We start from the raw sequence: 137,112 nt of genomic DNA, 5'->3' as shown, positions 1-137,112 counted from the left end.
ACGCTTGTATGCTTTGGTTGTAATCATATCAATGTGAGTAAGAGGGGCTGATTCAGGGTTGTCAATAATAAGATATAGGCTAGTATCATCAGCAAATAATTTAATGGTAGAGTTGATTTCGGTAACTATATCATTTATGAAGATAAGGAACAATAAAGGACCAGTTATTGATCCCCGAGGAACACCGGCTCTTATTAACAACCATTCAGAAAAAACAATTGTTAATACCAACACGCTGTTTCTTTCCTGTAAATAGTTAGTAAACCATTCTGACAAATCATTGCCAATAGTCTTTATTTTATAAATCAGTTCTCGATGCCAAACCTTATCAAATGCTTTACTGATATTACAGAAGATAACTTTTACTTCCTTTCCATGATCAAGTGGTTTTCCAAATTCATCAGTTGTACTTATTATTAATTGGTTGACGGCTGAATCTCCTGATGTAAATCCAGACTAGCTACAAGTTATTATTTCATTTTACCGAAAATAGTTATATAGACACATCTTTCCAAGACTTTCCCAACGACACTTACTTAAGATATGGGTCTGTAATTATTTATTTCCTTGGTAGTTGTAGACCTAGTTGGAATATATTTTTTCAAGATCGGTCTGTGACCCAACTTTCTGTCCGACAGTAAATGGACTGGCACCAGATTATCTTGCTAGCAAATTTACAATATGTATGGAAATGTTATAGTCATTTGCTCTGGCCGTTTTCACATACCTACCAAAGTATATGAGTAACTGTTCAATACTCTGGATAATAATTTGGAATAGCTTACAACATACCATTTTCATGCATGTAGATACATTTTGTATAAGAATGTATTAGTGTACATGTATATCTATTGTTGATTGTTTCCATTTATTATTCGTAGTATACTTCTTCTTCTTCTTCTTCTTCTTGTTATTATCATTATTATCATTAAGTAGCTTATATTGTTAACGACTTCTTGCATTCGTAATTTCAGTACTTAATAATCGCATATGATTTGCATATTAAATATGTAGTTATACGCCACGTTATGCTGCAGATCCTCGCAGTGTTTAGCGCCACAGCGTCATAGTTCCAGCTTCATACGAGATAAAAATGTACTGCTTTATAATTATCATATACGTGTGTTCTACGTGTGTTTTTGCTTGTACGAGAATGGGAAGTTTACATGAAATGATCGGTTAGCTTTGAACCATTACACAGTTTCCAAATCAGGCACAGACGCTCGTTACAAGACTATATAGGTCATATACTTTAGCACGCCCGATATCTATTAATATTCATTGCCAGCTGCTAAAGTTGGTTTTTAAACTGGTCCTCTGGTCAATATCATAAGCGACCCAAAAATCGATCGCTAAAGGTGTAAAACCACTATAAAAAGTCCCATTACTTTCTATGTTGAATTAAGCAATTTCAAAGACCCAATCTTTTTTAAAGTTTGTTAAAATGAACTTTAACAGATTTATCATATCATCTTTAAGACTCTCTCACAAAATTTGCAGCATACCTTTAATGGCTTCTAAGAAAGGACGGTGAAGTGAAAGTAGACAGGTACTAAAAATACTACTTTCCTTTTGGAAATTTGACAAATCAATGGGCATAAGATCTAGACTCTGACAAATTACTCTCTACATCAGAGTTCAAAACTGTTGTATTCAGTGTGTAACTGACATGATAAGCTTTCAGATGATACCCAGTTTGTATATACTGGCTAAATCACAAAAAAAAAAAAAAAAAAAAAAAATAGAATGCATCCTAAGAACTACTTGGTTTTTTACGGACTACTCTCTGGTATGTGCAGGCGACTGGTTCCCCTTAATAGTGGTATTATACCTAAAGCGTACCTTTTTTAAAACATATCATACACATGTCTATGCGTGTTTTTCTTGCTTGTATTAGAAGCTAGACTAGGGAAAGCACAGACAGCATTTTCCATCCTGCTTCCTATCCGGGGATCCAACTTATACTCGTTGAAAACTCTTCAACTGTAATGTGAAATCAGTTTTACTATATGGATCGATCTGAGTGCTGGAGAATCATCCAAAGCGACCTAAAGAAAATTGAGAGTTTTTTCTATGGATGCCTACGGAAGATATGCAAAATCTTATGGCCGAACAAAATCTCAAATATCAAACTGCTCAAAAAAAAAAAACAAAAAAAACAAAAAAAACAAAAAAAAAAAAAAAAAAACAAAAACAAAAACAAATGGCAAGAACATCGGCATTGAGATCAAAGAAAGGAGGTTGAGATGGCTAGACATGTTTTTCGTATGGACCAGCAACGGTTACCTAAAGTTGCCCTTAGAAGGACCCCACCTGGAAGACGGAAGCCTGGTAGGCCAAAAACAACTTGGCGAAGAACGATGGAGGCTGAGCTGAAACAGGGTGGATATACGTGGGGAGAAGCCTAGATGATAGCCAAAGACAGTCCCAGGTGGCAGGAAGCAATTGCAGCCTTATGTCTCACCGGAGACGAAGAGGATAAGTAATTAGAACGGGAAGTTTACATTAATGATAAATTTATGTAATATTACCCAGTTTCCGACTTCAACACAGGCGCTGTTAAAATTGATTACATAAAAGTCATATATATTATAAAGGACAACGATGATAGACATTGCCACTAGTTTAAATTTGTTCCGGATGATTGAAAACATAATACATGTATCAATGGAACCAGGATATTATACCATTTCGGATGTTGAAAGTAGCTGGTCAGTGACAGTGAATATTTGACGATTACCGACTTTTAGGACTTCAGTCTTTGATTATTATTATTATTATTATTATTATTATTATTATTATTATTATTATTATTATAGTCCGAAAGTTATCTGATAAAATATATACATTTTGTATGATGGTCACATTAAATTTGATACTAACTGTACAATGAACAACGAGCAATAATTAAAACCTTACATTGGCAAAAATGATAATTTTTTAGTAACTGTACTTCCATGAAAGTTAGAGCAAGGATCAAACCGCTCCCCTAATCGGAAAGCTTGAAAAAGGGGGGGGGGTGTCATGATATACAAGTATAGATCTGCAGCTGGAATGGAGCATGCAGATTTTTTTCTCGAGTTGAAGTATATACATATGATTAGGGCATACATTTACTACATAAATCCCCCAGTTAATGGGTTGTCATTTCTGAGAAGTACTGTATACATGTATCATTGTGTCATATTTCTGCAATTTGATTTAAGTTTTTGATTTATCGCTAAGACAAACTTTCCTATTATCACCCAATTAATCTTCAGTTAGTGTCTACTTCAGACGGATAGCAACGGGGAAAATGTTTGTTTTATCATATTTGATATGGTGCATGAACTTAATGAATAAGGGATTTCATTAAAAAAATCAAGCAGTTATGTGGTATTCTGCAACCTGCTTTATTTATCTTCTACAAATTCCAATCTAATTAAGCATGCGCCTTTTTCATGCATTCGATTGGTTGTTCACCTTTTATGCACTTGCTTACATACGACCTCGGCTATGACAGTTAATTCCATGTACAAATCGTAAACAACATGCATGACTACCATAGCTTCGACAAAAGACCATTCACTCACAAAACAAATTTGTCATATTTGTGAGTGAATGGTCCGATTTTACATTAATTCAATATGATGTTATAGATACAATGGTAGAATATATATGATTTGCGCTGAAAAAAAATATGAATCGGGACTGTTTTGTCAGCTCCGGCGGCACCCTGGCTAGCCATACAGGCCATTTATGCGACAACCGCTTTGCGAGGGGAGTCATATAAAAAATTAATGATAATAATAAAAAACCAAATCTAGTCACGAACAATTCACGTATGAAAATATGGTGATAAGGATTTTTTTAAAGGCATTGACTTCTCTTTTGGATCTTCCAGGGTCGGTGTAAGTGGTTAGTAAATCGCTGTAGGTTAATTCTCGATCAGATATATACATGCCATACAAGAGTCTGCGTTATACTGCGTTCAGTGCGTAGATATTTGTAAAAGTTTGAACTTGTTAGCTGATGTGAATATCAGATATTTACTTTCAGATAGTCCTTTTTGTCTGATAAATCTCATGAATATTGAATGAAGTAACAAGACATACACATACTCTGCTGATAACCAGTTTGTTGTGAATTCGGATTTTTTTTTCACTTTATAAATAATAATTATTGTAATTTAATCTTCAGAACACTTTACTTTAATGCCAATATTACCAAAGACATGCACGCAGTGTCGTCTTAAGAAGCAAGCTGTTTTTTGTTAAACACATGTCAACATTATTTACTTGGTCGGGTATATACTTGCCATAATGATCACACAGTTCTTGCGACATTCAGTGATTACGTACACGTACTAGCATTGTCCTGAATAAGCGACAAAAACAGTGGGTGGCTCAAATGTCACATGTTGATAATGGTCAAGAGAAAGGCCATTAAACTGCAAATGCTTAAGTAAGTTATTTTAATTTTGTAAATAGCACTGTATATGCCTAGCACGTCAAAATACTTTATACAAACGTAGGTAGTAGTATAAACTAGAGGTTCTAAACTAACGTGGTTTGGTAAGCAACATAAATTCTATTTTTGAAAAAGCGATCATTTTGTCTTGGATAAAAATTTCAAATGTTTATACTAATGAAACTATCATATAAATTCTCTGTAAAATCTGTCCAGTATTTTCTTAGGAGAATTATAAAAAAGTAATAACACTAAAAATGGCAAAAAGATTTCTAAGAAGGGCAATAATACCACCATGTCTCAACAGATTTACCTGAAAATGTGACCACTGCATGATAATTATATGTCTTCATGCTAACACTTTAACCCCATGTCAGAGTTTGGCGAACTCTAACGGTTTTGCCGATATATGCGAAAAACTTCATTCTGACCTTTATGTTCTGTTTTTAGTAACGGCGGCCATGTTTTTCGATGGATCAAAAATTCCCACATCAGTTCTATGAAGAACACTCAAAAGAACACTCGTATTAAGTTTGGTTAAAATTTACCTAGTTTTGTCAGAGAATTAGGAGTTTCGAAAAATCGTTACAGACGACGGACGCCAAGTGATGGCAATAGTTCGCATGGCCCTGTTGGGCTGATGAGCTGATAAGCTTATCTTCAAATTTTATATACGATATTTAATATATCATTGCCCTAACAGAGATATTCCCAGAATTTGGTGATGTTGAACAATAGAAAGGCGGCATAGAACGGAAATTAGACGGGTATATGACCTTTGTATCTCCAAGGGATGTAGCTTCAACGAGAGGATGTCTACTATAAAATTTGTACACGAATCTTAACAACAACTATGATTAAAACATTAAATATGATTAACGACTTTTTATGGATGATTTCAACTTTCCAGAAATTGACTAAAAAAAAACTCAACTAAAGTAGGTTTTAAACATATAGCCACTAGATTTTTTGAAATGATGAGAGATACATTCATTATCAAACATGTAAGAAAGGAAACCAGATATAGAGAAGGGAAATCAACCCAAATTTAATAGATTTCATTTTTACTAATTTTGTGAGTAAAAGAGAAAAAAGTTCAGAACAAAGATTGTGTTTCTTTAAAGGAAACTACAATACCACAAAGCTCAGCAGTGAAGAATGGGATTCACAATTAGCCCAAGATGATATTACTTCCGAAAAAAAAAACATGCCAGTGAGCAGGGCTGTACAGAGAAAATTCGTTACATCTTGGATGAATGATGAACGCAAGCCTGCACTTATAAAGAAAAGACCGTTATGGAAAAAAATACAAATACAGTAGAAACCCACAAATCGAAATACAATATGAAGAAGCTAAGAGGGAAGCAAATTACTTATCTACATGTGTAGATTAGCCAAGTATGAAAATGAACACTCAGTTGCCATCTACATGAAAGAAGAAAATACCATCATCTGGAAATTAATTAAATCAGACAAAAACTAAACAAAGTATATACCTAGTATCGTAGATGGAGATTAAAAACCTAACTTTGAAGACAAGAAAAAAGGCAGAAAGTGTCTTTAAGGAAAACGAAAATGCACCAACACTAAATTCATGAACAGATACATCTGTATCAACAATAGTCATCCACCAATTCAGAGGTATCTAGAAAAACTGATCTTTTTTATCTCATACCTAATCTCGTTATATCCAATATTTTTTCCATGGTCTTATACATGATGGAAGTTAAATTTATTGGGCAACAGTTTTCTACCGAGTTTGTAATAGTAGTGTATAATATTTGCCTCCTTCCAAATTTCAGGTACTTTTCTCTTAATTTTTCATATGTTTTTTTGGAAAATCTGTGTTAGTGATAATGCTATTTCTTCACCTGTTTTTTTGTATGTATTTAGGATGCATATGGCCAGGTCCTGGTGATTTTATGATTTTGAGTTTTTCTAGATACCTCTGAATTTTATCTTGATGGATGACTATTGTTGATACAGATGTATCTGTTCATGAATTTAGTGTTGGTGCATTTTCGTTTTCCTTGAAGACACTTTCTGCCTTTTTTCTGGTCATCAAAGTTAGGTTTTTAATCTCCATCTACGATACTAGGTATATACTTTGTTTAGTTTTTGTCTGATTTAATTAATTTCCAGATGATGGTATTTTCTTCTTTCATGTTGATGGCAACTGAACGTTCATTTTCATACTTGGCTAATCTACACATGTAGATAAGTAATTTGCTCCCCTCTTAGCTTCTTCATATTGTATTTCGATTTGTGGGTTTCTACTGTATTTGTTTTTTTTTCCATAACGATCTTTTCTTTATAAGAGCAGGCTTGCGTTCATCATTTATCCAAGATGTAACGAATTTTCTCTGTACAGCCCTGCTCACTGGCATGTTTTTTTTTCGGAAGTAATATCATCTTGGGCTAATTGTGAATTCCATTCTTCACTGCTGAGCTTTGTGGTATTGTAGAATTCTTTAAAGAAACACAATCTTTGTTCTGAACTTTTTTCTCTTTTACTCACAAAATTAGTAAAAATGAAATCTATTAAATTTGGGTTGATTTCCCTTCTCTATATCTGGTTTCCTTTCTTACATGTTTGATTAGGAATGTATCTCTCATCATTTCAAAAAATCTAGTGGCTATATGTTTAAAACCTACTTTAGTTGAGTTTTTTTTTCAGTCAATTTCTGGAAAGTTGAAATCATCCATAAAAAGTCGGTAATCATATTTAATGTTTTAATCATAGTTGTTGTTAAGATTCGTGTACAAATTTTATAGTAGACATCCTCTCGTTGAAGCTACATTCCTTGGAGATACAAAGGCCATATACCCGTCTAATTTCCGTTCTATGCCGCCTTTCTATTGTTCAACATCACCAAATTCTGGGAATATCACTGTTAGGGCAATGATATATTAAATATCGTATATAAAATTTGAAGATAAGCTTATCAGCTCATCAGCCCAAAAGGGCCATGCGAACTATTGCCATCACTTGGCGTCCGTCGTCTGTGACGATTTTTCGAAACTCCCAATTCTCTGACAAAACTAGGTAAATTTTAACCAAACTTAATACGAGTGTTCTTTTGAGTGTTCTTCATAGAACTGATGTGGGAATTTTTGATCCATCGAAAAACATGGCCGCCGTTACTAAAAACAGAACATAAAGGTCAGAATGAAGTTTTTCGCATATATCGGCAAAACCGTTAGAGTTCGCCAAACTCTGACATGGGGTTAAAGTGTTAGCATGAAGACATATAATTATCATGCAGTGGTCACATTTTCAGGTAAATCTGTTGAGACATGGTGGTATTATTGCCCTTCTTAGAAATCTTTTTGCCATTTTTAGTGTTATTACTTTTTTATAATTCTCCTAAGAAAATACTGGACAGATTTTACAGAGAATTTATATGATAGTTTCATTAGTATAAACATTTGAAATTTTTATCCAAGACAAAATGATCGCTTTTTCAAAAATAGAATTTATGTTGCTTACAAAACCACATTAGTTTAGAACCTCTAGTTTATACTACTACCTACGTTTGTATAAAATATTTTGACGTGCTAGGCATATACAGTGCTATTTACAAAATTAAAATAACTTACTTAAGCATTTGCAGTTTAATGGCCTTTCTCTTGACCATTATCAAAATGTGACATTTGAGCCACCAACTGTTTTTGTCGCTTATTCAGGACAATGCTAGTGCGTGTACGTAATCACTGAATGTCGCAAGAACTGTGTGATCATTATGGCAAGTATATACCCGACCAAGTAAATAATGTTGACATGTGTTTAACAAAAACAGCTTGCTTCTTAAGACGACACTGCGTGCATGTCTTTGGTAATACTGGCATTAAAGTAAAGTGTTCTGAAGATTAAATTACAATAATTATTATTTATAAAGTGAAAAAAAAAATCCGAATTCACAACAAACTGGTTATCAGCAGAGTATGTGTATGTCTTGATACTTCATTCAATATTCATGAGATTTGTCAGACAAAAAGGACTATCTAAAAGTAAATATCTGATATTCACATCACCTAACAAGTTCAAACTTTTACAAATATCTACGCACTGAACGCAGTATAACGCAGACTCTTGTATGACATGTATATATCTGATCGAGAATTAACCTACAGCGATTTACTCACCACTTACACCGACCCTGGGAGATCCAAAAGAGAAGTCAATGCCTTTAAAAAAAACCTTATCACCATATTTTCATACGTGAATCGTTCGTGACTAGATTTGGTTTTTTATTATTATCATTAATTTTTTATATGACTCTCCTCGCAAAGTTTGCACAGTGGTTGTCGCATAACTGGCCTGTATGGCTAGCCAGGGTGCCGCCGGAGCTGGCACAACAGTCCCGATTCATATTTTTTTCAGCGCAAATCATATATATTCTACCATTGTATCTATAACATCATTTTGAATTAATGTAATATCGGACCATTCACTCACAAATATGACAAATTTGTTTTGTGAGTGAATGGTCTTTTGTCGAAGCTAAAAAAGCATGCCAGTGAGCAGGGCTGTACAGAGAAAATTCGTTACATCTTGGATAAATGATGAACGAAGCCTGCACTTATAAAGAAAAGACCGTTATGGAAAAAATAGATCACTATGAGAAAGTTAAACATTGAAATGTGATAACAATGGCATCTTTTTATCTCTTTTTTTCTTGCAAACAGTGATGAAAGTACTATTTCTATCCAAAACTTTTATCTATATAGAATATAATATACTGTTAGCTGAACTGTATGTTTACTAAACTTCATTCAATGCAAGTGAATGAACAATTATGGTTAGTTGCTAATGTTTTCCATAGTGATCAAGCTCTAATTTATTCTTGTCATGGAGTGTAACACTATTTATCAATAGGCCATACAAAACAAATTATGATTTGCTTTTAGACCTTTATTCTTAGAAAACTAGACTTTGTGTAAACAGTAACTTGTATCACATACACTTTCACAGTAATTTTATTGAATATGTGACCTTTATCAGAGGCAAATATGAACAATTCCCAACAATATTTTTAAAAATATAATCAACTTGACAATTTACAGGTAATTTATTACTTAGTTCTGATAAGAGAGTAAGACAGTCATTACTAAAGTATTTCAATTTGTTCAACAAGCAATCCTCAAACACTTTTACCCCTCCCAAGATCCCCCCAAACACAAAACAAAACAAGACAAAAATCAAAACAAAAATTAAAAAAAACAAAAAAAGCAAAACAAAACAAAACAAAACAAAAAAAAAACAAAAAAAAAACAAAAACAAAAACACGATTCAACACACAATATACAATGTACAAATGCAACAGAACAAAAGTATAATGTTTTCTTTTTTATCCTCCCATTGTTAGTTTTTGAATTTTCTCAAAATCTGTGTTTTTTTAAAACAAAAATAGCACTTTTACACAAAAAAAAACTAAACTTATAGTAGACTATAATATTCTATATGTAAGTCATATAAAGACAAACCAAATGCAAAAAGTTTCGCATTCCAAAAATGTAACCTAATTTGATGGTGAACTGGTGGAATGCATTTTTTTTTCAAAAGGGACGAAATTGCCCAATTTTCAAAACCCGTTACTATTAAACGACAAAAACATCCGTGCCATTTTTTAAATATTTTTATCTATAGGACCAACGTTATATTTGACAGATATTTCTCAGTTGCATTGTTTATAGGTGAAACTTTTAAAAGTTGCAGTTTCAGCAAAAAAATCGTAAAATGACCAATAAAGAAATTCCAGTTTTTGGACTTTTTGCCTATTTCAATAACTTATATAATTATGAACACTGTGAATGTTGTTACATTTTATATTTAAACACATATGTTTTCATTAAAATTATCATTTATATGATTCATTTAGCTATTTGAACAGAATAAAGTAATGAAATATTTCAACAATATATAAATGGACAAAAACAAAATATTGCTATGGTAACATCAAATATTTTTTAAAAATCATTATACTGCTCAAAGTATTTACTATTCCAGAGGGAATATTTAGTAGGAAAATGAGAAAATTCTGAGATATGTCATTTCTCATTAATTTGTGGATTCTTTGGTAGTTACATAGAATTGCTCTTAACATTTGAAATTTAAAATTAATACTAAAGAACCTACTAAGACACCAAATAATGTTAAATCAATATAACACGGTTTTTCTAAACTTAACACAGTTACAACGAACTGAATGAAAAGCCTTTTAAACCTAACTGGTTTCCAAAAAAAAAAAGTACCATTCAGTGATATTTACACGAAACTGAATATTTAAGTCATGCACGTTTGAATTTAAATGATAATATTGGTGATAGATAATACATAGTACAGAAACCTATTTTAATCAATATGACAGTAATAGGTCTTGATCAGTTCAATATTAGTAGTGTCGAAAGGCCGATTTTACCCCACATGCAGAAATCCTGCATAAAAACCCCAACCCCGACGGCTAAATGCATATGGACAGCATCCCTATTGAGGATAGGGTAAATACAAGAATTATGTCTTGCGTATCGATCGGAGAAGACTTCATCAGTGAGGATTTCGTCCAGCAAAAGGTTGAAGTGCAGAGTCAGGAAGCTCAGAAATGGAAGGACTTACCCATCAGGGTAATCTACAAGATCACGGAGGTGATAGAGGTGGATGGAAAGTTCGGTAAGTCTAAGATCCTCACCTTGAAGGATAGACAAGGAGAGAGCACCGAAGTATGGGCTTGCCCTACCCTCAACAAAGAAAAAGATCCCTTGCAAGGAGCATACGTCCGGAGCACGGGATTCAAAGTGAGCAAAAAATCCAAACAGGAATACCTCTCCTACCATCTGGTGAGGAATTAAAAAAAAATAACCGAGGGCTAGGGGTTCGAAATTTCCCAATCCAAATTACTGGATTGGGAAATTTTTTTTTTTGGTCACTTAAGACTTTGATCTGGAGGATTCTGGAATAAGCGGGGGAGCGAGGCGTAGACGAGCGAGGCGCGCGTTGGAAGAATCCTCCCTATGGTGCATGCGTAGTAAGGTCTTCACTAAAAGTGGTGGTGGTGGAAGGTTTTCGCAGCTGCTGCTTTTCGTCGTAGTAGACGCCAAGACATTTCACAACCCCTGCAAATTCAGATTCATCGATATCTTCATCCTGCAGCGCTTTGCTCACTGCATCTTCGATCTTGGATTGGTAGGATTTGGCGATACGCACGGTATCTTCATGCTTTTTACGCTTTTTGCGGATGCGCTTGACTATCACCGTCAAAACCATCATCGCGATGGAATTCACGACGGCTAGTGAGCTTAACGGAATGCATGCTACTGCGCCTATCCCTGTGGCGGCGGTGCTGAGTGTGCCGGTGGTGCAAATGACGTTGAGTACGGCGCACGCACCCAGAGAAAAAGATACCGCTTTATCCACTCGCTTATAGGTTCTCGACAGTCGGGCATACTTATGCTTTTCGGATTCAAGCTCTCTCTCAATCGACTTGATCCTAGTTTTTTGGTAGGATTGCCTCTCAGAGTCTACGTTGTCCATTTATCTATATCTAGAGGAGCATGCCCAGCAGGGGAGGGAATACTCTAGAAGGGGCTATTAGGACCAAGGATTAATCCGCTACCGTCGTACACATGACGCCCGCTCTTCAAGTGCAACCCATCGCCGTAGGTATTGGACAAATTGCCCGGGCTGAGATACAAGCCACGACCCTGAGGTTTCACACAACACACTTTTCCACCCTTCTTCAGGTACAATCCAGATCCCACATCCTTTTGGATGGCTGCACTACCCAAACCGCCTTATGCACCCACCCCCAATGCAGGCAGCACGGTTTTGGCCAGCATTGGTAGCGCAGCAGAGGCAAGACCTGCGAGCATGGGAAGGAATCCACCTTGGGTCTGCACGTTATGCCTCACCTGCTTCGGACTCATCTCCAAGACTATACTACCCTTCCCACTCTGCAAAAGCTTGGTGATGCGCTGGATCTGGCGGTGAGTGAGAAGCATCGTATGCTCACCGGATAGGTTTGCGTGCAGCAATCGAACGCTCACGGGCAACCCTTCTTTGCTGCACGCTGGATCTTCTCTGCCTGACCCTTCGTCAAGTTGAGATCGTACTCTTGATAATCCATTTATTTATACCTCACGCAGATGGAAGCGGATGATGAGATGCTCTCCTCGCAGATCGATGGGGCGACTGTCTTGATCGGTTAGATACATCTGCATGCGGTCGATAGTTCTCAGGGTCGCTGGTAATTATATTAGATTTTTGGGGGTCTGGATGATCTTCATGCCAGGATCGCTGGGTGCCGCTGACGTAGCTTCCGTGGATGATATCACTATTCACCAGGATGCTATTGATGCTGATGATATTGACGATATTCTCACCCTCTGCATAACCATTAATGCTACGGTCGTAGGCATACGTCCGGCGCTCGAATCCAAGCCCCGTATTTAGGCTATTAGGCACGTCGAAATCCACTTGATAATTTCTGGCGAGGGTGAGGGTTGCTCTCAGAGTCGCGCGGTTGGCATCGAGAAGGACCTTAGCCTTGTGCTTATGGAGCCGCAGTTGCCGTTGGATCTCATCGTTGATGTCGATGCCGGAGGAACCGGTGCTCATTCGACTGGAAACCAGTTAGCCCCATCATCGGGAGAGTAGAGGAAGGAATTATTACCTGCATGAATATTGGGGATGGAGTAGTAGGTCTCCAGATTCACGAGGGCCATAAGATTTCTCCTTGTAGAGCCTGGCGACCCTGCATTGGGTGAAGCCGGCATTAAAATCTACGGCGTGATAGCGCTCCGCATTGAGGGTCACGTGGATATTTTGCAATCGGCAGTGGTCGAAGACAGCGACATTATGCAGCTGGTCATTATCCTTATCGGTCTGGAAGGCGACGATGATCCATCGCGGTTTTTCGCCCGCTTTTAGCGGCTAGATGCCAGTGAAATTGCGAAGTCTGGGACACGACGATTGAGTCGCACTGCTCATGCGAAATCCACAATCGATCTTGGTCGTGCTCTGGATAGTCTTATAGAGCAGCAGCTTCTTTTCGTCGGATGGGATGACTTGGGGGACAAACCAGGAAACCTTGCTCAAGTGCACTCTCGGCGACGGCTCGGAGGATGGCATTTGCATCCGAATCGCGCACCAGGGAGAGCTCGTGCTTGAATCCGTAGACGATCTTATCATAGTCCTCGGCAAAGCCAAAGACGTGCTTGAGCGGGATGGAGAAGGACAATGATCCCTTATTGGTTGGCTTGGTGATCATGTACCCGTGACGCGCTGCGAATCCAACGTTTTCTGTCTCGGCATTGGTCGTGGAGTCTTTGAACAATAGTTGGTTGAGGCCTTGCGATTTGGAGAAATCGTCGGGGTACGTAAGCATTCCTAGCATGGTGGTGGCGATGCCGGTGTCGTTGAGGTTCTCTATCTGCTGGCCGGAGAGTCGGTAGCTGATGCTATGAAAGAGATACATGACACCATTATTGATGAGCGGTACCAGATCCCCGTCGCCATACGCAGTGCCATCGTTCTTCTGAAGTTGGCCTTCAATCAAAAGATAGCTTTCGGCGGGATGGACGAAGAGATCCTGGGTTTCGATATTGATGCGTATCTCTGCGCCGGCATTATTTAGCTGCGCCCCGGCTTGAGGTTCGTATTCGTGAACCTGATACTCCTGGAGATTTTCATCGAAAGTCAGTCCTTCGGTGATAGTGAGCATATTGGCCATCATATATTTATCTATCGTGGATGGTGGCGATGCCCCCGCCCGAGATAAAATTATTGAGACGGGCCTGCTGCTGCGTAGTCCGCTTGATCTTGGGGGGTGGGGTGGTGTTGGGGGAGGATTTTTTCTTGCGAGTCACTCGATGGACGACGTGGTCCACGGCCTTGCTCTCAACTTTCTCCACACCTTTCAGGGCTGCATTGGAAGCGGCGCTCACGGCCTTACTACCCAACGTCTTGGCGGCAGAGGAGGTAAGCACGCGTCCGGCTAGATTGGTGATGGCATTGAATAGTCCTCGTCCGCCGACGGCATATCTCCGGCGATAACCGTGATTCACTACTAAAGGCATCATAAATTTATTTAGAGGAGCTTCCGATGCAGCTCGTATTCCTCCCTGCTGATATGGTCAGACTTTCTCATGGCGTCGAGGAATGCCACGATTTCGTTGCGCACCCCATTATTTCCAGCCTGGTAGGCGGCAGCGCAAAGATCGAAACGATCCAGCAGCTGGTCGAAGCATGTGGGGAGGAAGACGGTCGGCACCCCGCTGCCATATTTATCTTGCTTATAAAAGTAGGATTCGATCTCCTTCCATTTGCGGCTTCGATTGGACTTTGGAGTGCACGAGAGGACGGAATTTCCTTGATACATCGCATTGGATGCTCGTAGGATATCGCCATAGGTATTCAGATTTTCCACGTCGAAATCTTTGGGATGCTTCAGCACCATGAGCTCCCACAGGCCAGGAGTACCCTTATAGCGCTCGCCATCGACGAAGATATCGTCTCCATCGAAAGTGACGGGCAGACTTTCGATCATGATGGAGCCGTCTTCCACTCGCAATCCAAAGGTATGGTCGGCCTGAGGGTTCATACTGAGCTGGACCGAGGTTGGTTCGCAGTGCTTGCTCGATGGGTAGTGGGTCGTCGTCGTCCTAGTCGGCAGGGATAGGAGGGGGAAGGGCAGGCACCTGGGTGGGCAGAGCGAGTGGGAAACCTTCAATCTTTTTGGTGATCTGGGAGGATCTGTGATTTGGTCTCCTTATGCGTCTCGACCACGGGATTGAATATCTTGGAGAGGTCGCGGTTGAGTCTGATCTTATCTAGGCGACGCTGCATGTCGCTAGCCTGAATGCTGCGCGTGGTCTCCTGCAAGTCCCTTGCAAGCGCCTCACGCTGCTTGGGATAGGTGATCTTGATAAACGTAGTTTATTTATAGCTTCGCCGTCGCCCCTAAGCGTTGAATCGAACGCCCCCACGAAAGTTTGAAATGTGTGAAAATTCGTGGGGACGGTCGTGACGAACCCAGTAAAGTGTGAATACGGAGTGAGGGCATCCGCACTCGTCAGAGCCTATGGAAGGACGGAGACGTTATTTCCCAAGATTTTACCTAAGCGTTGGATTGAACGCCACATAGCGTTGGAACGAACGCCCCTAAGCGTTGCTTGATCACCCCTAGCGTTCGAGCCATAGCCTTCCAATGCTTTTTGCCTCCTGCCTTAGCGGGATGCAAAAACCGTGGATTTACCCCCATTTCCCGAAGGGATAGTGGATCCTACGCACTCTCCATGCATTTGGAAGAGCAGAAAGGCTCGCGGTCGGCCCTCTGCACGACTTTGAAGAGATCGTACTCCTCCACCATCCTCAGTTTTACGCCCGACCAGAGGGTGGCGAATTTGGATACGCGTATAGTCTCCTCGTGGATTCGATGCAAGACTTTGCCGCGGGCGATCTTAGCACCACACCGATAGCATGTCTCAGGGAAAAGCTTCGAGTGCCTCTTGCATTTATCACTGCCTGATATGGATGGGTACGTGCACTGATGGCCACGGACGGTCTTGATGCAACACGGTGGTCCGGGCGGCTGCTTAGGTTTGCGACGGGAGTGGGAATTATAGGTCCTTCCTTCGAAGCGGTTGGCGTACCTTTCGGCGCCGCATCCACTGCAGCTATAACCTCGGATTCCTCCATGAATAAGCACACGCTCCCACCGGTGCTTGCATTCACAAACATCATGTGGCATATGTAGTCTAACAACTGGAGTCATTATTGTTACACTTCAATACATCAACATGCCTGTGATTTTATATACAGTTCTTGCACCAGTTCGTGAGATGGCAGACAACTCGTGAAGGGGAAAGCGTTTTGTAGTCCCTTGGGGATGTTTGGTTCACCAGGAGTGCAAAAGCATCTTGTAGTCCCTTGGGACCTTTGTTCCACCTGGAGTGTAAAAGCGTATTGTAGTCCCTTGTGGACGTTTGGTCCACCAGAAGTGTAAAAACGCTTTATTAGTAATTGAGCTTTTATTGGTGTGTGGTGGTTTATCAGATTAGAGAAAAAAAGAAAAACAAGTAAAAATACACAATAATAATTTTAAGGAAATGAAACACAAGTATCGTCAATTTAAATGACATTTCAAGGATATCACGTGTAGTGTATTTAATAACACTACAGGTAGATCCCAGCAAATCATCGAATGTTACCTGTGTTAAAAATGTCAATATTCACACGGTTATTATGAAGACTAATATAAGTGATACTTTCATACAGATTCATTTCCATTTAACACAATACGACATTCATATGATGAAAAAAATACTAAAAGCACTTAGTCTTCATGCATTTGATTACCATTACACAGTTGACATTTGAGGGATATTTGTACCATTAAAAAGTTGGCATTCGAGATAGACACTGTCCAGACATGTATATCGGTCAGAATAAACGGTATGAATAATAAAATGGGCTCACACTTTTCCATGCCAAAATGACACATCACTGATATCAAAATTTAAAATTAATGTTGAAAATATCAATAAATTGTGTAGAAAGTCTATATAATAAATGGGATTATGAATTGGTTACAATGTATTATTGATAACCAAAATAAAATAATTGTGTCAAAAACGCATTAAGATTGAACTTGTTCCGCACACTCGATAAATCGTGGCGTTCCTCAGCACTTTTTTGGTTATTCTTTCTATCCAATTAATTATCCATCATATAATAATTCAACATTTCAATGCATCTGAAAGATGACAATTACAACCAATGATAAAGTACTTACGCTAAACACCAAACAGCGTGATGTATATCGAGTATAACACAGGCAATGCTTAAGATTGATAGTTACAAGCCATTATTAAGTACTTACCTTAGACATCACATGCGGCAACACTTAAAATTCTAATGAATGATTATCTGTTACCTAGAATATTCAAACCTTCCAGTTTCGAGAAATTTCTAACCTGTCTTATGAACAAAGGGTATTACATTTCGGAAGTGTAAGGACTACCATGAAATTATACGTTTAAAAGACATATCAAATTCAAATAGGATGGTATACAGTCAAACTTCGGTACCTCGAACTCCAAGGGACCATTGAAATGTGTTCGAGTTATCGGGAGTTCGAGAAACTTAAGTCCGTATATTTCCTAATTCTTTTCGTTGCCGGTCCGAGTTCGACTTTATCGTTAGAAATTGCTTACTCCCTTCGAAACTGACTTGGTCTAATTTTGTAAAAATTAAAAATAAAAGGTGAAACTTGGTGGAAATATTGATTGTGGGTAGTAGACCCATCGTTCATAAATAGATGCAATACTTGTGAAGGTAAAGAGGTGTAAAATGCATGCTTTAAGCTGTCTGGAAAGATTCAGGTCCTCACTGGATTTGATTCTCTTTCCTGCGCCAACAGGCTGTTTTTAAATATGCAAAATTTCGCAAAAATTCAAATCATTAACAAATGAGCAGAAAAAGGTACTTTTTATTATTTTTTTTTTTACAATTATACCATGCCAACTTTTTTTGGGCAGTTTTTGATTGCCTGATATTTTAGAAAACCTGTTTTTTGACAATTAATTTTGGGAAGGCACCCAGAATTTGTTATAAAAACTGATGTATATTTTTATTATTTTACCATGGCAACAGATTTTCATATCAAAATAGAAAAAGAATATCTATTTTTTTATGGATCTCCATAATGTAAGGTTTTGAAAAATATATACTTTTTACGGGAAAATAATGTTGGATTTGCTTGTTTAAGTGTCTCAATTTAGCGTTAATTCCACAAATTGTCATAAAGTTATATGCAGTGACCTATCTATATAGTGGAACCTAAACCAAATTTTATCGTATTAAAAACCTCCCTCTCCCATTACGGATCATGATTTCCGGTATATTTCAACACATTCGTCGGGCAGCAACACTATTTTTTAGTTCATTTGTTATTTTGATCTCGGCTAAGAAACATTCGGTTCTTTTCTATGAATATATGTACAATACAAATTTAAATAAGCTTATTGAAAATCGCATGGTCAATGGTTTGTTAAATTATGACAACTTTATCATAGAAAAACATGCTTAATTAGGTTACGATTGTTAGGTGTATTACACGTAAAAAAACGAATTTGATAACCGATTAATCTGAAGGAGAGATTACAGAAAACTCATAACAAAGGCTAATTGTATAATAATATTGGCTTCTCAAAATCTAATCACATTTTTGTTTTTGTTGTTTCTTTTTTATGGTTTCATTTTAACATCCAATCTACGAAAAAATTACTGTGCTGTTAACATAAAATAACATTTAAATTAACTGACCATCTTAGTAAAAATGTCAACGTAGCGGTGGATCTGCTTGTCTTATCAAGGATTAGCGAAACGCCTAATTGGTTTCAAAACTGTTAAAATGTGTTCATTGTTTCGGTTCATTCATTGGTTCCACACTGTTCACCAAACATGACCTCATCTAAATAATGAATAACTGCTACAACTTAAGATCAACATTAAAATTTAACCATCCTCTCTATAAAGGTTAAAAAAACTAACTAGTAAAGGCACCCAACTGCAGACATTTATCAAAATAATATTCACTTCTATACAAAAACCAAATAAATCAAAATCCTTAAAGGCAACAGGCAGGGGTCGGAGAGTGTGTTTAATTTCAAATATTCCATATTCAGGATTCCTCCTTTAACCCTGAATCATTTTAGTGTGGTGGGTATGACATATGGTTTTTTGAGCAACAATAGTATTTTGTTCTTCTGGCATGTAAGAACTTAACATAAAGGATAAACTCTCAAATTAGGTAGTTGGCGACATCGGAAAGACCCAGTGCCACTGCCTGCCACAATTTCTTCCCATTTTTTCTTTAAATTACAACATAACTGCCGTTGCACTTTCCAAATGTTTGATGTGATGAAATTCATAATAGATACATGTTTGGGACGGGGTAGTGACACAGAAATGTTAAAATGCAAACATTTGTCCTTACCATCTGCTGTTGAAGACGTTATGATCAGTGATTGTTATGTATTGGTGAGATAGGCCTAAACCTTTGTTTAGAGTATCAGTATTTTTGATGTTTTCATTTATCATTTGTTAGTCACAAGAAAGACATGCAAGTCAAACAATTACTTGAATTAAAAACCAGGACCATCACTTCATTCTTGATTAAAGTAATCAATTCATATGGAAATTAAACTAACACAATGTAAAAACATCTTTATTGTACGTAAGTGGTTTGATTTGCAAAAGAATATTTACATTCTATGGATTATCAATAATTCTAAGTGAAATGCTGCTTCTAATAGTAAACAAAACGTAAATCATAACTATATAATATTAAAGGGTGATATTTAAAAACAATATATTGTATGAACAATGTAAAGATAATAATCCTTGTAAAAAATTAATAAAGCATGGTTTTAAACGTTGTCGCCCTTTGTATCTTTAAATGGTACTACCATGTTTTAGATATGCAAACACGGGACTCTACTTTTACCACTAAGAAAGAGATAAACCCATTTGGAAGGATTTTTTAAGGTACTTAGATAATGCATAAGATGTATCATTTATAATGAGGCGCCTTTTCGATTGTCGTAAAAGTCAGAACTTACTTCAAAGACACCCTAAATCCAATACATAAATGTATTCAATATATATAATTGTAAATAAATAACATTTGTAGAAGTTTCAGAAAATATCAGTATTGTGTTTACATTTGCAATGCTGTGCATATTTAACTCAAAAGCTACATGGTTAAGTAACGCAAGTGAATGAAAATGTAAGGAAAATTAATGTATAGTTTTCTTTAATTTGTTTCCTTTTCTCACTCTTCCTTATCTTTAAACTTATCACCCAATTCGTAGAGAATATACGAGGCTTTACGAAGATTCGATCTGAAAATTAAAAAAAAAAAAGATTTTTTATAGACACAGTGTTGAAAAATTAGAATAACAACTAGCACTTTTTATGAATTGATCTTAAGAACTTTTGAACATTTATGTCGTATTGATTCAGCCCGTGGTAAAACAATGATAAAATGGAGTTTTCGTGATTTATTTCGATTCTAATAGGACTAGTTTGTTGATATTCTTGAAGAACAGACGCAGCCTATGTATCGCATGAAATGCTGGTCGTGTGTTTATCTTTTTTTTTTTTACCGCGGATGTGGTCTAAAGAGTTTTGAAGCACGTCATAAAAGAATAATCCTTGAAACTGAACTAATAACCCGCATTAGGCAAGTATTTTTTGCATTGTTCTAATACTAGCCATAAATTTGTTGAAATTTAAGCACCGAAAATAAAAACATGCTAAATAACATATACTAAATTACATTTTTTCATTATATCTAAACGACCTGGAAGATGTTTTCCCTTCAGATATGATACAAGTATTAAATTAGTCAGCAAGGAATTCGAGGACAAAGTTAGCGGCAACTTAAAAAACTCCTTCTCCTCTATGCAGATGGCATAGACAAAGAGTTAATTAAAAGAAAAGAAGCAGTTAAAGCAATATATTTGAAGACATTTACAAAAAAAAATATCACTGAGCCAATTGTCATTTTTTCTTGTGTATAAAATATGACGCATACAATGATCAATAGCCTCCATAAACAGGACCATGAGATTCGCGTCCTTTAAATGCAACAGAGGAAAAATAAGGGAAAAACAAAGATTTGTTTTGTAAATTGCTCAAATCGAAGTTAATTTTACATATCTAATAAAATCTTAAGTAGAAGTTCAAATGGACGTTACATACTTATAGTTATCAATTTATATTATATAACTTGAAATTCTGTTTTCTCTTTTGTATGTTCATTGTTATTCTTTTTAATTTTTTCGATAGGTTATGTCGATTTTCGTCTTGTATGAATAGTTTCATTTCATAGACTTTAAAAACTAGCTTCATGGTATGGGTTTGCCCAACATTGAAAACCGTGTAGTGACCTGCAGAGTTTTAGTTGTTAATTGCTTGGCTTTTGGTGGGTGACTGTCTCATTGGTAATCATACTGCAGCTCCTATTTTTTTTATTTCATTCGCAAAAATAAATGTTTTAGTGATTTCACTACCTGAAGTATACATTAAGTTGGAAATTTTGGTTTGGGGTCTTAACTGCATAGAAATGACAAGAAAGTCTGTGCAACCATGAATAACAGTTTGAATGATTCATATCTGGAGTGGCACCTAATAATTTTTTTGAAAGAAATCTAAATATTTTGACGATTTCTCTCTTCAATTATATCGATTTCGTCTTAAATAGTGTTCGTTTTACTTTTATCTGAATTTAGTTCGTCGTTATGATTTGCAATATAATGTGAATGAAGAATTGTTTAAGCTGTAAATGACTCCAAATACTGGATCATAACAATAATTTAGGAAAAACATAGCTAGTAATATCTAATACATGTAGTGTAGTTTATAATATGGTATTCTGTATCTGTTTGATCTGTTCATATACTTCATACAAAACTAGCCACCAAAGTTAACCTATTTCAAAAAAACAAATCAAACGGAGGTATGCATATAAAGATCATTTAGGGCACAATGAAGTTTTTTTAAATTTTATTTATAGGTTTTTGTTTTCCTTTCCCCTTCCTCTACCCTGGACTTGCATTTTAAGAGCAACTCAGCGGGTGTCACCAGTAAAACAGAAGACGCTTACCCTACCGGTGCACCTGGTTCATCTCCCAGTTTAAGTGCATTTGATTACCGCTATTACCTTGGTTCCTTTAATTACTTTAAAAAAATACGCTTTTGTGATTTAAACAATGCCTTGCAAACTAACTTTCACTATTATAAATAACAATTCAAATTTAACCTTCTTATACTTCAAAACACAATCAACGTCAAGTAAGGTGTCTTAAACCTTTTGTGATTGATTTTTACATTAAAAAACAGTAATCTGCGCGAATTATTGTTAAATACTGTGTTTATTAAAAGAATAAGTTAATTTTATGTATTACAAAATTAACATTGATTTGTTCTCTTGTATATATTGAGTATACTTCGTTTTACTACGCTTTGTTTCGTGACATAATTAAGTCGACTGGTGTAAACTTCGCGAATATATATATATATCATACAAAAAGAGTAATCAAGGGAACCAAGGTTATAGCGGTAATCAAAAGAATGTAATCCAGGGAAAAAGACCAGACATGGAAAACAAACATACACAACAAAGAACAGAAAATAACTAAAATCATACATACAAAGTAACAAAGGCAAATGAGCAACTCGGATTCCACTAAAAACTGGGAGCATAGACCAGGTGCACCGGTAGTGTAAGCGTCCTCTGCTTTTCTAGAAACATCCGCCGAGTTGCTCATAAAAAGTCAAGTCCGAGGTAGACAAACGAGGAAAGGAGAACTATGACCTGTTGAATAAATCAGTTCTCATGGTACGGATGGATACACCATAACGATCCACGAGTTCATGATGACGAAATTATTTTAAAGGATTTTTTCTAGTTTTTTTAGCAGGTTATACAAAATAACGTGGTTTGGGTCAATTTCTTCTTTGTCATTTGCAGTATACTGCTTTGTACAATTGATGTTGTATAATATTGGCATATGGAAAAATCCGTCTTAAGGACTGATCATACATCGATAAGCCAAACTGTAGCCGGTCGCCTGGATGTAGACGGATTGGCTGTGGTAGCACCTAAATTAAATAAAAGTGAACGTAGCGCACCTTTATTCACGTGCAGATACTTACATGACTTAAATACAAACTATTGAGTTCGCCGCTGAAAACAACCCATGCCCAATTAATTTCCAATCCTCTCCACGCATCCTTCTGTACATTCTGGTATGTATCGCTCAACTGAGCTATCAACATTTTTAACAAGATGACGCAACATGTGAACAGGAACATTAGCATTATGATACAGCTCATTGGCCTGTAAATAATTCACATCATTAACTTGAGTGTCCAAAGAGCCTGAATCCCTAAACATATTCGCGTAACTAGCTGCAGTGATTAGCGTTCGTGTTTTAGCAGACAATCAGAATACTTATGGGAACGAATTGTGTGCCAATCTTGGTCGATTTGTTCCTACAATTATATGAAGCCAGATTTTTAGAAGGGATACATGTACTACGGAAAAAAAAGAAGTTTATAGCCCATTTTTTCAATTTTAGTTCCCGTCATAAAGATGATGTGTTATCTTTAAATAATCCTAGTTTCAAAGGATTACCTACATCCTATCAACCAAAATGAACTATGAATTAAAGAGACCTTCGTCGGCTACATACTTATACCTTAACTTGTATATAGATGATACAAGACGTATGAAATCACAACTTTAAGAAAACAGTGATGATATCGACTTTCCAATAATAAACGTCCCCTTTTAGTAGCAATTTACCGACATCTCTAGCCTATGGTGTTAACAATTCACGGATTGGTACGTTAATGTCTGACCGGTGATGTGTACACGAAATTTCTCAGTCGAGTGCGTACATTGTCAAATAAGCTTCTTTATCAGGGGTCTTTGGGGCCTTTGCTAAGCTCTACACTACACAGTTTGATTGGCTATATTAAAGGTTCAATCTCACAGATGAGACTAGCTATCTTCCAATTAGATTCCACGTCTTGGCGGTTTGATGACCTACCGAATTTGCCCATACATACAACAGTAATAGCGAGCGCCGCGAAGCGGTGTGAGCTCTACGGTTATTATGTGTACTTTCTAAATTTCCCTTAAGGTTCCCCAATATACTAACTGAAAAAGTCATGTCCCGGGAGTAACAAAAAGTCACTGTCTTTACGGAGAAAATTCATCATTTCCTTCAATCGAACAAATAAAAAATATAGATTGAGATTAGGTTTCAGTAAAAGTAAATTCATCTTACCTGATAGTTTTCAAGTCTTTTTCATTTTTTTACCTATTTAAAGAAGTGAATGTGATGTTTTTAAAAACACGTGGATGTGCGTATGTGATTCTTCGCTGTTCCACTGTTGCTGTTGTCAAGAACCTAACCCGCCTTGGAAAGAAAATATAACTCCGATTGTATTATCCAAATCGAAGCATAGCTTTTCCAAGATACGAAATGCAATTATTGTCTTGTTTGCAGCTGTCAGTTGCGTCTGAATTTTGCGTACGTCACATGTTATGTGTAAATTATTCCCATAATCCGTGGAGAATTGTAATATTTCCGGTATATTTCCGGTATATGTATATGTACAGATTCATTTGACCGACCAAAACTAGATGGTCAAAACTGAAAATGATGTTGCTAGGGAGATGCTTTTAAGGGTAAAAAATGTGAAGTATTGCAAAGTACTATAAGTTTTTGGCCATTTTGAAAGCAAGGGAAAGGGAAGTATGGGGTTGGGATTTTGGAATAACATTTCGTTCATGTTACTCATTCATTGAAAAAAAAACTCCCCCATTATTTAATAACACGGATTTTCTAATAAAAATAATAAAATGCGACTTAATAGTGCTCAGAAACCTAGCCGGGGCTAGCCGTTCTGCCCACAGAGCAACAAAGATGTGTGCCCCAGGATGTGGAATGGGGTACCTCTGGCGTGTTACCTGCTGGGGTTGTCAGGCTACAATACGGAAAACTTGACCGCAAACCATAGTGATGCACCGTGTTGGGAAAGATGTCACGTTCCTCGTACTTGATATTCGATAGGAGTAAGAACCTTTGCGCTCCGCCACATGAGGCTTAATTGCCCGACCTAACCCTTCCCCTTTTTCTAGTGGCAATCAAAATGTGTCGACCCTATTAGTCTTGTGTTCCATCCCTTATTTTCATTTCATCATCCTCTTGATGTTCATCGTCTGAATATAGCTGAAATATTGCCGTTTGGACGTTAAACCCCAACAATCAATCACATGAATAATTAAGATTTAAGACCTGTTATTCCACTCCTGTGTAAAAACTCAAAGTCATTTTTCAGTTTTGTTTTACTTATCGAATCTTTCTTTTTCAGTACTTTTCATTACAACTGCAAATCAAGGCCACTGGAATTAAAGTGAATAAGTCTTTCTAATGCTATTAGTTCTGATAATAATTTCATTCTTCAATGTATTCTGAGTTTGTTTTCATTAAATGCGAGCGTACTGTAATAGGAAATCTCAATTTGTCAATAAGTTGTATGTTGAAGTATTCTATGAGTGAGAATTTAATATATTTCACTGACATAAATACAAAATGCTTATATCTAAGAAACAATCATATCAACTTTTCAAAGAAAAAGTTTTGAAAATTTTTTAACGACGACAACGACGGACCACGCAGACGCAAAGTGTAGGCAATGGACCAAGTGAAGAAAAATCTGAAATCACAATGCCTGATGAAAACTATTATTAACCATAAAAAGACAAGATGATATCGAATAATAATCGTTTGATATGTGTTTAATTCGTTTCAATCTAACATTCCAATTATTTCTGGTACCACGTGATTTCGTATCCATTTCTCGCCTTGGTTTTACAAGCAAGAATGCAAACGACAAAACGAATGAATATCGTAAACGCCTAAGACTAAGTACCTGAGCTCTGTATATTCGATTATTCTCTCCGCTTCTATCAAAACTCTAAGTCCAAGGAAAATGATATCCCAATATGATCTGAAAGAGTCATAGTCATTTATGAATCTACTTCTTTTCTCTGGCATAAAAATCATGTTAGATATATAATCTTCTGTCATTATAATTCAATCGAAAACAAAAATGCATCATTTAGAACATGCACCCCCATCAATTATATATTTCAGAACCACAACTAATATAAGATATGATGGTATCGTTTTACTGCAGTCGATTTGAAACATTAATTGTGTGAGTCTTGCTGCATAAAAAAGTGAATACGATCGACATGTACTGCCTACATGGTTAAACATAGAGGTTTCTTAAGTAGCCAAGCGAAATACCGGTAATGTTATCATTAAATAGGTAAGTAGTAATGAGTACAGTGTTTTGGATCCAATTTGTTATAAACACGTCACACTTCAAGGTTCAAAAAAATTGTTAAAGGATTCCTATTGTATATTTGTAAAATATTTTTTTCGTCAGAGATAGGGCTAGTAATACTATAACAGTCGCTCCCCGGCGAAATTTTGTTTTTCAAGGGCAATGAATTTGACAAGGAGTTGTCCAACAATCTTGACGCAAGAAGACTTAGGTAGGACTCATTTCATATATTGAAGTTTTCGTTGTATCTATTATAGTGTTCAAGATATTGGCTGAAAACTGTAAAAAAAAAACATCATTTGTTACCTTTTAAGGACAATAATTCTTCTGTAGGCCTTACAATAAGGATCAGTTCAGATAAAAAAAAATCCCAACGTCAGTTCTTTGCATGATACCCTAAGGAATATGCTTACTAAATTCAGTTCTAATTAGCCAATTAGTGTCAGAGGGGAAGAATTTAGAAAGAAATAACATCAAAACTAGCAAAAAACGTCGTCAAAAAGGGCAATAACTCCCAACATGACTTAACATATTAAAACGAAAATTAGGCCACAGATCTCATTATTCTGAACTCTTTTACCCATGTCATGATTTTGTTAAACCTAACGATTTTTGAGATATATGCGAAAAACTACTGTCTAAACCCTATGATCTATTTTTAGCAACAACGACCATGTCTTTTGACGCATCAAATTTCCTCAGGTCAGTTGTATGCAGGATACCCAAGGAGCATTCATACCAACTTTGGTCCCAATTGGTCAAGTAGTGTAGAGGAGAAGAATATAAAGAAAACATATTGACGACGGCCGCAAAGTGATGACAATAGCCCTCATGGCCTTTTGCCAGGTTAGTTAAAAAAGGCGGTTATCTGTTTGAATTTGTTTCCAGTTTTCATCAACAATTCAAACGTTTGCCCCATTTTGTCCTAGTGCCCTCTTCCAGTGATGTATCTGAAACTATATGCTGCGATTCATTGAATTTGTTTTAACATATCATATTAAATAGCAGTCAGTCAAAATCAGACAGTAGGTGATTCATGCTTGTGAGAAACCCAACAAACTCACTTTTGTCTTGTTCAAAGACAGTCACTGATCACATAATCAGTCCTAGTTTTGCATTTGTTGTTTCGCTTTTGAGAAAAATATATAGACTGTACATGAAAATGGCACTTTGAAAGAGTTATCGTTATTGATTTGGTTGATTTTAGTGGAAGTAGAATGTGTGTTTTTAAATGTGATAAAATAGCATATGTAAACTTTAAAATCATCGTTTGTTTGGTAAGTTTGATGGGTTTTATCTGGAATCACTTTACCATTGGCAGTGACTGGATTTAGTATGAACTAGTGCTTACTAATAATTTATTTACCAATTTGCAATGAAAATTTGGTTCATAATCTCCCTAGAAATTTTCCGAAAAAACTCCGGAATAAATATTTGACACAAGAAAACAATGATTATGTAGAGAAATGTAGCATTATATATATTTTTGTTAGCATAATATGTCAATGGTTCAACTTTCTCAAAAATGAAGTACGCTACCTTGTTTCGGTAAAACTGTCCAAGGCATCGTCTCCTTTTAAAGAGAGGAAAAAAAGCACCACCAAATGCAAGCAGTATTACAAGAAAAAAAGCCGTAAACTGAACAATGTCAATGGAAAGGGTTTTCCATAACATCTGCGCATATGCTCCGGTTTGCCTAAAATGGGAACACGTTTAAGTTAATATCGAACTCCTTTTGAGATAAACGTCCAACATAATATAGCTGACAATTTTATCCTTACTTGTCTCGAGGAACATTATCGTAGTTTAATCAATTTTCATGAGTGTCTACTGTCTACCTTCAATCATTTATAGTCCTGAGATTTAAAACATAAAGTTAAATAAACTGAACTCATATTACCAAATTTAGACTTGAAAAAATGAAAAAAAGGCGAAATATATATTGACTTGCCTTATCTTGATTTATTCTTTTATTACTGGATGAAAATATGTCGTGTTATCATGTGTTGAAATTCTGTAGTAAAAATACATCGGACGGAAAATTATTGATCCAAAGTTACTTATTATCGTACGATGTTTGTATTTTTTAAATATACCTGAATACTATGGCAAATTTAAAAATCCTCAACGTCCAAATTAAGTAAGCAACAGCAAGTAATGGCTATTGTTCTTTTAATCTCAGAATTCTACATGGTATTACGGCCACTAAAAGTAAGACTGATGTGAAGTCAATGAAGTTAAAGCCATTTTTCAAGAACTCAATCTTATGTCTGTTAAAACCATAGAATATAAGTTTGAAGTTAACAGTATACACAGTTTTTGATATCGATATTAATCCATAGGAAATTAAAATATATGTGGACTTGTATATATTCTCCGGCACTGGCGATTTATCCGTATTTATGTATTTATATTACCTTCTGGAAAATATTTGTTAATATATTTATAAATGATTTAATATTTTAGAAACATTTTGCAGAACTGATGAAATTGTTGAAACGATTACGCGTAAAACTGGAATCCTTTAATATCAACTGTCTTCATTTAAAAATAAGACAGCCTATACAATTAATGTTTATGTTCTTTGTTGTGTGTGTGTATTCCCTGTTTAGTCTTTGTCTTTTGATTTTTTTCTCATAGTAAACATTCGAACCTTGCTTTCTTTGATTACTATCGGACATTGTTGAGTTCATCATGACGACCCAAAGCCAAAAAAAAAACTTCTGTAGTGATAACTTCAATCGTGTAGCAACATATCTCTATTTGTTAGAATTCTAGCGCGATAAAAAAAGTCTGCGTAGTTTTAGCAAGCTCTAGCATAACGTACGAGTTGTGATATAAACACTCCATACGCATGTGCTGAAGGGATGTTACAACAAATGAAAGAAAATTTGATAATGCTGAATGAAAAGTCTTATGTTTGTCGTAAATTTTGGTCAATAGTTTTCCTTTATCATCGATTTCTAAGTGTAAGTCAAGATATGCGGCTGACTTCAAGGGTCTGTGGTATCCTTTATCTAAATCTTCGAAATTATGATTGTTCAAAGATAATCCGTCATTTATATAGCGGAAGCTGAGATTAAAGTATCTAGTCAAACGATGTTCTTTCTTTGGGATCAGATCAGCTATGAAGTCAGCCTCATAAGAGTGAAGGAATAGGTCAGCAAGCAGAGGAGCACAATTGTTCCCAATGGAATGCCGACCGATTTTTTTTTTAAAATACGTTCAGCACACTGGACAAATATGTTGTCGATTAAAAATTCCAGCATTTTATAAATCTTTATCAAGAACTATATATTTCTATTTAGGTGTACCATCTTTTTTTGGAAAAACAACGATAGATAATATTTTTAAGTCGGGATTTTAACCGAGTATGGAGATAGAAGTAAACAGTGTTAAAAAATCAAAGGTTTTAATGTTATTATATTCTGGTAATAGAACTGATTGTCTGCAAAATATCTTTCGAATTTTTCAGGATGCATATTGAATTAATACCACTACGGGAGTGACAAGTGTTATGGTAGGACCACACACCCTCCTTCACAGTTGCGAGTATTGAAGTTAAGTTTTTAAAAAGGTTTGGTGGCACATTTTGAAGATCCAGCCATAAAACGTTGTTTATATGGATTCTTGTTGAGTATATATACGGTAAATCACAATCATCGTACTTGGTAGAGGGACCAATAGACGATAGCACCGATTTAATGTTTTCCACATTTACTTTGGAGAATGTGGTAGCAATAAAAGTCTTATTACGTGTAGTTCTAATAATAAACATTGAACGTCAAACGTTTTGCAGACAAAAACAATGTTGTGTTTGGGCTTTGTCTGCTGGTACGACACCATATCTGTCATGAATAATAGACAACATTTTTGCTACAAAGAAAATTGCTATGAATTTATGATATGCTTACCTTTTGAACTGGTTCATTTCGATGAGAAGAGTATGAAAAGCTACTAAGCATGTAAATATTTCAGCAGAACCTCGAAAACAGTTAATCATTGTGTTGTAGGCCATTGGATGTTCTGCGGATACAGCAACAACGATGGAAACCGTCAAAGCCAATATCGAAAGGAGATATAAAAATGAACGTACACTGAAAGAGAACATGTGTTTCCTATTAACAATAATATGTTATTGTAATTGATATAATACATTTAATCTTAGATTGCAATTGGCAAACTTCCAAAATATTTTTCTCGTTCTAGTTTTTAGAATCAGTTGTATAAATGATAATTCCCCGCGCAAGTTAAATGTTTAGTTGCACCATGGGATATTGGACTTGTTGCCTGTGTTTGTTATTTCGGTTGGTATTTTGTTATTGCTCAGGCAAAAGTGCTATGTATTATTTCGTTTCTGTGAGCCACATTCCGGCAGATGTTTATAAAACTGATAAATGGTGATATCGTTAATGGCAATTATTTATTTTGAATTTAGAATAATGTATAGATATAAACTTATGATCTTACCGAAATCTCCAACCGGCCCAAGAAACCCACTTGCTTCTGACAATCAATCTTAAAACATCATGGAAAATCAGTGTCTGCAAAAACAAAAGAGAACAAATGCACGCGATAGACAACGATTCCTACTTCCTATTCACTGGGATAAAGTGGATGACCAAAACGGTCGTTACGATAATCCAAAGGTGAAGGACTGACATTCGAGTTAGAATATTTTTCTTCAATAAAATCGTCTATTCAACATGATGAATATGAAAAATAATTAGTCATTCATCAATGTTTGATATTTGAAGCGGGCAGCATATGGGTAAAATGTATAATCAATGAGAAATTTCAAAGTAATATTATCGGCAGAATTAACGTAACGAACAATCGTCTTTTTCTAAAGATGACTATAACATGTGACAATAGATGTCCATCACACGAGAAAAAAATATTTTGTCATTACCAGAATGATAAACGTGGAATTGCAAAAGATTTCACCGAATAATGAAAATATTGATATACTTAATAAATGGATTCCAAATAGTTTTACTACAAGCGGTTCTTTTAAAATACAGAAATTACAATTTAAAACATTTAGGACGTTGAATCAATAGTTCAGCAACCATCATAAATCATAAACGTAACAACCGAAAAGCAAAGTACCTCCGTGTTAAGTAATGCAGAGACATTGTGCTAATTTACATGTTTGGCTGTCATGTGCGGTGAGCAATATTGTAGGCTTTCATATGGCACGGAGTGTATTTTAGGCAAACCATTTCTTATTTCTTAATATAATGTTATTTGAGATCTGAACTGTTATGAATATGATCACTTAAGAAAAATGAGAAATAGCTATGATCAGAAAAAAGACACAGGAGGTAAATATGTGTTCATATATCAAATAATATGAGAATATTAAGTGGTAGATTTTTTGGTGATTAAACAGATAAATGTGGTAAATACTTGCTTCAAATGTACTGATTAATGCAGAATGCATGTTACAAAATATACTAACAAATTGAAATTGCAGAAATTATACCTTTTTTTCTGACTGGTATTTTATATTGTAACCTTTCTTTGACATTACTGGCATAATTTATGTCTATGAAAGGTTGCATGTTGTCTACCTTAGCACTGGTATTTTTCTTACAGTGCCGCTAAACTGTTATTTATTATAGTTGAGCAGCATTAAAGTAAAAAGCCCCTCCCATAAGTGTCAATATAAAATAATTAAAAAATAAAATAATTTTCCATACCTACCATATTTTTTTTATCCTATGAAACATTAAACTAGAAAAAAACATATGTACAGTGACCAAGAAGGGGCAATTTAGGCTTCAATGAGTCATTCATTTGAGGAAACTGCAAACTAAATTAGATACATGTGCTTCAGCTTAATTCAGTTTAAGCATGTTATTGTTATACACCTTCTCGATTACATAGCGTAAATTATGACAAAATTATAATATGCACCTCCACTTAATTTTATACTGAGATAAACATATAGGAAACCAATGAGAAAAGGGAAGACTCTTTTTAATAATAGATTTTAAAACACAAAAAGTCTCAAATATTAATTCAACAAGTATAAAGTATAAAAAAGGTGTAGTGTCTTTTGTTTTCCCAGTCTATTTTCGTTGTGGATAAACACTTAAACTAATATGTAAATTTAGTAATCATTTACTCATATCAATATCTTTTACAATATTTTGATATTTCGTATTTCGTTATCAAATAAACCTGTTAGTCTTCTCGTTTGTCAGTCTCTTGTTTTGTTACGGTCATCTCATATTCTTCGTTACGGTCATCTGACAGATATTTTTGTATTGCAATTTCTTATTAGTCATACACTTTACCCATTTGCTTTCCGCTTCAAATATCAAGATTGATGAATAATTTACTATCTGTATAACCAAATAATTTGATTAGACAACTTCATTAAAAAAATATTCTTACCCGGATTTTCATCCTTCATCTCGGGCCATCCGCTTAACCCCAGTGCTATTGATATGCCCAAGAAAAATGATTAGCTATATACATCTTTAAAAATATATAGATAAGAACCAATAGCAAAAATATATATTATCGGTGGAGTTGAACAAAAAAAAAACATTAAAAGTATCTAAGAAACAAAAATCATATCGAGTCATACCTTGTCACCAGTTTTTGCAATCCAATATAGTGGTGATTTTGAATTTTCGATAAATTGTGGGTCGTCTGGAGCTCGACTATTTTCATCTGATTCGAGTATTTGACAATAAACTAATGACTCATTATGGCTATGTCTATCTATACAACAATTTAATACAGCGAGGGTATAAAAAAAGTAATGAATATGACATACAAATAGATACTACCGAAAACATTTTTAGTAAGTGAAAACAAAAGGTTGGTCTATTTCAAAAAGTAAAACAAATAAATTTAACGAACCTTTATCCATTCTATTATCAAGTCCAAACAATTTCTGACAAAAAAATACAAATTACATTAAAAGAGTAGCTGGTAGCAAAATGGCGCTGACTTGGTACAGCGATTTCAAACAAAATAATGCGTTCAATCCTGTTTTACAGTGCGCTTACCCCCATGGCGGCGTGAATATATCGGTGGTCAGTGAATAGCATCTGAATGCTATAGTGTCATAATCGGTAAATCAGTGGTCATGCTATTTTTACCAATTACCTTCATGATGACAAAAGTTCATCGTCACAACTATTACGGTACAATAATTACACTCATGCATGAATGCTTTTTTATTTGATATGTTGACTGATTCAAGCATGACGACGGCTGTCTAACAAAACTCAGGAAGTGCTTACCCCGCACCTCTTCCGCGTTCACCTCAAAGCCTTAGTGGGATTACTTCTTTTTTATTTTAATTTTTTATTGCACTTGTGTTAAAAGTAAATGTGTGTTGTACATTTCATTCTTCTATGTTGTCGTTTCCAAATGTTAATTCTTACACGAACAATCTTGTTTCAATATAGACATACCCTGCAAGTATTCCATAAAGGTTTTCGTAATTGGTTTCTTAAAGTCGGGTCAGCAAAGCAAAAAAATAGGAGGTGCAAAAATCATATAAGTATTGAAGTTTTTGATATTTGAAGTCTGGCATTAGCAGCATCAGAAGTAAATACAAAAGAGAATCTAAAGCAGACATTAAATTGTACACAAAAGTACTCTTAATCGAAAATATCTAAATAGAACGCCAAAGGTTAACCAAGAATTTTTACCCAGTCTAAAAGTAAAGATGACAAATCATATATACTGTAAATTTTGATATGCTGTTTCCTGGATAACCCTCTCATCAGCAGCATTATAATCAACGAAGTAGGAAGGTCATAAACTAAGACATAGTTGTATACAATAAGTACTCAAAATTTTAATGGAGACGGAAACCAAATCTAACTCCGACTTGTTCTACCATGTGCAATACAAGAAATGAAGCTTGGGTGTTTTATGTATTTTGAAGTTTGTTATACTGCAAAGTTTTATAAATAAAATCTTATATCATTCAGGGTCAGAAAAGTCTGAGTTGGTGAATAACCTCGGGGAACTTTAGTGAACAAACACTTGCATCGACCAAGTGGTTATTAAATGCAAAACAAATCCAATATCATCCAAAGCCTGTTATGAAATCTCATATCTTTTTTTCTATGTTTAGTATTTTATTCATACTACAAATATCGATAAAAGATCTGTAATTTTTTAAAATCAAATTACGGATCTTGTGAACGCAAGAGAGGGAAACCGTTTGAAAAGACAAAAGCGGTCTTCATTCCTTCAAAATACAAAATTTGTTAAATCTTTGTCGGTTACAGTTATTTCAACGTATTTCAATATTTTATTCTATCATCAATCAAACAATAAAAATATAAGTAGTAAAGGGTATGCTTAAGAGTAAGAGTAGTCAAGGGAATCTGGCAGTAATCTTAAGAATGTAATCCATGGGAAACGACCAGACACACACACAAAAAAACAGACGCACACAACAAAGAACATGAAATAACCAAAATAATACTACAAGGCAACATAATCAAATGAGTACCTCGGACTATACTAAAAACTGGGAGCATGGACCAGGTGCACCAGTAGGGTAGGCGTCCTGTGCTTTTCTAGAAACCACTTGCTCGTACAAAGTCAAGCATAGGGTAGGCAAAAGAGAAAAGAAAAACTATGACACTTGGAACAAATCGGTTTTCATGGTGAAGATGGATACACCGTAACAATCAACAAGTTCATGATGACGGCCATAAAATTTCTGTAGTGATGACTTCAATCTTGTAGCAACATAACACTGTTCCAGAAGCCTAATTGTAAGACGCCAACGCGGTTAAAAAATTCTGCATAGTTACAAGAAGCTCTGGCATAACGTATGAGCTGTGATATGAAAACGCAATACGAAGGTGCTGAAGGGATGTTGCCATAGATAAAAGGAAGGTTGACAATACGGAGATCAAAGGATGTGACTGAATGATGGTCCTTCCTTTTGATCGTATCAGCTATAAAGTTAGCCTAATAAGAATGAAGGAATATGTCAACGCGTAGAGGAACACATTTTGTTTCCATTGGAAGGTCGACCGTTTGTTGAAAAAACATGTCCACATCACTGGACACGTATGTTGTCGATAAAAAATCCAACACTTAAATTTTTTTTCCGTGGAATACTTTACTCGGAAGGTGATTTGGAATTGTTTAAAGTATGAAGAATCTTTAACAAGAAGTACATGTCTATATCTAGGTGTACTGTCTTTATTGTAGTAACAACGATATGTATTCTGTTTTTCGGTCTGGATTTAATACAGAGTATGGGGAATAAAAGCATTACAAGTTGAAAAATTATAGGTTTAAATGCTTTTGTATTTAATAATTACTTTGGAACTAATAGTATTCAGAAGATCTTTCAGGATTCACACTGAATTAAGACCACTACGGGAATACCAAGTGTCGGAGTAGACCATTGTTGACAGCTGTGAGAATAAAGTTTAAAGGTTTTGAAAGCGTCTCGTGGTTTTCCATTATCGCTTCTTTGTAGAATGGGGTAACAATATATGTCTAAATAATGCTTTTATTTTTTTTTTACGTCAGCTTCTGATTATAAACATTGGATGTTATGTTTTTTTTTGCTTTGTCTGATGGTACGAATGCATATTTGTCATGTGTAGTAGACAATGTTTTGCTACATCAGGGTTTTTGAAAACTGATGCAGCATTGACACTCATTGACCTACTTAAAACTTTTATACGTTTCACTTGACCGGACTTGACTGTTTGTGAGCAACTCGGTGGGTGTTTCTGGAAAAGCAGAGGACGCTTACCCTACAGGTACACCTGGTCCATGCTCCCAGGTTTTAGTGTCCGAGTCCGAGTTGCTCATTTGATTTGTTACTTTGTATACCCGTGCGGGTGTTAAAAGAATAGGCCTGCAGCAGCGCTAAGCTTGTCGTAAAAGGCGACTAAATAGTGCTCAGAACCTTATAAGTGCCTGGTCTTTATTCGTTGTTTTAATCAATTCAGTCATTTGGTTTTCTTCTTCCGATTGGTACTCGGGTTGATAAAGCTAAAAATAAAAGGCATGTTATAAGTTAAAACTTTGTCGAATTACTTATTTATAAAAAAATAAATAAAATAAATTCATTTTGTATCTTGAGAAACTGTCAGAGAACCAATTAAAAATGTAAAATTATTGATTGTGGGCATTCTTTGACCAATCTACCAAATGCATCATTATTTCGCTATCCTTACTGGCATTGTAAATATGTACCTTTCTTGTTAAAAAATACCAGCACATAACAAATAACAAATTGACGGTTATGATAAGGTTTGGACTGTTCTTCTGTGTGTACATTTTTAGTTTCATTGTTTCATTTTTTTTCTTCGTATGTTATCCTCTTTGTCTTTTCGGTATTGTTGCCAAGGGTTTACCATCGTTTTGTCCAATCGGTATGGCTGCTCCTTCTTTATATGGGTAACAAAATAAAGATCTATCTTTGCAATAGTTTTGCAACAAAACGCTTGCCTTACCGTGTTTTTTTATTATAAAAATGTGTTTGAATGCGTACTGATTTTTCCACGATTGCCGGATTGTGGAGGGGAGAGTTGTGGTCTCGCCGGAGTACTTTATTTAGCCCCGCCGCTTTCTATTTTGCCTACCCTGGTCGGGAATTTCTGACCTCTGTGTATCTTTTACCGTTTTAATCCTTGGTTTATCTTTCATTTTGGTTGGGTGTATGGAGATGTTGTGGGGCCAGCAGCAGCCTGCCCTGTCGTATTGGTTTTCCTCATCATCGGAGATTGCTGGGTTGCCTTTGGCTGACATTTTCATCCCGGTGGGTTTTACCCTACCGGTGAACCTGGTTCAGGTTCCAAGTTTTTAGTGGAGTCCAAGTTGCTCATTTACTGTTGTTACTTTGTGTGTTTTATGTTAGTTGCTTTGTGTTCTTTGTTGTATGTGTCTATTTTCCATGTCTGGTCTTTGTCCCTGGATTGCATTCATTTGATTTCCGTTGGAATCTTGATGGCCTTGGTTACTCTTACGTCCACTTTTACACCATACCTATTCTTGTTATATTAATTATTAAAAGCTACTTCTGACCCAAACATAAACGATTGAGTGCAGCTGATCAATATTATATATATTCCATGCTACATGAATGTCATAAAATAATTTTCCCGTTGTAAAAAGTATGCCGATCTGCATCAACAACGATCATACAAGAATGTATTGAAGGATTTACTCTTTTACAAACTACGATAAGAATGTGTCTGGTTGTGTCATTAGAATGTAAAAGCCTAACTTTAAAACTGTTTTATTTATATCCAAAAGCGTACTTGTATGTATATATATTGTACCTACTTTTGTGTGTTGGGGGTTTGTTGGACATCCCAGATTGCCTAAAGAAGATATAAAGTTTGAAATAAAATATTGAATAATAGCCATGAATACTAGCTACCAACTTAAATAAGGTCTTTTCCCTTACTGCACCTTACTGTAATTCTTATGATTATTATTTTTTTTTCTTCCTTGAATTCTTATAATTGATTTGGTAAGAAAAGTATGCGACACATTTTATTACACCAAAGCCTATAGATCTTATTCACTAGGACTTAGTATTACGAACTGAATTGACATTTGAGTTATCTCCCCTAACACTGATTTGTCGTTCTGATGTCAATAGACAAAATCGTTACAGATAGAGATAATTCGAAAAGTACATAACACTTGTCTGGTACTTTGTCAACAAAATGTCCAAGTCGGTCAATGCAATCAAATTATTCCTTTATGAGTAATCTGACTTTAACCGAAACCAGTTTCAGCCAATTTCGAAAACATTAAGGCGTAGAAACATAAGGCTTCATAATTAATCCTAGGTTGACATTTGGTGTTTTCAAATGTGTTACACTTGATAACCTACGTTGACTTTAACCAGTGACCTTTAACCTGGTAACCGTTACTCACCCAAAAAATATAAATAGAAGCAAACATGAAATGGAAAATACTCGTCTTGTCAACTTCATTTTATTGATCGCAAAACAACTAAGTATAAGTGGGTTATTGCAAATCACTTAACGTTTTGCTTAAAATCTATGAACAGAGCAAAAACATTAAGATAGATTTGTAATGTAAATGACAAGGTTGTGCAGAATAAAGAACTGTTTAAGGTTCCATTCAATATTTTCAACGATGTAGGCGTACTACCCAATACTGTTTTTTTTTGGGGTGTTTTTTTAAATAGCAACGGTATTTTTTTAGAATGAAAAGTACCTACCAACCATATATTGTTTTCTTCAATATATGAATTGGTACTTTCAGATACCAAGGTCAAAAGTCAAGGTCAGTTGACAATTCAACCAAAAATCTTTGTGGAAGCAGATTTTAGAGATTTCCGTAAAAGTGGTTAAAGGAAGACCTTACTCCACCCAATCGATATTTCAGCCTTTCACACAATGTCTGATATGTCATTATGTATACTTATATTTAAAAGTAGTTAATTTAGGAAATTGGTGGAAAAAACCGATTTAAGACTAGTCCCAAAAAATAGAGATAATCTAAAAAGTGCAAAATCTTTGTGTGATACTTCGCCAAAAAAATGTCTTATCGGACAAAGCGGTCAAAATTTTCTTTGTATGAGTTATCTAACTTTAACCGAAATATTTTCATTTTGACAACTATAAGGCATAAAAACATAAGACTTACACCATTCATCGTATGGTTTTCGAAATATGTATTATTCGATGACTTACGGGGACCTTTACCGATGACCTTGGGCTATTGTATCCATAATCCTTGAAAATTGTAAAAGAAGTAAACATGAAATGAACAGAAATACTCGTCTTGTCAAGATCTACAATAATTTTTTATACACAAAACCCTTCGACCAACTATAAGTGAAGAAGGGTTTATAAATCGACTTTGACTATAAATTTCCATGTACAGAACCAAAACCAAAAGAGCTGGATGGGTACTGTAAATGGCAAAGTTGTTTAGGACAATGAACTCTACAAAAAAAAGTTTTATGGTTCCATTCAGTATTTTCCATACTAGGAGTTATCGCCCATAAATCGGTTTTGAAAATAACTTGTGTACAGAACCAAAATCATAAGGGATAGAGGTGTAATGTAAATGACAAAGTTTTTAAAAACAAGAAAATCAACAAAAAAGTACAGGGTTCCACTCAGTATTTTCAACGTTGTATGAGTTATTGGCCAAAACTGCCTTTTCAGTGTTTTTGTCTTAGAAACGGCCAATTCCTTGAAAAAAAAGTACCCTGCAACTACATATGTTCTTGATAAGTATACTAACTGCGTCTTAAAAATAACAAGGTCAGAAGTCAAAGACTTTACTGTAATTCGTTTTTATTATTATCATTAAGGACTTTCCCCACAGTGTACGGACCTACTGTAATTCTTTTTAGCATTATTTCTTTTGTCCGGTAACAATGATTTGGCAAGGAAAGTATGCGCCAATTTGTTCCGACCTTTAAATTATATGTTTAAATCACTAGGACAATCCGTCTCGGACTTGCGGGTTATTGACTAGTTAACGGGCTATGAGTTATCTCCCCTTCCACAAGTTCTGGCCTAATTATCAAAAACCGTTACAGGTAAAGACAATCTGAAAAGTGCATAATGTTTGTATGGTACTTGACCTACAAAAATGTCTAGTGGGTTAAAGTGGTCAAACTATTCTTTGTATGAGTTATCTAACTTTAACTGAAATTAGTTTCAGTTAATGTTTTTATTTTGAAAGTCGTAATGCGTAGAAAAATACAGCTTTCACCATTCATCCTATGTGACGTATGGTGTTTCCAAAATTGTACCATTCGATGACCTATGGTGACTTTTACCGGTGACCTTGAGCCATGTTATCCATACTCCTCGAAAACCGTAATAGACAGAAGCAAACATGAAATGGGAAAAATACCCTTCTTGTCAAGATGTGCAATACTTCTATTGATCACAAAACCCTTGAAGTATTGGAAGTAGTTTGTTACATTTTCAAGTTTATTGCACATCATATGTTATGACGTATGGAAGATATAAGTAGTAGTGTCAGAGCAGAATTATAGATTGGTAGTGATATTGTTTAACTATGCTCTCAGTTTGTTTCTGTTGACCATCGGATATTTTAGTTGCATTACCAGAGGGCAGTTGAATGGAAGGGTCAACTTCCGCAATCATCTTCAAAATCCTCTTGATCTTGAGAATGCATAATAAATATTTCGTACTTTGTTTTTTAATTTGTAGAAAAACGCAGATAATTGAGTACATTAATTGTGTGCAACTCAAATCAGTAGTATTATTTCTTTAATGTGCAATGACCAGCATAGGGATATAGTCACAAGACGTCTTTTACACATATATGACAAACAATTGAATTGGATCTTAATACTTTTTAAAATTTGTTGTTAAACATTTTAAATATTTCATACTACATCAATGCATTTCGCAAGACAGCAAGGTTTATTCGCTATGCGTGAACATATTTAAAGTGCTTAAGCCAATGATAAATGATTTATACATTTCATAAAACGGAATATGTTGTATTGGAAATCCTTCAGTAGGCATCATAAAACTATGTTAAAAATGTGCAACTTAAAGTTACCCACTGAAGATATTAACACTTCCAATGTGGCTACGTTCTACTACAGAAAAGAACGGGAAATGTTTCCGGAAGAATGTTTATATTAACGGGAAATGTTTCCGGAAGAATGTTTCTATTATACATGTAACCAGTCAAAATGTACTTCACGATTTACAGTAGATCCAAGGAAATGAACGTAGAAAGAGTTGTTTTAAGACGGAGAAACAAATGTATTTGAACAGTTTCATTAAACAGTAATCTTAATATATTATTAATTACCCAATTCAAGTATCATACTTACTTTTTATTATTTGTTATTTGCATTCTGAGAGACATGTGCACACTTCTTAACACAATTTTGCAATAAGGAAAGTATTAATGTCATCAACAATAGCGATTATGTTTGTGTAACATGAACATATTTGCAATGAGGAAATTAGTAACGTCATCAACAATATGTGATTATGTTTGTGTAACATAAAAATATTACAATAAGATTATAGCGACTGAACACAATACACTTTTGGTCTGTTTGACATAGTCTTTATCATATCATTCGAAAATTTTGTGTTTTGCATGCAAATAAAATTCGCGTAGTTTGGTACAAGTCCTTGTTAATTTACCCAGGATAGAATAATATATTAAAAGTACATCATGTAGTTCTGTATACTATTGAATAAGGGTGTTTTTAGAAGAAAAAATTTGGCATTAAAAACTTGTTATGTTCTTGCAATGTTGAAACGTGCAAACAAACATTTACCTTGCATCGATTGCCCTTCGCAACTTGAATTTTCCATAATGTAATATACTCTATTAACTTTAATCTATCTGCAATGGTAAAGATACTATAAATAAAAAAGTGCAACCTTAACCTATGTATTTGTAGTATGAACATATGATATAATATACGAAAAAAAAACATGTAAGACAAACTAATCATACTGAGAGTTTCAAGTTAGAAAATCCCAATGCGGAAATGTACTATGTTGTGGTTCGTTAGATATCTCAAGAGTTGGTTGAAAATATTTAGTACCTGTTGTAAACAAATAAGGAAAGGAAAAGAAGAACGAAAATCAAAAACCAAAAACCAAAAAAAAAAAAAAAAAAAAAAACGAACAAAAATAAATAAAGAAGGAAGCAAATGGCTGGCTGGCTCATTCATGTGTAAAGCTAAGCGCACATCTTTATAGTTTACTATCATTTGTATATAATCTAGTCGAAGCTACATCCCAACTCTAGAAACGATGCGAAGCTCCAAATTTACGATGTAAATTAGGTTGCTCCATCAGCGAACCTTGTCTTCTCTGACATCTATGACAACACCGTATTCCTCTAGACCACCCAGCCAACTAGGCTATAAAACAAAGCCTTCGTTAACCGAGTGATACTTCCTGGTAAGTTAATCTAAAACGCGAACATTAGCATATGATGAAACTAAAAATGACAACCTCTGGTAATATCGGCTAAGAAAGTATATGATCTGCAAAGGTATACAATTACAACCACACCAAGTATATAATACATATAAGAAGTATAATGGGATGATGCAACTCTACAATCTTACTTGCTACTACATTAATCTCACCTAGGTGTTGTTATGTAGGATAGAGGATCAAATTAATACAGGGAAGATAATGTAAACTTATAGAAGGGTTTAAAATTTATTTTATATAGCTTAGCTAGTCGAGCGGTCGAGCGCGCTGAATTGTGTGCATGCGGTGTTGCCATAGATGTCACAGCGGCACGAATTCGAGTCCCGCAGAGGGAACGACCAAACATTTGCATCGTTTGGAATTTTTTATGCCCGGTTCGATAATGCACAGTATGATGTTATAATAACTAGTCAAATGTATCCATAATGTAATCAACTGGTAAATAAAGACAAAAAAACATGCATCCAATGTGAGGGATTGAATATGGAGATCACATTTTGGGGAGTTTTGTTAGTATGTGTAACCACACAACAAAAAGATGATTTAATGTTTGTTGAAACTGGATCTGTATCGTTCGTCGCAAAATAACACGCATTACAGCAAATTAGAAACTCATCTATACATTTTATAGAGTAATTTTACACGGCGTATAATTCTGCCTGAATAAATGCCTGGTTTATTATCATTATGTTAATGAATAACTGGGCACACAAAAAATAATCGCATTTGTAAAAAAAGGTCACAGATAGCTATAAAGACAGAATATCATGCAAAAATATATTGCAGCATTTTGTCACAAATACATTGCATGTACAGTATGTTATATGAAACCTTGAACATGAAATTTTAAGTTAAATTTGAATCGTTACAAAAGTTATTGTACTTTACAAAGCATATTGTGTTATTATTGTAGGTTGTCTGGATGCATTATGATACAATGAACTGCAATCGAATAAAACATTTTAATGAAACAAAATAAAATTAAAAATCATTTAAAACAAAAGGCAATGACGATAGTTAAATATTACAAGTGTGCTTAAAGATTCAAAAACTCGTATTGTCTAAATATTTGTACACAAAGTCATTAGAAATGTTACTTTTCATAGTATCATAAAAGTACTCACATAAAACACAAAATACTTCGATAGGTTGGTGTGGTATAAGAAAGCTGACTGCGCTTTTTCGTAAACATGTTTAAACAGGATAATTATAACCAGTACCAAGAAATAAATGAAAATGTTTTTTACTTTTTATTATTTTCTTGGTGAGCTTTCCGCGAATTACCTTCGCTATACGTGCGTATTGTTTAAAGGTATGCTTTATTTAGCTTAATGGTTGGTCGAGTGGACAATGACAATATGGTCGATCTGTGTCAGAACTGTTTGGCAGTAAATACAATGTCATTCATATGATAAACTGCTCTTAAATAGTCAAATTTATTCTCCGTAGGTAGGATCTTTTCCAGTGAAACGCTAAATGTTGAAAAATTCTTTTAAATGTTTATTTACTAAACTACACAATTTTATCGTTAAGGTTTGAATCATAGGATATGTAATGTGCTATTTACTTCATATTTCTCTTGATGTTTGTACAATAATTCCAAAGAAGTCATTGGGAAATCATATTTAGTTAAGTAAGTCTTACAAAGCTTGATGCTTTACTGCTTTTATTCATTTGCTATTTGACGGATGCCCCTGGTGGCTTTTAAAGCGTTCACATGGAAATTATTTATTGGTAAAAGATATGCATAAATTTCTTTTTTATCGGCTTTTTTAAAATTCTTAAGTGCTTTACTTTATGTTAGGTTTACAATTGAACAAATGATATAATCATCAGTGTTTTAAACAGAGCAATTACATAGATTTCTGATAACACAAAGGTCACAATTACTTACTGTATATTATGTAATTGACATTTCTGTCTATAAGGTGTTTTATCTCTCCACTGGATGCTTTATAGTAGGACTGTGATATTTATTTACAAAAAAAAGGAATGGACATTACTCATTCATTAATCAATCTATTAATATATTACACAGCGGTAAATGGTGTCGATAAAAAGTTGAGAAGAAGATCCGGTATTGAATTGATGGAACTAAATCGGGTGTCTTGAAAAGGAACGTTATTCAATTACAATCAAGAATAAAATTTGTAGATGTAAATTAATCAAAGTTCTATGGATTCCATCATACCTTTTTAAGATTTCACTGTAACATTTTCAAAGCGTATTATTATATGTAACAGAACACCAGCGCTAGATCTTTTGGTGCACAGACAGGTCGAGATATTTCAAAAGGGTAACCAACAATCGTTTTTTTTTCAACTGTTTCAACTGCTTATCAGTAAAACTTACAGCCACAATTATTGCGTAAGAGGAGCTAAATACAGATATTCAGAAAAAAAGCAGACATAACATACAAATCGAGGATGATACTATAAAGATATATACAAGAGGTTATTTAAATATATATATCAGACTAATGAACATGTCGATGCAAATAAATATAGTGTAAATATAATGCTACCGAATTATTAAGTTTTCAATTTTCTAGATGAATAAAGACAATCGGGTGAATACTTTAATATTACAATATTTTAACATTTTATACAATTTACTAATCTGCGGATTAATATAGTAAAATTCGGGACGATTTTTTCCGTAAATTTACAACACCATTATGAGTGCAGACATGTAATGGAATTCGTACCGAAGATTAGTCATGCATAAATTACAAATTCGATGAGTTCTCGGAATATTCTGCGATCTGCCGGTTTCGTTCGGAAATTTCATATGTCATGTACGTAACTTACAGATAGAGGCTCACCGTGTGCGATTTAGTCTAAGTAAGTATGACAAAAGTTTAAACTCAGTCTTGAAATTTGAATAAAATCCCCCTCCCCCGCAATGAAATATTCATATTCCCAAACCATTTCTGTATGAACTGATCTTGAAGTCTTTGTTATATGGTTTTCTTTTCAAAATTAACATGCAGCTTTTGTAGGACATTCCACATCTTATTAAAACCACATTCATAAAAAAATTGACATGATAAAAGATAACTATTTTGATTTACAATTTTTTTCGTTATTATTTCATCATATATTTTGTGATATCATTTTCTATTTGTCACACGAATGCATCTATCAAGATGCATACATTTTCTCTTCTTAAGATATGCCATATCAATTCCGACCTTCTCTTGACTACCATGATTGCTACATCCGTTGACAGTTTTTCTAGATCTTTCTCGATGTAATAAAAACATTGTCTACTATACATGACAAATATGTTGTCGTACCACCAGACAAAGCCCAAAACAACATTGTGTTTGTCCGCAAACCTTTTTACATCAATGTTTATTATCAGAGGTAGACGTAGAAAATAATAGCAGTGATAAGACCTATACTGCTGCCACACTCTCCAAAGAAGAGATTGTGGAAAACCATAAATCTGTGCTATCCTCTTTTTGGTCTTTCTACCAAGGACGATGATTGTGATTTACCGTCTATGTACTGGATTCCTAAACTCCACAAGAACCCATACAAACAACGTTTCATAGCTGGATCTGCAAAATGTACCACCACACCTCTTTCAAAACTATTAACTTCAATACTCACAACTGTCAAAGAGGGTCTACAGTCTTGCCACAATACCTGTTACTCCCGTAATAGTATTAATTCAATGTGCATCCTGAAAAATTCGAATGATCTTTTCGAGACAATAAAAGACTATTATTTGCATATAATATAATAAAAACCTATGCTTTTTCAACACTGTATACTACTATTCTCCATACTCAGTTAAAATCCCTATTATACATCGTTGTTTTTCCAAAAAAAGATGGTACACCTAGACACAAATATATAGTTCTTGGTAGAGATTCCTCATACATTGTGAGAAATAATTCCAAATCATCTTCCAAATATACAGAGGAAGATGTTTACAAAATGCTGGAATTTTTAATCGACAACATATTTGTCCAGTGTGGTGGACGTGTGTTTGCAACAAACGGTCGGCATTTCAATGGAAACAAATTGTGCTCCTTTACTTTTCCTTCAATCTAATGAGGCTGACTACATAGCTGATCTGATCCGAAAGAAAGAATATCGTTTGGCTAGATCCTTTAATCTAAGTTTCCGCTATATATATGACGTATTATCTTTAAACAATCCTTATCTCGGGGATTTGATATATCGCATCTACCCCAAAGAACTTAAGATAAAGGCATACTACAGACACTGTGAAGTCAGCCTTATATCTTGACCTACGCTTAGAAATCGGTGGTAAAGTAAAACTATTGACCAAACTTTACGACAAACGTGATGACTTTTCATTCAAAATTGTGGCAACATCCCTTCAGCACCTGCGTATGGGGTGTTCATATCACAACTCATACGTTATGCCAGAGCTTGCCTTAACAACGCAGACTTTTTGTATCACGCTAGATCTCTAACAAATAGGCTTCTGGAATAGGATTATGTTGCTACAAGATTGAAGTCATCACTACTGAAGTTTTATGGTCGTCATCATGTGGATCGTTATGGTGTATCCATCTGCACCATGAAAACTGATTTATTCAACGGGTCATAGTTTCCTTTCCTAGTTTGTCAATCCTGGACTTAAATTTTTATGAGCAACTCGGTGGTAGTTTCTAGAAAAACAGAGGACGCTTACCCTACCGGTGCACCTGGTCCATGCTCCCAGTTTTTTATGGAGTCCGAGTTGCTTATTTGTTTTTGTTACTTTGTATGTATGATTTTAGTTACTTTATGTTCTTTGTTGTGTATGTCTGTTTTCCATGTCTTGTCTTTGTCCTGGATTACATTCTTTGGATTACCGCTATAATCGTGGTTTCCTTGATTACTCTTTTAAAGACAAAACATCATCTTTATAGCAAAAAACTGTGATCAGATTATCTTGTTAAACGATGTTCCTTCCTTTGAATTAGTTCTGCTATAAAGTCAGCCTACATGTAAAAGGAATGAATAGAATGGTGAGCAAGTAGAGGAGCAAACTCCCAGCTGAATGCCGGAAACCGTGGACAGATATCTTGTCGATGGGTTATTCTACCATTTTGACAACATTTTCTTCGGTTTATCTAGAAGATTATTTAGAATTGACAAAAGATAACGCTGCTTTGTTTGCATCATTACACAGACAAATTAGATTTGATAGAAAATCATTTATTAACTATTCAAATTCTTTCAAAAATATAATCAATAACATTGTTTAACCTTTAAATAGGTGACAAAACAAGATAGAAAGGTACGGTGCAAAATTGCTTGCCCCAACTTACTTATAAAAACATAAATACATACATACAATACAAAAAATATTTGTAGGGTGAAACAAGGGGCAATTTTGTACTACAAATTACGACGTTTTGCCAAAACTTATTCTTCACTTTATCTTTAGGATTTTAAACGCAAACTGACCGTGTGGAAAAACTCTTGCTGTCAATTTTAACCCCCCACGTTGCATTCATGCATTGGCTAAGCAGATGAATGCATGTTTATTAATGGATGTTTAGGCATGTTCATAAGATATAAATGAATCTTTTGCTCAAGGCCAAATATTTTATTCAGATATTCTCATATAAAAAGTGGGAACCTTTCATTTAAGAATTACCAAAACAAATATTTAACCTTTCTATAAATGTTCTTTTTTACAGGCAACATTTTCAATAACACGTTAACAATTTGATAAACACAACAGACAGACAATTTTTTTATTAACATTATTACACTAAACTAAACTTAACTAAACTGAACTACATTTTAGAGAAAAATCAGTTATTCAAAAGTGCCCAATATTGCTTTAAAGTGATTACATTACATCCCCCATTAAAATAGTAATCTTTAATTATAAAGCTAACCCATTAGTTACTATCATTTTTCCTTTTTTTTGATATTTTTCTGTTAACTGTTTAAGTTAAATTCTTTGACGTGAGACCTATTTTACGTCTCATCCCTTTTTTCTAGTTTTAGTTCTTGTTATAAGTTTTAAGACAGTTCATTTTAAACTGTTTGCATTGCTTCAGATTGCTACATCCGCTCGCTAGTATATTAGTTGACAGAGTGTCTTCGATCAGTGTTGTGTGGAATTGCTTTGATTTTAGTTTTCTGCTGAACTAATAATGTTTGCTGTTCTCTGTGAAAAAAAAAAAAGGAAATTATCAATGATCGGAGTTCGTGGACTCTATTTAAGAAGCAAACATATATATTAAAGGTTGACACCTAGGAAATGAACACCTGAAGTATTTTGACATATCATTGGAAATATCATATATTTGCGCGATATAAGGGAAAATAGTTTTATTTGTAAAGCACTTACTACTAAACTTGTGACTTATTTGAAGTCAGGGAAGAAATAAAACTATAAAACAGTGAACATGTCGTAGTAAACTCTCTATCACCAGTTTTCCTGACTATCATTCAAAACTCAAGAAAGATTACTTTAATACGCATTTAAATTAACGTAAGAGTAAGAGTAAAATGTATTACTTTTATACTACAATTATACTTGCAAAATTAATTTATCTGACAAAATATTAAAATTTGCGAATAATATGAAAAGAAACCGTCAATTGCGTACACAATTAACTTGTATCCCTAATACTCACATATACCATAAAGATGAATTTTAATTTTATTTAGAAACTACTTTCATGTCCATGTTCAATTTTTAAACATTTGTTCAAACTAAGAATCCATTCTTTTATTTTAAATTCCGAAGTCATTTACATCATATATATATGTACTCACTGTATTTGACTTAGAGTTGACTCCAATCGGGCAAGTCGGTTTCCGACAGTCATCATGTTGAGTTTTTGGCTTTCATTTATTTCCTGAATACATTTATTCATTTCACTTATGGGAGGTATTTCCCATCTGTCCAAGACTGCTTGAATATCAGATATAGACTCGCATTCCATGTAATGTTTTTGTCTAGTTTCCTACAAGGGTTTAATGTTGTCAATTATATCAAATAATACGAACAACTTGATACAGTCATTATTTCATAAACAAACTTATACTCTTAGACATTTCTATCTCATAGGTTTTATAAAGTTCATTTAGTATTTATAGTCTTATTCCATGGAACATGGAGAGGGGAAATCAGATGATTTACCATTAAAATTGGCCTTAAACTGACATACTTCATCCCGGTGGGTTTGTTTTTTGGTATATAAAATGTATTATATAATTTCAAATTTATATGTTATTTGATAAGGACAGTTTGAATAGCACACTATACAAAAATACTAATCGATATCGTACATTGTAATAGTATATTAACACCATAACTCGACAAACTAATCATTCCACAACGGTACTATCGCAGATTTCACGATACTTTATCACTTAACAGCCAACTGTTTTAATATAACATTGAAACATTATAATAAATGACTGATTCTTTCCGGGGTAACAGTGGAACGTTTGTGCTAGAGGGACATAATACGCAAATGTTGATGAAATACATGTTGCGATGAATTTTTTTCTACTACCCTACCGGTGCACCTGGTCCATGCTCCCCGTTTTTAGAAGAATCCGAGTTGCTCATTACTCTTGTTACTTTGTATGTATGGATTTACTTACTTTATGTTCTTTTTTGTTTATGTCTGTTTTCCATGTCTGGTTTTTGTCCTGGATTACATTCTTTTGATTACCGCTATAACATTGGTTCCTTTGATTACTCCTTGGTAACAAATGTTTTGAATAATTAGACGAATCGATACCAACTTTAAAAATAAATGTCATCAGAAATGAAATAGTTTTACTCAATTACTATTTATGAATACCTTTCCCAAATACATGCTGTTCAGTTCAACCCTTGCAATAACCCAAGCTCTTGTAACCTCTAGCCCTCTTTGTGCATCCTGTTGGATATTCTGGTAGGTGTCGCTCAGCTGAGCTATGAGGATGTTAAGTAGAATGACACAACATGTAAACAGGAACACTAGCATAATGATACAGCTCATAGGCCTAAAATACGAAAATGCGATATTTTCGAAAATAGAATAGTGTTACATGTAACCAGCAGAGAATGTAAAACCGGTTTTACTGATCAATTGAAATTGTAAATATGTAGGTGAACGGTATCTTTATATTTGGTTATTGTGCATTTATTCTGTATGTGTCAAGTATATTTTTAAAATTCTAGTACTTCAATCACATATGACTTGCCTTACTCGTTTACTGTTTTGCCTATTGTACCATTGAATGAGTATACATACGGTGTGTGCATTTATGGCATGGTAGAGACGAATGCGTCCCGCAATTTGTAACCAGGTTAATATGCATCTGATTTGTTTTCCTTTCTTTTTTTCAATTCATGCTATTTTATTTTTGTTCAGTCAGCGTCCTCAACACATCTTATCTCAAATATTGAATGCCAATTTATCTATTTCTCATACTAAACACAATTTCAAGGTACTATTTATGCAAAGCCTCAGTTATGTATAATTTGTGGTCATATTTATTTGATTTTTTTCGAGAAAAAAGCTTTACAAAATATTCTGCTTGTTCGAATTCAAATAAAAAAAAAATATATTCAACTGCATTCACACTAGTGTACTTTGTTTTACTATTCTTTGAGAAAATTAAAGAATCACAATATATGTGGCAACGCGTACACACGAACCTCTTCTGTTATTCGTCACCGCCATTGTAATTTATAAATGTACTTAATACGTTATAAAACTGAATAGACAATTCATAGGAAGGTGAATGAGTGTACTAGACTTATATTTAGTGAGAGGTTTTTAGTTGAAATTTATTACTATAACGTGTCATTAATTTATGACTAAATTCACGCCACCGAATTTTACAGTATGAACATAAATAAACATACAAGGAAGTGATCTTACAAAGAGTTTAGAATTTTAGGAACTAATCCAAGAAAACAATTAATTACTTCAATTCTGTGTACTCTATAATTTTTTCAGCTTCTGTTAGTGCTCGTACACCGACAAATAGAATCTTCCAAAACGAACTGAAAGAAATAAGTTAAAAAATGATGAGCTTATTCACATACCAAATGTAAATAATGTCTTTTGAAAATCATAGGAATAGTTGTATTTGAAACAAGACTGCCAGTGAAATTCAGTATAGTTCAGATAATATTCCCAAATATGCATGTGGTGAGTGCAATGTTATGATATTTTAGTCAAATGTCGTATAGCATATTTGGTAGCCATTGTTCGAATATAAAACGCGAGTTCACATGATCGATCTAGAGGTGATAGTGCTATTGAATAATAGTTGTTTCTTGACTCACTATGTGCAGAGTAATTTGGAAGTATTTTGCAAGGGTTCACAATATTTATTAGGTTTCCCAAAATGAAGTTTAAGAACCTTATTGCTTTTGCTCTTTTTCTTCAGCTTAGACATTTCGTCCAACCGTGATCTTAGAAACCGGAAGGCGGAGTCTCACGAAACGTTATACACATATTCATTTCCACATAAAGTTATGTCTACCCGTATCCATGATATGTTGCCCGTTGCCTCGGAAACTGACCCAAAAAAAATTAAATATTCAATTCGGATGGAATTAGGTTTTAAGAATAAAAATGACATGGCGAGGACATCATGCAAAGTTTATGTTTTGGAATGTTTCAAAAGTCGCTTTGCCCTGGAAAGGGATGTTCCCGTCAAAATTTTTAAATGCTCCAATTTTAGTGAAATTTGTTTTTGATGGGAAATGATTTGCGGAATCCAAATATTCAGTTTTCGGAACTGGTTGGGATTACAGACGAGGCCAGTTTTGAGAGCCCATAATGTTCCTTCCGATCATTATACTTTCTTGTTTAAATGTATATTATATGAGTACCTCGTTTCCTCATGTGTGTCCAACGAATCTTCTCCTTTCAGAGATAGCAAAAAGGCACCACTAAATGCTAGCAGTATAATTATGAACACTAAGAGGAACTGCAGAAAATCGTGGGTAACAATCCTCCATAAAATTCGTGCAAAAGCACCTGTTTGCCTGAAACATTTATTTTACTCGTTATATAAAAAGCATTTAATTAACATCAAGAATAATGAATACCTTTTAAAATCAGTTTTGTACAGCGACCGGTCATGGAAAGTGTACACAACTATGATAACTACGACCTTACATATTGATATACAATATGAACAATTAGCTAAAATTCGTTTCCTGTATTCTTTTAAGTCGCTCCAAGTTCATTTTTATATTATGGACTAGAAGTTGTATTCAGTTTAATTAACATTTTCTACATGAAGCTGCTTTCTAAAGGTATACATCGTAAATTCATTCGCAAATATTTTAGATCAATTATAAAAATATAGCGAAGAAGATATAAGTTGAAAAGTACATACCAAAAATGCTAATTTATCAAAAGGTTATCAAAATTTCCATAACTACGTCATTTATATCGCTTTGAACGAAAAAATAATCTTACCTCAAGACAGCAGCGTATTTGAATATTCTCAGGCTCCATAAAAGAAATCCTATAGAAAATACAGACCATTGCTCCTTTACTTCTAGAAACCTGAGTGGAATCACAGTTAGAATAAGAACTGCAGACGACAGATCCATATAATTGAAGGGGTCGTGCCAATACTCTAACCTATGTCTGCAGAGAATATTAAACAAAAATATAAACTCATACGCAATAATAAAACAAATAAAGAATTCGATGCACCTCTGCAGTGCAGGTATATAATAAGTCACAGTCTCATTACCGTCGTAAAGATATGTTTAAATAACTCAATTTCAGTTGAAACATGCTGTCTGGTTGAATAAAAATATATGTCCATTATCTCTTAGACTAAATTTTGTAAATGACTATGACGTCATCAACCTTTTTTGAGGATTTACTCGTTAAATTTTGATACTAAAACAAAATTGTAAGGAATGACTGTACTTCGATCTATTTGGAAATCTCAATCCCCTTGATTCACACCTGAACATTACCTGCTCGCAGGTCATTAAGTGTGCACCACTTAATTGAGCTTATTTCAAATAGACCGAAAATAGTAATTCCTTTAATATAGTTTTTATTTCATTATTACAATACGTTGAGAAATTAAGCTGGAAACACCAAAAAAAAAATAATAATAAATAAATAAAAAGCAAATGTAAAGACACGCAACAAGGGGGATGTGGTAAGTATTTCTCTCATTTTGTCAGACATCTTTCATATTGTTCGTCGACAGTAATATTCTAAGAAATATATGTAGGACCAATATCTTCACAATATTTGGTTATTTGTCATAGCAACATTGGAACTCCATATCAATATGGTCATAATGACGGTCGTAGACCATTTCATGCAGAAACGTTTACTTTTTTTACTTTTAAAATATTTTTGCCAGTGAAGCATTTGTGTGTGCCGCTAAGCATCGAAATATGTTTCCTTCCTATGTATTTCATGCATTAAAAGTAACTATATTGTGTATAATTAAGCAGCCACATTTTAGATCTGACTTTTTGTTGTAATAATAAATTATAATGTAAAATCTTATGTGTACTGTTTTCGCTCGATGCCTACTGATCTGTTGAATTTGGTTCAGTTTGCTTTGTTCGTTGTTATAATTCTTCTAGGTGCAATACGTTTTTTTTTATGAAATGCACAGAAATAACAAAAAAGGATAGGATGAATGTTATCATCTAGAAATATTGATTGGTATATAGAAAGATTTTCACCATTTTGAAGACAAAGTTAAAACAGAGTTGCAAATTACTTACTCAGTCTAGTAGTTACACAAGTTACACAACTTTACGAAATGTTTTTATTAGGTCTACCAAATTAAATATAGGTAACTACCACCGTTATTGGTAGGCCCCGGTTATAAATTTGCTTCATAAAATATAAATATAATATTCCATAGCTGTCCATTCTTATTGCAGGGCGTGCATATCGGTGAAGAAACATTGGTTTTAGGAGTATTCAAAGGAACTTAGATTCTAGCGGAAATCAAACAAATGTAGTTCAATGACAAAGACCAGGCTATGATAAAAGACAGACAAAACAGAGAACATTACATAACGAAAATAATACGTACAAAGCAACAAAAGTGAATGTGCAACTTAGATTCCAATAAAAACAGGGAACATGGACCATGCACCGTAGGGTAAGCGCCCTGTCCTTTTTCTTCAAACCCTCGCCGAACTGCTCTTAAAAGTCAGATCAAGGGTAGACGAAAGAGGAAAGAGAAGCCTATGACACATTGAACAAATCGGTTCTCATATTGCAGATGGATATATCGTAACGATCCATGTGGTGATGTTCATGATGACGACCATTAAATTTCTGTAGTGACGAATTCAATCTTGTAGCAGCATAACCCTGTTCCAGAAGCCTATATTTTAGAAGTCTAGAGCGGTACAAAAAGTCTTCGTACATGTAGTTACATAACGTATGAGTTGTGAAATGAAAACTCCAAGGTGCTGAAGGTATATTGCCACAGATGGAAGGAAAGTTGCAGATACGGAATGAAAAGTCATTGCGTTTGTCTTATATTTTGGACAATAATTTCTCCTTTACCATCGATTTTTTAATGTAGGTCAAGATATGAGGCTGATTTTACTATTAAGATAATGCCTTTTTGCATTTTACTTAATTAATCTTGTCCATTCTTGTATATAAGAACTGCTCATGCCAAAGTATCCATAACGTTAAGGTATATTTGTCTATCAAAGCCTTTACTTACTTCCGCAATTGGTTAAGTTCTGACAGGAGAGTAAGAAAGGCCACAACACATGTCAAAATCTCAAAAATAGCTCGGAAAACGTTAAGTGGTGACTTATAGTTAACTGGATCAGTTGTAGAAACAGCAACAACTGCAGAAAATGTAAGAGCGATCTGTGTAAGCAGATGCAAAAAAAAATTTATCCTGAAAAGGACAAAACATTATAGTTTAAAACAAGTATCCGTAGGTAAAAATGAGCGACCAAAATGTATCTTAAAATGGTGTATCTTGAGATAAGACGATACAGAATAATTCTAGAAATATCCGTTCTTTAAAGTTTTTTGCAGAAACATTTACTAACGGTCAACCTAAATAGTGTATTATTGTAACGACAATTATAAATTAAATTTGATTTGACTTGAGTCTAAATATAAAAAAAAAACACCACTGAGAAGCATTGCCAAAAATGCTCATCTTGGCAACTTCTTTATGTGTCCAACAAGGAAGGTAACACTCATAAGACTTCCATGTACTTACCAAACACAATTTATTTCCCACAAAAACAATAAGCTAAGCATAATTACGAAACAAGTGCATGTACTCCGATAGCATCAAACCTAATTAAAACATACTTACAGAAATCGTTTTCTTGCATATTCTTTCCATTTTCGTCTTATAAGTAATCTTATAACATCATGATAAACAAGTGTCTGTTTAAAAGAAATGCAAGAAAAATATGTGTCAATTTATGGTTATTTGAGGGGAGGGAAATGTTGTGTGATCACGCCGAAAAGCTTTAACCCCGCTGCATTTTTTTTTGGCAGAAGTCAGAAATTTCTGTTTGTCTTGTTTCGTTTTCACTTTAATTTTTTATGTCACTTGGGACAATTCGTTCGCTGTACCTGTGTATCATGATGTTTTGGGGGCGGCTGCAGCCTGCCCAGTGGTATGAAGGTTTCTTGGTCGTTTATTGAAGACCAAAGGTTGCCCCATGCACACAATTTAGTCCCGTTGGAGTTGTTGCATATACCATGCCTTTTTTTCGTTATTATTAAGAATAAGTAATACACCACGGTGTCATGTAAGTTAACATAATGATTGAATCTCTTGAAATGAGAATGAAAATGACGTTATTTTGAAACAGTTTATTAATGTTTGCGCTTAATTTTAGTTGCTAACAAAAAACAAAAACCTTTGGTGCAAAACTGACAAGTCCTTATATCATAGGAAAGACTGTAGCTGGCCCCAAAGCAAAATTATGAGCAGGCACAGCGAAATGGTTTTCCCATACACTACAGCTGACATTGATTTCAAATAAGCGCTTAGTATGAATTGCTTTTATTATAATTGAGAATGGGACAAAATTGTGCAAATAAAGTATCTACTTTTTAAACGAATTTACTAACAGGCTAGTTAATGCAAAATCAATACAATTGTAACAAGGTTAATGAAGGTATTGGTGGTAAATTTAACATCAAGTCATGTGATATCACACATACAAGTTTTTTTATCGTTATCTTAAACTTTTAAGATTTTCATCATTTCTTTTCGTCTTATTAATTAATGTAACATCTTGTCAAATTCCATCATTTACCGTTATTTAAGATAAATGCACAGTAGTTTAACTTTGAAATAGTGCATATATCAAGTTGTACAAGAAAGTATTGATTTGACTACCTTCCATAGACATGACTACATTTAGTTCTGAGACATCACATTGAAATTTATTGCTCATCGTGGATTCTTACCTTGTTACAAGTCTTTGCAATGAGTTGAAATGGTGATTTCGATTTTTTGTTGAATTCTCCTTGATATGGTGAACGACCATTTTCATCACAGTCCATAATATGATAATACACATTAATGTGCCCACTAGGATTTATGGGATCAATCAAACAGTCCAATAAAGCTAAAATTGTGCTCTGGTAAAAAACAACAAATTCATTTATTGAAAATGATATAAAGTTAGTAGTTTTACAAAATAAATTAATGTGTTATTCTCCTAAACGGTTTTGTTGTTCAGCTACTCCCATTTCTTTCTTTTTGTGTCTTCAACCAAAAGGCTGCTCAAATCAAAAGACCCCAATCTACTATTTAGAAAGAAAACAAGCTACATGTTGCCATTTGTCAAGTTTAAGCTATTTCTTTGAGTTTGCAAAGACACGCAAATACATTTATGGTTTCAGTCAAATAATTTTATTTTACCTTGATGATATTTTAACATCATTTACACATTTGTAAGCTTGAAAGACAAGAGGGTAACATATCACTGTTACGATCAATGGATAAAAGGAAACGGTCATACATATATATTGGATTATCAGCTTAACTCCTTGTTTGTTAAAATAGCACAATATTAATCAAATAATAAAAAGACGTATTTCATCTAAATATTTGAAAAAAAAAGATGGACTCTTTCAATAGTTTGTCCTTTACAAAATCGGAAGAAGGGTCTCTTTTGATCGGAACTGTTGTTAATTTTGTGCAAAAACGAGCAAATAGAAGCCATATGAGTTTCTTAAGCGGAATCCCAATTTTGTTATTTTCTTAACCTTCCCTTGACATATATCACAAAAATAAATGATAAAGAACATAAGTCAAGGTACCTGCATTTTCTTCTCAATGAGTTTGTGGAAGCTAAATTCCGCAGGCGTACGACCATCGCTTGTGTAGAGTTGCCGAGCACTAATAAGATATTTCAATTTTAGAAGAAGAAAAATGCTTTGTCTTTTTGTTTTGTTTTCACCTTTAGTATGTTATGTATTGTTTCGTTTTCATTTTTAGTTTATTTTTATGTTACTTAAGTATACAGGGGCAACTCTTTCCCTGTACTTGTGCATTATGATGTTTTGGCCAGCCACAGCCTGCCTTGTGATGTGAGGGTTTCCTCATCGTTAATAGAAGACCAATTGATGGCTTTGGGTTGATATTCTCAACCAGGAGGGGTTGTTGTTTCTTTGACATATTCCCCATACCTATTCTCGTTATACTGATATAAGTATGACGGAGCAAACTTCCATTATCAGTTTTGATTTGTTAACTTTATTAGTACTTAATAGTCATTCTTATATTTGCAGGGCTGCTCAAGTTCATGTCTATAATAATCAGTTACACTGAAGCAGAGTTTTACACTTCAATAAAACCTTCAGATTAAAATATCTTGCTTTGTGTATATTTCTGAATCTTATCTCTATATCAATATATTTACTTAGAACCTAATAAGACATAACATCGGACTGAAACGTTTAAAATAAAAAACAGAAGTGAAATTCAGTACTGATATAATAATTTTACAACAAAGTACAAACGTTGAAAGTTTGACCTATAAGAAACAGGATAAATGGAATCAAAACTACAGCATAGAATTGAGAAAACAATGGTCGCAAGATAATTCAAATACTTCGTATGAAATAACATATATTGTCGAAAAAAAAAGAATCAATTGTATAAACTAGATAACTAACTCTCTATGTGACATATATGTAATCAGCATCGAAGCAATTTGGTCGTTTTCTTTGTCATAGGCAATTGTGTAAGGCATAATATTCGTTTTGTCTCTTGAATTTGGGTTTGCGCCGTTCTCTAAAAGCTTGCTACAGACTCCTCTAAAGTTCTTTTTTACAGCAAAATGTAAGGCTGTTTTGAGAGCGGTGTTACTGGCAGATGGATCTGCTCCTCTGTGGATCAGTGTACTAACTAATAGTTGGACCTGTTAATGGATTTTTGAAAATACAGAATGCAACTTTAAACATTTCTTGATCATTAAATGGAGAATTTAATGATTGATTAATTACGGATGCTATTTCATTTATTTTTAATGCAGTGGTTCGATCTTATATAAACAGAGATTGCTAATATTTTTAATTAATTATTCCTTTAAATGAGTAAAAATGTGAGACCAAAAACAAAGATTTTTTTTATAACTCCCATACCTTATTTTCGTCATCTATTTGCGAAACAACATATAATAACGCCTTATCTTTGTTGCCTTCTTTTGCAACAATTCTATCGATGAGAACCTCAACTTCGGCTTCTTGTCTCCCAACAAAACAGTTTTGTGTCTTTTTGGCTACCTATAGATAAAGGAAATTAAAACTGCCTTTGTATTGAAAGGAATAGAAAAAATCAAATCGAGGATGCAAACTTAAAGAGCTGAGAAAATATCGTATAAAATGTATATTCAGATATGCATTGCATATTCATGTGTTCATCTGTAACAAATCGGCCTTGATGTAACAGTTACCACCATAAAAAAAGGTTAACTACCATCGCTAACGCTTCATGTCCATAATGAGCGACCAGTCAATGCTTTTACAACCCCATAAAGCATATTAAATGAACATTGAATTCTTATTATTACATTTTATATTTTTTCTTATTTTATTTCTATAATACTTCAGATATATACATAAATATAGGTACTTCAAAGTGATCAAGAAATTAGTTTATTATGGCATTTTTAAATAGTTAGTAGATGTGTTTAATTGACTCATGAAACATCACGTGTAAACTGATTTTTCAATGAGATTAGCATATTTGTATGATATGCACAGTAAAAAAAAAAAATTAATTTAAAAATGTGTTATAAACTGTAATTATGTATAACAAATTTTAAAATGTGTTAAAATATATGTTGTTAAAAGCGTCAGCTTTTTTATTTTTGTTTAGTACATGTTTACGGGTAAGCACATGTAATTGTGTATGAATACTAAAATCTGACGCTTTTTATAAGTAATACTGTACTTCTGAAACATGTACATCTTTTTGTGTTAAGACACAAACCAGTTTTGGCGGTATAATATGCGGAGATAATGTTGGGCAAAATACACAGAGTACAATGGTTATCAGGAATGATTTTCCTGCATTGATGAAAATAGTGTATGCTTTAAACTCATATTTTTTTCGGTTTGATGTTTTCCTTAAAAAAAACACCATAAGCTTCAACTTTTGGAGAATACCTAAAATAATAATCTTTCTTTCCAATGTTTCGTTTATATAAGATTTTACAGTAAGTGATATATTTAGTTTGATACCTCTTTCTGGAACGAATCATTGTGCTCCGAATCACTTATACCCATAGCTAAACACTCCATAGTACAAGTGCGTCTCAAAGCCTGTAGTTTTTGTTCTTTTTGTCCTGTATTGGCTGTTATATAAAATATAATATAAGTATATATTATAATATATAAAATATAAGTTTTTTTTAAAATTAGTACTTCTCCGTCTAAGAATTGGACAAATGTGTATAAGGTGTGAAACTAGAAACAAAACAGAGATTTTATTGCATCAACCAATTATTTATACCTGATAACCTCCAAAAGTTACCATCAAAGTGTTTGTACAATTTGCTTTTGTAGGCTTTTGATATACTCAAATTTAGGCAAAATGCAATATGAAAAATGGTGGGAAAACGTTCACGCACTTTTTTCCTTATATAAGCAGTCACAGATCGATAGATACTTCTGGATAAATCTAAATAGCCTTTCAGTTGTTTTCTGGATGTATTGAATACATTTAAGGCAAAAAAGACCAAATTGTGAATTACGATGTGCCACTCATTGCCTGTTTTTTTTTTTTATACAGGGTGGTACTCAAATATCTTTTCTTGTTATTTGATAAAGGCAAGAGATGCCGTAAAATTAATTTCAAACAGTTTCGCCAATCTTCCTCCGACAGAACAAGAGACTATATTATTCGTTAATTTTATCTGAGGAAGTAGAGTGAATTTTCTTGTCTGAAAAGATCAACTCATATTTAGTGTTAGTCTCTGTAAGAATCAGTCAGTAGATGAAATATAATATAAAACGACCGAATATTTTGAAAGTTGAGTTTGACTATTTTTACCATCAGAATTAAAGTACAAATACAAACTTTCCATGCCACGTTGGTACATTGGGTTATAAATTCATTGACATACACTGCAGCTCGTTTGTTGTGATATTGAAAAATAAAAAAAAAAAAACTTAAATTAATATTTTGCTACATTAACTTTCACTCATTATGAAACCTGTAACAACCCCTCTACTCTTTAAACATCATATAAAGCTTATATATCATTTTAGGTAATCCCATCATTTTAGGTAATCCCATCATTTTAGGTAATCCCATCATTTTAAGTAATCCCATCCCTAAAGGTTTATATTTAATATGTACGTTTAATAGTCCTTAAGGACTTTTTGATGTAATGCATTGAGGAACTATATTTGTATAAATATTTACACGCTGTTGACTTTGAACGTCCAAAATATTCCATGGGAATTTTTTTTAATTGTCCACGGCGAGTACTTCGGGACGATGTTTTCGTGTATTTATCTTCCTCATTGACCCCCTTCAATCCTTTAATTGCAGATGTTCGTCGTTTATGGAACATTGTAATATTTCGATCTTCGTTGATTCAACAACAGCATATATCGTCGTTCTAGGCAACTGTAAAATGGAAATATCTAAGTTACATGCTTTGTAAAATAAAAACCATTTTCATAGACTTGGCTATTGTAAGGCTACAAATTGGTTTGAGTTGGCTTAGGGTATAGCTATATGTACTTTCACTTATTTAATCTTATTTAATGAACCGCAATGAACTAAAAGATTCAAAAGAAAGCTGAATTATATTTGATTTATCTCATATAATTATTGCGTTTTTTGTTTTGTTGTACAAGTGTTTCAATGTTTAACTTCTCATCAGTGCCATTATAACCAAATATTAAAAAAGTTTAATATTCCAAAGCTAATTGTATACAAGACACACTAAAACAGAAAATATCGAAATAAGAAGCAAATCCAGCATTTATTAGTTCTGCCAGAGTATTTCAAAGCTATATTATCGTAGCCCCGTGTTAATACAGGGAATGAACCATCATTGTATTAGGGATTTTGAAATTTATGCTACGGCAAATTTTGGTAAATATTATAAGATTAATTGTTCATAGTCTGACCAGTATGACTACTTGGTTCATGATAAAAGTGTGTAAAACACACATTACGGGGTTATAAATGATTATTATGTCACGAAGAAAGGCACACGACAAATGTTCAATATTTACAAAGCCAAATTCGAAAATAAGTATTGTTATCATTATTACACCTAAACCATATTTTGGTGCATTTAGAACCATTTCAGCCTCCTGTATATACAGTGACAGCTTTTTCTACTGAGTATAATTTCATACATAAAGTATAATACATAGTATGTTTTATTATCATCATATGCTAAATTGGGTGTTAAACTGATTCATTTTTTTATATATATTTCATTTACTAATCATTAAGTACTTATATTTATTATAGCAAACAATTATACCTCCTTATATGGTTTGAAACTCTAATAAAAACACTGCAAACTATGTTTTAAACATTTAAACGTAGATATTCGGAACATTAAAATATTGAAAATATATAGTAAAGCATCAGCGTTTTTTTGTTCTTCTTAAATTAAGATATTACTTTCAAAGAAATAAGTTTTGTATCGTATAGAGACTTAATCGTTATTCATACTTACATCTAAAAAACCTTCTCAAAAAGTGAATCTTCACAAGTTTCATGATGGTGATAATTTTCTTCCTTTTTTATTTTCTACGAAAATCGACATCAGCGCTTTTATCTTTCTATTGTTATATTAACAAACGGAAACACATATTTAATATTTCAATCAGTTTACATAAGGACTTTAATAAATATTACTATCCAATACTTTGTCTGTACTTACGTCCTTGAGATATATATATATATATATATATATATATATATATATATATATATATATATATATATATATATATATATATATATATATGGGTGCAGACAAATTGTCGTTCCTAGACGTTTTAGTACTGGAAAACAATGGAGATATTTCAAGAGTACAGACACGCATTAATACATAAGAAACACTAGAAATGAACGCTTAAAGGAATTAGAAATATTCTTACTATCCGTAATACCCTTTGTAATAACCCACAACCCATGTAATGCGAATATTTTTGAAATAGAAAGAGCAAACTTACCAATAATAGCACAAAGCGAATCGCTTAAAGTTCATATCAACAAAGAAAAAATAATACAAAGCAAACGTCAACCGAAAAACCTTAAACGAATACTTACAAGTGCCCGTTTCGACCCTGCCGAAAAACGCTTCACTGTATCGAAATGCAAAGACAAATGTTGCAACACTTGCGACTACATACACGAAGGACACTCGATCACGACAAGGAATGGAACTACTATTTACGCAAACGAGGACATGAACTGTAAAACTGCAAATTTAATTTACTGCATAAAATGTAGCAAATGTGAAGAAATATATATTTGTCAAACAGGCGACAGGGTCATTGATCGAACAAGAGTCCATCGACAACAGGTCCGAGATCCAAATTACAGATTTTGTCCCGTCATTGAGCATTGAGATAAATGCAGCGATGGACGATTTAAAATTTTCCCATTTTACAAACTGAGAGACAATGATAAAGATTTACGTGAAGCCATAGAAATGATGTTTATTCGTAAATTTAAATCGAAATTGAATGGACGTTAACATTTAACATTTAATGGACATCATTCCTCCTCGTATGATTAATCTAGGGCTGTAACTTAGTACACGATGAATTGTAGTTCGTGACAGTTCATCTAATGACCCGGCCAGCGAAAGCTATATTTTATACCCTAGCTGGCCAAGTGGTCTAGGGCGCTGGACTTTGTGCAAGCGGTGTTGCCATAGATGTCACAGCGGTTAGAGTTCGAGTCCCGCGGAGGGAAAGGCCAAAAAATACATGGAAGATATGTAAACCTATATATATATATATATGTATATATATAGTCCAATACGTTCAGTGTTGAACATATATCTCTCCATTACGTCTATTAAATAAATCACAGTTTAAATGCCCAACTAACAGATATTTTTTTACCGGGCTCACCCTCTCGAAAAGAATAATCAAGGGAACCACGTTTAATGCGGTAATCAAAACAATGTAATCCAGGGACAAAGACCAGACATGAAAAACAGACATACACATCAAAAAACTAAATTAACTAATATCATACGTACCTCATACGTACACAGTAACAAAAGTAAATGAGCAACTCGGACTCCACTTAACATTCCTCACTTCTTTACTCGCAGCAGTGAACGGTTGAATCTAATATGACTCTGCAAATGGAATAAGATGGTGTATTCAGTTTCTTGTCGACAAATCTAGTTCTATATACGTATATAGCTACGTTTGTTTTACAAAGACTAAAAATATAAATTTTTTAGCCCGTCATTTAATTTCAAAATCCATTATGTAGATTTTGTAATATATTTATATAATCATAATTTCAAGGACATGATAAAATTAACATAAAATTAAAGACACAAAAGATACACTTTCATTCTCTCCATTCTTAGACTTTAGCATAAACATAGACGAAACACGACGTATGAAATCAAAACTTCACAACAAACGTGATGACTTGGACTTTCCATTTTTTAAAAGAAATATAGTATTAATCTAATTGAATATTTCACACTACTTCCTGTGTTGCATCTTAATTATACAATGAATTTGCATTGAGATTTAGTTTATTCTCTGTTGTAAATCTGGGTCTTTCCCTCATGCCATTATGCGCCATATTTACGTTATCGTCATTGACGTTGTTTCCCGTATTTCGGATGTACTGATGATGTGATGTCGTTAAAGGAGAAAAAGCACAGCAATGGAGATGATTCTAAGCTCAGGTGTTGTAATGTTTTGTAACGTTTTTTAACTGTTTGATGCATTGTGGATGTTTTTTTTATGGACGATCATAGTAAACGTGTTTATTTTTACATATGCTGGGTTGTTGTACCTTTTGACCGCTTGACCCAAGAACCTATTTTCATCACACTGTCAAATAAGCTTTTAATACAGAAACATATGTTATCTTCGTTGAAATCATACAAATAAATTATTGAACGATATGAAATGTCTATCACAGTGACGAGATTATATATTCACTATGATTTCACGGATTGAAAATCAAACAAACCTGCAGCTTTCCGGATTTCTTTCCTTCTAACGGATGCTTGACAAAACTCCCTTTATTAATTTTTTTTTCGGAGGGGGGGTGGGGGATCAATTGCGTTAGGTTTTTGTACTGTCTTGTTTTATTAATTTTCAGTTTTTGTTAGTAGTTGTATTTTGTTTTATTGTCTACATCGTCGTTGTAAATCGTTTTTGTATCCTGTTTTCAGGATGGCTGTGTACTTTGATTTTGACTTTTGGGTTAGTATTTAGTTAAGATTTGTCAGTATTGTATCTATTGCACTATATTCGAGCTCTATAACAACAAATGAACATTTTATTTATCTGCATAAGCATTTGAAAATAAATATATATCACGTACTATATTAACATGAAATAGGTTGAGACAGTAAATTGGTGCAAGTGTTTTATTTTATTTTTATTATTTATTGTCTAAAGGTATTAAATATCAAAGGTTAAAAAGTAAATTGAAGAATGCATGGTATGCATGAAAGCTAAAATTTTGACAAAAAATGCAGTACTCGTTGTAATTTTATTTTCGCACGAAGCCATGTTTTAACAAAACAAGGTTACATCTCTTTTTTATTAAAAATACAAAAGACTATCTACCATCTGAGGTGTCATGAGATTCGTGGTTTTGTTCACTGGTTATAATCATATAGACAATCCATGGAATTTCTGCATGGTTATTATATGGCTGTATGGTTCAGGTCAAGACCTTTTGCCGCTGTTACGATCATGCAGCTGGACTAACAATTCAAGTTGTGCTCTGTCATAAAACGAAAACCATTTTCCAAGGTGATTAACGTATGTATCAAAATAGTTAAATTATCGCTTTGAAGCATTGCATATGGTTTTACCAAAAACGAACGAAAGCAATTGGCCAATCAACAGCTATATTTTTCTAATGTTATACCTAATTAAGCCCATTTGATTGTGTGGTAAATAGCTATTGTTTCATTTTTAGTGGACAAATATACAATTAATTGATATTTTGAACTTTGCTAATTGACTGTTTTGTTTCACAAGTCCAAGTGGCAAAATAGACAAAATGAATGGTACCTAGAATTATAAAATACCGAATGTACAGCGACAACATATATGTAACTAAAGAGAAAAAAACAATATCCAAACGCTTATTATTTTTCTGCAAATAAAGTCGGCAAAAACAACCAAAATCAACCAGGTAAAAAGAATCATTAGACAATTCTCACTGTATTTGGCTGAGTGTTGATTCCTGTCGTGCTAGCCTATTTCTTACAGTCAATAAATTTACTTTGTGGAAATCCAAACTGTCATTAATCTCCTGTATGTACTTTTTCATTTCGTTCAAAGGTGGTGATTCCCATCTTTCCAGAACTTCTTTAAAATTAGGTATACATTCAAATCCCTTCCAGTGTGTTATTCTACTTTCCTATTAGAGAATTATCATGTATTGACGTTACGTACATATTTTCAAATATTAACATTATTAAATTTAGTGTTTGCTCAATAAAAATATTCCAGTATCGTCCCTCTTTGTCGACAAGGAATCACTATTTAGATAACGTTCGTATGTTATGTAGGGTTATACAATAAGCAGTATTTCTCTATTAAGACAGTTTAAATATTATGGGGGTGTAAAAAATACTAAATTGTTACTAAATGCAGTAGCCCAACCAAAGTGATCAAGTTAGCACACATCACTAGTTATATCGGATGCGTTGTCAAGGTGTTAAAATTATTGAAGATATTCACGTTGTGTAATTAATCATCATCTATAACCTTGGTTCCCTTGATTACTCCTTCATGATGTTTGTTTTTAGAATGATGTAGGTTGCATTGTATTTTTTTTAGAATTCGATTTCAAGTTTTTGCTGTCTGAGAAAGTTATCACGCGTTCTTGTGCTTAGTGGCATATCAATTATATTTCACTAAGGAGAGTCGGGAAGTTGCTGAATGGTATTCAAAGCTGCTAATTATTCATACACCGAATAACGTTAGAAAAATATCTAAGAGACAGTCATGACATTTTAGTGTGAACAGAGGAACAGAAAATTAAACGTCCATTCTGTCATATTCATCTTTAATTATATTTGAGTAGGATTGAGCTGTGTGACATTTAAGTGCAAAAATACTATAGAGGAAATTAACATGAAACTCCGTAAATGAACAACTCTTGTCAAATTGCAGTCTGGCGAAAAAATCTACATGTGTAAGTTCGCAATATATATGCTTGCTTCTGTTATGAAATACCTTTCCAAACCACATTGTATTAAGTTCAACTCGTGCTATTATCCAAGCCCTCGTGACCTCCAGTCCTCTTTGTGCATCCTGTTGGATATTCTGGTAGGTGTCGCTCAGCTGAGCTATGAGGATATTGAGCAGAATGACACAACATGAAAACAGGAACACTAACATAATGATACAGCTCATCGGCCTGTAAAAAGTTATGTAATAGAGGACAAAGTCCTCAGATCTGAAATCAATACGAATATTACCTTTGACCTTATAAGCAGTAAATGAGATCCCAATTTCAGTCTTGTACCGAATATGGACTTTTACAAGATTCGTATCTTTATCAGTTACAGCTTAAATGTTTGATAAATCATAACAAAAGGAATGTCAACTTGTTGTAAAATCGTAAAAACCATAATTGTCTTTAAAAATATCAATATATATTACATCGTCCTCTTACAGGTTACGCTTGCTTCATATTACAGTTTATGTTTGTATCAAATCAAGTAGGACTAAACTTCACTACAGCTAGTTTTGGTTTAATCATTTCGTTTTAAATTAACTATGTAGTTATTGACATTTCTGGTCTTTGACAGTTTTATTCCTGTACCTGTTCGTTCGTTCATTCATTTAACATAATGTACTATTTTGATTTATTTGTAGCATATTCCCTCCTATCGTATTGTAAATAAAATTCAGTATTGTATATATTTTAATATAAAACGACTACTGCAAATAAAATTGTGCTTTGTTAATTGTACGCAAAAGTAAATCGCTTTTCATTAAAAATTAAGAAAATATCCAATCAAATCGACAATTAAAATGTAAAGTAGTTATATGAATAACTATTTATCTACTTGAGTTCTGCATATTCTATAATACTTTCAGCTTCTGTTAGTATTCTGATACCAAGGAAAAGAATTTCCCAAAATGAACTGAAAAAGATGATTGTTGTAACATGTTACGAATTATTAAAAGTAAAATGAATGGAATTGTACAACAAATTTTAACAGTAAAATAAAATTTTATATTACCAGAAAAATATATTAAGGGTATTTAAAATTTGCAAAAATGAAATCTAGGAGCAAACCTTACAATACGCTAAAATAACATCGGTATGATCAGTGAACTGCAAAGTCAACCAATCACAGTTCAATATGCATAGATAGACAAACAACAAACGAATGGAAATCAGTGAAGTTTCAATTACGTTACCCCTGTTACAAATGATCCATTTTATCTTGCCCGAGATACAACACTATTTTTAGCTTAGGAATTCATTGACCTAGAATTATAAATTTGCAATTCAGGTTCATGTAATATTAGATATCGGAAAAAATATCGACGCTTCATTAAAATTATTTCTAGGCATACGGTTGTTTTTTGTAAATACCTTATTTCGTCATTTGCATCCAAAATATCTTCTCCTTTTAAAGATAGGACAAAAGCTCCACTGAATGCTAACAATATGACTAGGAAAACAACAATAAACTGCAGAAAATCGTGTCTAACGATCTTCCACAAAATTCTTGAGAAAGCACCAGTTTGTCTAAAAAGAAAGAAAAATAACTGATATGGTGAAAGTAACAAATGCACTAGATATAACCTGCATACAAAATTGCATATATAGCGTGTATATTTTGTCATGTGAACCTGTGATTTCATGGAACTTGTACCAACTCCTTTTTTAAAAGCATATGATGGAGTGTTCAAAAAAGGAAGACTGCAAAAGTTATCAACGAGAATCGCTTATGGGTAATTATGGTGAAAAATATTATGCTTTACTATTTCTACACTTAAAGGAATGGTAATAACACAAAATGAAAAAAATTGATAACTATATATATGCAGCATATTAATCTTACTTAAAACAAATTGGTTTCCGGTACGGTAGTAGTTTCGGATCGAAAACTAATCGAGAACGCGACTTATAAGCCCAAAACGGAAAAGGGATAAAAATAACTTCTTAAGCTTTATAACATCATTTTAATTATTAAACATATAAACATTTTTATGAGGTTTAGCGTAGATGTACTTCTTTCTTTGTGGCTCCTTTCCTTGACCTGCATATGGTAGAACCTCTTTGTGATGAATTTGGCTCCCTATTTTGATAGGTTTGCTTTTTGAGTGATTCTTTTATACAATTAAGTGATTAATTTTATCTTCCTATTTATTTTGATTATAGTACAGCTAAGTTACTCCTTGAAACACGTGTACAGTTTATCAAAACTTGCAACATATTTCATTTATATTTTTGCATTGATAAATGTTTAATTACCTGAAAACCGCTGCAAACTTGAATATCCTTAGCGTCCACAAGGGAAATCCTACGGATAATACTAACCACTGTTCCTTCAACTCTAGAAACCGCAGAGGAATTACGGATAAAATAAGAATGGCAGATGATAGATCTACATAGTTAAAAGGATCTTGCCAATACTCCAACTTATGTCTGCAGAGATAAGTAAAATCAATATGAATATAATTAACAGGAGATTGATAAATCTTTTAAAGTACCAAATAAAAAAACCAAATAAAACAGACAGATATCAAATGCCCTAACTGTTTCATCGAGGACACTACCATATCAACCAGATAAGTGTTACATCAACCAAACTCCATAACGAAGGCCAATACTTTTATTTCAAGAATGTTAATTTTGTTTTTTTTCTGTTAAGTGTGTGGCACAGGAAGTAGGAAGAAGCTGCTCACGTTTATGTAGCACTAGAATTCACCTCTGGTTAAAGTTGGATCCGTGTTGTCCGTTTCTGTGTTTACTTTTAGTTTTTTTTCTATGGTGTTTCTTGCTCTCCATCTGTTGTCCATTTGGTGTTAGCGGTTTGTGTTATCCCCGGCTTGAAAAAGGAAACTGTATGTCGTCCATATTTTTTTCTGAGTATTGCAATATCATGTTACAATATATCACTCAATATGTTTTAATGCTTACATCAATTTAAAAGCTAAAACAAACAATGGAAAAAAGGTACTAATAAAACAACTTAAGAAAAACGCATTGAATGTCAATTGTTTAAATGTGTATTCCACATAACTTTGTAATTGAATTAAAGGTTTTTCACATGACCACACACCATAAAGGGATAAAGTGATAACTTATACTTACTTCCTCAGTTGGTTCAGCTCAGCCAGAAGCGTAACGAAGACCATCAGACAAGTCAGTATTTCAGTTACAGCTCTGAATTTGTCAATAGGCGTCTGATAGATAATTGGATCAGACGTAGTAACTGCTACAACTACCGAAACTGTTAGAGATAATAGGGTCAGCAGGTACAAAAACGAATTTAAACTGCAAAAGAAAAATAATTAACAATCGATAATATGGAAGTATGGAATGTCCATATGTAAAAAAACGAAATTGTGTTTTTGACCGTGATAGCCGTATATGCAGAATACTAGTTGCTTTTCGTGCACAATGGATGCAACCAAATAAGACTTTGTGATGTAATTAATATCATTTACATTGTCACTACAGGGTTGTAAATAAATTTCATTTCTACTTTGTTTTACTATTCGTGGAAGCACAATTTGTTATGACAAAAGAAGTAAAAGTTTCATCTGGGCAAATTATGGTAACAATACATTTGTTGTAACTTAATGTTAAACAGGATGTGATATTGTTATAATGAGACCAGTAATGGAGTAGAAGGCAATAGATAATAAATCCAAATTTTGCAAACTCGTCAGTACTTTACACTATATTGCCACATAATAAATTGGAATCTCGTTTGAAAGAAAAATTATGTTGTTCTTGGTTAAAAATTAACATTTTTATTCTAAAACATCGCAGAAGGGTAAAGTGTTCTACACAGAAAAGCGGGTTTGCGATATGCAAGATTTCCTCATTGATAACATATTTATCATATATGAAGAAGCTTTTTTTTCAACAAGAACTTGGCATTCAAATGGGCACTAACTGTGATCCTCACTTATCCTATTTGTTTACATATTTTTCTTCAGAATGTCGTCAAGAATAAAAAAATAGAAGATGCTAAATCCTTCAGCTTTACAAACAGATATATCGATGATATATTGTCCATCTACACACCTTCTTTTGCTAAATGGTTACCTTTAATATATCCAACTGAGCTCGAGATAAAGAAGACTACAGAAACAACTTGTTCTGCATCTTTTTTGGACCTACATCTTTGACAATTTGACAACAGTGGTCAACTCAACACTAAGATTCATGATAAATGAGACAGCTTTAATTTTAATATCATATATTTTCTTTACCTATGCAGTAATATCCCATCATCTCCTGCATATTGTGTTTATATTTCAAACTTGATTCGCTACGCTAAAGCAAGTACTAACTACTTTGATTTGTCCTTGAACGCCATATTGTATTTTTATAAATTGTTCTTTTTGCTGGTGTGACCGCTGATTTTCCGATTATGGTGCAAAGAGCTTGCGAATGCTATTTGATCACCACTGGTATATTTACGCCGAAAATGAAGAAGGATGTTAAGCGTGCTGTAAATCTTAGATTTAACCCACGAGTTCGTTAGAAATGACTGTACCAAGTCAGGACCCTTCATTGCGGTACCAGTTGCTCCGGTGATGTTATACCTATTTTGCCAGATTTATTTTGGACTTGACTTGATGATGGATGTTATCCTTACTTACTCACTGACCTTTACCTTAGATTCTTAATCTCATTCGTTCAAAACCATGTGCATATCTGTATAACTTTAAGAGAACGATATGACTATTATAATCACGATCTGACTAGATTTAACTTTTATTTTGATTAAGATAAGACATTATTTATTAAATATGAAAATGAAAGACTTCCGCTCAAACACTTTTGTGACATTGAAAAACGATGTGTAATGTTTTACAATCATACTTACATAAACCTTTTTCTAGCATATTCCTTCCATTTTCGTCTTGTTAGTAATCTAACAGCATCATGATTAACTAATTTCTGATTCCAAGAAATAAAAAAAAAATAACAATTTTCGCATAATCAAAACATGAAGATAAATTGATTGCTATGATGCTAACCTTTTATCTATAGGTTACTGTATGTTTTCTATGAGTGAGCGGTGGGTATCTGCATATGAACGGTTGCTCAACAGTATTAACCTGTCCGGTAACCCATATATATATATATAGGTTTGGATTTATTTCATGTGCCATATATATTTGTCCTACGGAAAGACCATGGTGACATGATAAAGAATACAACTACAACAGGTGAAATGTACAACACTTTATTTCGCCTATTCAGACAATATTAAGACGATGATTGAACAATGACGAGAACCACTTTATAATTATCTACAATAAAAAAAATAAAAGCATTTGGGTCTATGAAGAAAAGAACTCGTATTGCAATTTTATCGAAAAAAAAGGTGGCACACTATATTGTTTTTCAATCATCATAAAAAAGTATTGTGATATTCGCCAAAAAGTGGAATTTTTTCCTTTGTATTGCAGCATTGTTAAACCGTTGCTATAATGAATTGATGTTTTTTATGATCATTTTTAAAAGTACTTTAAACAATAAAAGGATAATCATCAAAAGTCATTTCTCATTTTTCTGTTTAGCCGGCTTTGTCGTTATAAATTAAACAAAAAAAACATAAGTAACACTTTCTACCTTGTCTCCACTCTTTGCAATGATTTGAAATGGTGTTTTTGAATTTTTGTTGAAGCCATTTTGAATGGGTGATCTACCATTTTCATCTGAGTCCAGTAGATGATAATAAACCGTAATGTGACCAGATGGATTTATATGATCGATCAAACAATCCAATACAGCTAACATAGTATCCTAGTGAAATAAAATAGCTCATGAAGAAAAACAATACAAACAAAACACGAACAATGTTTGCATAATTCATTTACTGAGGCTTCATTTCTTGTTTTGCACTCGGTAGAACTTCTATGTTGAATTGGCTTCCTGTTTTTGATTGTTTTGGGTTTGAGTACTTCTTGTATACAATTAATTTTTGTATTTAAATCTTCCTATATAATTGATTCAAGGAGTAATCAAAACAGACAAGGTTATAGCGGTAATTCAGGGACAAAGACCAGATATGGAAAACAGACATACACAACAAAGAACATAAAGTAACTAAAATCATACATACGAAGTAACAAAAGCAAATGAGCAACTCGGACTCCACTAAAAACTGGGACCATAGACCAGGTGCACCGGTAGGGTAAGCGTCCTCTGCTTTTCTAGAAACACCTGCCGAATTGCTCATAAAAAGTCAAGTCCGGGTAGACAAACGAGGAAAGGAAAACCATGACCCGTTGAATAAGTCAGTTTTCATTGTGCAGATGGATACACCATAACGATCCACGAGTTCATGATCACGACCATAAAACTTCTGTAATGATGACTTTAATCTTGTAGCAACATAACCTTGTTACAGAAACCTATTTGTTAGAGTTCTAGCGCGATACAAAAAGTCATTCAAATGATGCTAATGAGAGGTTTCACCTTGAAACACGTGTATAGCATATTGACATTTGCAATATGTATGATTGGTTTTTTTCTGTAATTTATGACCACTGGGTGGACGCCAGTGTTGGTGGATTTAAGGCCCCGAGGGTATTCACCAACCCAGTAGTCAGATCTTTTTCATCGTATTTATCAAAACTTGCAGTATCATGATTTACGGAACGTACGCGATTTTTTATGTATGTAGGTGCTCTGAACGTGAATGGCAGAAATAACGTATTTTGGAAATGACGTACTCAGTTAGGAACTGAGTGTATGATCCAATGCAGACACACAGCGTATATTGAATGAAGTCCCTCATATTTTCGTTGGTCGAGAGAAAGGTCATATGAGCCTAGCGATGCCATATCAAAACGTTAATCGCTTTTCACAGGCAAAGCTTACAATTATCGGTTCGTTCACTGTAAGTATTTAAGAATTGAATGTTTACATTTGATATGTTTCTCATATTATATTTCTAATTTAATTTTGAAAATACATTGAAAATAGGCAAAACGCAGTGATCAATAAAAGTAGTCCACTTAATCGTGAATGGGGATTATATAAACTGGAAGATGTTTATCAACGACTCATGAAACATCGTCAAATTATCCAATGAGTGTATGTATCGTATTTCCGTTCCAGTCGTTCCAGCAGACAAAGCCCAAAACAACATTGTTTTTGTCAGCAAAACGTTTTACATCCAATGTTTATTATCAGGTGTAGACGTAGAAAATAATAGCAATGATAAGACCTATACTGCTACCACACTCTCGAAAGAAGGATACCTCTTCCAAACTTTTAACTTCTATACTCACAACTGTCAAAGAGGGTCTACAGTCCTACCACAATAGTATCGTAGTGGTATTAATTCAATGTGGATCCTGAAAAATTCGAAAGATCTTTTGGAGACAATCAGTTCAAGACTATTATCTGAATATAATAGCATTAAAGCCTATAATTTTTCAACACTGTATACTTCTATTCCCCATACTCAGTTAAAATCCCGACTTAAAAACATTATACATCGTTGTTTTTCCAAAAAAGATGGTACACCTAGATAGAAATATATAGTTCTTGGTAGAGATTCCTCATACTTTATAAGAAATAATTCCAAATCATCTTCGAAATATACAGAGGAAGATGTTTACAAAATGCTGGAATTTTTAATCGACAACATATATGTCCAGTGTGGTGGACGTGTTTTTCAACAAACGGTCGGCATTCCAATGGGAACAAATTGTGCCCCTTTACTTGCTGACCTATTCCTTCACTCTTATGAGGCTGACTTTATAGCTGATCTGATCAGAAAGAAAGAATATTGTTTGGCTAGAACCTTCAATCTCAGTTTCCGCTATATAGATGACGTATTATCTTTAAACAATCTTAATTTTGGGGATTTGATACATCGCATTTACCCAAATGAACTTGAGATAAAGGATACTACAGACACTCTGAAGTCAGCCTCATATCTTGGCCTACACTTAGAAATCGATGGTAAAGGAAAACTATTGACCAAACTTTACGACAAACGTGATGACTTTTCATTCAGAATTGTCAACTTTCCTTTCATCTGTGGCAACATCCCTTCGGCTCCTGCATATGGAGTGTTCATATCACAACTCATACGTTATGCCAGAGCTTGCCGAAACTACGCAGACTTTTTGTATCGCGCTAGAACTCTAACAAATAGGCTTCTGGAACAGGGTTATGTTGCTACAAGATTGAAGTCATCATTACAGAAGTTTTATGGTCGTCATCATGAACTCGTGGATCGTTATGGTGTATCCATCAGCACCATGAAAACTGATTTATTCAACGGGTCATAGGTTTCCTTTCCTCGTTTGTCTACCCCGACTTGACTTTTTATGAGGAACTCGGCGGGTGTTTCTAGAAATGCAAAGGACGCTTACCCTACGCCTGCACCTGGTCCTTGCTCCCAGTTTTTAGTGGAGTCCGAGTTGCTCATTTACTTTTGTTTTTATAGTATGTATGATTTTAGTTACTTTATGTTCTTTGTTGTGTATGTCTGTTTTCCATGTCCGGTCTTTGTCAATGGATTACATTCTTTTGATTACCGCTATGACCTTGGTTCCCTTGATTACTCCTAGATACAAATATATAGTTCTTGGTGGAGATTCCTCATACTTTGTAAGAAATAAAACCAAATCATCTTCCAAATATACAGAGGAAGATGTATACAAAATGCTGGAATTTTTAATCGAAAACATATTTGTCCAGTGTGGTGGACGTGTTTTTCAACAAACGGTCGGCATTCCAATGGGAACAAATTGTGCCCCTTTACTTGCTGACCTATTCCTTCACTCTTATGAGGCTGACTTTATAACTGATCTGATCAGAAAGAAAGAATATCGTTTGGCTAGATCCTTCAATCTCAGTTTCCGCTATATAGATGACGTATTATCTTTAAACAATCCTAATTTTAAGGATTTGATACATCGCATCTACCCCAAAGAACTTGAAGTGAAGGATACTACAGGCACTATGAAGTAAGCCTCATATCTTGACCTACAATTAGAAATCAATGGTTAGGGAAAACTTTTGACAAAACTTAATAACAAACGTGATGACTTTTCATTCAAAAGTGTCAACTTTCCTTTCATCGGTGGCAACATCCCTTCAGCACCTGCGTATGAAGTGTTCATATTACAACTCATACGTTATGCCAGAGCTTGCCGAAACTACGCAGACTTTTTGTATCACGCTAGAACTCTAACAAATAGGTTTCTGGAACAGACGTTTTATGGTCGTCATCATGAAGTCGTGGATCGTTATGGTGTATCCATCTGTACAATGAAAACTGATTTATTCAACGGGTCATAGTTTTCCTTTCCTCGTTTATCTAACCCGGACTTGACTTTTTATGAGTAACTCGGCGGGTGTTTATAGAAAAGCAGAAGACGCTTACCCCATCGAAGCACTTGGTCCATGCTCCCAGTTTTTAGTGGAGTCCGAGTTGCTCATTTGCTTTTGTTACTTTGTATGTATGATTTTAGTTATTTTAAGTTCTTTGTTGTGTGTATATATGTTTTCCATGTCTGGTCTTTGTCCCTGGATTACATTCTTTTGATTACCGCTATAACCTTGGGGTTCCCTTGATTACTCCTTAATGATATGCACAGTAAATTCCATTGAAGTTTTAAATAGAATGTCATAAATATCTATCATTTCCTAATTAACCTACTTTCTGATACTTATCTTGAAAAGCATTTAAAACTGCAGTTTTCATGCATTTCTTCACAATCATCGAGATTAGACAGTAAATGGAAATGCAACATAAAAATGATAAAATCAGAACGATATACATGAATAAAAGAGACGTTTTGGATTTTTTACCCGCATATTTTTTTCTATGAGCTTGTGGAAGCTGAATTCAGCAGGGATATGACCATCGCTTGTATACAGGTGTCGTACACTGAAAATTAATCATACTTAATCTAAGTCAACATAATTTTCTATGCACAAACCTTACAAATTCAATTGGTCCATGTCTAAACTGCCATATGAGTATTAGCGCTGTATGAGTTCATGTAGTTAATAACAAGATTTGCATTAGCTTACGTCCAAATAAGATGACCACTTTAAACCGGATTCAAGAATTTCACATCAAGAGTCTATGCATTTATATGTATACAAATCATTTACTTTTGATTATATTCACATATATCTACGAGAAGGTGCATGCATCACTCAGCTCAGCTAATAAAAGCTATGTAGTATAGCATACTTGGTTGAGTGTTGTTTTTATAGACTTACTGCATTTATGTTTTGCAATGATTTAAGAGTATCAATTTAAAGGTTTGAAGCCCAGCTGTTTTTGTTTATCAATTTTCAATTAAATCTTTGGATACACATTATGATAACCATTATTATTGCGAAATCAGAGTTTAATTGCCGATAGTCAAGAAACAAGCAAAGAGAGGGATAAAACAATAATATCAGGGAAAACAACGAAAACAAATCGTAACAGCCAATAAGTTTACGGTGGTTACAATGACATGTGATGTGAATAGAAATCTTAAGTTATAAATTTTCTCTGAAAAATTGTATGTTTTGACATACTGCAAAATGACATCCTCATATTCCAAATACCGCAAGTGTAAATATGTTATGTCCATACGCAGGAGCAAATTGAATGTTACCATAAATTCATGAAAAATTAGCCGACTTCTTAAAGAAAATAATGATAGTTGTGTAAAGGGTGATACAAATAATGGTCTTGATAGTATCAAATTAAAACAAAAATCTTGATTCAAAAAGCCACATAATACTCATATCTCTTTTGGGAATACAACAAAACATTTTGAAGTGAGATTGTTACTGCAGTAAATATTGATGCTAATAATTTTGAGAGTGGTTTGATGAAGAGAAATACACAGATTCTCCATGCATCGTCGTTTTGTTGAGAGACCAAATTATGATCAAACAAAGTTACAAGAACGTATTTTTTTTTTTTGTAAACCTTGTTTTGCTCTTTATTAATGTCATATAAATGTGCAGATAAAAAATGTATTTTTTGGCAAGTGACGCATGTGCACAGTAGATTACTGAGACATCGTGAATTTTACCTACTGCGACTTCTGCATTCCGTTTCATCATTATTCAGTCTTTTCCATGACAAATAATTCAACTTGAATGGTTTAATTCCAGTATTGTAATCGGGTAGCCGGGTTCATCGATAATTGGTCTTTTCCATGCAGCCATTTAGCATTGACGTCCTCGATGATAAGATTATAATGTACTGGTTTTGGGTGCGATAGTTAACTTGTAGGGAACAATGTTTGCATGTTCTTTTCTCCACCTTTAGTAGGCAGAACTGTTGCTGATACAAAGTATGAATTGTATTTACTTACTCTTTGTTTGACATATACGAAATCAACATGGCAGCTACCGTGTCGTTTCCTTTGTCATATGCAATAGTGTAAGGCGTAATAGTGTAACGGTCTTTGGAATTTGGGTACGCGCCGTATTCTAGTAGCTTGCTGCAGACCCCCCTGAAGTTTCTTTCTACAGCAAAATGTAAGGCAGTTTTTAGCTCAGTATTACTTGCAGACGGGTTCGCTCCTCTATGAATCAGCGTATTTACTAATAGTTGTACCTGAAAGATAAATAATGGATGAAGAAGCATGAATAATGCACGAATATTTGATATATATTTGAACAACATATTTTCGTCTTTGAATATCATTATTTCTTCGATTTTAGATACTGTTTGCCTATAATCATTATTTAATTTTTTTTTAAATTTATGCTTTGAGCAGAAATAAAAAAGCTTTTTGATCCTAAGCCCATACCTTATTCTCATTGCCTATTTCTGACACAACATATAACAATGCTTTGTCTTTGTTGCCTTCTTTAGCCACAATTCTGTCAATATGAACCTCAACTTCTGCCTCTTGTCTTCCGATGAAATACTTTTGTGTCTTGTCGGCTACCTTTATATAACATTATATAATAGCAAGAAGTAAAAATAGTGTTAACAAAATAAAACTGAAAACAAATTGAAGTAATGTAAGCAGCAAAAAGTTATTTTGTAGTTCATTTAAAAAAAATAAAATGCATACTACAAATACACCAAAATAATATTACTTGTTATAATATTATGCCACGACAAGACACAATGAGTTTGATTTGTTTCCGACAAATTAGATTACGGGAAACCAGTTTGTCTAAGACTTTTGTAAGAACAAAAAAGTCTGCGTTGTAACGGCAATCTCTGGCATAACGAATGAGTTGTGATATAAAACACCATACGCAAGTATTGAAGGGATGTTGCCATAGGTGAAAGGAAAATTGACAATACTCTATCAAGTACAACACAGTTGTATCTAGGTGTTCCGTCGAAATACTGTGAAAGTATCATTGATCGTGGGGTACAAATTTTCGTGGGTCCGGTAAACCACGAAATTCAATTCCAAACGAAAAGGAGTTGTCTAATCCACTTTCAAATATCTACAAACTGATAGTATTTCCCTAAGCTACGAAAATTGGTACCTACAAATATAATTACTTTCACAGTTACAACAATGCATACTATTCGGGATTTCAGCTGAGTATAGGAAATGATAGTAAAAAGGGTTGAAAAATTATAGGTCTTGATGGTATCATATTCCCTTAAATATTTTTTGCATGATGTTTTTTTTTATATTTCCGTGTATATTTTCTACGATTTCCATAATCTTGGCTTACATTTCGTATTACCATTAATTCTGTGAACTATAAATATTGACGAAATTGCTCAAACGTCAGTTTTTTTGACTGTTTAATTGAACCTCTCATATCCTTTGCAGTTTTCTAGTTTTATAATTGTTATTCAAATGACAGAAACCGTTAGATACATTTTTGCCACAAGTAACATTCTGATAAAGAACTGGTTAACTGTTCGCATTTTTTTAATTCACTAATTTAAGTGACTTTCTCTTTTGTTTTTTTAAATATAAAATACCACATAGATATTCTGTCACAACTTTTTTAAAAAGATGGTGTAGTTCTGTACCTCCTTTTGGAATGAATCATCGTGTTCCGATTCGACTAAATCGTCCACAATCGATCCTATTGCACTACTGTAGCTCATCAACGACCTAACGTCTGAATCTTGTAGTTCTCTTTCGGCTGCAATATTATTTTTACTTAATGCAAGTAAATAAAATGGAAAGGCGAAATGAAAGCGAATGTGTACGTTAACAGAAAAGCCACAGTCATTTAAGCGTCTCTAAAATCGAATTTAAATTTAAACACCAAGCGCTTGAAAGACTACGCGAACAGTACGTACTCCATTAATTATAACAAATCAAATCTTAATACAAATGGAACGATACAATGCTATAATATAAATTTATTCGGCATGCTGATATATTAGAAACAGTGAATTGTTATTTCTTGTTAAAATACTAATTGGGGTCTTTACATAGAAACTAATGCACTTTATTTAAAAGCAGTTTTCTAAATGACATGGTATTTGCCCTTATTTTATGACTTATGATGTACAGTCGTGCTCAACCCCGAAATGGAAGAAGTGAGATTGATTTTAATTACGATGAGGACTACTAGCAGTCTTCTGTCTGGAGCTGGCGTGTCATTGAACTGCTAGTAGTCATAGACCTTTGTTTATGCATTTGTATAACGTTTAATCAGTTAATTTAGGTTTTATCAATGGACTTAGACCTTTTTTGAACTGATTTTTAGGTATGTTCAATAGCGAAATATTTTTTTCACAATGGCCAGTTTTAAAAAGGGCAGGGTTGTGATCGCGACAAAGTACTTAACATCGCCGCATATTTTTTGCGCCTGCATCAAGTCAGGAATTTCTGGCCTCTGTATAACTTGTGTCATTTGTTACGATATTATGGCACAACTTTTTGTTAAACGTTCAGTTTACTTCATTTTGCCGGAGTATACAGGGCCAGCTGCAGCCTGCACTGTGATGTTAGAGTTTACTCGTCATTCTTTTAAGACCCGTGGGTGGCCTTGAGTTTGCATCATTTTCATCCCGACCGGTGGGGTTGCTGTGTCTTTGACATAATTACAATATCCATCCGCCTTACACATGTTATAATTTATTTACATAGAAATCAAAACACTACATTTAAAAGCAGTTTCCTACATGACATGGGTTGTGTCCTTATTGTATGACTTATGATGTACGTGGATCTCAATCCTACATGGGAAAAAGTGGAATTGATTTTATATAAGATGGGGACATAACTTTTTGTAAATTTAAACTGTTTCTGAGCTGGCATATCAGTTTACTGCTAGTAGTCCTTAATTTGTACATTTGTGTAATAAATATCCAGTTTCTTTACTTCTGTTCTAACAAGGGACCTTTTAAACTGATTTTTAAGTGTGTTTAATTGTGTAATATTTTTCCACAGTGAACAGATTTTAAAGAAGAGGGTTGTGATCACGCCTAAGTACTTTAACCCCGCTGCATTTTCTGCGCCTGTCCCAAGTCAGGAATTTCTGGCCTCTGCATGTCTTGTATCGTTTTCACCTTTATTTTATTTTTACTTGAGTATATAGGGGCAATTCTTTCGCTGTGCCTATGTATAATTATGTTCTGTGGCCGGCTACAACTGCCCTGTGGTATAAGGGTTTCCTCGTTGTTCAATGGGTGGCCATAGGCCAGCATTTTCATTCAGTACGGGTTGTTGTTTCTTTGACATCTTTTATATACCTATTCTCGTTATACATACAAAATATTCTAACCTTAACCTTTATGTCTCTTACATAGTTTAAACTATATATTCCATATTAAAAGGGGGATAACAAAAGAACCTACAATACTTACACGAGGTTGACATTGGACGTCCAAAATCTTCCATTGGTATCAGCTCATAAAGTCGTCGGTGGGAAAGTCGAGAAGGCGTTGGTATACATTCCTCGTCATTTTCAGCTCCTCTCTTTCTTGTGTTTTCATGATTTGGTAGTTTGAAGGACATTTTTCCTGGAGTTTTATGTACAATTGACAAAACAGATAGCTAACCACTTCCGACATGCATCAATATGTTACCTTTGTTACCTGTCTCTTTTTGAATAAGGGTAACAACAAAATTACCGAACACTAATCCGATTCATAATCAAGTAAATTCCAAAATCTGGCAAAATCAATATTACAGCACCGGAGCAGCTGGTACCGCAATGGTTTTGACTTGGTACAGGCACTGCAGACGAAAATAGGGTTTAATCTAGGTTTTACTTCGCGTTAAACCCCCCTTTTACATTGCGGCGTGACTATACCATTGGTGATTTCATTCTACTGTCATAATCGTTAAATCAGCGATCACATCAGCACAAGGAACATTTTACAAAAAACAATCATTACTCATGACTATAAAAGAAATTGAGTTTTTTTTTTTCAACTATAGACTGATATCTAAAAAAGAATTTTGTAAAAGACGCATTTCCTCATACCCCTGATTCAGGAATCTGTTACACAGATTTTTCAATGAGTTATTTGTACTTGCTCTATCGTAGGTAAGGAAAATTTGTGATATTAAAATTAAAGTTGTCTCTTAGTGCTGAGATGGCCACTGTTGTCCAATTCGAGATGTAATATATATAACTAAAAGGTCGGTGTTTTTCGTACAGGCGTAGAATTTACGTTTTAGCTTATGAGAGAGATACGTTTACTTTTAGTTTAAACACATTCGTAGCTCATAAAGTAATGGATCTGACACAAGTTATATATACCAACTTAGCCTTCTCCAATAGAACATATTTAACAATAAAACGAGCATGACAAACATGTAAAAACATTGTATCAATTGACGAATGCATGAAAAGTAATACAAAATACATCAATATATAGATATTCCTTCCCCATGACGTTGATGATGATGTCTTTAAGCATACAAATTAAGCAACTATTAAGCTAAAAGAAAACATTTACTTTTCTTAATAAATCTATAGACGCGTATAAAAACGTGTTGTTCTGTTCTACTTTTAACAACCCACAATTTCCACCAGTATAAAATCGATGTTTATAATGCAATTTTTCGGAAGCCATCTCAGATTTTCAAGTAAGGCATGTCTCACGTTTATAAACCGGAGGCTTCAAGGAAGTTATGATAAGCATCTTGTCTCTCGTGCCCACATTGTCAACTACAATGGATAATGATGTCGACGCGAAAAAGATCGAAATTCAGGAATGAAGCCGAGCAACGCAGCTTAACAATATAACTCTTTTAGGTCCGCACGAGAAGTATAATGGGATTTATATACTCGAAATATCGAGTGCATTCCATTCACAAATAGAGGATGGAATGAAGGATTCACGTGTTTTTGATAGTTGCAGATTGCAACTATTATTTCACTACCGTTTCATAGAGGTTATATACTCACACTCTAAATACTCGGAGGTATAAGTTCGTTTAAATATTTAGGCGCAACACCATGCATGATATTATAAAATAAATGAAGTTTTTTTGCGTTTTCTACGTTCGGACAACAGCTCCCATTCGAGTTCGTTATAGATCTTTTCCGATTTAGTATAGGTTTTTCATAGACGATGTTCTTTGCTTTCTTAATTTTTCTAATATAGTGGATAGCTATTCCATTTATCATCACTTGAGAAAGTTATTTTTAAGGGTTTGTGCGAATAACTGACAGAAATGTCGTTACCGTTGAATTCAATATGCATCTCTAGAAGATTTCTATTACTGAATAACATTATTTCATTTCATTTAGTCCCAGAACAAAACCCTGTGGTACCCGGCCTTATTTGCACATGTTTCTGAATCTTATTATTTAAACTTGAACTATGTAAGAATGTTTTCTTGTTTAACGTAGTCAAGCATTTTGTGAAGTAATCCTTAGTGCCATACATTATCGAAAGCCTTCGATAAGTCACAGAATACGAAACATCTGATATCTCCGAAGTCGAGCGAATTGAGTATATAATTGTACATTTCAATCAATTGGTTCTAAGTTGAAAATTTGGGTTAGAAACCTGATTGATATTTATGAATGAGATCTTTATCTCTGACATGATTAAACAAATATTTATAATCACGACGTTACATGATTTTACCTGCACAGCAACGCGTTATTATCTTTTTTTAACGATAGAATGACACTAACAAGTTTACAAACAGATGGGACTTTGCATTGTTGAAGTGCTTTAGTAAAAATCTTGAGAAATGGGATTGCAAATTTCTTCGGACATATTTTTAACATTTTTTGTCTCATTTGATCGGGTTCAGACGCTGTGTTAGAATGTAGGGTCAATGTCAAAAAAGTCCAAACGCCAAGAATAAATTACGTCCGCCATAAGCGGCATTATCTCATGAAAAGTTACATCATGATTACATCAGAAGAATATTTCTTGCATAGAAAACATATTAGATGAATATTTTGGAGACTACTGTCAAAGATTACACGAAAATGAAAAAAAGATAATTCTGGTTTCCTTTTGATCTCCGCCATTAAACATCATGATCAGAGTGCTATTAATTGGCAGGAGGAAAGAGTAATCAAGGGCACCAAGGTTATAGCGGCATCAAAAGAATGTAATCCAGGGACAAAGACCAGACATGGAAAACAGATATACACAACAAAGAACATAATTTAACGAAAATCATACATACAAAGTAACAAAAGCAAATGAGAAACTCTGACTCCACTGAAAACTGGGAGCATGGACCAGGTGCACCGGTAGGGTAAGCATCCTCTGTTTTTCTAGAAACACCCGCCGAGTTTTATTTTCTCTATCGCGTAAAATCTGTTTCCTCCTACTAATATTGGCACTGGGTGTTAAACGCAGACTCATATTGCCAACAGAGCAATTTTGATTAAACATACATACGTTTTGTCTTGGATGTGTTTGCATTGCCTAGAAAACTCCTCCATTTATTGATATCAATAATTGAATTATGTGTATATTGATAAATATCCTTTAAAATATGTTGCTAAGCATATAAATGGGAAACAAATTCCACAATGGCTTGCCAAAACCATAATTCAAGTCATATACATATAACAATGCTTCTTTCTTGAAGGTGTACTTGCATGGATGTGTTGAACTTGATATATCATGTTAAGGATTGACCATATCACTTTATGTACGCTAGTTTGGTAAAATTCTGGACTCTCAGTTTTTTTAGATTGACAGAAACCAACAGCGTGGTATCTGTCAGTTAGATGGATGGCCCTAATTTGAAAACGGAAGGTGTCATAAACTCAAAATTAAATAGGAGCATTTCTTTAATAGTTAGTAAAATCAGATCAAATTTGCATAACAATTGATCAACCATAACTAAAGTCATCGCAGGAAAACCAAGTGAATATGGACGACGACGACACGGACGCCGCCGACGATAACGCCGCTGTCAGCATCATACCAATATACGACCGGATTTTTTTTTACATATATAAGGTCTTTGTTTTACATTAGTACTAGTTAAACATTTTAAAATAAAATTGCAAAAGTTTTCCCACTAACAGTCATGTACTGAACAGAAAACATTCAAAATTTTTATGGACCAAAATCACAATACCAGTATATGAAGGACTGTAAGGCTAAATCCGTCGATAATTGCTCACAGTTAACACTTCAAAATCGATGTATCAACTAAATATTGTATCAAACAATTTTATCAACTTCTAAATAACCTGAAAAAAGTTTCTTATAGTACTTGTTTCAGAACCAACATAACATGTATGTACATTCGGTACTTCACAACACTGTCATTAACTAGAATCACTATTTCATTTAATCCTGTTATTCTTCTTCACAATTTAACAAAACGTAGTTATTTTTACGTGTGTAATATTAATGTCTTGATTCTTAAAAAAATCCGCACCCTTTTAACAAATGTTTAAGTATGAATGTGACTAAAATTATATAGTTATGTACATATACTTTATTGGCATGAAGTCGTACACAAAAAATATGGTTTAGATAAAAATTATATTAAGAGTTGTTAGTATATGCAGTATAACATATACATATAGAGCAAAACTAAAAATCGTTTGAGCTCCTCGGTAATGTACATACATGTACATTGTACTTTTACGTGTACATAATGTTTACATGTATAATGTAGATTCCCCAAAACTTCATGTTACAGTAATGGGCAGCTAATTGGACTACCCCAACTCAACAGATTCCTCAATTCCATGTGTTTTGAAAAACAAATGTCTTGCCAGACAACTTTTAGCACTGCTGGAGTAATACATAGACCATCCTATTAAGACTAAAAATATGTATTGTTTCCGGTCATCCTACCGACCCTCCTTCAGAACCCCTATCCAAAAGTTTTTTATTTGTTATTTTGAAAAAAAAATATTGATAAAGTCTGCTGATTGTCTTTCAGAAAAAAAAGTAAAAAATAAAGCCATAGATTTTTTTTTCTATCCTAGATGGTAAAACAAAGAGAAATATTGGTTGTTTATATTTAGATTCGATGGTAAACAGATATGACGTGAGTGTGCTCTTGGTCGTGGATAATACTTTTTGGGATTCGGCACTTAAATTACATATTTGTTGTTTTGACCACCACCTTCAGAACGAAAAATATCTCAAGCGCCGAATCCCAAAAGGGATTAGGCTGTGGACTAAGTCTAATATTATGTTTTGCATATTTGGTTCATTGTTTTCAAAGTTTGGTGTCACTATGACCTATTCCATTTTAAGTTTTAAGAAAAAATAAATCCCTATCTGACAAAATTTTAGAACGGTGATCGGAAACATAACATTATTTTTCGGCCTTGGAGATTTCTCATCAATTGATTGGTGTGCACCATTAAATTGACCTACCTCTCTGTCTTACATGCACATGGAAGTGTTGCATGATTTTATCTCAAAAATTATTCTGATGGGTCAAAGATTTAGCAAATACTGTAGGCTGTACAGTATATAGTGTAAAGATTACAAATTGGATCACTCACTTACCCACATTCACGGGTATGACTATGCCCGGGGACTGTGTAGACGCTTCAGTGCTTTACACTGCGTGTGAGAGACACCAAATGTCAGCCAATGGCGTTCAGAAACCCCTCTGCCCGTCATATATTACAAATACCACATATGAGTGCAAACCGAGTCTAACAGTATTTAGTATATATGTTGGCACGCAAACGACAATTAAACCAAGTATAGGAGCAATCAGCTGATGGTCGGCGTCACTCATATCGTGCAAATGATTGGCTAACACTGTGTTACGAAAGATTTTGGGAGATTTTAGTGGTTTATTTCCACAAAGTCAGTCGAATTATCTGTTCAAGCAACAATGTCTTAGCTTTATAATGCACGAAATGAAGGGTATAACGGATATACGGAAAGTGCTATCATTTCAACTTTATTGTTATAGAGTTATTTAATTATTTTTTACTTTTATGACAATGTTTTCTCAATATGTCTCTTTTTTCGAAACTCTTTCTTGAGTTCATTTTTAAACCAATTTTTTATCATTGGTGCGAACGGTTTTATATCATGTTGGAATACAATTTCTACCAACTTAAATAAATTCGTTTGTGAAGATGTCACATCAACGTCGTCCGTCAGACGAAAAAGTTCATCCCAAACAAGATATATATATGAGAGGTTCATCATGATAAATAAGAGCCATCTGAATATGAGTACTCTACAGTATCACTTACTAACATTGGGTCCAGTATAGTGCTACAATCATTAGTAACCCTGTTGGATTTGTTAATCGCACACCTTAGATTGAATAGGTTCATTTCATGTCGTTTTACCTTCCAACTGTGCATCGCAATTTGCAATTGATAACTTTGAGAACAACAAAAATTATTACCCTAGTTTTTTTATTACCCTGTATGGAATTGAGATCACATTTTGTATCGAACGGAGAAATGAGCTATTAATTTTGATAAATGAAGATGTTAACGGTATAGCTCTGGGCTCGGTTTTAAAAGAATTAGCTTGAAATGAGAAATGCCTTTATGTCTTTAAAAGAAAAATTAAAACAATAGACCAAAGGTTTAATTTCGAAAGTTGACAGTTTTATCTTATACTTCATGTTCGTGATTGTATCTCTAGAGGCCCTAGGCCATTTACCTAAGAATGTTTACTCCAAGTTGGGTATTTGTCAGAAACTGTTCAAACTGTTCAAACTGTACAAAATATCATTTTTTTAAAACATGAATATTTTTTTAATCAGACAGAGAAAAATGACAAACGATAAGCAACAAAAAGCGTTGGAAAAGCATTTTCGACACGTTTGCTCGAAATTGATCACTTTTAGTTTGGAATTTCCAGAGATGCACCGTAACGACCACTACAATATATGTCTTTTTTGTGTTTTGTGATTTAAAAAACGCATTTTTTAATTTAATATGGTTGCTAATGTACTCTCAGTTGAAAATGTAACTTTGTGGTTAAATGATATCGGAAACATTTTACCTTATTTAGCTTTTTAGGACCTGAAGTTTTTGTAGGAAATTTAACTTGATAAGCGTACCATTAATTCAATGTGGATCCTGAAAAATTCAAAAGACCTTCTGGAACCCCTCAATTCAAGATTTATACATTTCGCATACGATTAAAAGATATTGATGATAAAATGGTAACCAAGGGAACTAAGGTTCTAGCGGTAATCAAAATAATGTAATCCAGAGACGAAGGCCAGACATGGAAAACAGACATACACAACAAAGAACATAAAGTAACTAAAATCATACATACAAAGTTACAAAAGCAAATGAGCAACTCGGACTCCACTAAAAAATGGGAGCATGGACCAGGTGGACCGGTAAGGTAAGCGCACGTTGCTTTTCTACAAACATCCGCCGAGTTGCTCATCAAAAGTCAAGTCCGGGGTAGACGAACGGAGAAAGGAAAACTGTGACACGTTGAACAAAAAGGTTGTCATGGCACCGATGGATACACCATAACGATCCACGAGTTTATGATGACAACCATAAAACGTCTGTAGTGATGACTTCAATCTTGTAGCAACATACCCCTGTTCCAGATGCCTAATTCATATAAGTCTATCACGATACAAGATGTCTGCGTAGTTTCGGCAATCTCTGGCATGACTTGCGATATGAAGGGATGTTGACACAGATGAAAGGAAATTTGACGATTCTGATTGAAATGTCAACATGTTTGGTCAATAGTCTTCCTTTACCATCGATTTCTAAGTGTAGGTCAAGATATTTCCTCACGGCCTTTAACCAGTCTGACAGGGAATCAATGTCTTCTTGTTCTCGTTTTATCTGTTTTCTTGCGTAGTCCTCCACAGCATCCATAAGAACTTTAAAGTTATAATTCCAGTTTATGGAGCAAGATTCACGGTACTTGATACCTTTACAAAGGACACTACGCCGAGATTCGTTTTCGATTATGGTTAAATCTGACTTGTCTTTGTCTCTGGATTACATTTTTCATTAGAACCTCTGTTCCCTTGATTACTCTTACAAATTTGTAAACATTTTCTTCTCTATATTTGAAAGATGATTTGAATTATTTCTTACAAAGTATGAGGAAGACTGAGTAGACTGTAAATCACAATCGTCGTCCTTAGTAGAGAGAACAAAAGAGGACAACACAGATTCATGGTTTCGCACAACCTCTTCTTTGGAGAGTGTGGTAGCAGTATAGGTCTTATCACTGCTTTTATTTTCTACATGTACCTCTGATAATAATCATTGGGTGTAAAATGTTTTGCAGACTAAACAATGTTGTTTTGGGCTTTGTCTGTTGATAAGACAACATATTTTTCATATATAGTAGACAATGTTTTTGCTACATCGAGGTCTTTGAAAACTGATGTAGCATTGGCACTCATTGACCTACTTAAAACTTTCATTCGTTTCAAAATTATAGATCTCAGGGCCTTTAACCACTCTGTCAGAGAATCAATGTCTCCTTGTTCTCTTTTTGTCCAATTTCTTGCGTAGTCCTCCACGGCATCCATAAGAATTTTAAAAATATAATTCCAATTTATTTAGCGTGGTGCACGGTACTTGGGACCTTAAAGGACATTACGTAGAGATTCGTTTTCGATTATGGTTAAATCTGCCGTAAACGACGTGATCGGAAGGACCGTATTTGAATGGAGAGTTTTTAAAGTCTTTTTGACAAGACATTTTATAGAAAAATTGAAAAATTCAAACGAATTTAACCTAATACATGTAACAAAGTACTTACAATTTAATGTCCTTATTCATTTAAAGTAGATTATCACTTTCATAAACTTTTTCTTTTCGATACCTAAGTTAAGTACATGAACAGGAAGGAATGATGTGACTTTTCCGTTGTTTTGTCATCATCAAACTCTCTATATTTAGATATTGAATTGTTAAATAGGAAATATATTCTTCATTAAATAATAATATATGAATATAAAATGCTTTTGTTCAAAAAAGTATACAAATTGGAGTTAAAAAAAAACACAGTTTTAATTTCCCTAGAATATCATACAGAGGTGATACATATACATGTACACGTCAAATACTCACAACATTCACTTTTATTTCTAATCAAAAACAAGTTACATACCTAATGATCAGAACCGATCTTACCATATCACTAGATTGATGCATTTCCGAGATAAATATTGTAAATTCTATGTAAAATTAACGCGATGCAGAAGTAATCGTTCTTGATTTTGACAGGATTATTAATGTATGGTTGAGGTGATTTTAATGGTAAAGAAAAACTCACCAAACATACACTGTTCTTGTTTTGTTTTGATTTTTTTTCCTGTTATTGTGTTATATGGAGTTATGTTGTAAAATATCCGATTTCACAATAAGTAGTATAAAAGTAATTACACAAGTAAAAGCTTATGTTGACGACGACAATTAGAATCTTTAGTGGCATCATGTATCATGAATTAGAAAAGATGCAATAAAAAAGGCTTATGATTATAAACTTTCCAGTAAAATAATATCAAATGACGTCATTTTTTTTTTTTTGGGGGGGGGGGGGAGGGGGAGTTGCATGAATGTATATATTTATAAATCTTGATTAGGCAGTATAATACAGGAAACAAGTATTCTATTATACAATTCTAAGAAAAAAAGTTCGAGAAATATTGAAAACGTCTTGTGTAATACATATAAAATAATAAGGCTGAATATCTCGAAAACAAGTTCGGTGCCATTTAAGTTATTCAGATATCTTTATTTGGTGTATGCTTCCAGTTAAGATAGTATTGGTTTCGAGCAAGCACTTCTTGTATCTATTTTATTTTGAGATTTAGATTTTCCTACGCATTTCTTCCTAATAACATGAGATGTTACTTCTTGAAACACATGTCCAGGATACTAACGTTTGGAATATTAAGATGATCAGGATTTCCATGCTAAACATTAATTTGATGTCCTCCTATACAAGACCTATGCTTGCAGATAAAACTGTTTAAGACAAGATTAATTTAATTGCAGTCTTCTGTGATTTTCCCTTTTGTTATACTTTGATCCAATCCCCAAACAGACCTATAACCGATCCCTATTTACTACACGTCCATAGCTTATAGGGTCTGCTATACAGGATGTGAAATTGTTGACAAGTCTTGACCACTTTTCATTATAAATACACGATGGTGAAAGGTTGTACTTTGTTAATTTGCATAGAGGCGGAGTTGATCACTGAGTTTGCAGAGGTGTGCAAAGATACCCTCTACGCAGAAGATTGTATTTCATTTTAACTGTCTTTGCACCTTATAATTTTGTTTTTTGGTTATTTTTTGTATATTATCTTATTGCAGCGTCGGTTTTCAAACAATAGGTTTAAGTCTAGTTGTGTAAGAAGTGGAAAATGATTTATTCTTAAACTGTTTCATACAACCACCATCATCGTAGTATTATTTTACTAAAGCATGAGGGAGACGACCGATGGAAAACGACAATGTTGACCTAAAAACGATATTTTTCTTTACAAACACTGTTTTTTCTTTAAATGAAAGTATATAAAAACGCTATGTATCATCAATATTATTAGACGGTTCATTCGTTTGAATAGTAGGTGTCTGCATCGCATCGATCCTTCCAGTCTCCCCTTCCTGGCCAGTAGCATATGGTTGGATATCTTTTACAATCTCTGTTAATGAATCGTTATTGTTATTACGTTTCTGTAACTGTACTAACACATCGAGCTGTTCTCTGTAAGAATTAAAATAAATGCAATACAATACAATCTTTAAATAGTTATGAATGCTTCGTTTTGTTTATACGTATTTAAAGTATTAAACTCCTTTATAGTATATACTTAATACTACATGTTAAACTCTGCATCTTTGCCGTATCAACCTGGAACCCTCATATCAATCCGATGGCTACCGGTCCAACGTGTGATAAAGGCTTTAGGGTGCAACGACCTGTGATACATAATTTGTCATGTTTATTTTTATCTTATGTTTCAAGTGTGTTCGATACGTGGCAGAGTCGTAGCGCATAACACGGTAGTATTTTACCATGTAGCTAATCAAAAGTTTTCAAATATAGCAAGGTCTCCTTTACGTCGTATCAATCGAGATTTGGATGGTATGCAAAATAGGCTTAGGGGTGTAATTTAGTGTTGGCAATATAGGCCTAGGAGTGTAATATAAGGTAAACGATGTAGGATTTACACAATTTCTATTATATGTATATGCCAAAAAATGTACATTTTTATCTAAGTATATGCTACAATAGATACGGTGAATATATATCAAAGAGACAACAACCCCGCCAGGATGAAAAATGAATGTATATTGTAAAACTACGTTTGTGACTTAAGCTATAAACTTTACAAAACTGCATACTGCCAGATCAAGTAAGCGCTGCATTACATTAAGCTGAGTGGCTCAATATTTCATTACGCCTCCGGCCAACAAGTTGCCACTCCCATTTTTTGTTGGAGTTATATTGCAGGTTCTTTATTTTTGCATGTGTTGTCTTGCTTTTTTTGCTTTTGTTCTTTTTTTTTATATAATTGTGGTTTATTCTGTTTTCAACATTGTGTTTGTAGATCGGCTTTGTTTCCTGTTTTCAATATTGTGTTTGTAGATCGTCTTTGTCTCCTGTTTTCAACATTGTGTTTGTAGATCGTCTCTGTCTCCCGTTTTCAACATTGTGTTTGTAGATCGTGTCTTTCTCCTGTTTTCAACATTGTGTTTGTAGATCGTCTCTGTCTCCTGTTTTCAACACTGTGTTTGTACATCGTCTGTGTCTCCCGTTGTCAACATTGTTTTTGTAGATCGTCTCTGTCTCCTGTTTTCAACATTGTTTTTGTAGATCGTCTTTGTTTCCTGTTTTCAACATTGTTTTTGTAGATCGTCTCTGTTTCCTGTTTTCACTTTTTGGCAATGTATATGAATTTCAATGTATCTGAATTAGACTTCTATTTTAATGCTTCGGTATTTTATGCCAGTATTTCATTACCTATTTTCGTGTAGCACAATAATACTCACTGAATTTTACTAAGTGTTGATTCCTGTCGAGAAAGTCTATTCCGTACAGTCAATAAATTCATTTTATGAGAGTCTAAACTATCGTATATATCCTGTATATATTTATTCATTTCATTAAGAGGTGGTGTTTCCCATCTTTCTAAAACCTCCCTGATGTCTGTTATATGTTCACTCTCCTTATAATGCGTCGTCCGATGGTCCTACAAAAATAAAAAAAATACAGGAGTTTGTAAGTGTCGTTATAAATTATTTTCATAACCAGATATCCTAATATTGGAACTATCTGCAAACACTGAACAAATATATATATTTACTTTGCTACTATTTCTCGTTAAGAAAGGTTCATGGATAAAAGAGTTATCTGAACAAAGGTTTTTCATATATGACCAAGCTGAACGTGACTTTTAATCGATGTATGGACATTCCAGAGAAGCATAACCTGTAACAGCACACATAATCTTATTAAGTGTAAATATTTGTAAGAATCAGGCAAAATCGGAAAAATTAGAAACATGCATGTCAAAAACCCGCCAATGTGACAATGTAATAATACTTAACGATACTTTCTCTAAAAGACCATTATTTGATCTCTGCATCACTGGCTTTGCTCTGAAATTTTTCAATATTTTTTTTTTTAAATGAGGTTTTTATCAGAGTTATCTGCCCTTGAAATGTCCATGTTCAGTGCAATTGAATGAAATTTTAACTCAATGGTGCAACATGATATGAAAAGTCTTGTTTGTTTTCCTTGATTTTGATGATGAAAATAGTCAAATTAAACTATCAAAATGGTGGGTTTTTTCATACCATGTTTCGCCAACTGCTTGATTCTTACAGGGACTGACACTTAAATGACTAAAGCATATATGTCGTCTGTCATTATGAATTTGTTACCAAATTGAAATTAAAAAATCACACATAATCTTTAATTGTTTAATGTTTGTGCTTAAAAATGTTTAATGTTTTGCTGAAAATTTAAGTTTAAATTAAAAAAAAATAATTTGAACAATTTCCTTTACCTACGAACTAATAGATATCACTTAAACGGAACATATAAATTTTAACCGCCTAGTTAGCACAAATTCATAAAAAGCATAAGTTAACCAAAATTGTTTTTAATGTTTTAATATACCTTTCCCAAATACATGCTGTTTAGTTCAACTCGTGCTACAATCCATGCCCTGTTGACTTCTAGCCCTCTTTGTGCATCCTGCTGAACATTTTGGTAAGTGTCACTCAACTGAGCTATGAGTATGTTGAGCAAGATCACACAACATGTAAACAGGAACATTAACATTATGATACAGCTCATTGGCCTGTAAAAAATAGACATGCGGAATACAAATACGGACGTTAAGAATATGTTCACTACCAATTTCATATTTGTTTGGAGCAGAATATCTAGTGATTTTTAGTGATACAGTAGTGTTATATAAAGTTTATATTACATTGTAATATCTTGTAGTTATACATGTATAATGAAAATTCATGTTTTACAAATCATATACAAAGTGAACATAGGTAGCATAATTCTTTAAGAAAAATTACATAAACAGTATTATACCTTAGTTCTGTGTATTCAATTATTCTTTCTGCCTCTGTAATTATCCTTACTCCAAGAAACAAGATTTTCCAAAATGAACTGAAAGGTGATAAAGTCATTGTTACAGTAAAAGGGTACAATATGAATTTCTGAAATTAAGAGAGCTGTATAGAAATTATAGCAGAAAAGCTATACTTTCAATGCCTTACTTAAGTTATTAAATTGTAGTATACATTTCTATTCCTTAATCCATTAAGCTGAAGAATTATGAAATACTTGAATTAATTGATGCTAACACAGTGTTCTAGGATTCCTATTTCCCGTTACCCGAGCAAGTAAAATCTGGATCAGGGAAAGTTGAAAACTTCATATGCTGCAAGGATTTGTTTTGTTAGGAAAACAGTCACTGACTGAGGGAAAGTTGATTTTATATGGATTTTGTCCGAGGAAACCTCAATTTCTGAAAAAATCCTAGAACACTGTAACAGCGTAGCTTATACAACTTTAGCACATGTACCTTGTTTCATCGTGTATATCCAGGGAATCCTCTCCCTTTAGAGACAGAACAAAGGCACCACTGAATGCTAACAATATAACTAGGAAGACAACGGTGAATTGTAAAAAGTCGTGGGCTACAATCCTCCACAAAATCTGAGCATAGGCACCGGTTTGTCTGAAAAAGTTTGAAGTTGTTAATAATATATGGTTTATAGTTGTAATATTTTCATATGCAAATTTTTGCTAAAGATACAAAGATGCACATCATCAAAAGCTAACAATATTATGAAACAGTTTAATCGATATTCGTAATGTTATACTTTTGAAGTGTCGGACTTTTTTTATTTACATGTATTGTTGTTTTTTGTTCGTATAACTCATCTAAGAGGGAAAAATTATGGTTGTACTTTATTCGTTTAGATATTACAGTATATTTTAAATGGCAACTAAAAAGGATCCAGTATTCTTTTCCAACATTATAATGTAACAATACATGATGAATTTAATATGAAACCCCCATAGACATGATAAAAAATGTTACCACTACCAATCGTACATTTCTTTATTTTGCCTTCCCTTTATCAAGATTTCAACTTCATGAAAAACAGGCGCGACGACTTTAATTTCCCCATTGTCATTCTGTCATTTCCTTTGCAGTAACATTCCGGCTCTTAAGGCATTATCTAATAACCCATACGCTTTCCTTTATTTTAGGAGAGTTTCCTCTATTTTTCATACTGCCTCATTGGCTAACAAATAAGAAAAGCTCCTGAGACAAGGAGGATAAGATAGTCGCTCCAAAGGTTGTACGGTCATTTCCATTCTCCAATAAATCGATCATGAACGTCCGTTTCCTTTCATTGAGATGGATTTGGCTTCCTATTTCGATAGTATTAGTATTGAGAACTTTTTAGTATAAAATTGATACTTGGATTAAGATCTTCCTATGTACAAGATTCTAATGCTCCTGATGAGAGGTTACTCCTTGAATCACACGTACACCAAGTTTGCAATATAAATGATTGGTACTTTTTGCATTTCGGAATTGACAATTAACTACTTTGCTTTGTCCACAAAATCTCTTCTGAATTGTGCAACCAATTTCGTTACTTTTTTCATTTATCAGACTATTGAGAAAAAATTCGGTTCTTTCTTACCTGAATACTGCTGCGTATTTGAATATCCTGAGAGTCCATAATAGGAATGCCACAGATAATACTGGCCATTGTTCCTTTAACTGTAGAAACCGGAGTGGAATCACAGTTAATATTAGTATTGCTGAGGATAGGTCTATCCAGTTGAAAGCATCGTGCCAATATTCCAACTTATGTCTGTAAAGGGAAAAAAGTAGATATTTATATCATTTTGTATTGCATTAGCGCAAACATTCATTTTTCAAGAAAGCAACCACTTTATTTAGCCCTCTAATTTTAGAAGTTACAGTAGTTTGATGTTACCAATAGTTTCGTTAAAAATTCAAATACTGTGTACACTAAAGTATGAATGCTTACTTTCTAAACTGGTTCAATTCTGAGAGTAGAGTAAGGGAAGCCATTATACATGTCCATATTTCTGTAACTGCCCTTCCAAGGTTGATAGGTGTTTTGTAGACCAGTGGATTATTCGCAGAAACAGCAACTACCGCAGAGTATGTTAAGGCAAGAAGGGTAAGGAGGTACATAATAGAATTCACCCTGCAAAGAATAACAGTAACAATCAAAAATATACATTTCCTTAATACTGAGTGATAGAGTAATCAAGGGAACCAAGGTTATAGCGGTAATCAAGTAATCATGTAATCCAGGGACAAAGACCAGACATGGAAAACAGATATACACAACAAAGAACATAAAGTAACTAAAATCATACATACAAAGTAACAAAAGTAAATGAGCAACTCGGACTCCACTAAAAACTGGGAGCATGGACCACGTGCACCGGTAGTGTAAGCGTCCTCTGTTTTTCTAGAAACACCCGCCGAGTTGCTCGTAAAAAAGTCAAGTCCGGGGTAGACTTGATGAAATGATTTAACTTCATTCACTATTTTTTTTAAACAAACTGATCTTGCAAATGACTTGTAATATGTTGAAGATGATTCCATTTTTAATTTATTTGTAACCACCAAAGTGTCAATTCGTTCGTCCCAAAATCTTGTCTACTGGTCCACTGAAACTGTTAGATGGAATTCGATGTAGCTAGCACAAACTCTATATCACAAAGTGCAATTGTGCATTTCCAATTTTGTTTTTATATGAAATATGTTTAGGATTCCTACTTTATTTCTAGAGGGAAGACGGGTTATTACATGTAGTAAGTAAATATCAGAGATTTGTATTATTTTCTCCATTTATAATAATTGATAAAAGCAGAGTTAAAGAGTAATCAAGGGAACCAAGATGCTAGTAGAAAATCAAAACACAATTTAATCCAAGGAAAAAGACCAGACATGAAAAACAGACAAACACAACAACGACCATAATGTAACTAAAATAAAGCAATTATGTGGGTGCAGAGTGAGCTTAATTTTGATACACATTTATAAATACATGAAGCAAATCTGAACATTTACAATTATGTAATGAACTCATCTGCAATATCATCTCATTTTATGTATCAAAAAGTGATTGACATCAGTTTCGATTATATGTTTAATGAATAATTCATTCTGATAATTAAATATTCTGCTTCTAGTTATAAACATATCGAAGCGTAAGGTTCAATTGCAGTCCAAATCTAGGATATTACTTATCAAACTATTTACAAACATAATTCAGAGCATGTATTTAATACATCCTTGAAAATTTTATTACTGCCTCTGAATATAGTTTGTAGATAGAACAATGTGCCATTTTGTAATGTTAACATACAAATATCAAACAAATCAATACTCGTAACAAGGTTGAATATTCATTTTGGGGAAAACTCCCACTAATTTTGAAGAGATTACTAGATTTAAAAAAAAAAGAATAATTAAGGAATGACTGTTTTTTTATTACTTCTTTCTATGAATCAATAACCTCAATCACGTGGTGCACTCTCGACAACAAATGAGGATGTTTCAAATAGACCGAATGAAATATAAGTCATTTCTTATCATTTAATTTTACTACCACAATTTAAAGAGTACATCATTAGAAAACAACGATGACATCACGGTCACATTCCAAATTTGGTCAATAAGATGATTGTCATTTTTTATCAAACCAGAAATTGTGTTACTTTTAAAATTAAATGATCATATTACATTTATTGAGGTTGGTACATGTATTTCGTTAGTAATTAGAATAAAATATACCAATGTAAAAGTATTTGAAGAAGTGTCAATATGTTTATAGACAAACCAACCCACGCTTGTCCTACATAATCACTGTTTTAGAATTTGAATGTGCTTTCTGCAGTGGATTTCTGGAGATTTATTTTTAAAATATATTGTTCACACTTTTGTTCTTTCGGAAATATAGCAGTTTGTTCTAAATATTTTCTCAAAACTCGATGCAAATTTGTGTCAGAGAAAAGACATATTAAGAAGCATTGAACAATGTCTTGGACCATCATTCCAAGCAAAACTAAAATATTGAATGGAAAAAAAACGGAATTTAAAATCCTAGATTTTGACCTTTAATTAGTGGAACCTAAAAGTACAATAGGCCTAAAGGTTGACATGATGTAACTTTTTATCAGCTTATCATCACATTTGTATAAACAGCAGCATGCTATTAGATGATTGAAATAGAACTATTTCATGTGATGTACATATACTCCAATGGATATAGCGTCATTACAATCATCAAACCAATTGTCGTCATAATTTCCATCTTGCATAAAGGGAATTCGTCTCCTTGAAGGTATAAATGAAACTTAAATTGTAGGGACAACTCCAGGAAATGTTAATTGTTAATATTCATGCAACATTTCTCATGAGATTTCCCTTTAAAAAAAATTGCCTAGTCAGGGATACAAATGTACATTACAGTCATGAAATAAGAACACAAATTTTAAATTTTAAAATGAATAAATTTTGCTTTGTTCGTTTCTCCTTTCCTCGTTTGTCTATCCCGGACTTGACTTTTTATGAGCAACTCGGCGGGTATTTATAGAAAAGAAGAGAACGCTTATCCTACCGGTGCACCTGGTCAATGCTCCCAGTTTTAGTGGAGTCCGAGTTGCTCATTTGCTTTGGTTACTTTGTATGTATTATTTTGGTTATTTTATGTCCTTTGTTGTGTATGTCTGTTTTCCATGTTTGTTTTTTCCCCTGGATTACATTCTTTTCATTACTGCTATAACCTAGGTTCCCTTGATTACTCTTTTGCCCTATCATTTAACATTTAGATATGTAATATATTTAATTTAGTTTTATTTTCAAAAGCAAATCTTTGCTTATTAACACATGCTTTCTTTTCCATTTTTTTTAAAATTAAAATACTTTAAAATGGGGTTTTGTAGGAAATACTTACACATTTGCGGGTTCTTGATAATTACGTGATCCTTTTAATACTCACAAATTAAACTTCACATGATTTTATGTAACTAGTTCTTGAAATAAGTGGTAATTAGTTCTATACGGATAAAAATTACAATATTTTCTACAAAAGAAAAGTAATGCGAAATGCATGTGATCTAAAAATAATAAACAGAATATATAGTAGCTGTTCACTGATTGTTATGACAGAAAATTGACAAATCGTGAAAATATAACACAACTACTAGCAGAATGAACCAAAAATAAGAAATTATAATCGGACATTAAATGGGTAAACCGCTTAATGTTCCTACAAAGTATTAAACATAACATGCATGAGCTCTTACTTTCAAACCATGGGGAAGATTAGGGATGCAGATCATAAGACTTAGTAAAGAATGTCTGACATTTTGAAACATTAGAAATGGATTAAATTGGAAAAAAAAAACTATGAACATTTTAACAGGCCAACGATGGAAAAAACTGCATATTCATTGCATTTAAGGTTTCCTACAGTACACCAATTCTATCCACATTAATTACAAAAACGAGAAACACCATATTACATATAGTCATGAACCATGATGAATTCTAGGCGGATTGGCCTTGAATCTTCGATCAATCGTCTACGATTCCAATTGATGTCTCCTGTGCATTTACGTTAATCTGTATTATAATACTTTAAGGAAGTATCATGATTCGCAAATTAATAACTTACAATTATTTATTTTACCGGTTTCATAGAATTTAAAGGTATACAATCAATGAAAATAATTCCTACGATACAAATACAAGAATTTTACAGATTACTTTAAATCAACCTCTATGTGCACAGAAGAACATATTACATAATTTATTCTGTGTAGTTAGCATGTATTCAAAAAACAGTCGGTATACCAATGGGAACAAATAGTGGCCCTTTCAATAATGTTAAGTTTCTACTAAATGTCACTTTCAATATTCTTTATCATCCTATATTGTGACCCTTTTTTAATATTTTCATCCCCCTATTACAATTTAGATACCACTTGTAAGTACCCATTTGAATCTGTTAGTGATATATTGTCAGTTATATAATCTTTGATCCTGCTAATCATTTATTTGAACAAAAAAATTATTCTTGGCTAAGGGACTAAGAACCAACACGTAAGTATCAGATTACAAACCCACTAATAAATTATTGCAACAGATGCCACACTTCATTGTAGATACAACTTTTTTACGCATTGCATGTAATATATTTTTGTTAATAAACAATGTTTAGGCTGCATAGCACATGACATCAACGGTACAATATACATTCGGCACGTCACAAAATTGGATCGGTGAAGGATAAAATTAGTATAGAATAGACTTTCTATAAATCCCTCTGTAAAACTTAATTTCAAAAGATATTGATTGTATGCATATCTATTGAGTTTAATGGTGCAAGTCAGTTAATTAATTACATGGAAGTTCTAAAATATAAATCAAATAAAGAACAGTGTTCAGTGCTATTATCCATCCAAGACATCTGTAGAAATTTCGTCACGATATTGGTAATACACATTATCATCATCATTTATAGCATGTACAGTAGATATATACATCATTCCTGTATTAAAACAGCCTAGATACAACCAAACTTACTGAAATCTGAATCTTGCGTACTCTTTCCATTTTCGTCTTATGAGTAATCGTACAACATCGTGGTAAACTAATGTCTGAATATTGAAATAAAACATATGTTGATTTTATTTTTTTATTTTTTCTTTTTCATTTCAAAGCACATAAATTATTCACGTATGTTACCTTCTTTAAAAATGTGCGAATAAAATTCAATAGTAATTTTAATGACAATTATTATACTTCATTTAACTTTTTGTTATTAATGTAAATAATGAAGTTGTGTTTATATTTCAGTCGACAAAAAGTAGTCAGAGCTACGTAAATTCAAAACATCATTAAATGGAATTAATTTTCATTGCTATATCAAATTATTTCGTCCAAAAACACTTTTGATCATGTCTCATATACAATTATAATGTTAATATCGGTAAATTTATTTTCTAATTCATTGTCGTTCTTTAGTACATGTAAGGACAATTACATTTTGACATTTCACAAAGTCAATAATTTAGTGAGTTTAAGTTATAATATCCTTTTGCAAGCTTTGTTTTTGCAGTATTGCTCATTCGTACGAAATAATGTTTTGTAGGACCGCGAATGGGTAACAGATTCCTATTAAAACACCTGTCAATTATTTTATTTCATGTTAATATTTCCCTTATGTGTTGTCATTACATTTATATCACGTTTCAAGTAAAATAAAAGTAAGTCATCAATCTTAATACCCAATGGTCATTTCAGACGGTTATAATTAATACTAACCTTGTTACCACTTTTGGCGATCAGTTGAAGCGGTGATTTTGATTTCTTGTTGAAGTCAGTTTGATTCGGTGCTCGGCCATTCTCATCTGAATCCAGTAGATGGTAATACACAGTAATGTGACCACTAGGGCTTTGTGGTTCTATTAGGCAGTCCAATACAGCTAAGATCGTGCTCTGGAAATGAGAAGAAAATAAACATATGTGTAGTAAAGTTTAATGATAGTAATTAATTTACAATCATTATGTTACATGATTTCTTTTGACATTTCATATCCACGTGCTATAATCTACAGGACTATGTATGATGTGTTTCTAAGGAATGGACAATTGTTTTGTTTTCGTTTTTTTTAATACCTCTTTGGCCTGGTGTTTGTCCATAAATACTGTGGCCATCAGTTGAAGGGAAATGTGCTTGTATAACTAAGATGGGAAATAATGATCTTGCACGCTTGAAAATCCACCCACCAGGCTCAAGAGAAATTAATGGACTACGAAGAATGTATGTAAGAAAATGGAGTTTCTTTTCTGTTATTGTCGCGCAATGTATGAGCACACAGTATTAAATGAAAGAGTAATCAAGGGAACCAAGGTTATAGCGGTAATCAAAACAATGTAATCTAGGGACAAAGACCAGACATGGAAAACAGATATACACAACAAAGAACATAAATTACTAAAATCATACATACAAAGTAATTAAAGCAAATGAGCAACTCGGACTCAACTAAAAACTGGGAGCATGGACCGAGTGCATCGGTATGGTGAGCGTCCTCTGCTTTTCTAGAAACACCCGCTGAGTTGCTCATAAAAAGTCAAGTCCGGGGTAGTCGAAAAAGGAAAGGAAATCTATGACCCGTTGAACAAATCAGTTTTCATGGCACAAATGGATACACCGTGACGATCCACGAGTTCATGATGACGACCATAAAACCTCTGTAGTGATGACTTCAATCTTATAGCAACATAACCCTGTTCCAGAAGCCTCTTTTTTAGAATTCTAGCGCGAAACAAAAGGTCTGCGTAGTTACGGCAAGCTCTGGCATAACGTTGTGATATGAACATTCCCTACGCAGGTGCTGAAGGGATGTTGCCACAGATGAAAGGAGAGTTGACAATTCTGAATGAAACGTCATCACATTTGTCGTAAAGTTTGGTCAATAGTTTTACTTTACCGTCCATTTCCAAGTGTAGGTCAAGATATGAGGCTGACTTGGGGTAGATGTGATATATCAAATCCCACAATTAGAATTGTTTGAAGATAATACGTCATCTATATAGTGGAAACTGAGATTAAAGGATCTAGCTAAATAAACTTTCCCTTTCGATCTCCTGCAGAATTGTGTATATATTTGTCAAATTTCATATTCACTGACAGTGTTATGTCTACGATACATGCTTTGTTTACAAGTACATTTTTTGATGAAACACAATTATCTGGCTAGAACATTTGTCATAAAAAGAATGCGACATATCAATAAAACATATTGAAGAAATAGAAGTTAATGAATATCAGGTGATTTCTTCTGCAGCTTGGCATTGACATCTAATAAAGTTCAATTATCATTACTAAAATATGCTGGTGTTTCTGATACAAACACATGTACGAGATGAAAGTACATATCTACAAATACTACGAAAGTCTATGATGAAGCGTTTTTTCATTGTCAGAATCTAATATGCTCGAAACATTATCATTTCATACAGTACAATGATTGGTTGATCATCACTTCGTTAATTCATTATGAAACATTTGATATAGGTGAACCTTCTTAACTGTGATTTCAAGTTTTCTCTTTTCGTATACCCTCTGAAATGTCAGCACCTTCATATTTTCTTTAAAGTAACTAAAACGATGCTAAGCGTTTTATATTATTTCAAATTAAATGTTCCAAGGGGTACTGCTCGATCCGATGATAAATGTAAAACCTTAAGCAGTTGGGTCACTTCATTCAAACCTTAATATAATTATTCATGAATTTGGATTATAATTGTAATATTGACAGAGCAGTTAGATTAGGCAGAGAGTTGAAATCAGACCAAGTGTAATTGTGAACGAACTTGACAGAAGGGTCAATTCAAACCAGTAGTATGATCAGTACTTTCAATAAAATCCCATTGAAATGAGTCAAGAAATATGCAGTTCAGAACGTTTTGTCCCTCATTCTTAATTTGTAGGGCCACATCATCGGTAATCATTAAATGTAAAGCCACACCATACAAATACATTAATTAAACTTTCGTTCTTGTGACTATTGCTCATTTTTTATAAGTAACTCCTCCTCAACTTAATATAAAATACGGAAAATAACTAACTTCCTTCTTCTTCATTCTGTTTTAGTACTTCACAACTTAAGAGATCATACCATAATGACACCTCAGGTCAAAATGATAAAATCATTCCTTTCTAGGAAATCACCACTGACATGCAATATTTAGATTGAAGTCTTCTGTAATATCCAATCAACGATCAAGCTTTCTTGAACCAACGGTTTTAATTAACAAAATGTATCGCCCTACAAATGTACTCTAATTATGGCTAAAAGTGAACATCCTGACCCCCTACATAATTACGTCCGCGTTCAGTATTGATTGCCCAAAAAAGGAACAACATAAAGAAAATATTACTTTAATAATGAACTACAACATGCGAGCTGTGGCAATACGAAGTACCATTAACTATTGAAATTATGCTTCAGCTTAATATGTGTCGTAATGAGGGAGCTGACCTTATAAGTGTTTTTATTCAACAAAAGTTTCATCTATGATGGCATATTTTTTTCTGTGCATAGAACGTATGAACAACAATAAAGAAGAAACGTCCGCGGGATGGCGTATATCTTATTCTGACTTACCACACAACCTCCTTTTGATTCGGGAGAAGAGACTACCATTGTGTCATTTGTCTTTATGGATCTACGACATTCGTTGTTACTGCCGTGTCACTAAAGATCGTGTTAATAAGAATGCCCAAGAAGGAACTCAGATTTGACAGAGAATCAAACCAACAATCTCCTGCAGTCCAATTTAACCAGTCATATTAATGTTCATATGTTCTAGATTGTATACAGTGAGGTCACAGTGAAATATACGCATGCAGCAATATACTTGTATCTTAATGAAAGATTATTAACATATGTTTTATTAAACAGTCCCCTTACTAATGTACCTGCATGTTCTTTTCGATAAGCCTATGGAAACTGAATTCAGCTGGCTTACAGCCGTCAGATGTATAAAGGCGTCGTACACTGAAAATAAACATATAAATGAGACGAAAGAATATAAAATCAAACCTAAGCTGAAGTCAAAAACCGCCAAAGGGTCCTGGGCAATATCAGAACATTCATTCCTAACCCCATCCGCACCCCCACCCCCCAAAAAAACACAAAAAGTGTCCGAAATACAACACTATTGCATAATAACTGGTAACATCAAAATAAAAACATAAATTAAAAGACAGTTCTTGATAATAAAACAGTTGAAATCGAAATATTGGAAAGTTCTCGTACGGAGATCGATTTTATACTGTTTGAAAACGGGACCATTATTTATAATTCTTGTTTACGTCCTAAGGCTAAAATACTGGACATTACATATGAACCTAAATACGCACTCTTTATTTGACATGTAAGTGATCAACATAGCAGCTATGGTGTCGTTCCCTTTGTCGTAGGCAATGGTATATGGCATAACACAGTTCCGGTCTCTGGCATTTGGATAGGCCTCATACTCTAAAAGCTTACTGCAAACTCCTCGGAAGTTCTTTGAAACAGCAAAGTGCAAGGCTGTTTTGAGTTCGTTGTTACTAGCTGATGGATTTGCGCCTCTGTGTATCAATGTATTAACTAGTAGCTGAACCTACATGTAGATAATTAATTATGGTTATGCCTACAGTAAAAGTATTAATTTTCGTGGTATACTAATTTTCGCTAATTTCGCTGTGAACATAAAAGCGAGAAAAATAATACCCGCGAAATTGATTTTTAACACTATATCAAGCTTATCATTTTTTCAATCCGCGAAAATTGATACCCGCAAATATATTCACTTGACCGAATCCGCGAAAATAAGCATCAGCGAAAATTAATACGTTTACAGTATACTAATTCTCCACGTATATACGTAATACACATATAATTGGCAACTTTAGGATTCATTTCGAGATATAAACTTTATGTTCTATTACAAGAGCATTCGTAAAACTGTGATAAATCCGAACTGTTTCGCTTAGTTTTTTTTGTGTATGTCAAGAAATAAGTGTGTATGTTCTATATGCATGTTAACTGCCTTTTGATTTAAAATTTACAGTTACTAATCAAGGGAACATGTACAACCATGGTGAAGTATTATAACCTCATTACATTCAAATCTTTGATATATTATGTTTTCTTTGTAACTTTACTGTTCGGAGTAGACTCGTGGCGTTTTCCTTTAAAAGGAAATCTTTCGAATATTTTTTTTCAAATCTAGCTGTAGTGTGGCCTAGATTGATGATGTGCAATTTTATTGAGGTACAGCTTTATGGTATAAACTTTCCATTGTCATGCTCCTTATATAACATTCGTCATTCTCCATTTCCCTTGCCCCCATTCCAATTCCATTGCATTTCTCTTTATTAGGTTATTACACCATCCTTGAATTTTATTTTTGAATTGTTTTAACATTTTAACTAAACTGTTTAATTCAATAAAATATAATTCATTTGTAAATAAATGAATTAAGCTTCCCCTTAAAACAGATTCCCCATTCTCCCCATTCAAAATCCCCACCATAGGCATACGTAATCCTCATTTCTCATTCCTCAACTCCCCAATAAACGCCATAGAATGTAAAGTTCCTCTTACATTATCCTGGACAGGTCTTAGATCTAGTATATAGATACCTTGTTCTCATTATCTATTTCTGATACAACATATAGCAATGCCTTGTCTTTGTTGCCTTCCTTTGTCACAATTCTATCGATGAGAACCTCAACCTCAGCCTCCTGTCTTCCAACAAAATACATTTGTGTCTTTTCTGCTACCTGTTGTTATAGATACTAGAATTATTCTATATATCTAATTGCTTGACTTGTAAACGAAGTCACTCTGGGTTCATAAATTATACCTCAAGAGAAAAATTCAACAAGTACTTCCGTAATTACTTTGTTAATGGTCAATAAAGGAGACGGTACAATGAATATGCTACATTTCATAGATTTGTTTCAAGAAAACACCAAACTTTTGCAACCAGAATCTACTAGAATGTAAATGATGAAGAAAAAATAGAGGATAGTTAATAAGAAGTCTCAAAATTCAGATTGTTTTCCAATTTTCTACAATCTGGGGTCTACGTTAACATATTATCGAGATATAATTTTTTGGGACATTTTTCGTGAAACCGGCTTTAGGCAACGGGATAATTGACATTCACAAAAAAAGACCTTAAGTGAGGATGTCTTTAGAAAACGACCCACTTCGACTAGTAAATAAATTTAACAAAATGTAACTTGTATTTATCAGATTCTTTAAATTGACCAACCCCACTTCATATTTCAGGTAACCTTATATCTCTATCAAAAAAATAATGTATTTTTGTAATTTTTTACTTATTTATATACAACACAAAATAAAAAACCAAGATTTCAGTTTTCGAACATTTAATTTGTCAAGAAAATTGTAATATGGAAAAGAAAGAAGTATTCAACAAGGACTAGAAAGGTAGGTACGAAGGTACCTATAGGTAGGTAGGTTGGTATGTATTTTATGAGATAAAAAAGCTTCGTGTGTACGTTTCTTTCTCTTTTTTTAATGATTGTGTACCTCTTTCTGGAAAGAATCATCGTGTTCAGATTCTACTAGATCCATAGCTAAAGACTGCATCGAACTGCTGTGTCTAAGAGAACCAAAGTCTGGTTCTTGTAGTTCACCATCAGCTGTAAAGTTAGATATGAAAACCTGAATATAAAAACCTAAATTCTTGGTTTAGGGAGCAACCATTTGATTTTTTTTTTTGGGGGGGGGGAGGGGGGGGCTAGAATCAAATCTTATTTTTTTTTGTTTGACTATTAACAAAATATATATTTAAATGTTTATTATGGCTTGTCCTAGCTTTCAACCCCGCCTTTTTAATTCAAATTTGATCCTTGTCCTTTGCCATACAAATAAAATGGTAGTTCCCCTATTTCCAGTTTATTATATGTGTGGTCTAAAAAGGTGTCACTGTACTTGGACGATTTATTGATTGATTAATTTTTTGAACGATTGATTGATTGATTTATTGAACGATTACTTGATTAATTAAATATTTGATTGATTGATTGATTGATTAATTAATTAAATAGATGATTGATTTATTGAACTATTGATTGATTGATTAATTGACTGAATGATCGATCGATTCATTAATTTATTAATCGATTGACTCATTGATTGATTGATTGATTGATTGATTACCATACAAGATCTAGCTACAGTTCTCAAAAAATCCACAACTGATTATAAATAATGGTATTTATGTACTTCGAAACATGTCTGCGGAGAAGGAGGAAGTTATGCAAAAGTTTCTTCTAATAATGCATGTCTAATAGATATAGTAATAGAACCTGGAATTAAAGTAGAAACAGATAGCAACATTAGTGGTGACATTTAGTTAAAGAGTAATCAAGGGAACCAAGGCTATAGTGGTAATCAAAAGAATGTATTCCAATGTTAACTGACAAAATGTGCACTCGAACATAATTTAGGACGTCGCAAAATTTTATTTTAAAACTGCACTGGTCGATATAAACGTTAGAACAACTTTTATAGGAAAATCTCAGAATATATATTAGCTCCGAAATAACTAAAGGAGTAGCTCCATTTAAACTTAATGCAATTACAAAGTTTAATTACTATTTCAGTTATCGTTATGCTCGTCGTCATAGTATCATTTCCAGGCTTTGAAAAGCGAGAGGCTTAAAGTGATTTTACAGTCTGTCCGTGTGCTCTTCCCTTTAAGTAATTCTGATGTGATTGTGCACCTCTTATTTTTGCATTTTATTCATCTGAATGACTATTGGTATTTCATAAGACATATGCAAAATGGAAGACGGAATATTTTACAGACTTGTATAGCGAATGTGAAATGAGCTTTGACGCTGAAAACAAACGTAGGGTAGAAGAAACTTATGAAAACATTCATAAATCTCTAGTGCATGGTGACACTCTTACAGGTGGTTCTATCACAGATGATAGTCAACATAGTTAAAAATCTTAAACGAAGAAAAGCAAGTGGTATTGATTGAATTCAACACAAACATGTTTTGTATGGTGGTAAAACTATTATTAAATTTCTAACCTGTTTTTTTTCAATACTATTGTCGAAACCGCTGAACTACCTACAGCTTGGAAGCATGGACTGATTGTTGCACTGTATAAAGGCAACAACAAACCGAAATACTTACCGGATAGCTACAGGCCTATTAGCCTTCTTTCCTGTACTCTTAAAATATTTGAACGTGTCTCATACTCTCGAATTCAGATGTAGTTTCAGAAAACATTACTTTTCCCAACCCTCAACAACAGGGGTTTCAAACAGGGCTCAGTTGTCTCACTGCATCATTTAATTTGCAAGAAACTGTGTATTTTAACTTAGAATTATCAAGTAAAGTATATGTAGCCTTCATAGATAGTCGAAAAGCCTTCGACACAGTATTGCAAAAGGGGTTATTAGTCAAATTAGATAGATTAGGTATTAAAGGTAAATTATGGCAATTGATAGATACCCTTCATAATAATACATACAGAGAATTAGTGTAAATCAATGTAATCTGACTTTTTTCTTGTCAATGAAGGTGTTGTCCTTCCAGGTTAACTATTTGTAGTGTTTATTAATGATTTGCTGACTGATCTTCAGAATGTAAACTCAAATACTGAGGTTAATAATGTTGTAAGTTGTGCCCCATCATTAGCTGATGATATTGCTTGTGTTAGTACAACCCCCGTTATGTTACAACGTATGCTTCATGTCTGTTATAAGTTCTCACGAATGTGACGATTTACATTTAACGCACAGAAATCATACATTGTGATATTTACGCTTAACCCGAGGTCGGCTACATCCAACTTTAACTGGACTATAGGACAGAAGTGTATTCCTATTTCAGACAACGTAATCCATCTTGGTATAATCTTAAATGCTTACATGAAGACTGGCAAAAGAACTATTAGAGCCTGTCAAAAAAGAAAGAACTCGTTTTGTGCATTAAATGGAATTTCTTCGGATACAACAAACCCGAGTGTTCTTGTTAAATTGTATTTCGCTGTCATCCTTCCATCTACATTGTAGGGTTGTGAATTTTGGTCCAACCTCAAAGCGCAACACTTGTTTACTCTTAACCGATTTCAACACCTGATAGTCAAAAACATTCTGAGACTCAAAATTAACACTCGTTCGGATATGTGCGAAAGTATTCTAGGCTTCCATCCTATCACAAGTGAGATAGATAAACGCAAATTATTCTTTCTTCAAAAGCTGTGCACTTTGGACAACAAACATTTATCTAAAACAATCTTCTTCAATCGATTATTTTCATATTTGATGGACCCCAGTCGTAAACATCTTGATTATGTTCCTGATGTAGTAACCTTACTTCATAAATATTTACTTGGATTTATTCGAGATGGACACTTCCCCTCCAAACAAGAATGGGAAAGAATCATTAAACAGAATGTGTCCAAAGTACAAGCCAGCGAATGGTCTACTCGCATAAATAACGATAGTGACTTTGTTAAATTTCGCGAAATACGTAATACTGTCACATTTGCAAAATATTGGAGAAACTCAAAAATAGTAAATGAAATAAAAAGGTCATACTTTATAACAAAACTATTGACGGACGTTCCCAGTGGTTCACCAATGACATGTTTAATATGTAATAGTCAATACGTAGACTTTTTTGCCATATTTATTGTACATGTTCTGCAACCAACGTCTTGAGACATATCTGGTGAGACTTGATAATCGAAAACTTCGACCTAGAACTGTTTACAGAACTTGACCTATACTCCCAGGATGATCTTTTTATTATTCTACCTGGGAAAATACCGAACACTATACAAAGCAGAGATGATGACGCAATCAACTTCGCTAAATTGTGCCCGCTCATGTTGTACAATGCGCCGCAGAATACAACCGCCAATTTAGACTTGTTCGTGATAACGTTAACGTGGATGGTACCAATACAGACATCCCAGACTGAAATGCATGTTTCATGAAATAATTGTAAATATGTGATATCTTTTTTTCCATTTTTCACATGTAATAATGTTTTGTTATTTGCTATATATATAAACTGATCACATATCTCACGTATTTGAGGAAATGAAGGTATGAATGAATAGATAATATTTTTTCTTTTTTTTTGCTAATTGCATTTTTTCTTTCCCTTTGTTAAATCATGAAATTGTCCAAGTGACGAATACTCCATATATAACGATTTTAGCATAAGAACACAAGTGAATATTGCGAGAGACTCTTTTTCCCTAATAAACCATGTGTGAAGTATAACTTTCTTCCATAAAAGACTATTTCAATGACGCTTTAATATACTCACATGAAGTCGAATTTGGATGTCTAAAATCTTCCATCGGAATCTGTCCATGATGCGTTCTAGGACGGCGGCATGGACGAAGTGTGTAGTCATCATCACTAGCAGCACGTCTGTGCCTTTTAACTATACGTTTTTGCCTTTCAAGAGACATAGTTGTAAAAAAACTTCACGTACGTGTGGAATCAAGGAACTCTGTCAAAATTCCTTTCATCTAAAATTGAATAACTTAATTCAAACCTCTAAAAAATACTGAAAGAGATCAGACTATACCAATCAACGTACACTGTTTATAGTACTCATTAATACATGTATGTGTATATGAAACTGTGAAAGATGTCGCCTTGCAATCACAGATATTTAATCATGAGTGATCAACTATGCAAAAAAAATCCCTGCCTAATAATACTATCCTAAGGCCGAATACTAACCAATATGTTTAATGTTTTAAACAACTATTTTTCTTAATTTTGTCATATTTAGATGGCTTTCATATATTAGAAGCAAACAAGTTTTATATATCTACTCAACAAGGTTCGCCAAAGTCTGTAAAACTGGTGACTGTAATACTAGTACACGGTATCAGAAAACTAACACATATATAACTAGCTTTGGCATTAAGCACAAGGTGTTAGTCATTAGAATTCAGATTAACACTTGCTAACGATCTCCTATTGTCCAAGGAAATATCTGATTACAAGTAAAAATACACTTAAAAGCCGAATGTCTTGGCACCTAAAACCTGACATTGTCAGATATAATTTGTCATTAGGGTCTTGGTTGCTTATCTAACATAGACAATACGCAGACATTGACCTAAATCATAGTAAAGTGTATAATGAACAAATGGGTTTCAGAGGAGTCCACTATATATTATGATAGCGAACATTTTATTAGAATATGTGAAATTTTTAACATTCGGCTGCAACGGGACAGCATTCTAATAAGTGGATGCGCACTCTGGTATCCATATTGTTTCTCTGCATTTTACATATAGGTCCTGTCCTGCTAATGTTCGTAGCAGGCTCAGTTGATACTTCCGCTAGGTAGGTGCAATATTCTCCATACAAATTTGGTTAAAACTGTACGGGAATTGTGGCATTTGAGCCTGCACTGAAAATTAACGCGAAAGGGTCTGTTCTTTTTACCAGGGTGACTTCCTGAATTCCTAACCATTCAACTATATACTAAAAGTCAATCCAAGTACACGATAGAACTTGTTTTCTTGTGAAGGAACTTAGAAACTGGTTTCTAAACCATTAATTTACAGAAAAATTTCGATCAATATAGGAACAAATAATTATGCGAAAGGGCTCACTTAGCCATCTCTGGATTCCTTTAAATAGGCCACTTCTTTGTAACATCTGACCTTAATAGGCTGACCTTAACTCACAGTAGAAGGGCCAGGTGTCTTTAAAGATTTCAGAACAAACGTACAAAGAGAAACACCTGTACGCTGAATGATTACGTGTAAATATCTAATATAAAGCACGAATACAAAATCAGCTACATGTTTACTTACTTACCTGCTTCTACAGGTATCTCTCCATGAAATATAGAACCATATGACTTAGTATTGATTTAAGCAATTTTTCCTGTAATGCGATGAAAAGGGCGTTATTCTCAAGCAATAGTTTTCCAACGTGATCTTTTAGATTCAACAGATTAGTACCACAACGTTAGCTCCTGCCACTGATAGTCAACTATTCTTAATTTCATAGGCAAACACATGACTGTCATTAGAAACAGTTTTAGTGAATATATTTGATCGGGGTGTCTACCTTCTCTATAGATTATAATTTTAAGTAATCATTTTTTCTATAAAAATGAAAGCAGTGTGTACAAACGTCTAAATATGTTCAACATCACCAAATGATGGTAAAAAATTTTCATTGAATATTTCGGATAACCGACATCCTTATTCAGCCTTGAACTAACAAGATCAAAACATAGATTCTGAAGTTTGAATCACGCAGAGGATGATTGTACCTTATCAAAGTAAACCTTTAACCATATGATTAGGAATATGGATCAGAACGAGAATGCTTTTATAAAAAAAAAAAATAGAAATGAATTAAATGTGGAAAACAATTATCGGTCATCCGAAGTACTCAATGTAACTTTTACCATCATTTGGTGATGTTGAACATATTTAGACGTTTATTTAGTGTCTTGCCATGTTCCGCGTCGTTTTTAACGATCCATCACTCCGCAAGTGTGATTGTTGAACTGTCTACTTTGCGAAGCAAGTGATTTTGGTCGTTTCCGCCGCGGGACTCAAACAAAGACCAGCGTCCATGACCAATCGGCCAACTAGGCTATATAAAATATAGTTTTGACTGGGTCATTCCTTCTCGTAGGATTTTTCAGACCTTTCTATATATATTTCTTGTAATACTATCAAAACATATCTACTTGTTCTAAATGTATTAGGGTTGCACTAAAAATTCGATTCATATTGTCATCCGGAGATTCTAATTTTTTGTTAATGATACAAATAAATTGACACACACAATTTTGAGATCAGAAAGATGACTTTTTTACTGTTCATTTAATCATAAAATGTCATGATATTTGATCTATTTCTAAATTCTCACCAAAAAAATTCTTTCGTCTACAAAAACCAAAGCAGAACATGCAAATATATAATGATAATCATCTCCTAAATCTTTCTTTTTAGAATACGAATCTTCCCTGGGTATGTTTTGCTATTTTCAGTCTATGGGAAGTTTGTAATACATGGCTCTAAATCGAAAAAAGGTAATTTTATATTTATTCCTATCATCTAACATATTGAAATAATGTTCTAATGCTGTAGTTCGAAATTTTTTCGTTATAGTTTCAGAAATCTAGAACTATTGGAGAAGTTTGTACATTAGAATGCTAATTCGATTGGGAGTGGTCAATGAGTTTTTGTTTGACTGATATTAATAAAATATTCCCAAAATTAGATTTAGTTGGTCTTAGCTGTAATATGCCGTAGGGGTTATAGGTCGTACATATGGTGTGCATGTATATATCCTCCTATAATCTTTTATATTCAGCTTTAAATTTAGTAATAATTTTATGTATATTATCGAGATGTATAGAGCCAAATGACTGATAACGATGTTCGTAATGTTTCCTAAGTAAGATAGTTGACCTTAACTTTAATAGCTTTATTTCCATATTCCACAGGGGTATTAGGGGGTACATGGTTTGTTCGGCGACCTCTTCTCATTGTTATGTGCTATGTACAGCTTTGAAATAATATATATATATATATATATATTATATATATATATATATATATATATATATATATATATATATATATATATATATATATATATATAATATTTGACGGAATTGGTTTCATGTTTAATTATGGGTTAACATCCTAAAGCAGATATTTCGTGCATATCAGGACGAGAAGGATTGACCTAACAGACAAACCCTGCTTTTTACCAGTCTGACACTTATTGAAGCCCACATGTATACATAACATCCCAATCGCCGACAAATTATTCAGACTTCAAACTAACAAGTCGTCACCTTATCCTCTAAATACTACGTACTTGGTCAGAAACAGTGACCAATTTGTAATTCGACCCGGGATCTAACGAACGACTCCCAAACGCTACTTAGAGACTTCCGAGACAGAAATTAAACAAAAAAATATAATATCCAACTTACGTGTAGTTCAAAATGACTACTTAAGAGTCATATTTTGTAAAATTAAAGCAATTCTTTCATTTTAATAAGTTTGTTATTTTTCAGTTGGTGTAGATATAATTACCTGTCCATGCCCCTTACCTTACCATGTACATTTGTACAGTATAGTGAACATGTAGGATATCAGAGCGTCTCTTACATCATTCACGTATAATTATGTTCAAAAAATTTAAGGGTTGCTTCAGTCATAAATTTTAAAAAAGAGTTAAGCCAATTACTCAAAATAATCAAAACTAGCTCTTGTAATTTTGCATTTAATGCTGGAACGCAGTCAGCTGGTTCTAATCAGCTTGCAAAGATTTCAACTTTCCACAATCATTTCCGGAGAGTATCTTTCATTATCATGTTTCCCTAACAAAATAAATCCACCACGAAGAATACATGTAATAAGGATTCACATGTATTAGTCAGATAACAGATTTTCGTTTTTCACACCTGTACAAACTTATGAATCATTTGTGAAAATGACATTTTTAAGAGACAAGAACATGTATAATTTGACATGTCAATACTAACTAATGCACATTTCTATTTATAAAACACGGAACTTATTTACCTATTATTGGTTATTTTGTCAAATCAAAAAAGGGTGAACAGTAATGTATTTGTGCTTAGAAAGCTGTACCTATATATCATATTACAGATGCAGGCGCGGATCCAAGGACTGGCGTACCGGGCGTACGCCCCACCCCCTAAATCGGTAAGAAAAAATAATTCACCACACGTTTCACCCCATAATATGTTTTGTCTTGCTTTGCACGGCATTTAATTGAATTAACGCCCCCCCCCCCACCCCCTAAAATCAAATCCTAGATCCGTCCCTGAGTTGTAACATGTTTGCAAAGACATATTCATCCAATCTAATGATATAGACCAACCTTTCTTCCAGAAGATTCAGTGTGGGTTCTGTACACGCAGGGTTTTATGAATGGGTTTTCTTTATTCTGTTTCCCTCGTGAGCCTCAACAAAAATCTCAAGTGCTCATTAAAATTTCCCTCGTAATGTACAAAGTGTAAGATTTTTTTTTCATTTTTGTTTGTTGTATAACATGATACTAAACGTAAATGAATATATTACAGTAACATAGTTAAAGATAACAATTATTTGTTATGAACATGCAAAATCTCTTACTTTCATTTTCTTTGTTGTGAACTTTTCATCCTAACTTCCTTCGTCCAATGTGCAATTAAATACCTCTTGTAGTTCTCACGATGAGGCACGACATGGGGATATTTTTTATGATAAGCGATGAGTTGTTTTTGGTATATTGTAAATGATTATTTTCCAACATAAATCGTAGATGTACAACTTTTGATAATGAAAAAAGACATGTAATGTTAAAATATAATAGTTCCAATTGTTTATGTGACGTTTTATTTGATTGGTCAACGCCCTGAAAATCAAAACATTTATTTTTGAATAACCGCATGTGGCATCCTTTATAGTTGCAGTTAATCGAAAACCAACATTCAACTTTGAGAAAGGATGCATTTGTGATATGAAATCAGGAGCAGATTAAGGCGGGAGCGTGGCGGGCGTTCACACCCCCCCTCAAATTTGCAAGGCATGGGTTGTCTAGGGAAGATTTAGGCGGCTTAATGTTGAAACTAAATTTTCGCTACTTTTACCACAAAAGATATCTACATTGCACCCACTGTATATCAATATTTAAAAAATTTAACCTAAAAACAATTTTAACTGTGCGCCCGCTAATCTAAAATCCTTGATCCGCCCCTGGAAATGGTAGAACAATTTTTGGAATCAAAATTTGTAATGTGCCTGGCTTTTGCATGGACACCTTTTTAATACCTTCACAGACAAAATAGTGCAATTAAAATTGATGCCTAAGAAGGTGAAAACGTAGTTTTCGTTTGACGAATTGGAATTGTAAGTTTTAAAAATTGGAAGCAGTATATTACTTTATGTAATGTTTGCGAATAATTCGGCCGCGTTTACACGTAAACACTGCTTCAAAATAACTCTTACTACTATAATGAAATGTGTATGTGACTTCTCTTACTGCCGTAAGTTAAAACTGATTGGCGATTATTGTAACGTCGTGACCTGCTCATACTTGAATTTTGTGTCATTTGAGTTGTAAGTACAATCTTTGTAAGAGTCATGCAAATTTTGTAAAATGTGATAGACACCAAAAAAGGCTACATCAAATTTTATTTTCGTCATTAAGTTGCTTTAGAGGTCTACATTATAAAATGTATAATTATTCATTCCAATTTTTCTGCTCTTATGAGTTAATTCACACTGAAATTTCAATAGATTCTATTGTATTTTAGTGTCATTTACAGAGTTATCTCCCTTGATTTTATAACTCTACAGTGCATTCTAAATAATGTTTATCTCTTATGAACAAAGGTTCTAAAGCCACCTGTTAATTTCTGTTTACAATAACATTTTAAACAAAATATAGAAAATAAAAACATGTAGGCTTTCTCACCATGTATCACATTTTGCGTGGTTCTTAGCTGGAAAGCTACACAATTATTAATTCTAAATCGTCGAATTTACTCCTAAGGTTTTTTATAAATGACATCAACAAAGAGATAATCCCTCTCAATATAGCAACTCATTGTTTGCCCAAAGTATTTATGTTCGATTCTAAGCCGTTGTATTCTACCCGTTTTTACATTCCGTTCTCTTTTTAGATTTTATCTCGACTAGTTTTCTAGTATTGCATTCTGCATGATTAATCATGTATATTCTGGCCCTTGTCTATTCCGGTCAGGCTTAATAAGTCGAATCCAATGTAGTCCGATGCGGTCTACCCTCAGACCTATATTTTCTACACTGTCATTTTTTTTAAGTTTGATGATGTTTGTTTGGTCTGATAAAATATAGTCTAGTCAAGTCCGGTGGAGTCTAGCTAGTTGAGTGTGATGTAGTTTATGTACTCTATTTCAGTGTACAGTTTGGTTGAGGCTTGCCTTTAGTTTAAACATATTTATTCAAGTATATAAGTACACGCAAATACAGTATACACATTACATACAAACTCATAGTAGGATTCGGAAAGAAGCTAAACAGCTTATACAAAGTTCCGTGTCCTTAGGAATAAACTTGCAAGAATATTCTTGACTAGTAAATAAGACAAACGAATAGAAAAACAAAAATTGAATTACAAAATTAGTGAAGAGATGGAGTACATGGAAATCAAGCATTCATACACCTTTTACTTTTGATAATAAATTTCTAAACTTTAAGAAAACTTCTACATTTTGTTCAGCATTTAGTATATTTGAGCCATACAACAATACATTTACAGTAATAGGTACATCAAGTGCCATTGAAAATATGATTTCATTTCGTAATAAAGTATATTTGGGACAAAAGAGCAAATACGGGACTGTACAAGGTTACGACTGAACAGATGTTCGTTGAGTGAGGCATTGTTCGTTCACAACCTGGCATGTACTATTTGCCTAGTCGTGTACCAATAAAGTTAAGATTTGGGCATTTTATTAAATGTTCACTTGGTGAAGTCGTAAAGATGCTTGCCTTTATTTAGTTCATTCTAGTCTAGCTGATGTTGTCTGATTCAGGTGCGGATCCAGACTTTGAAAAGGTGCCAGCCGAGGTTCCTTAGAGAAAAAAAGGCTGCTAGGACATTATTTACCATTCTTTGTCAATTTTACAAATGAAAATAACACGTTTTCTAATAAAAAGGAAGGTTGCAAACCCACTGTACCCTCTTTTTTCTTTTGGATCCGCCACCGATTTCAGTTTAGTGTAGTTTAGTATTATCTCATCTGTTTAAGTAACTTGATAAAGTTTAGTTAGGCCTAGTCCTTCTTTTGTTCATTCTATTTAGGATAACACTCTTAACCTTTCTTGATCATATGAATAGGATTCTAATTCCGTCCTTCAGAGTGCCACATACCCTACCACACCGATCCATTTGCATTCCGTCCTTACGACTTCACCAAGTAAATGAAGCTAATATTAAAGTGCACAACCTTAAATGTGTATGTGTGTGGCTTTAAAATCTGTTAATTCTCATAACATTTTTGTTTATTCAATGAAGAAAAATATTATAACATATACAATATTTAGGATGAAAAATCTTGAGTTAGTCTAGTCTTTTAAATCCAAAGCTTTATCTGTTGTGCAAATAGTAAAGGATACCGTAAGGCAAAATAAAAGATGTTGCTGTTACTTGCTAAATCAAGGCACCGTAAAGATACCTATAGTAATACTAACGCCAAAAGCAGTATAACTTTTTGAATCCATCTTTAAAACGTTTATTCAAAAGACCATATATGATTGGATTGCAACAGCTGTTAGCGTAGCCAATCAAGAGTGTCCCCATGTGAAAACCCCGATGCACATTGTCTTTGGTAACTATGCTTAGAATCATGCTAACACAGTACGGAAACCAGCTAATGGAAAAGACAAGTACAACAATCCCGAGCACAACCGCGAGTCGAACTTCTTCAGGCTTCACTTTATTTATTATCGATTTTTGCACAGCATCTTTTGTATTTTCTATAGTTTTAATGATTTTCTTATCTGTGATACCTATGCCATTACATGTACATTTTTTAAATTTATCTTTTGTGTAATAAACTTTATTCTCGAATTCAGGAGTGTTCGGAAGTTGGATGTCCGGTTCTGGTTCGATATCATTCCCAACTGACATTCTATCTTTTTGAGATTTTCCATTAATTGTCACTGAGGACTCCGTTTCACTTTTTGAATTTTGAACCACATATGTGTTGCATACTTTACTTCTACTGGTTTTGACAGCCGTGTATATTTTAAAGTTACAAACCATCATGACGCACAATGGTATTCCAAAGCAACATGATATCATAAATAGAGAGTAAGATAATGAATTCGGCCAATCTGCGAAACATATGTATTGAACTGGTGTGTACCGATATTCGCTCCATCCGACTAGTGGGGGAGTCGATACAGCGATTGTAACAAAAACTGTACCTGAAAAAAAATGGAAGAACATTATTCATAGTATACACTTTTGGCATGTTTTGTTTGGTGTACAGTGTACCTTTCATGGGATTTTTTTCTCTTTGTATCTTTTCATTATACATGTATCCCTTCTTACAATGTAATGAACTCAATATTCAATTTTAGATTTTTCGTCAATTGACAAAACTTTATTTAAAACCAGCTTCTTGTTTTGATAAATCAAGTTTATATTTAACGCATATGTCAATGTTTGATTGAAATTGTTTTAGATCGACTACTTATTCATATTCAAAGTCATTATTTTTTATCGATTTAGATCGAAGATCACAACTGATATAGCAGTCGCCAGAGCCTTTTATCTAAATAGATTTGTACACCCTGTAAACTAGCATCCGAAATTATATTAGTAATACACTACCGCAGGAAAATAGTTCCACTGGTATACCCCATTAAGGTTCAAATGCTGATAGTTAGGTCCACTTTGTAGGTATTTCTAATTTGTTATATTTAATTCTATGCTATTTACGCCAATAAACAGACCCTTTTACTTTTAATGCGACCTAAATATGATGATGATTAATTGGTCTGTATTAACAACGATTCAATTAAAAAATAGTTGACCTCATATCTCATCAGTACCTGTTTATTTCTATGCATTTACCAGAATAAACCAATCGTTCATTATGTTATATTCAATGTGTCGCTTACAAATACAATATTCTTAGACGTATAATGAGCCATTTGATGTTTAGCTAGAAAAAAAAAGACCTTGCAAGATTATGAATCATTGTCATCACTCATAGAAATGAAAAAGAGCAATGCAGGGTGCCAATTGGAAGGGTTGTCCTCAGAAATTTCATGCAGGGCCTGGCAGATCCATATAGTATTTACAAAAAAGGGGCAGTGGTTCCGATCAAGAAACTTATAAAAGAAAAAGTTTTCAGGTGGCAGGCAAGGACTACACTCCCTGTTCTAGGCTGATATTTATCGCTCATCTTTTTTGCTAAAGTTTTTAAGTTAACAAAAAGGCAGCATAATCTCCAAACCAACCTGATCAATCACCCGCTGTATAGTGTGTTTTCATTACGATTACCGTCTCGTGACTTCGGAGATGACAAATAAAAATGAAGACGATGGCATAGGGATTTCGATCATGCATTTCTCAGGAATAGTGCTAGTCTGTGGTCTGGTGATATCGCTTTTTGTAATAATAATTTTATTTGGCTGTTTGGCCATGTGTTATAATGATAGAGCTGCAGTTGCTTCAGGTCCTCAGAAGTGCAAGTCGAGTGTTTCCTGCACCAGACATAATTGTTGAAATTTTATTCTAAGACTTTGGTGTTTATGTTAATGTACGTGTCTCTGGAACTAGGTGCCCATAAACTAAGGGTTTTTTTTACATGACATACAGATGTCTATGCGATAACTTGTAGGACTTGAGCTATACAGCTTATCAACTGAGAAATATAGCTAGTTGAGAGGGACATGTACCTAAGAGCATGGCTAATTTCAATGATTGTGACTTAAGTTTGAATGATTTGACTGCGTGACAGTTTCGACCTGGAGATCTTTAAATTGAATTTCGATTTGAAAATTTAGAAAATGGGAAAGACTAGTAGATTGTAGTTCAATTATGCAGTATGTGGATGTTTTGTGTTAACTCATCTAGGTGTTCCAAGTAAATCATCATCGAACCTGAATATTTCGCAAACTGGTGCACTGCATGCTACGATGCATCGCGAATTTTGTTGTGTGCTTCATGATCAATTTGAAATGTCCTTCGTAATCAGAATGGTGAATTTAAAATTAAATCAGAGAGTTCAATATTTACCATTTACATCAAGAAGCCTGTGGTTTGATACAAATGAATTCGATCCCTGTTTTCCTTTTATCCCTGAATTATCCCATATTTTTGCAATTTGATGATTATTTGAGGCGTAAAAATTCGAACGACCGATATACATTGATTCAGTACATGAGAACTTTGATTATTAAAACGTTGGTGACCATATTATGTTCTGATATTGCTAAAATACTCACCAATAATAAAGAGAGCAGCTTTTTTTCTTGTGTATATCCTGTAAAAACTATTGGGTCTGCAAACCATTACATACCGGTTAATACTTATATTACACAGTGATAAAACACTGCCACAAAGAGTTACCATGTTTGAAAATCCAAACCATCGACACGCAGCCTCGGACAATATCCATTCTCCCGAAAATATTGTAAGAATTGTTACTGGCATATTAATCAAAGATACGAGCAAGTCGAATGCTGATAAAGTAAGTAAAAATGAATTTGTTATTGTTCTCAGAGTGCGAGATCGGAGCACTATAATCCATATTGATATATTTCCAACAACGGCTACTATGCAAATTACAGTAAGCACTGTTCCTTCGATGAATTGTTCCGTCTGTAAGTAGTTGTGGTCATATCCATTCTCTCCAATCTTGTCTGTTTTGTTATTAAGAGTAAATTCTCCTTGTTCTCCTTCTAATCTTCCAGGAAGAAGTGGGTTATAAACTTTATCAGAACTATGATGTCTGTTTTCCATCTAGTTTCATTTGTGCACAGTGAAAAAATTCGGACGTACGCTTGTCGTATCTTTACTTTCACGCAGTCATCCGTTTGTTTGTTTTCGCCAAACAGAACAATAAAATTTCTTTCAAATATTATTTATTTTTTGAACGATTAAAATCACTTTGTTGACAACTTTTGGTGTTTTTTATTTACATACTGAAACGACTGATTAACTAATTTACCTAGTAGATAATCACAAGCTGATCTTCCGTTTGAGAAATTGTATGTTTTCACCCATTCAGGATATCTGACTATTAGGATGTAGAACAGTCGTCATAACCCTTATGATTCCGGTATTGACACCTGGATTAAGTCATCTATTATTTAAATAGCACACTCTTCAGTGTAATACTCGCGGGGTTTGATTCATTTTGTAAAATTATGATTTCCCTTAAAATAAGTGAAGTACGAAATTACGTATCACTATAAATACATATAATGCTTTATTCGTTACGACACACGTTTAATTGATGTCACAAATAAATTAAGTTGCACATTTCTTATAATTACCTCGCACATTTCTTAAAATAAGACAGTTTATAAAATGTTGAAATTCAATATATAATCTTTATAAATATCATTGAATTCTTAACTGGCCAAGGGATACGTATCTGTATGAATATTATCACCGAGAAGTACGTACATGTACATTAATTACATTTTGTATAGCAATATATATGGAGTCACTTAGATGATTAAATTGAACGACGGTATTTTAAAGCATTTTAAGGGCAAATACATTCATATATTGTTTTATTATGTTTTTTTTTGTAAGTATAGAGCATGATTCATACACTTTTTTCTGTGAAATTTATACTTTTTTTCTGTAAATTATATATTTTTTTCTGTAAAATGTGCACGTTTACTGTAAAATTTATACTTTTTTGGTAATTTTTATACTAATACACTTCCGTTAGCATTGAGGCAATTTGAATAGACCAAACAAATATAACAATCATTCCTTATAATTAAATTTTCAAAATTCAACGAGTGAATCATTAAAAAATGTGAACACGTCATGTTAATTACAAAAAATTGTCTATGAGATTATGGACGAGTTTTTTATCCAATCGGAATCCGTGTTACAAGTTTCAGACATTAAATTATTATATCATTGACTTTATTGATTCCTGTTTTATTTCACTTGTAAATGTTGGCCATTATTCCCCGGTCAGTCAACATTTTACGAAAATTCCAAATTTACCCTCTGTATCTAGTAACTACATGTACCTGTGTTGAGTAATTATTATTAAATAGAGAGATACTTAGTTTATCTATAATACCTAATTTTCAGAATTGTAAGACATCTCATCTCGCCTGAACTACAAAATACAAATGGTACATTTATTGTGGTTTATTATTATTGTGTAATATAACGAGAATAGGTATGGTCATATGTGAAAGAGACAACAACCCCTTCGGGATGAAAATGTCAGCCCAAAGTAACCCACTGGTCTTCAATGAACGAGGTAACCCTCACATCACAGGGCAGAGTGCAGCTGGCCCATATACAACATTATACAAAGATTCAGCGGAAGAGTTGACCCTACATACTTAAGTAACACAAAAATAAACTAAATAAAAGGTGAAAACGAAACAAGACATACGGATGCCAGAAATTTCTAATTTGGGACAGGCGCAAAAAAATGTGACGGCGTTAAAGTATACTGTGGCGTGATCACAACTCTCTCCCTTTAAAGTCTGGCCACTGTAATAAATAAAATATTACACAAATTGACAATTAGTAAAATAAAACACACCTAATATCAGAGTTCCTTGTTACAGCGGAAATAAAGAAACGGAATATAAAAATACACAAATGTACAAACTAAGGAATACTAGCTGTTAACTAACATGCCAAGTCCAGACCTGTTTAAACCTACAAAAATGTATGTCCCTATCGTACGTAAAATCAATCCCAATTCTTCTCATGCTGGGTTGAGAACCACCGCATATCATAAATCATGCAATAAGGACACAACCCATGCATGCCAAAAACTGCTTTTAAATTATATAATAGTGTGTTAATTTCTATGTCCAATTTGTGAATGTTTATTTTGCCACAAAACTAACAACGGGAGATCCAACCAGCGCAACACCACTGGTCCATATATGGCAAAAAAAAGTGGTCTGGATCATCACAACTCTAGCAATGTTGCATTTAAGTTCGAGAAAAGGCAACAACAAGATTACCGAACACGTAATCCGACTCATAATCACGTCAAGTCCAAAATAAATCGGGCAAAATAGTTATTACACCACCGGAGCAGCTGGTACCGCAATGGTCCTGACTTGTTACAAACACTTCAAACGAAATGGTGGGCTAAATCTAGGTTTTACAGCGCATGCGCACTAAACCCCCCTTCCATTGCGGCGTGACTATACCAGTGGTGATTAAAAGGTACCAGTATCGTATTGCATATCCCTGAGCAGGTGTACGTCAAAACATGGATGCTATAAAAATATAGTGCATTTTCTTTTTGCCTCTCTACAAACTAATATTTTGTCAAAAGATATGAACAATTACTTATAAAATAGAGCAAACATCACACTGTAAGATGAAGAACTTTTTTAAAAGAAAATCTAACATGATATCATAAAAATGTTCCACTGAAAAGGTTGGTTTGGTGAGTGCAAAACGAAAGTGAAAGTAGGGAAAATTGCTATTTACAGTTCGAGACTACTTTTCTGTCCGATCTTCGTGGACTCACCCTATTTTCTTTGCGGGAAATTATTTTTTCACATGTCTTTAGAAATGCTACATAAATGAAAGTTTTATTGAATCAATTTACATATTTTTAAAAAAATCCTAAAAATATGCACTTCACTATAGAAGTCTATGGGAAAATTAATACGATACTGAGACCAAAAAGTATTTGCATGCTGTTGTCATAATCGGTAAATCAGCGGTCTTATCATGCAGCACAAAGAACATTAAAATGAAATTCTCTTATATATATAAATACAAATATTAATCGCAATAATTTAATTTCAGAAGTAAAGAATTTCGTCCATCACCTTGTAATGACAGTGACGTCATTAAACTTTTTGTAATAATTTACTCATTGAATTTATGTACTCGAATTATAAGGAATGACTATTATATTTTTTCGGTCAGTTTAAATAAACAGTCCAGAACTGTGGGTTAGCACACCCGTTCTGATCGGAAAATATGTCATTTTCACGTGTAACATGAACAAAAATTGGCAAATATAGTCCTAGCACCCAACGTTTTTGGGGAACATCAGCTGGCACCCATCCTTAATTTTCAAAGTGTCTTGATCCGGCCCTGTGATGTTATCAGATAAAAGTTCCTGCATGCGCTGTATTATGAGAATTTCAAATCACGTTTTTCATTAATCGGAAATAATAATTGTCGGAAATCGGTGGATTTTACAGTAAACCAAGGGGAGCAACTTTATGTTTATTTTTGCAAGAGGATGGAAAACAAAATTCGAACAGTTGTTCCAGGAGAAGCTCCTGAGTCAGATGATGACGAACCTGTTAACGGAACACAGATGGTAGTGTTGATCTTTATTTATTAATATTGGGGGGGGGGGGGTCTTGTTGACTAGTCCGAATTTCCTCTGACCCTGCAACCCTCCTCTTTTTTATGTGGTCTTGGATATTGATATATGTCGGATTGGGTATATCAAAATCCAAATGAAAAAGAGGAGGGTTGCAGGGTCAGAGGAAATTGGACTACTTGTTGACTTAACTTATGTTCCCATCTGATCTAGTATCAGTATCCAGTATGTAGCCCACTTGTACATTGTACATAACCTACACAAAGGTGCCCAGATTATGGTTGTCTCGCTTCAACTCATTTTTTTTTTCAAATGAAATCGAATATATCACTATTTACTGCTCAGCGATCACTTGACAAATAATGAATCTAATAAATAAACACAGGTGTCACAATCAAATACATCTTAATATGGGGTGGGCATTGCCAAAATCAGCGAGCACCGTGAGCTTTACCATACATGTACTGTCAGTGCGAGACTTGTAAAAACTAATAAAGGACATTACAAAGAGGGGGTGACCCAGTTGAAAATGTTTGCTTTGCAAGTGCAATATTTTCATTTATATTTAAGCAGCAAGCAAAATAAGTATTTCTATTTGAAAGTCTTGTCTTTTTAATTAATGAATAACTTGAACAATTTCCCCACCCCCAAAATTCCAACCCCATACCCCCTTTCCCGTCGCTCTCAAAATGGTCAATAACTTTATAGCACCTCGCAATACTTTACATTTTATATCCCTTAAGGGCATCTCTAGCAACATCCATTTCAGTTATGGCATGTCAGATCAATCTGTACATGTACATATACCGGAAATATTACAGTTCTCCACAGATGGTGGGAATATTTTACACATATCATGTGACGTATACAAAATTCAGACAACAGTTGCAAATATTCCAAACAAGAAAATGAGTGCCTTTCCTATCTTAGAAAAGCTATGCTTTGATTTTGATATTATAATCAGAGTTATATTTTTTTCCAAGGCGGTTAGGTTCTTTACAACTGCAACAGTGTAACAGCTGAGATACACATACATACATCCACATGTTTCCCGAAGTTTTTAAAAACATAACTTTCACTTCTTTAAATAAGTAAAACAAATTAGAAAAAGACTTGAAAACTATCAGATAAGATGAATTTATTTTTACTGAAACGTAATCTTAACCTATATTTTTTTTATTTGTTTAATTGAAGGAAATGATGTATTTTCTCTGTAAGGACAGTCACTTTTTGTTACTTCTGGGACACAACTTTTTTTTTCATTAGTATATTGGGGAACCTTAAGGGAAATTTAGAAAGTACACATAATAACTGTAGAGCTCACACCGCTTTGTGGTGCTTGCTATTAAATCAACACAATAATTTGAACATTCAAACTCCATATTTCTACAATCGCTAGGACTGGAAGTGAAACTACTGTGACCTTGACATCGCTAGACAGACAATAAAAAGTGCAGGAAAATTAGTGTTTGTTGCATTAGATAATATTTATACCTCATAACTTCAGAAATAACCAACAAAATGTTTGTGAAGTTTGCCTTTGTAAGATAATGATAGGCCAAATTTAGTTGAAATGCACTGTGGCAATATGTTAGGAAAGTTTTCCCACACTTATTCCCTATAAACAGGCAAAAAATCTAAGTCACAACTGCTTCATGATTTGATGTATTGAATGTATTAAATTTTAAAAAGATGAAGTTAAGAATAATGATGTACCACCCATTGCCTGATTCTTACACAGAATGGTACTGAAGTATTTGTGACTTGGTATAGCGATGTCATGGTCACAGTAGTTTCACTTTGGTCCAAGCGATTGTAGAAATATGAACTTTGAATGTTCAAATCATTGTGTTGATTTAATTAGAGGTATTTGATTAAGATATCCATGTTTATTCATTAGATTCATCATTTGTCAAGTAATTGCTTGATACTTTATATTAATACTTTTAGTACATATATTTGTATAGTCAGACTATATAATACTAACAGTATTAATATAAAGTCTCTGGTACATGGAAATGAAGAACAATGCAATATCATCATCTTTAGTTGTCTATTCCCAGTCATATTTGTATCTTCTTCATAAATTTGTAAACAATTTTTTGATAAATTTGCAATCAGAAGGTTACTTTCTGTGACATTTATTGGTTGATACCATTGGCTGATTTTAATGATGTTAGGCCAATAAAAAAATGTGTGTGGTTCTGGTCACTTCTTCAAATTAAATAGGGTTGGTACACATAGATAACAAAATATTTTTTTTTAATTTATTTTTTCTAACAAATCAAGATTGGCTACATCCTGCAAGATGAGTGTCTAAGGGTACTATTTAAATGATAATTACAACAACTGATCACATGACAGTCATCTCAAACAGGGAATGAAACATCAACAGGCTTTAAATTTACAGCTTTCCTTTGTTTGTGGCCACAGCTGCAAGTAAAATGCACAGCCATTGTTGTTTACAATGGTAAATACAGAGTCAGTCTGTAGAAGTAACAAAAACAAATCTGGTTTTCCAAAGTGGGTAGAGTGGCTAGGGTTGGTTGGGCAACTGAAACAACACATATTTTTTTATTTAGCATTACCATTGATGACAAGCCAATACCCAGTCATCAGCCCAAGGTTGATATTGGCTTGCAACTTCCACTGTTAGTATAGGAGCAAATGATGTACATCCTTATCTCTTCCAAATATATAGATTTCAAAAAAGTTTTTTGAATTTTTTTTATAGGAAGATCCCAAGCCAGATAAACCAATACTTCCTACTAAAGCTGTAGTGGTGTCTGGGGAGGCTTCTGAGTCAGATGATGATGACGGTGATAGCACTACTAAAGACTTACCACCCTTAAATGGTAAATGACTAGCCCATGATTAATTAATTTGTACTTGTTCATGTACTCTGTGTTGCTAATGTAAACTTGCAATGTATTTGAACATCACATCTGACAGTCTATATCAATGAACATTATCCTAATGATGCACAGTGCATTTTGACCACAATAATTATACCCCCACAAACAAAGTTTGGGGGTATATAGGAATCACCCTGTCTATCTGTTTGTCCATCCATCTGTTCATGTTTCTTGTCAGTGGAACTCCTCCTTAACCACTCATAGGATTGTGATGAAATTTTATAAGAAGGTTTGGCTATGTTCCATGTGCATGAAGAAATATAGTTATTGTAAGAGGATTCTAAAGGAGATGATCCTACATAAGGGTTTTACATGTTGAAACATTGAAAGTACAACTCCAGGGAATTTCATCAAATTTTATAGGAAGGTTGTTATGTAGATCTGCATTAAGGAATATAGCTTCTCATAGAGGATTCCAAAGGGAGATAATTGAACTTACAGGTTATATATTTAACTTCACATTTGAAGCGGGGGTATTCTATTTATGAGCCTGCTCACAGTATTTCTAGTTTAATTTGGTTAACAGAAATACATGTATTGTTGCTGATTTTACCAACAAGAATAAAAAAAAGCAATTTCCCACTTATTACTGCTAGGGTTTCTTTTATTATTTCTTTACTATTGGTACTCATTAATTCTCACACAGAGAGAGCTTCAAAGAGCTTTGACCTTTCATTAGTTGTTTTTGTCTTATTTTATCTTTAAATTTGTTTTTGTAATCTGTCTAAATCTTCAATTATAGTGGATAAAGATGGGAAAGGTGATGAAGACCTTATAATTGTCAACACTTCCTCTGTACCAGGGATAGAGAGAGCTCATATGATTGGTCATGGCATGTCTAAATATGATAGCTTACTTCACAGGAAGTTGAGTATGTACTTGTGTAATCTTTAACTTGATATTATTATTATTAGTTCCATACCTGTACATGATACAGGTGGTATAAGATTTATTATATATCCATGCAACCAATAGTTTCTTTTCTTTTCTGATGGTTTGATTTGTTTTGTTTGTTTTGTTATTTGTTTTGTTTTTTTTTTGGTTAATTATGCATATGTAATATCTTTCTAGTGGTAACATACATTGTACCTTTTTATGATTAATAGTGACAGACATACTGTTGCTTTACATACTTCAAGGTTGCTAGTGCTTTTAGTTGATCATTGAAGTGCAGGATCCATTAGAGGTTCTAAATTACCTATTTATATAGGTAAAATGTTTTTTTTTGTTTTTTTTCATGTCAGTTTCCAATATTAAGATACTATAACACACAACTCTTTCATTTCTTGGAGACTAAAATAATGTTTCTTCTCAGAAACTGATGTGGCTTTGGATTTAGAACATATCTATACTTCAAAAAGCTAAAATAAGGTTAGCAAATATCTGGTTAAAAAACAAAAAAATAAAATCCTCCCTCCCACCCAATATTTATTGTGAAGGTTGGATGAGAAGAATCTAACATTTAAGTTTACTTACTAATGAATGGAATTTAAAGGATATTTCACAAAATCTTTATAACATATTTCCATTGTGCACCTCCTATTTCATATTTTGATCCAGATTAATATGGAGGCTTTGCATGGCAAAACATGGATTTTGTCATTTATGAATGTTGGGAAACAAGGGTACCCATTTTTCATCCCTTACTCCTCCTACACCATTGATTGGAATTACATGTTAATTTTACTGATTTTTTTCATTACATATTTTAATTGTGAACCTCTCATGTCAGGTTTTGATCTAAATAAATGTGGGAGTAGTGGTATCAAGTTAGTGAGTATTGTTCAGTTTTCTAAATTATTTGAGTTTATGTTAGATCTTTTTGATGAATGGAAACTCTAAGAAGTACATGCATTTATGTGTATAAATATCATTAGGCTGAAGGGGAGCAATGTACTTCAGTAATGTATGTTCACAATATATTTTTAATACTGTATATTTGGAGGTCAAAGGGTGCAAATGGGGGAATTGGGATATCAAGTTAGCAAGCATTGTTCACAGTTTTTCTAGTTAACCATTACTTTTAATAGAGACATATTTAGATTAAATATGAAATTCATGTTATAAATTTGGACAAGTAGTGATCACAGACAAACAAATATTTACTTTTACAGCTTTTTAATTATTGGTTTGAACAATTTGTTCATACAATGTACACTAACATAAATTTAATTCATTCTTATTCCAGTTTCTCTTGGGGATGAGATATGAAGAACAATAAGGCCACAGAAATAGGCAGAATCTGAAGTGAACTAGAAAAAAATTGTGAGATGTGAGCCATGATATCTCAACCCCATCTTTTGATAACATTCACCTTATGACCTCTTAATTGATTTGGATAAAAAAAAAGTTCATGATGGAAATACGTGTTAAAGATTTTGTGAAATTTTCATTAAATTTTGTTCCGTTGTGTTGTATGAGTAATAGATAAGAGATGGGTACCCTACATCAGGGGATGATAAAGTCCATGTTTGCTGGACTATAGTAACTTAAGATCAAAATCTAAAATGAAAGGTGCACATATTCAATACAAAATAAAAATTCTGTAAAAGTTTCATAAAATTACATGTATGTGACAAGGTCCATGTTTTACTATATGAAACCCCCAAATTGATTTGGATCTAAATCTAAAATAGGAGGTGCACAACACGAACATGTAATAAATATTATTTGAAAGTTTCATCATATTCCAATTAGTAATGTAAGAGGTAATTGGTAAAAAATGGGTTTCTCTCTCAGTGTTCTTACCCACATTTTTGGATAGCGCTAGATTTAGTGCATGTGACATGACATTAATAGGTCCCATGTCGAAAAGTGCCATGTCATATTTTATGTATTATTTAAAATCTGATCTTTGTATTGAAAATGTTCTTTGCCGTTTATGTTTATATGAATTATTCGTAGTTAAATATTTTACCATTGCATTTGAAGTAATTATAACATTAATATTTTTTGTTCTTTTTTTATATTTAACACAAAAAGTAAAAAGATATCAGAGTTTGTCACTTACAGTAGTTCAGTAGTCCTGTGCCTACCTAATTTGAGAGAGGACAACTTAGAAATTTTAATTGGTAATCCTTTGGGCTGCCTAAATTAATTCATCAAATTTTACTCTATCTAAAGACAGGGTCGCAATATAATTTTTGAGGACTGTCAACAAGGTAACACAGTACTGAAGTCAATAGCGCAGCGCACAAACTCAATTGCTCTGTAAAGCCCAGCACTTTAAGGGCCTGGGAGAACGCTGCCTCTGTATAATGAAAGGAACAATGAAGAAGGAAGGATGGATGATTATTACTCTGGTATATACCCCCACTCAGAATTGGGGGTATAAAAAGTGTAAACCTCATTGTTCCAAGTATTTTATGTACATGTACATGAACCATTGAATGTGTATTTTGTAGGAGAGAGAAACATAGCATTAAGAAGACATATTGTTGATTCAAATCATCAAGTATATTTATCATCTTCTAAGGATTTATACAACATCAGATTACAGCTTCATAAAACACAAGGCTGTCTACAGGTCTGTTTGATTTGTTCATACTAACAGTATTTTTGAAAGTTGAATTTATTTTTATAAACAGATATTTTTATATTGGTATTTGGCCATCTTTTTTTTTTTCGATTTTAAATACTTTTTTTGCTAATATTTTTTAAGTATGTTTCCTGATTTAGTTCAAAGATATACATAATATATAATATATGATATATAATATTTGATATATAATAATATATTGAATTTTGTTTTTGTTTTACAGGATGTGTCAGATACCATGTCATCTTTATCCAACGATTTGTTCAAACTTGATGCCAAATTAGATACTGTGTCAACATGTACAATACTTCCCACTATCAGCTTTCCTTGTGTATAGATGCTTCTTTATCCAGCTACTTGTTTTTGCTTAATGCTAAGTTGGACATTATGTCAACATGGAAATACTTCCCTTCTTTCAAGTTTTTAGTGACATACATTGTTTCTAACCATTTCTTAATCAGTTTGAAATATGTAGTAATTGTAATATTTGCATATACAATTTGAAGTGCATGGCAATTAATAAAAATGTATTGATTTATCCCATCCAAAATTTACAAGACATTTTGACCACCATTCAGTGATGAAATTTCTTTGAGAGATTTCCTGCCATTCACATTTTCCAAGGTTTCTACAGATTTTATGGGAGAAACTGATCCTCCTTCAGCTTGTTTTTGATTTCTACTATATCTCCACTTCTACAGTAAAATTTAGACTTTTACATGGTCACTGAAGCTTGCATATTGAAAAACCTCAATTTTACCATGTAGTTTGGAGAAATCTATATTTCATAGTAACAAAAAACTATGGCAAGCGAAAGTGGACAAAAATCAATATTTTTTAATATTAGAAAATGAATTTGTAATATTACAAAATCATTTTTTAATATTAGAAATTCATTTCGTAATATTAAAAATTCATTTTCTAATATTACAAATTCCTGATTTAGTAATATTATAAAACATCAGACATTTTGTAATATTACAAATTGAATATGTAATATTAGAAAATGAATTTGTGATATTAGAAAATCACTTTGCAATATTGCAAAATCAGTCACATTTTATAATATTACAAAATGATTTTCTAATACTAAAAAATCGTAATTGAATACGACAAATCCACTTTCTAATATTAGAAAATCAATTTCTAATATTAAAAAGTCACTTTTTAATATTAGAAATTCAGTCGATTTTTTAATATTAAAAAGAATTATGTGATATTAGAAATCTAATTTGTAATATTAGAAAATGAATTTGTAATATTAAAAATCATTTTTTAAATATTAGAAAATACTTATTTTTGTCCACTTTGGCTTGGCATAAAAAACTCTTTGACACAATGTTACCTGCATAAATGCTATGCTACATGTATGTCCATGTACTAGCCAGGCTGGTGGTGCTTTACATTAAGAATTTTTAGAAGTTCTCATTTAATGCTGAAATGCATTCAACATACCCAGAAAACACCTTTGAGGCAAACAAATATGTATGTTGGATTGTTGATTTAATTAGTGAAAATTAATGCATCTTTCAACTAGCAAGGATCCTCCATTGATTTTTTTTTTGTGAATTTCATATTTTCTTTTAAAATAATGAAAGCTTCTTTTGTCACATCCTGGTTACTGATACCTGCTGTTGAATATCTTTACTTGACCATGAGCTTAGGGATCAATTCGAATATTGTCATACATGTATATTGTACATTCAAGCCTAATATGTATGTGTGGTTGTTTTTGTAATATGACCTTGTTGCTATGGGTTATAGGAAAATATTCAGTGATTATCAACTATAAGTGCAATATAACATTCCAGTTTTATTAATGTTTCAAATGTTAAGTTTTACAAATTATTTTATAGTGATTTTATATGATCAATGTAAATAAAAACATTCAATGTATCTGTTTTGTGTTTAGGAGGTAGACCTAGGGTAAGGGACACAACTCTGTCAAATCATTGGAACGTTTGTATTCAGCATTTACATCAACCTCATGTAAACGTCGAAGTAACTTGGACTGATTGAATTCTGTTTTATATGAAAGCTTGATAGGCTTTGATGAAATATGATACAAACATATCACTGATTTCAACAGTCATTTCCCTTACCCCATGTCTACCTCCTTAATTCAGTTTTCTATAAAATCAAACTCCCTTTTTACTGTAGAATTTGTTCGGTTTTAGACAGGTCTTTGGTTTATTCAAGTTCATTGTACATTTAAATTGACTCGAAGGGGTTAAAAAATGTCTGGTTTACACAGATTTTCAGTTTAGTTAGGGTTTGGTTTAGACAGGTTTCACCTTAAACGTCTCAATCCAGCTTAATTCATTCTGTCCCGATCCGGTATGTAAAGAAACATTTCAAGTTTTAAGCTCACCTTTCCCGAGGGGCATGTGATCTATTGCCATCACTTGGTGTCCGTGGTCGGCGTTAACATTTTTAAACTGTTCCCAGACCGTTCTGGACCAATTAGAACCAAACTTTGTATGAATATCTCTTAGGGTATTCTGCGTAGTCAACATATGGGAATGTTTTATCCATCGACTAATATGGCCGCAGTTACTAAAAATTGAACATAGTGGTCTGACTACAGTTTTTTGCATGTATCTCCAAAACCGTTAGATATAGCCATGTATATTTTGAAGTGGGATGAAAGTGTTCAACATGATGAGATCTATTTGTGGTCAACTCTTTTGTGTAATGTATCAAACCATGTTGGATTTCATGCGCCTTTTTTGGATGTTTTTTTTTTCTTTTCTTTTTTTTGTTTATTTATTTTTTATTATTATTATTTTTTTGGCGATTTTTAATAGTACTACTTTTAAAAAATCTTCTCTTCTAGCACTACTGGACCAATTAGAATCAAACTTGGTATGAATGGCATGTTCTTTAGGGTATTCTGTCTAGAACTGGTGTGGAGATTTTGTGATTCGCCGAAAAAACATTGCCGCCGTTACTTAAAATAAACTGGGTCAGACTGCATTTTTTCGCATTATCCCCAAAACCTTTATTCTCTAAAGGCGTGCGCGTTCAATCAATGTTTTTAATGCGATGTATTTTCATACAATAAAAAAGTAGGAGTTTTATTTTATTGAATGCAGAAATGGCAAGCCTCCGATATGACAATATAGCTAAAATGCGAAAATTATAACAAAAACAAAGTACAAAATATATCAGTACATCTTAAGTAGTGATTTTGCTTTGTTTAAATGCATCATACATCAATGAGCACCAATTCCAATATGACGTGCTTCAAAACTCTTTAGACCACAGCCATGTTACAAAAATGATGAACACATCACCCACATTTTGTGAAACACATTGGCTGCGTCTATTCAAAAGTATGAACAAAAACTATTAACATGGAAATTTCTTAAATTAACGATAAATTTATATCATTAGTTCTTGTCCAAACACATGTCAAAGTATTGTACTAAATATAACGAGAATAGGTATAATGAATATGTCAAAGAGACAACAACTACACCGGGATGAAAATGTCGGCCAAGGCCACCCATTGGTCTTAAATGTATGACGAGGAATCCCTCACACCACAGGGCAGGCTGCAGCTGGCCCCAAAACATTATTATACAAGGTACAGTTCGTATTGGTAAGTATGCATTGATATTTTATGCCATATCAAAGTAAAGAAAATTTTGTTTTGTCTTCTACACTTATTTCTGCATCTAAGTGCATTTTGATGGTATTACCCGTCATGAGTTTTACGGAATTCATTTCAGAAACCTATGTACTAGTAACCTCTTTGTCGTTATGTTATGAAAATTTTTCCCTGTACTTAAATCATTTTTTTAAAGTTTCTCCACACAGTACTGCTATGGTGTAAAAACCTTAACACTAGTTAGTTAAAAGCCAGCACACGGGAG

The 137,112-nt window shown here is 33.6% G+C and overlaps 6 protein-coding genes and 1 long non-coding RNA gene across 15 annotated transcripts; 1 reads left to right on the top strand and 6 right to left on the bottom strand.

Annotated features, from left to right (window-relative positions):
• Positions 1 to 19,695: 19,695 nt before the first annotated feature.
• On the bottom strand, positions 19,696 to 31,022 carry LOC148614372 (uncharacterized). Its single transcript, XM_088588500.1, has 5 exons — positions 30,851 to 31,022; positions 30,295 to 30,477; positions 25,961 to 26,038; positions 23,171 to 23,354; positions 19,696 to 20,352 (listed from the first exon to the last, which is right to left on the bottom strand). Exons 2-5 carry the CDS (start codon positions 30,396 to 30,398, stop codon positions 20,338 to 20,340), a joined length of 381 nt encoding a protein of 126 aa, XP_088444626.1. The 5' UTR covers positions 30,399 to 30,477; positions 30,851 to 31,022; the 3' UTR covers positions 19,696 to 20,337.
• A 5,286-nt stretch (positions 31,023 to 36,308) lies between these two features.
• On the bottom strand, positions 36,309 to 41,742 carry LOC148614371 (uncharacterized). The gene is made up of 4 exons (XR_015923192.1): positions 41,670 to 41,742; positions 39,023 to 39,111; positions 37,682 to 37,719; positions 36,309 to 36,385 (listed from the first exon to the last, which is right to left on the bottom strand). It is a non-coding gene; the product is annotated as an uncharacterized LOC148614371 (long non-coding RNA).
• Positions 41,743 to 48,233: 6,491 nt separating this feature from the next.
• LOC148614370 (transient receptor potential cation channel subfamily V member 5-like) lies at positions 48,234 to 65,646 on the bottom strand. 4 transcript variants are annotated; one of them, XM_088588495.1, is made up of 16 exons: positions 65,612 to 65,646; positions 64,045 to 64,146; positions 62,503 to 62,576; positions 61,224 to 61,430; positions 60,038 to 60,150; positions 58,937 to 59,077; positions 58,469 to 58,713; positions 57,611 to 57,689; positions 56,753 to 56,926; positions 55,641 to 55,714; positions 55,026 to 55,208; positions 52,772 to 52,945; positions 52,177 to 52,332; positions 51,262 to 51,339; positions 50,147 to 50,330; positions 49,103 to 49,297 (listed from the first exon to the last, which is right to left on the bottom strand). In XM_088588495.1, exons 4-16 carry the CDS (start codon positions 61,372 to 61,374, stop codon positions 49,103 to 49,105), a joined length of 1,947 nt encoding a protein of 648 aa, XP_088444621.1. In that variant the 5' UTR covers positions 61,375 to 61,430; positions 62,503 to 62,576; positions 64,045 to 64,146; positions 65,612 to 65,646. The 4 variants fall into 4 exon arrangements, with proteins under 4 accessions (XP_088444619.1, XP_088444620.1, XP_088444621.1 ...); XM_088588496.1 differs by having other exon boundaries at positions 49,107 to 49,297; positions 50,147 to 50,259; XM_088588493.1 differs by lacking the exons at positions 64,045 to 64,146; positions 65,612 to 65,646 and adding an exon at positions 48,234 to 48,492 and having other exon boundaries at positions 49,107 to 49,297; positions 62,503 to 62,682.
• On the bottom strand, positions 64,045 to 90,405 carry LOC148614369 (transient receptor potential cation channel subfamily V member 5-like). Of its 3 annotated transcripts, none has more exons than XM_088588497.1 (15): positions 90,328 to 90,405; positions 82,000 to 82,372; positions 80,209 to 80,324; positions 79,007 to 79,147; positions 78,566 to 78,810; positions 77,049 to 77,127; positions 72,843 to 73,016; positions 72,091 to 72,164; positions 70,341 to 70,523; positions 69,498 to 69,671; positions 68,613 to 68,768; positions 68,077 to 68,154; positions 67,238 to 67,421; positions 66,217 to 66,416; positions 64,045 to 65,771 (listed from the first exon to the last, which is right to left on the bottom strand). In XM_088588497.1, the coding sequence occupies exons 2-15, from the start codon at positions 82,148 to 82,150 to the stop codon at positions 65,714 to 65,716; spliced, it is 2,013 nt and encodes a 670-aa protein (XP_088444623.1). In that variant the 5' UTR covers positions 82,151 to 82,372; positions 90,328 to 90,405; the 3' UTR covers positions 64,045 to 65,713. The 3 variants fall into 3 exon arrangements, with proteins under 3 accessions (XP_088444623.1, XP_088444624.1, XP_088444625.1); XM_088588498.1 differs by having other exon boundaries at positions 66,279 to 66,416; XM_088588499.1 differs by lacking the exon at positions 64,045 to 65,771 and having other exon boundaries at positions 66,279 to 66,416; positions 67,238 to 67,350.
• A 1,518-nt stretch (positions 90,406 to 91,923) lies between these two features.
• LOC148614368 (uncharacterized) lies at positions 91,924 to 116,954 on the bottom strand. 4 transcript variants are annotated; one of them, XM_088588486.1, is made up of 16 exons: positions 116,859 to 116,947; positions 113,539 to 113,607; positions 112,019 to 112,226; positions 108,246 to 108,358; positions 107,327 to 107,467; positions 106,058 to 106,302; positions 105,614 to 105,692; positions 102,448 to 102,621; positions 101,707 to 101,780; positions 97,127 to 97,309; positions 96,773 to 96,946; positions 95,635 to 95,790; positions 95,139 to 95,216; positions 94,707 to 94,890; positions 93,575 to 93,774; positions 91,924 to 92,285 (listed from the first exon to the last, which is right to left on the bottom strand). In XM_088588486.1, the coding sequence occupies exons 3-16, from the start codon at positions 112,164 to 112,166 to the stop codon at positions 92,102 to 92,104; spliced, it is 2,133 nt and encodes a 710-aa protein (XP_088444612.1). In that variant the 5' UTR covers positions 112,167 to 112,226; positions 113,539 to 113,607; positions 116,859 to 116,947; the 3' UTR covers positions 91,924 to 92,101. The 4 variants fall into 4 exon arrangements, with proteins under 4 accessions (XP_088444612.1, XP_088444613.1, XP_088444614.1 ...); XM_088588487.1 differs by lacking the exon at positions 113,539 to 113,607 and having other exon boundaries at positions 116,859 to 116,954; XM_088588488.1 differs by lacking the exons at positions 113,539 to 113,607; positions 116,859 to 116,947 and adding an exon at positions 116,605 to 116,703.
• A 1,716-nt stretch (positions 116,955 to 118,670) lies between these two features.
• On the bottom strand, positions 118,671 to 123,632 carry LOC148614367 (tyramine receptor Ser-2-like). The gene is made up of 2 exons (XM_088588490.1): positions 122,712 to 123,632; positions 118,671 to 120,680 (listed from the first exon to the last, which is right to left on the bottom strand). The coding sequence occupies exons 1-2, from the start codon at positions 123,226 to 123,228 to the stop codon at positions 119,938 to 119,940; spliced, it is 1,260 nt and encodes a 419-aa protein (XP_088444616.1). The 5' UTR covers positions 123,229 to 123,632; the 3' UTR covers positions 118,671 to 119,937.
• Positions 123,633 to 126,597: 2,965 nt separating this feature from the next.
• Positions 126,598 to 135,130, top strand: LOC148614366 (uncharacterized). The gene is made up of 5 exons (XM_088588491.1): positions 126,598 to 126,775; positions 129,516 to 129,636; positions 130,439 to 130,567; positions 133,101 to 133,222; positions 133,458 to 135,130. The coding sequence occupies exons 1-5, from the start codon at positions 126,695 to 126,697 to the stop codon at positions 133,569 to 133,571; spliced, it is 567 nt and encodes a 188-aa protein (XP_088444617.1). The 5' UTR covers positions 126,598 to 126,694; the 3' UTR covers positions 133,572 to 135,130.
• Positions 135,131 to 137,112: the final 1,982 nt, after the last annotated feature.

This window comes from Perna viridis, chromosome 6, assembly GCF_037379345.1.
Source record: "Perna viridis isolate PV_CMFRI_1.1 ecotype Kerala chromosome 6, ASM3737934v1, whole genome shotgun sequence".
NCBI classification, from domain to species: domain Eukaryota; kingdom Metazoa; phylum Mollusca; class Bivalvia; order Mytilida; family Mytilidae; genus Perna; species Perna viridis.
The sequence above is the reverse complement of the archived record's forward strand: the minus strand, read 5'-3'. Positions and strand labels throughout refer to the sequence as shown.

Coding starts and splice junctions, on each gene's coding strand:
- LOC148614368 (XM_088588487.1), bottom strand. CDS start 112,166: ATGTCTCTTGAAAGGCAAAAACGTATAGTTAAAAGGCACAGACGTGCT. Junction 106,303..107,326: donor AAATAGATAATGAGAACAAG/GTATCTATATAC, acceptor ATCTACATGTAG/GTTCAGCTACTAGTTAATAC. Junction 94,891..95,138: donor ATTGAATACACAGAACTAAG/GTATAATACTGT, acceptor TATTTTTTACAG/GCCAATGAGCTGTATCATAA.
- LOC148614369 (XM_088588497.1), bottom strand. CDS start 82,150: ATGTCCTTCAAACTACCAAATCATGAAAACACAAGAAAGAGAGGAGCT. Junction 69,672..70,340: donor GAGCTGAACCAACTGAGGAA/GTAAGTATAAGT, acceptor TTATCTCTGCAG/ACATAAGTTGGAGTATTGGC. Junction 67,422..68,076: donor ATAGAATATGCAGAACTCAA/GTAGATAAATAG, acceptor AACTTTTTACAG/GCCGATGAGCTGTATCATTA.
- LOC148614366 (XM_088588491.1), top strand. CDS start 126,695: ATGGAAAACAAAATTCGAACAGTTGTTCCAGGAGAAGCTCCTGAGTCA. Junction 130,568..133,100: donor CTTACTTCACAGGAAGTTGA/GTATGTACTTGT, acceptor TGTATTTTGTAG/GAGAGAGAAACATAGCATTA. Junction 133,223..133,457: donor AAACACAAGGCTGTCTACAG/GTCTGTTTGATT, acceptor TTTGTTTTACAG/GATGTGTCAGATACCATGTC.
- LOC148614370 (XM_088588493.1), bottom strand. CDS start 61,374: ATGTTCCATAAACGACGAACATCTGCAATTAAAGGATTGAAGGGGGTC. Junction 55,209..55,640: donor TATGCAAGAAAACGATTTCT/GTAAGTATGTTT, acceptor TGTCCTTTTCAG/GATAAATTTTTTTTTGCATC. Junction 51,340..52,176: donor GACACACATGAGGAAACGAG/GTACTCATATAA, acceptor TATTTCTTTCAG/TTCGTTTTGGAAGATTCTAT.
- LOC148614367 (XM_088588490.1), bottom strand. CDS start 123,228: ATGGAAAACAGACATCATAGTTCTGATAAAGTTTATAACCCACTTCTT. Junction 120,681..122,711: donor AGCTGCTCTCTTTATTATTG/GTGAGTATTTTA, acceptor ATTTTTTTTCAG/GTACAGTTTTTGTTACAATC.
- LOC148614372 (XM_088588500.1), bottom strand. CDS start 30,398: ATGGCCTACAACACAATGATTAACTGTTTTCGAGGTTCTGCTGAAATA. Junction 26,039..30,294: donor GAAATGAACCAGTTCAAAAG/GTAAGCATATCA, acceptor TGACTCTTTCAG/ATCATATTGGGATATCATTT. Junction 23,355..25,960: donor ATCGAATATACAGAGCTCAG/GTACTTAGTCTT, acceptor AATTATTTACAG/GCCAATGAGCTGTATCATAA.